Raw genomic sequence first — 115,238 nt, forward strand, 5'->3', positions numbered from 1 at the left:
AAGTGTGAAAGAGGCCTAAAACAGAAAGTGATACCTCATAAAATATTTATTACATAACATTCCCCATATGTCTACTTTATGTTGGCATCATTTTGGAAATGTTATTTTTTTTTTTTTTAGGACATTAGAAGGCTTAGAAGTTTAGAAGCAACTGACTGGCCCCTTGCTGGCATTACTAGACTGTATGCTGTCTGTGACAGCAGCAGTAGCTTTAATCCAAGCGCTTTGCAGCGCTTGGATTAAAGAGCTGGCTTGACGTCTATACACGTGATAGCTGCACGGGGCATGTGCAGCTATCACGTATATATACAGATTGCGGTCGTGAAGAGGTTAACATATATTTTTTAAACAATTTTTGGTGATTTTTTTTTTTTTCAATTTTCCATGTCATTATGCATGTTTAAAAAAAAAAAGTTTAACAATGACCTCAGAGTATAATAACAGGCTGAGAATTCCTGTTCTGTAGAGAACACTTTTCAGCAATCCATTATCAAAGGTGTTACCTTACATTGTAATCCTGCCTATGTAGAAATAACACAGGATCTGGGATTTACAATAGGTGATTTTACAGCTCGTCTACTTTCTCCCTGCACAATGACCTTTGCACAGGTCGCAGAGGATGCATAGAAAAGTTTGGGGGACATTTATTAAAGGGGTTATCCCACTTTGCATTTTCATACTTACCTGCTGCCAGCAGGCCGTTCACTTCCTGGATTCTGGCTGAGGGCGGGCTTCATCTTGATTGAAGTCTTCTCCCGGGCGGCTCGGCTCTGTACTATTCTGGCCAGGAAGAGGTCACCATCGCGTATACGCGGTGGCGTGCGCGTTCAGGACAGCGAGCGGCCCGGCTGGGAGAAAAGGAGTCTTCTGCGCAAGCGCGGCCACTGGGATTCTAGAGAAGAGCGGTGGCCATAACCAGGGGAGACCGAATGACAATAATGAGGTAAGTGGGGATGAATTTTCTCCTAAATGGTGGGAATTGGTTAATCAAATATATTTACAAAATCATTACCAGATTTAACAGTGATGATTAAGATGGGATAACCCCTTTAAGCTATCAATAGGGGACATTTATTAAACTATTTATGCCACTATTAAGGTGTAAAAATGTTGCGAATTATGGCGCAAGCCATACTTGCGCAATGATTTGTGAATTTTTGAGCTGCTCGCAACTTTTCAGAAGTGGGAATAAAAGGGGGTGGGACTTTGTTCAGCCTGCCCGATTTACTATAACTTACACCAGAAACTGGCATAGCCCCTGGCTGACGTAGACTTGAGTTTCTGGCAAAAGGACAGCCAGAGATGTGTCTAATTTATTAAGAGTCATTTGCCTCTTGATGAATCAGGTGCATCTTACTCCAGGGCAGGAAGATTAAGAGTGGCATATGGTAATGCAAATCTTGATAAGTCTCCCCCAGTCCTTGCCATTCTATAGATTCTTATGGTCCATGTTGCTGCTTAGGTACTTAATCATGTACAGAAAATAGAATAAGAAACCCTTTATTCAGAAAATAAAAATGAGGTAGGAAAAAAAGAATACGCATGGTTATGAATGGTATAAAGCAAACTTATAAGCAACACAAAGGACAGATGGCAGCAGATATATCAATGTTTTTATGCTGCAGACATGGCATAAAAAGTTACATGCAGCATGTTTATGGAAACAGTTCAACGCTACAAATTTTTAATCAATAGTAATGTTATTACTTCCCCCTATAGATTGCTTACTATAACAGGAAAAAGAGTGACTAACCAAAAAGACTGAAAATTTCCATGACTTTGGTTAGGTTTACACAGCCAAATCTTGCTGCATGGGTACCCAACTACTCTTTTAAGCTTTATGTACACAACTATTTTTTTCTTCAATGTGCTATCAGCATTTTTAGCAGTTGGCACACTGGCCGATTCACTTTTATGGAGCCATGTACACATCCAGATTTTTGGGGGCGATCCGTGTGGCCATTCCACAAATTATAGAATATGTCCTATTCTTTACCGTGCTGTTGATAAGAATAGGCCTTTCGAATGACAGGAGTGAGAAAAATACAGCATGCATACAGCCAGGATCTACATTCTGCAGATTTGTTTGTGGATCAAAGTATAGACACAGCATTGTGTATGAACCTAATAGTATACCTTCACCTAAGACCTAAAAGCAAGGTGAAATATCCCATTCTTCACCTGCCCCCATCCCAGCAGTCGTAATTATTGGTGTCCAACAAGAAAAGATCTGGGCTGCTGTATATAGGGACTGCTTTTTTGTCCCTGTGAAACCCAGGTAAATACATAGCCACACATCTCCTGCCTTATCTGTCAGATTCCATACTGTGCTGCTACTGTTACTGTTATGCAGCCACATATTTCCTGCCTTGTACGTAACGTTCCACATCCACACTGTACTGCTGCTGCTTCTCAGAACAAGACACTACCTCTTCCAATATTACTATTTGTGTATAAACAGGGGCTGTTACGGACACAGGGCGTACAGGTACGCCCTGATGTCCTGGTACTTAAAAGGGTTCTGCACTTTTGTTTTAACTGATGATCTATCTGGATAGATCATCAGCTTCTGATCGGCAGGGGTCTGACACCCGGGACCCCCGCCGATCAGCTGTTTGAGAAGGCAGTGGCGCTCCAGCAGCGCCGCGGCCTTCTCACTGTTTACCACCGGGCTTAGTGACATCACTACTAGTATCAACTAGCGGGGATGGGGCTAAGCTCCATTCAAGTGAGCAGAGCTTAGCCCGCCCACGCTAGTTGATACTAGTCGTGATGTCACTCAGCCAGCGGTAAACAGTGAGAAGGCCGCGCCGCTGCCTTCTCAAACAGCTGATCGGCGGGGGTCCCGGGTGTCTGACTCCGGCTGATCAGAAGCTGATTTGCACCTTGGTACAATGCCCAGGGGGGTGCTGTTACCACCTGTACGTGTAAATCTTTTATACTAGTATCCCCTTGTTCCAGTCCCTTGCTGCCAGATCCACGGCCGCTTGTGGGACTGTGCGGAAAAATCAACGCGGCCTCCCTTCCCTCCTCCTCCAGGTACCTATCCCCAGGGGTGAGACCCGTGCCCTTACCAGTGGAAACCTGTTGCTGGTCAGATATAAGGACAAGAGGGATGTCCTTGTACTGTCCACAATTCACGGTAACTGCATCACCCCTGTCCCTGTGCGAGGTACCACGGCAACGGTCCTCAACCCCGATTGTATCGTCGACTACAATCGGTATATGGGAGGAGTTGATCTCTCTGATCATGTCCTCAAGCCATATAATTCCATGCGCAAAACCCATGCATGGTAGAAAAAAGTTGCGGTCTACTTGGTACAGGTTGCCTTGTACAACTCTTTTTGCTCTCCCAGAGCGCTGGCAACACAGGGAAATTCCTGCAGTTCTATGAGGCCGTCCTGATCTTTTCTGACCGGGAAAGAGCAGGCCGGAGTACCTCGGGAACTGGAGGCGCCCGGATCATCCCTGGCCAACACTTTCCAGGTGTGGTCCCCCATACTAGAAAGAAGGGACGGTCCCAAAAAAAAGTGCAGTGTGTGTGTCACAGGAGGGGGATATGGAAGGACTCCACCACTCAGTGTGACACGTGACCCGATCATCCGGGCCTCTGCATTGACTGTTGCTTCAGCGAGTACCACACTTCCATGGAGTACTAAATTTATAATCCCCTTCCCCAATTTTAATTCCATTTAGCCACTGACAATCGAAAAAAAAACTATGGTTCTCAGACTTGAGACACTAAAAAAATAAAAACGGTGCAAAAAAAGGTTGTTTTTTTTTGTCACCTTGCATCACAAAAAGAATAATAGCAAGCGATCAAAAAGTTATATGCCCCCCAAAATAGTGCCAATAAAACCGTCCTCTCATCCCGCAAAAAATGAGCCCCTACCTAGGGTAAAAAAATAAAAAATGACTCTTAGACGATGGAGATACAAAAAAATTTTTGGGTTTGTTTATAAAAGGATAATATGGTGTAAAACCTAAATAAATAAAAAAAAGTAGACCTATTTAGGTATCGCCGCGTCCGTAAGAATCTGATTTATCAAAATACCCTATGACCTAACCCCTCAGATGAACACGGTCAAGAAAATTAAATAAAAACTGTGCCAGAACAGCTATTTTCTGGCAAATTTTCAATTTTAAACCGTTTTTTCCAGTAATAAAGCAAGGGTTAACAGCCAAACAAAACATTATATTTATTACCCTGATTCTGCAGTTTACAGAAACACCCCATATGTGGTCGTAAACTGCTGTATGACCAAACTGCAGGGCGCAGAAGGAAAGGAATGCTGTATGGTTTCTGGAAGGCAGATTTTGATGGCTTTTTTTTTTTTTTTTTTTTTTTTTTTTTGGGCACCGTGTCCCATTTGAACCCCACCCCCCCCCCCCCCCCCCGATGCACCCCTAGAGTAGAAACTCCATAAAAGTGACCCAATCTAAGAAACTACACCCCCTCAAGGTATTCAAAACGGATTTTACAAACTTTATTAACCCTTTAGGTGTTCCTAAACAGTTTATGGCAAATGGAGATGAATTTTCAGAATTTCTATTTTTTGTTAACCTTGCCTCACAAAAATGTAATATAGAGCAACCAAAAATCATATGTACCCTAAAAATAGTCCCAACAAAACTGCCACCTTATCCCGTAGTTTCCAAAATGGGGTTACTTTTATGGAGTTTCTACTCTAGGGGTGCATCAGGGGGGCTTCAAATGGGACATGGTGTAAATAAACCAGTCCAGCAAAATCTGCCATCCAAAAACCACACGGCGCACCTTTCCCTCTACGCCCTACTGTGTGCTCGTACAGTAGTTTACGGCCACATATGGGGTGTTTCTGCAAACTACAGAATCGGGGCAATATATATTGAGTTTTGTTTGGCTGTTTACCTTTGCTTTGTTATTGGAAAAAAATTGATTAAAATGGAAAATTTGCCCAAAAATCTAAATTCTAAAATTTTATCTCCATTTGCCATTAACTCATGTGGAACACCTAAAGGGTTAACGACGTTTGTAAAATCATTTTTGAATACCTTGAGGGGTGTAGTTTCTAGAATTGGGTCATTTTTGGGTGGTTTCTATTATGTAAGCCTCACAAAGTGACTTCAGACCTGCACTGGTCCTTTAAAAAGTGGGTTTTTGAAAATGAAAGAAAAATGTCAAGATTTGCTTCTGAACTTCTAAGCCTTCCAACGTCCCCAAAAAATAAAATCTCATTCCCAAAATGATCCAAACGTGAAGTAGACATATGGGGAATGTAAAGTAATAACTATTATAACTAAATAAAAATGTTTTTTTTTTTTACTCCATTTTACCAGTGTCGTGAAGTACAATATGTGACGAAAAAGCAATCTCAGAATAGCCTGGATAAGTCAAAGCGTTTTAAAGTTATCACCACATAAAGTGACACTGGTCAGATTTGCAAAAAATGGCCTGGTCCTTAAGGTGAAAATGAGCCCGGTCCTTAACCACCTCCGGACCGCCTAACGCAGGATCGCGTTCCGGAGGTGGCAGCGCTGCGCACAGTCACGCATATATGCGTCATCTCGCGAGACGCGAGACTTCCTGTGAACGCGCGCACACAGGCGCGCGCGCTCACAGGAACGGAAGGTAAGAGAGTTGATCTCCAGCCTGCCAGCGGCGATCGTTCGCTGGCAGGCTGGAGATGTGTTTTTTTTTAACCCCTAACAGGTATATTAGATGCTGTTTTGATAACAGCGTCTAATATACCTGCTACCTGGTCCTCTGGTGGTCCCCTTTGTTTGGATCGACCACCAGAGGACACAGGTAGCTCAGTAAAGTAGCACCAAGCACCACTACACTACACTACACCCCCCCCCCCCCCCCGTCACTTATTAACCCCTTATTAGCCCCTGATCACCCCATATAGACTCCCTGATCACCCCCCTGTCATTGATTACCCCCATGTCATTGATCAACCCCCTGTAAAGCTCCATTCAGACGTCCGCATGATTTTTACGGATCCACTGATAGATGGATCGGATCCGCAAAACGCATCCGGACGTCTGAATGAAGCCTTACAGGGGCGTGATCAATGACTGTGGTGATCACCCCATATAGACTCCCTGATCACCCCCCTGTCATTGATTACCCCCCTGTAAAGCTCCATTCAGATGTCCGCATGATTTTTACGGATGCACTGATAGATGGATCGGATCCGCAAAACGCATACGGACGTCTGAATGAAGCCTTACAGGGGCGTGATCAATGACTGTGGTTATCACCCCATATAGACTCCCTGATCACCCCCCTGTCATTGATTACACCCCTGTCATTGATCAACCCCCTGTAAAGCTCCATTCAGATGTCCGCATGATTTTTACGGATCCACTGATAGATGGATCGGATCCGCAAAACGCATACGGACGTCTGAATGAAGCCTTACAGGGGCATGATCAATGACTGTGGTTATCACCCCATATAGACTCCCTGATCACCCCCCTGTCATTGATTACCCCCCTGTAAAGCTCCATTCAGATGTCCGCATGATTTTTACGGATGCACTGATAGATGGATCGGATCCGCAAAACGCATACGGACGTCTGAATGAAGCCTTACAGGGGCATGATCAATGACTGTGGTTATCACCCCATATAGACTCCCTGATCACCCCCCTGTCATTGATTACCCCCCTGTAAAGCTCCATTCAGATGTCCGCATGATTTTTACAGATCCACTGGTAGATGGATCGGATCCGCAAAACGCATCCGGACGTCTGAATGAAGCCTTACAGGGGCGTGATCAATGACTGTGGTTATCACCCCATATAGACTCCCTGATCACCCCCCTGTCATTGATCACCCCCCTGTCATTGATCAACCCCCTGTAAAGCTCCATTCAGATGTTTGCATGATTTTTACGGATCCACTGATAGATGGATCGGATCCGCAAAACACATACAGGCGTCTCCCTGGAGCCTTCCAGGGGGGGTGATCAATGACTGTGGTGATCACCCCATATAGACTCCCTGATCACCCCCCTGTCATTGATCACCCTCTGTAAGGCTCCATTCAGACATTTTTTTGGCCCAAGTTAGCGGAATTATTTTTTTTTTTTTCTTACAAAGTCTCATATTCCACTAACTTGTGTCAAAAAATAAAATCTCACATGAACTCACCATACCCCTCACGGAATCCAAATGCGTAAAATTTTTTAGACATTTATATTCCAGACTTCTTCTCACGCTTTAGGGCCCCTAGAATGCCAGGGCAGTATAAATACCCCACATGTGACCCCATTTCGGAAAGAAGACACCCCCAGGTATTCCGTGAGGGGCATATTGAGTCCATGAAAGATTGAAATTTTTGTCCCAAGTTAGCGGAACGGGAGACTTTGTGAGAAAAAAATTAAAAATATCAATTTCCGCTAACTTGTGCCAAAAAAAATAAATTTCTATGAACTCGCCATGCCCCTCATTGAATACCTTGGGGTGTCTTCTTTCCAAAATGGGGTCACATGTGGGGTATTTATACTGCCCTGGCATTCTAGGGGCCCCAAAGCGTGAGAAGTCGTCTGGTATCCAAATGTCTAAAAATGCCCTCCTAAAAGGAATTTGGGCACCTTTGCGCATCTAGGCTGCAAAAAAGTGTCACACATCTGGTATCGCCGTACTCAGGAGAAGTGGGGGAATGTGTTTTGGGGTGTCATTTTACATATACCCATGCTGGGTGAGAGAAATATCTTGGTCAAATGCCAACTTTGTATAAAAAAATGGGAAAAGTTGTCTTTTGCCAAGATATTTCTCTCACCCAGCAAGGGTATATGTAAAATGACACCCCAAAACACATTGCCCAACTTCTCCTGAATACGGCGATACCACATGTGTGACACTTTTTTGCAGCCTAGGTGGGCAAATGGGCCCATATTCCAAAGAGCACCTTTAGGATTTCACAGGTCATTTACCTACTTACCACACATTAGGGCCCCTGGAAAATGCCAGGGCAGTATAACTACCCCACAAGTGACCCCATTTTGGAAAGAAGACACCCCAAGGTATTCTGTGAGGGCCATGGCGAGTTCCTAGAATTTTTTATTTTTTGTCACAAGTTAGTGGAAAATGATGATTTTTTTTTTTTTTTTCATACAAAGTCTCATATTCCACTAACTTGTGACAAAAAATAAAAACTTCCATGAACTCACTATGCCCATCAGCGAATACCTTGGGGTCTCTTCTTTCCAAAATGGGGTCACTTGTGGGGTAGTTATACTGCTCTGGCATTCTAGGGGCCCAAATGTGTGGTAAGGAGTTTGAAATCAAATTCTGTAAAAAATGACCTGTGAAATCCGAAAGGTGCTCTTTGGAATGTGGGCCCCTTTGCCCACCTAGGCTGCAAAAAAGTGTCACACATCTGGTATCTCCGTACTCAGGAGAAGTTGGGGAATGTGTTTTGGGGTGTCATTTTACATATACCCATGCTGGGTGAGAGAAATATCTTGGCAAAAGACAACTTTTCCCATTTTTTTTATACAAAGTTGGCATTTGACCAAGATATTTATCTCACCCAGCATGGGTATATGTAAAATGACACCCCAAAACACATTCCTCAACTTCTCTTGAATACAGAGATACCAGATGTGTGACACTTTTTAGCAGCCTAGGTGGGCAAAGGGGCCCATATTCCAAAGAGCACCTTTCGGATTTCACAGGTCATTTTTTACAGAATTTGATTTCAAACTCCTTACCACACATTTGGGCCCCTAGAATGCCAGGGCAGTATAACTACCCCACAAGTGACCCCATTTTGGAAAGAAGAGACCCCAAGGTATTTCGTGATGGGCATAGTGAGTTCATAGAAGTTTTTATTTTTTGTCACAAGTTAGTGGAATATGAGACTTTGTAAGAAAAGAAAAAAAAATAAATAAATCATTTTCCGCTAACTTGTGACAAAAAATAAAAAGTTCTATGAACTCACTATGCCCATCAGCGAATACCTTGGGGTGTGTACTTTCCGAAATGGGGTCATTTGTGGGGTGTTTGTACTGTCTGGCCATTGTAGAACCTCAGGAAACATGACAGGTGCTCAGAAAGTCAGAGCTGCTTCAAAAAGCAGAAATTCACATTTTTGTACCATAGTTTGTAAACGCTATAACTTTTACCCAAAGCATTTTTTTTTTACCCAAACATTTTTTTTTTATCAAAGACATGTAGAACAATAAATTTAGAGCAAAATTTATATATGGATCTCGTTTTTTTTTGCAAAATTTTACAACTGAAAGTGAAAAATGTCATTTTTTTGCAAAAAAATCGTTAAATTTCGATTAATAACAAAAAAAGTAAAAATGTCAGCAGCAATGAAATACCACCAAATGAAGGCTCTATTAGTGAGAAGAAAAGGAGGTAAAATTCATTTGGGTGGTAAGTTGCATGACCGAGCAATAAACGGTGAAAGTAGTGTAGGTCAGAAGTGTAAAAAGTGGCCTGGTCTTTCAGGGTGTTTAAGCACTGGGGGCTGAGGTGGTTAAAGGGCTTCTGTCACCCCACTAAAGTGATTTTTTTTTTTTTGGGGCTAGTTAAATTAGTTATATAGCGATATATGAAAATATAATTGTGTTACTTACATTGATCCAGCAGTTTATTCAAAAAACAAAGTTTTATCATATGCAAATTTGGTCTCTACCAGCAAGTAGGGCGGCTACTTGCTGGTAGCTGCTGCAGAAATCCGCCCCCTCTTGTTGATTGACAGGGCCAGCCGGGATCTCCTCCTCCGGCCAGCCCTGTCGGCATTTCAAAAATCGCACGCCTGTGTTGATTCGGCGCAGGCGCTCTGAGATGAGGAGGCTCGTCTCCTCAGAACTCCCTCAGTGCGCCTGCGCCGATGACATCACCGAAATAGAAGACGTCATCGGCGCAGGCGCACTGAGGGAGTTCTGAGGAGACGAGCCTCCTCATCTCAGAGCGCCTGCGCCGAATCAACACAGGCGCGCGATTTTTGAAATGCCGACAGGGCTGGCCGGAGGAGGAGATCCCGGCTGGCCCTGTCAATCAACAAGAGGAGGGGGCGGATTTCTGCAGCAGCTACGAGCAAGTAGCCGCCCTACTTGCTGGTAGAGACCGAATTTGCATATGATAAAACTTTTTTTTTTAATAAACTGCTGGATCAATGTAAGTAACACAATTATATATTCATATATCTCTATATAACTAATTTAACTAGCCCCAAAAAAATAAATCACTTTAGTGGGGTGACAGAAGCCCTTTAAGGAGTTAAGGCATAATTTTTGTACTGCTTGTTCAGAACAAGTCACTGCCTCTTCTGATACTACCATGTGTGTATAAACACGGTCAGGCATCTGTTCATTAAAGAGGACCTTTCACCGATTATTACACTATGAACTAACTATACAGACATGTCGAGCGGCGCCCGGGGATCTCACTGTAGTTACTATTATCCCTGGGCGCCGCTCCGTTCTCCCGCTATGTCCTCCGGTATCTCCGTTCCCTAAGTTATGGTAGGCGGAGTCTGCCCTTGTTCTTCTGTAGCGCTGGCCAATCGCATTGCAGAGCTCACAGCCTGGGAGAAAAGAACCTCCCAGGCTGTGAGCTCTGCGCTGCGATTGGCCAGCGCTAGAGCAGAACAAGGGCAGACTCCGCCTACCATAACTTAGTGACTGGAATCTCCGCCTACTATAACTTAGTGAGCGGAGATACCGGAGGGCATAGCAGGAGAACGGAGCGGCGCCCGGGGATAATAGTAAGTGCAGTGAGATCCCCGGGCGCCGCTCTACATGTCTGTATAGTTAGTTCATAGTGTAATAATCGGTGAAAGGTCCTCTTTAAGTCATAATTTGTTGACCACTTGTTCAGAACAAGCCACTTCTTTTTTTTTTTTCTTTCCCCGATACAACAGTGTGTTTGAACATCATGTGCCTCTAAAATGGACAGTTTTTGGAACATTTTTAATTTTAAATAGTATAATTCCGATGCAGTGTGTTCTTGAGCAGGCGGTTAACACTATTAATTATTCATTTACCCTTAATTATATATCAAGAATAAAAATTAGCGAGGGCTCACCTACTAGTCAAGAATGGTATGGGTGCTCCTACAAAAGGATTCACCCAATCCTCTAAAGATTATTAAACAAAGTATATAGAATAGTAGGGCACACCACCACTTGGTTTCACAAGGAGAGTTGATATAACGATATATTTATTAGTTTGTGACATACAATACTATCTATTCCGACATGCTAAAATACATAGCTAAAACTATAAAATTCATAAAACACTTCGATTACAGTAATATAATTTAGTACATTAAATAATTCTCTGTATTTGGACCAGAGTTTCAAAGTCTTTTATATTGAAAGGATATAGTCTCTCCAAAGGGTTAATTAACTCGATTGGTTTCCCAACAAAATAAAGTTGAAATAATGAACATTAATCCAGTGATCAGATACACTTTTTCAAATAGTCACTTAGATCTTCTGTAGCTTAGTCGCCACTTCACATAATCGGCATAATGCTGTTGCAATATCACTGCCTGTTTGCAAAAGTAAACCAGAGTTATTTTATTCACTGTTTTTGGATGGAGCAGTGCCGGTTTTGTTGCATCACTCGTGGCGTCCCACGTGTGATGGAGTTCTTTGCAGGCTGCGGTATAGTGCGGTTATAATTTCCACCAGACTTGTGAAGGTCTTTTGTGCGGAATTCGGGATCCTCGGTGATCGTGTATAGCTGTACTGTCCTGGAGATCGCCTGGTAGTATCTTCTTACTGCACTGTTAGTTTGTATCACGCAGAGTTTACTCTCACCAGAAAAGAATCTCTCCAAAGGAAAATAGATGTCCAGCTTTTCTTTAAGAATGAATATTCACCAGTCCCTTTTTCTTTTCCTTTTCTTTAAGCGCTTTTAGGCTGCGTTCACACGGGCGAGATTTCTGCGCGGGTGCAATGCGGTAGGTGAGCGCATTGCACCCGCACTGAATCCGGACCCATTCATTTCAATGGGGCTGTTCAGATGAGCGATGATTTTCACGCATCACTTATGCGTTGCGTGAAAATCGCAGCATGCTCTATATTCTGCGTTTTTCACGCAACGCAGGCCCCATAGAAGTGAATGGGGTTGCGTGAAAATCGCAAGCATCCGCAAGAAAGTGCGGATGCGGTGCGATTTTCACGCATGGTTGCTAGGTGACAGTCTATAAACTGTATTATTTTCCCTTTATAACATGGTTATAAGGAAAAATAATAGCATTCTGAATACAGAATGCTTAGTAGGTGATCAATTGAGGGTTAAAAATTTTTTTTAAAAATTAACTCACCTTCTCCTCTTGTTCGCGTAGTTCTCCCGGTCTTTAGTTCTTTAAAAGATGAACTATGGGCTAAAGGACCTTTGGTGACGTCAGATCACATGCTCTAATCACATGGTACATCACCGCGGGGGGGCAGTGGGAGTACTAGGAGATGAGCGCTTCCATTGTGGAAGCGCTCATCTCCATATCTAATCCATTTGTATCGCCGTCCTTAGGACAGCGATACAGATGCCTGTGCTGTGCTGCGGCAGGGGAGGGAGAGGTGTGTCCCTCCCCTGTTCTTCTGATAGGCTGCAGGCATTAGTGCCTGTGGCCTATCAGAGGTCGGCTCAGGCGGCGCGATGACGTCATCATCACGCGCCTGAGCCGGGCAGCACAGCACACAGCAGGGACACAGGCCGGAAGAGCCTGCATCGCATCGCTGCTGATGGAGGTAAGTATCGGTGTATTTTTTGTTTTGTTTTGTTTTTTTGGAGGGGGGGAGCTGGCACTATGGGGGCACTAAAGGGGAGAACGGCACTATGGGGCATCTGGTGGTACTTTTTTTTTAGGTGGCACTTCTTACTGGCACATTATGGGGGGGGACCATGGGGGAGAGGAGCACTATGGGGGCTCTAAAGGGGCTTTTTTTTTACACATTATGGGGGGCACTATAGGGGAGAAAGGCACTAGGGGTCATCTGGTGGCACTATAGGGGCATTATTTGGGGGGCACCATGGGGGAGAGGAGCACTATGGGGGCTCTAAAGGGGCTTTTTTTTTACACATTATGGGGGGCACTATAGGGGAGAAAGGCACTAGGGGTCATCTGGTGGCACTATAGGGGCATTATTTGGGGGGCACCATGGGGGAGAGGGGCTCTAAAGGGGCTTTTTTTTTTTTACACATTATGGGGGGCACTATAGGAGAAAATGGCACTATGGGGCATCTGGTGGCACTATAGGGGCATTATTTGGGGGCACTAAGGGGAAGTGGGGGCTCTAAAGGGGCCTTTATTCTGATTGGCACATTATGGGGGCATTATGGCATCTGGTGTCACTAAGGGGACATTTTTTTACTGGCACATTATGGTAGGCACTATAGGGGAGATCGGCACTATGGGCGAGTGGAGCACTATTGGTGCATATGGTGGCACTAAGAAGGGGCATTTTTTACTGGCATATTATGGGGGACACTATGGGGAAGGGGGAGAGGAGCACTATGAGGGCATTTACTGGGGCACTATATAGGGGTATTTTATACTGGCATACATTATGGGGACATTAGCTCAACAGCGGGCACTAAGCGGGGGTATTTCATGTACTGTCATATTGTAGGGAGAATTATTAGTACTAGGAGGTATTATGCAGAGCTTTGCTAATACTGGGGGGCTATGAGGAACATGATTGCTAGTATGGGCACTATAGGGGCATTAATACTACTAAGTGTGCTCTGGCAGAGAATTATTTCTATTTTGGGGAGCCCTGTTACTTTGGGGGCACCCTGCCACAGTATCAGCTTAGCACAATAATTTTTGGGGGACATTATCTGTGTGGTAGTATTTCCAGGGGGACTGTTTCTGCAATATAGTATTGGGGGCACAGCGGGCACAGTATTGGGGTGGCAGGAAAGGGTGTTCAGAAGATGATGGAAATGTGGGAAACTAATGTCTGTTTGTTAATCTCTGCAGAGATGGGAGTTGGCTGAAAAATCATCATGGCGGTCTGGTCTGAATGGAGAAGATGAGGAAAGAGAACGTCTACAACAATGGTGACATCACTGGATATAAGAAGTATGTGGCACTATGTAGGAGAGGAGATGCTCTGGCTCCAACCCATGCCATTTGCAGAAGGAGGATTCAGAGCTGGGTGAGGACGGTCAAGGGGGGCAGCAGGCCACGGGCGGGTGGCAGATGGTGGGGGGAACCACAGGCCTTGAGCAGGATCAGGGGAGGGAGGAGAGCAGAGGAGATTCCTGGCTGTAGCTGGTTATATAAGCAGGCAGTGCAGCCAGGACAGACCCCCCCCCCCCCCCCCCTCTCCGTATGATGTGTAGAGACAGGCAGCAACTATAGAATGTCAGCTGTACAGTGTTTGTTGGGAGTGGCCTATTATATGTAGGAGGGGCTTTTGACCGCCTCGGGACCGCCTAACGCAGGATCGCGTTCCGGAGGCGGCAGCCCTGCGCAGAGTCACGCATATATGCGTCATCTCGCGAGACGCGAGATTTCCTGTGAACGCGCGCACACAGGCGCGCGCGTTCACAGGATCGGAAGGTAAGCGAGTGGATCTCCAGCCTGCCAGCGGCGATCGTTCGTTGGCAGGCTGGAGATGCGATTTTTTTAACCCCTAACTGGTATATTAGACGCTGTTTTGATAACGGCGTCTAATATACCTGCTACCTGGTCCTCTAGTGGTCCCTTTTGTTTGGATCGACCACCAGAGTACACAGGTAGCTTAGTAATAAGTAGCACCAAGCACCACACTACACTACACTACACCCCCCCTGTCACTTATTAACCCCTGATCACCCCATATAGACTCCCTGATCACCCCCCTATCATTGATCACCCCCCTGTAAGGCTCCATTCAGATGTCCGTATGTTTTTTACGGATCCACGGATACATGGATCGGATCCGCAAAACACATACGGACGTCTGAATGGAGCCTTACAGGGGGGTGATCACCCCATATAGACTCCCTGATCACCCCCCTGTCATTGATCACCCCCTTGTAAGGCTCCATTCAGACGTCCGTATGATTTTTACGGATCCACTGATACATGGATCGGATCCGCAAAACACATACGGACGTCTGAATGGAGCCTTACAGGGGGGTGATCAATGACAGGGGGGTGATCACCCCATATAGACTCCCTGATCACCCCCCTGTCATTGATCACCCCCCTGTAAGGCTCCATTCAGACATTTTTTTGGCCCAAGTTAGCGGAAATTTATTTATTTTTTCTTACAAAGTCTCATATTCCACTAACTTGTGTCAAAAAATAAAATCTCACATGAACTCCCCATACCCCTCACGGAATCCAAATGCGTAAAATTTTTTAGACATTTATATTCCAGACTTCTCACGCTTTAGGGCCCCTAGAATGCCAGGGCAGTATAAATACCCCACATGTGACCCCATTTCGGAAAGAAGACACCCCAAGGTATTCCCTGAGGGGCATATTGAGTCCATGAAAGATTGAAATTTTGTCCCAAGTTAGCGGAAAGGGAGACTTTGTGAGGGGAAAAAAAAATATCTATTTCCGCTAACTTGTGCCAAAAAAAAAAAAATTCTATGAACTCGCCATGCCCCTCATTGAATACCTTGGGTGTCTTCTTTCCAAAATGGGGTCACATGTGGGGTATTTATACTGCCCTGGCATTTTAGGGGCCCTAAAGCGTGAGAAGAAGTCTGGGATCCAAATGTCAAAAAATGCCCTCCTAAAAGGAATGTGGGCCCCTTTGCGCATCTAGGCTGCAAAAAAGTGTGTCACATCTGGTATCGCCGTACTCAGGAGAAGTTGGACAATGTGTTTTGGGGTGTCATTTTACATATACCCATGCTGGGTGAGATAAATATCTTGGTCAAATGCCAACTTTGTATAAAAAATGGGAAAAGTTGTCTTTTGCCGAGATATTTCTCTCACCCAGCATGAGTATATGTAAAAAGATACCCCAAAACACATTGCCCAACTTCTCCTGAATACGGCGATACCACATGTGTGACACTTTTTTGCAGCCTAGGTGGGCAAAGGGGCCCACATTCCAATGAGCACCTTTCGGATTTCACAGGTCATTTACCTACTTACCACACATTAGGGCCCCTAGAATGCCAGGGCAGTATAACTACCCCACAAGTGACCCCATTTTGGAAAGAAGACACCCCAAGGTATTCCGTGAGGGGCATGGCGAGTTCCTAGAATTTTTTATTTTTTGTCACAAGTTAGCGGAAAATTATGATTTATTTTTTATTTATTTTTTTCTTACAAAGTCTCATATTCCACTAACTTGTGACAAAAAATTAAAACTTCCATGAACTCACTATGCCCATCATGAAATACCTTGGGGTGTCTTCTTTCCAAAATGGGGTCACTTGTGGGGTAGTTATACTGCCCTGGCATTTTAGGGCCTGAATGCGTGAGAAGTGGTTTGAAATCAAAATCTGTAAAAAATGGCCGGTGAAATCCGAAAGGTGCTCTTTGGAATGTGTGCCCCTTTGCCCACCTAGGCTGCAAAAAAGTGTCACACATCTGGTATCTGGTATCGCCGTACTCAGGAGAAGTTGGGCAATGTGTTTTGGGGTGTCTTTTTACATATACCCATGCTGGGTGAGAGAAATATCTTGGCAAAAGACAACTTTTCCTATTTATTTATACAAAGTTGGCATTTGACCAAGATATTTATCTCACCCAGCATGGGTATATGTAAAATGACACCCCAAAACACATTGCCCAACTTCTCCTGAATACGGCAATACCAGATGTGTGACACTTTTTTGCAGCCTAGGTGGGCAAAGGGGCCCACATTCCAAAGAGCACCTTTCGGATTTCACCGGCCATTTTTTACAGATTTTGATTTCAAACTACTTCTCACGCATTCAGGCCCCTAAAATGCCAGGGCAGTATAACTACCCCACAAGTGACCCCATTTTTTTGCAAACAAATCGTTAAATTTGAATTAATACCAAAAAAAGTAAAAATGTCAGCAGCAATGAAATACTACCAAATGAAAGCTCTATTAGTGAGAAGAAAAGGAGGTAAAATTCATTTGGGTGGTAAGTTGCATGACCGAGCAATAAACGGTGAAAGTAGTGTAGGTCAGAAGTGTAAAAAGTGGCCTGGTAATTAAGGGTGTTTAAGGTAGGGGGGCTGAAGTGGTTAATAATGGGTGGGGCCAAAAAATTTGCGGCGCGCTTCGCGTTGTTATTTTCCTGCAGGGCTTTTAGAATCGCCAAGTAAAACAATCAGCGCAACACACTACACCCTTTCCCTGCATTTTTAAATATAAAGGGGGCTTTGAAAAATTGAATTAGCACAGCGCACTACACATGCCACATTTTTTTGGCTTTCGGACCCCCCCTAAACAAAATTCCTGGGTGCTCCCCTGGATCCCAATATTTCATACTCTTAGGCCGAGTTCACACGAACGTGTGTGACCCGTGCCTGTGAAGCGGGCCGCAATGCTCAATCGCCGGTCGTAGGTCAGCCGCATCGGATCGCGGACCCATTATCTTTATTGGGTCCGCGATCCGGCCGTTCCGCTAAAAGATAGGACTTGTTCTATCTTTTAGCGGAACGGAAGTACGGGACGTAACCCCACGGAGGCACTCCGTAGTGCTTCCGAGGGGTCCCGTCCCGTGCGGCCGTTCCGCGATTCCGGATTAGCGGACCCATTGAAGTGAATGGGTCCGCATCCGTGATGCAGAATTCACACGCAATACGGCCACAGATCGCACACGTTCGTGTGAACTTAGCCTTAGTAGCATGGAGCAAGGATGGAGAACTGAACTAAAAATGCATCGCTTGCTATGCGGTAGTCCTGCATTTTTATGTAGTGCGGTTTAAACGATCATATAGTTCAGTTCTCTACTCATATTACTACTAGGTATGAGTTATCCCGCATTTGAATCATGCACTACTTTTAGTTCTATGTCCTGAATAAATATATAAAATCATTATCATGGCTGATGACTATATTGTTAAAAGGTAGTGCATGATCAACAGTTGTACTAAAGAATTTCAAACAGTTTTACTTTTCTCTGGACAGAATACAGGGAGTGCAGAATTATTAGGCAAGTTGTATTTTTGAGGATTAATTTTATTATTGAACAACAACCATGTTCTCAATGAACCCAAAAAACTCATTAATATCAAAGCTGAATATTTTTGGAAGTAGTTTTTAGTTTGTTTTTAGTTTTAGCTATTTTAGGGGGATATCTGTGTGTGCAGGTGACTATTACTGTGCATAATTATTAGGCAACTTAACAAAAAACAAATATATACCCATTTCAATTATTTATTTTTACCAGTGAAACCAATATAACATCTCAACATTCACAAATATACATTTGACATTCAAAAACAAAACTATAACAAATCAGTGACCAATATAGCCACCTTTCTTTGCAAGGACACTCAAAAGCCTGCCATCCATGGATTCTGTCAGTGTTTTGATCTGTTCACCATCAACATTGCGTGCAGCAGCAACCACAGCCTCCCAGACACTGTTCAGAGAGGTGTACTGTTTTCCCTCTTTGTAAGGAGGCCATGTCATTAGATTTTCTTCTTTTATACCCTTTCTTGCCAGCCACGCTGTGGAGTACTTGGACGCGTGTGATGGAGCATTGTCCTGCATGAAAACCATGTTTTTCTTGAAGGATGCAGACTTCTTCCTGTACCACTGCTTGAAGAAGGTGTCTTCCAGAAACTGGCAGTAGGACTGGGAGTTGAGCTTGACTCCATCCTCAACCCGAAAAGGCCCCACAAGCTCATCTTTGATGATACCAGTACTCCACCTCCACCTTGCTGGTGTCTGAGTCGGACTGGAGCTCTCTGCCCTTTACCAATCCAGCCACGGGCCCATCCATCTGGCCCATCAAGACTCACTCTCATTTCATCAGTCCATAAAACCTTAGAAAAATCAGTCTTGAGATATTTCTTGGCCCAGTCTTGACGTTTCAGCTTGTGTGTCTTGTTCAGTGGTGGTCGTCTTTCAGCCTTTCTTACCTTGGCCATGTCTCTGAGTATTGCACACCTTGTGCTTTTGGGCACTCCAGTGATGTTGCAGCTCTGAAATATGGCCAAACTGGTGGCAAGTGGCATCTTGGCAGCTGCACGCTTAACTTTTCTCAGTTCATGGGCAGTTATTTTGCGCCTTGGTTTTTCCACACGCTTCTTGCGACCCTGTTGACTATTTTGAATGAAACGCTTGATTGTTCGATGATCACGCTTCAGAAGCTTTGCAATTTTAAGAGTGCTGCATCCCTCTGCAAGATATCTCACTATTTTTGACTTTTCTGAGCCTGTCAAGTCCTTCTTTTGACCCATTTTGCCAAAGGAAAGGAAGTTGCCTAATAATTATGCACACCTAATATAGGGTGTTGATGTCATTAGACCACACCCCTTCTCATTACAGAGATGCACATCACCTAATATGCTTAATTGGTAGTAGGCTTTCGAGCCTATACAGCTTGGAGTAAGACAACATGCATAAAGAGGATGATGTGGTCAAAATACTAATTTGCCTAATAATTCTGCACTCCCTGTATATATAATATACAAATAAATAATCGCATATAGTATCTTCCTAAAAGATATATTCAGCTTGATGGCGGAGTATTTAATTTTTAGTTTTTAATTTTTTCAAACAGTTTTTTCTGGAAAATTAGTCTTTTCTGAAAAGATGTATTCAATTTAGATGGAGGAGTATTTAGAGGAGGAGTAATACTATATATGTCAGTGTCATTCAAAAAGCTTGAAAGGGGAGAGAAAGAAATGGGAAAAAAATATTTTAAAAAAAGGGAAAAAGACGAGGGAAAAATGTGAGACCTCAGAGTATCCTACATCAGTTTTTAGGCTAATTGAAGCACTTTTGGTTTAGATAGAATTGATTTGGGCCCAAATCAAAATTTCTGTCAGAATCGGACCTGAAAGGAATTTCAAGAAATTCACTGATCTCTAATAAGAATAGCTCCCAAAGAGATGAGACGTATACTACTCTGCACAAAACATTTCCTTTTTCCTAAAATGCGCAGATCCTCCATGTAGCATTGATTTCTCCAGCTGTGTGTATACCCAGGCGATTATTTAACCTTTCCGGTTTCACTGAAAAGCTGTTGGACGCTTAATATTATTCCAGGAAAGGTATTTGCTTGTGTCCAAGCTAAAATCGAAGCTATTAGATTTTTGGTAACCTAACACAGGGTACTGTAGGTTGATTTAAGATTAAATCATCTATACAGTTTTGAGGCTGTTAACAGAAAACAGCATATCAATCCAGTCCTTGGTCATAGCTTAAGGATTTTCCATAGAGAAAGCCTATGTGCTAATTAGTGAATGCATTACCTTTTGAGGTTTCTTGAGGACTAAAATAGGAAATACCAATTTAATTTCTTATGGGAATAGTCATACGGAGCAGCCGTCAGGTTGCCAAAAAGCAAATGAGCGCTACATTGGCTTGCGCTTTTACAACTTTTTTTTAAATAGATTGTTAAATAGGTTTTCCACAACTTAGACATTGATGACCTATCCTCTAGATAGATCATCAATATCCCATCGGTGGTGGTCCGACACCCGGAACCCCCACTATCAGCTGATTTTGAATAGGAGTTAAGTTGCAGTACAACCATATGGGCACTATGCAGGGAATGAAGTTTTAGGGGCCTGTTCACACAGCGTTTTGTTTGCCAGCGAAATTCTGGCACAGAGACAGATGCCAAAATTTTGCCGGTAGGCGTGTGGTTTCGGTCTCCCATTCATTTCAATCGAAGGCAGTGCTCAAGATCATTGAGCAATGGTCCAAAGCCGCGGCTGCACCGAGAAGGGGCATGCCCATTCTCAGCGCAGCTACACTTTTTACCGCTGCTCTGTGATCTTTAGCGCTGGTTTCCATTGAAATTAATGGGAGGTAAAATCCATGCGGCTGCCATGCCAAAATTCTGCTGCCAAAAAAGACTGTTTGAATGGGCACTTATGCTTCCACTGTTATGCTTCTTGCACCAGCAGCTGCCACAAACAGCTGATCGTAGGGGTGCCAGGTGTTTGGTGCCTCCCAATCTGATATTTATGACCTATCCAGACAATTGGTCATCAGTGTCTAAACCAGTGGTTCTCAACCTTTCTAAAGCCGTGACCCCTTAATACAGTTCCTCATGTTGTGGTGACCCCCAACCATTAAATTTTTTTCCTTGCTACGTCATAACAAATTTTGCTACTGTTATGATGACCCACCAAAAACACGCACAGACACCAATACACCAAATGTTAATTCAAATACACAAGTATTCATTCATAACCACAGAACTTTAGCATAAATACAAAATATTTGTAAACCAAATAAATAACTTTAAAATAAGTAATAAGCAACAAATACCCCCTAAAAAATAAATCTGTGGTGCTCACAGTACCCCCCCCCCCCCCAAAAAAAATAAAAAAAATCAGTGGTGCTCAGGGTACCCCTCAAATAAATAAATCAGTGGTGCTTCAAGTCCCCCCCAAATAAATAAATCAGAAGTGCTCAGGGTCCCCCAAATAAATAAATCAGCGGGGCTTCAGGTCTCCCCCAAATAAATAAATCAATGGTGCTCAGGGTCCTCCAAATAAATAAATCAGCGGTGCTTCATGTCCCCCCAAATAAATTAAGCCTTGCTCAGCCAAATAATTAAAATAAAATCAGCCAGGCTCAATTAAATCATTGGTGGCAGTGGTGCTCAGCGGCGGTGTCATTAACGAAAAAACTCGGACCTCAGCAGACAGGCGGCCCGACTTACCCGTCCAGACGTCAGGCTCCTTCAAGCACAGGCAGTGATAGGACATCACTTCCTGTGCGCGAGGATAGGAAGCCTCAGGCGACCCCCCGGAAAAGGCCAATCGACCCCCAGGTTGAGAACCGCTGGTCTAAACGGTGGAAAACACCTCTTCCTGGCCTTGTCGTTTTGTGGGTAGCATGCAGCCACTATTAATCAGTAATCAATTAAATAAGAACTTTGGAACAGTCAATTTGTAAAATGACAGCGGCTGTAGCCTAGAAGATCTATATTGGAAAATGTTAAGTAATCTATTATAACAGTTAAAAATCTTAAGCTAGAGTTCAATTTTGAAGTATAATTTAGTATATGGTCATATGACAAAACGGAACATGTTATTTTTCACACAAATGTTCCCACACTAAATAAGATCTCATAATTTTACTACTTTGGAAATAATACATAACCTTTATGATAGTCTCAATAAAAATGTAACAAAATCTAACAAAAAGCCAATAACTAAACACAGGGGTGGACTAGACATAGACCCTACAAGGAAGATTCCTGGTGGAACAATGCTCAGAGAGTCACCTGAACATTGTTCACGGCAGCCTTACACAATGATCTGACTCTCCAAGTGTTAATGCTGGGAGTGTCAGGTATTTAAGTATCCAGTTGTGGGGGCAGTTGCACTCCTGTAGTCAACTGTATTGCAGTCCTTGGGACTGGGAACTGAAGGCCCTATAGGGGTACTATAAAAAGCATTACTAGGGTAATGGGGTAATTTTTAATGTTGGGGGCACTATAGGAGACATTACTATGGGCCATTTTAATACTGGAGTGCTATAAGAGGCATTACTAGGTGCACTGGTTTTGTTTTTATACTGGAGGTACTATAGTGGGTATTATTAACACCTGTAGTACTATAGAGGCATTATTATTGGGGGCATTGTTATATGTGCTGGTAGCAACATTAGGTGCATTGTTGTTATTGCTGGAGGCAGTATAGGGGGGGGTTTATCAATTCGAAGGGTACTATTGGGGCCTTATTACTGGGGCACAATGAGGGGCATTATTACTACTGGAGCACAGCAGGCACAGTATTGGGGTTGTAGCAAGATGGGAATTTTGTGTTGAGAAGGATGAAAAACTTAACATATCTGTGTGACAAACTCGGATACGAGATGTGGCTGAAAGTCGTCTGTGCTGAATGGAGTATATGAGGAAAGAAAACATCTGCATCAGACGAGACATCACTGGATGTAATAGGTATGTAATACTTTATTCTCTTGTAGGTTTGGTAAAACTATAAAAATAGAAAGCATGTCCATCGCGGCCCTGCTACTTCTATTAGGAACATTTTTGCCTTCACAGCCACCCCCTCCTCTCCTTGCTCTGTGTGTGGTTGCAAAGCTGCTTCAAAGTGTTCAGTATTTATAGCAGAATATGATTGACTGCCCTTTCACTACTTGCCTGAGCTTAGTTTACTAGTTTAACCAGCGACGGTGTGCTATTTTGATTGCTTGTATATCGAACTTCTGGCTGTTAACTGACTCTGATTCTCTGCTGCCTACCCTGACCTTAACATGTCTACCATACTGCCCTGACTATGTATAGTTTCATGTAATAGCAGAAACTCTGCTTGCCCATTCCTCTACCTGTTTACTGACTAAGAGTATCGCCGGACCCCTTGGTACTTCACACCAGTGTCTCTGACCCCCATGATTCAGTTGCCAACTACACCAAGACTACTCCAAGAGGTTGTGGCCTGGTGGGTCACCAGCAGTGAAGGCCAGATCCCTTAATAGGGGTTAGAGGGTGAAAACCAGAGGACTGCCAGTATAATGCCCTTAGAACTAGCCCAAAATCAAACTGATTAGTTGGTACAGTGTGTCCATACCCACTGCCCATTACAGTAGGACTGTCTCAGTACTGTGGCCCACATTACACCTCCTCCTCCTCAATATCTTAATTAGAGACAACTGGAGGAGGAAGATGAGGACAGAATGTGGCAGTTGCACTGGCCACCAGAGGGGCAGCCTCTGTTTAGGTATTTTGTGCCTCTAGGGAAGTATTTTGTACCACACTGTGGTATGTTGTGTTGTGTATATTGTGCTGCACTGTGGTATTTGGTTCTACTTGGGCAGTATATTGTTCGGCACTATAGTATTAGGTTCTGTTGGGACAGTATTTTGTGCAACATTGTGGTATTTGGTTCTGCTGGGGTGATATTTTGTGTGGCAATATGGCATGGTCACTCTGCTTAATTGTGTTGGCCCTGCCTGTAACATGGAGCCATTTTTATTTTTCCAGGGTCACCTTAAGTTCCCAGTCTGTCCCCGCTAAAAGGTGTTATTTCAAATTGGTTAACCAGTATTTCAATATTGCTTTCAAAGAGGGCCAAACAAGGTGAACTAAACCAGTAAGAATACTCCCAAAGGGCATGCAGGTGACCCACCAGCTCCTGAGCATACCATTCCAGAGACTGGTAACAGATGATGCTGCTTGCCACTGCAGCCCCACAGCTCACTATTACACTTATGCACCCTATTCGTTTCTAATGTCCATGACTACCCAAGACAATAAACAATACAGTAGAGTGAAACACCATGCATGCACTTTGGTGTCAGTGCTATCAAACAGGTAACACACGGTTCATTATATTTATTGGAAACATCTTGAATGCTATAAACATTTTCACAATATTATTACACTCTAGAAAAATAAATTTACAGCTATAAAACATATATTTACGATTGATATTATATAACATGATGTGCTACAATTGTCTGCCTTATTAGACTCCTAATAGGGTAGTCTCTTCTAATCCACTGTTTATTAAATTGTGTTTGTAGTATGGGAATTGGATCTCCACCTTAATGTTTTTTCATCTTTTCTGGTTCTGCTCTGCTGAGAGTCTGCCCGTGGTGTCATGCTGCCAGGTTCTTCTCTTGGTGAATTGCAATACAGCATACACATTAAGGATAAATGTTGTGTTAACTTAACCATTCCAACAATGGAAGCTCCTCCAATAAGCATTAATGTTGGCCAAAACAAGCAGTGAAAGACCACACTCCGGTCATACTTTTTAATCAGTATGACGTCTTCTGGTTTGCTGTCAGGTCGATGGAAACACGCAAAAGGAGTGTCATTCTTGTGCTCAAAATATTGTTTCACATCAAGCACTCCATCCAGCAAATCGGTCTTGTCTCGTTGGCACTTAGGGACATAAAAGCACTGTACAAAAGAAACATTTCAGTTACATATGAGATGGCATATAATGAAAACATTGCAAACTATAGGAAAAGGCCAGCTCATAACAAAAAAAAATATATAGGAATGAGTGTTTAGGAGCTGTTAGCAAAGTACACATACGGGCTACTGATTGGTCTTTATTAAAAAAAATTCAAATTAAATTTGATTTGCAGCCAATGATAACTAGAAAATGGTCTCCAAAGGGGTTTATGGCCTTTAAATATATTTATGGCTATGGCAGCACCTCAGGAACAGAGATGTTGCGGTCAGTAGTCACCTTTTTACTGTATCTATGCAATTTTTATTGGAAAAAAATAAAATAAACTACACAATTTGCATTGCCACGTCCGTATCTATAAAAGGATCACATTACAGTTATGGCTCTTAAAAACCATTTCAGCAAATTCCATGTTTCAAAATCCAGATCCTGTCCCTTCCCTTCTGAGCACAGTTGTATCCCCAAACAGCCGTTAATGACCACATTTGGGATATTTAACCCTTGCAAAAATGAAGAATTTGGGCTAAAGCAATGTACTATTAGAAAAAAATTGAATTTTTTCATTTTCACAGTTCTGTGTTAGTCTATAAAATACCTGTGAGGACAAAACCATCACTACATCATTGAATTCCTTGGGGGTAGGGTGTAGTTTAAAAAATTTAGTTACTTCTTGTAGTTTCCACTCTACTGGTACCTCAGCGGTGTTGCAAGTTTGACATGGTGCTCAAACTCATCCCATTAAATTCTGGATTTCAAAAGCCAAATGGAGCTCATTCCATTCTCAGCCTTACGGTGTCCCCATACAGCAGGTTACAACCACATATGAGGTATTGTCGTACTTGGAAGAAATGGCAAAATAATTTATGGGGTGCTTTTTATCCTGTTAACCTTTTTGTAAAAATGAAAAAGTTTGAACTAAAACTACATATTATTGTTATCTTGTCTTTTTTTTTTTTTCTTGCACCGATTATAATACACACATGGACTAAATTGCTGGTACCCTTTTGTTAATGAAAGTGAAAAAACCCACAATGGTCACGGATCTAACTCGAAACTGACAAAAGTAATAATAAATAAAAATGTACTAAACATTGACTAATGAAAATCAGACATTGCTTTTACATAGCTAATACAGTTGAAAAAAAGCCATAAGTCTACCAGGTTTAACCAAGTGATAGGTGGGGTCGTGAATCCCAGAAGGAAGTGAGACTCAGATTTCTACACATTTTCATAAGCATTAATGTTGTTTACTTTTAAGAATTCATCTAAACCCTTTTTAAAACAGCCCACTATTCCTGCTATGACCACGTCCGGAGGAAGTCTATTCCACAGATTCACAGTTCTTACAGTAAAGAAACTTTGACGCTTCCTGAGACTGAACTTTTTCTTCTCCAGTCGGAAGCAGTGCCCCCTTGTCTTTTGAGGGCATTTTACATGGAACAGTTTTTCACCATATTTTTTATGGCCTATTTATATATTTGTATAGATTAATCATGTACCCCCTTAGGCCGCTTTCAGACTGATAGCATTATGTCAGTGTTATCCAATACATTCCAGAACTGTAAGGGTTACATAGCATCCTAAATCAATATAATGCTATGCGACTCCGTCAGTGCTGGAAGTTCAGATTGCCAGGACCGGATGGCATACACCCCCGTATCCTAAGGGAATTAAGTAATGTCAAAGCCAGACCCTTATTTCTGATATTTGCGGACTCTATACTGACAGGGAATGTTCCACAGGATTGGCACATGGCAAATGTGGTGCCAATATTCAAAAAGGGTCCAAAAACAGAGCCTGTAAACTATAGGCTGGTAAGTTTAACATCTGTTGTGGGTAAACTGTTTGAAGGTTTTCTGAGAGATGCTATCTTAGAGCATCTCAACGGAAATAAGCAAATAACGCCATATCAGCATGACTTCGTGGGATCAGTCATGCCAAACAAATTTAATCAGTTTCTATGAGGAGGTAAGTTCTAGACTTGACAGCGGCGAATCAATGGATGTCGTATATCTGGACTTCTGCAAAGCATTTGACACTGTACCACATAAAAGGTTAGTATATAAAATGAGAATGCTCGGACTGGGAGAAAATGTCTGTATGTGGGTAACTAACTGGCTGAGTGATGGAAAACAGAGGGTGGTTATTAGTGGTACATACTCAGATTGGGTCACTGTCACTAGTGGGGTACCTCAGGGGTTAGTATTCGGCCCTATTCTCTTCAATATACACTGCTCAAAAAAATAAAGGGAACACTTAAACAACACAATGTAACTCCAAGTCAATCACACTTCTGTGAAATCAAACTGTCCACTTAGGAAGCAACACTGAGTGACAATCAATTTCACATGCTGTTGTGCAAATGAGATAGACAACAGGTGGAAATTATAGGCAATTAGCAAGACACCCCCAATAAAGGAGTGGTTCTGCAGGTGGTGACCTGACCACTTCTCAGTTCCTATGCTTCCTGGCTGATGTTTTGGTCACTTTTGAATGCTGGCGGTGCTTTCACTCTAGTGGTAGCATGAGACGGAGTCTACAACCCACACAAGTGGCTCAGGTAGTGCAGCTTATCCAGGATGGCACATCAATGCGAGCTGTGGCAAGAAGGTTTGCTGTGTCTGTCAGCGTAGTGTCCAGAGCATGGAGGCGCTACCAGGAGACAGGCCAGTACATCAGGAGACGTGGAGGAGGCCGTAGGAGGGCAACAACCCAGCAGCAGGACCGCTACCTCCGCCTTTGTGCAAGGAGGAACAGGAGGAGCACTGCCAGAGCCCTCCAAAATGACCTCCAGCAGGCCACAAATGTGCATGTGTCTGCTCAAACGGTCAGAAACAGACTCCATGAGGGTGATATGAGGGCCCGACGTCCACAGGTGGGGGTTGTGCTTACAGCCCAACACCGTGCAGGACGTTTGGCATTTGCCAGAAAACACCAAGATTGGCAAATTCGCCACTGGCGCCCTGTGCTCTTCACAGATGAAAGCAGGTTCACACTGAGCACATGTGACAGACGTGAAAGAGTCTGGAGATGCCGTGGAGAACGTTCTGCTGCCTGCAACATCCTCCAGCCTGACCGGTTTGGCATTGGGTCAGTAATGGCGTGGGGTGGCATTTCTTTGGAGGGCCGCACAGCCCTCCATGTGCTCGCCAGAGGTAGCCTGACTGCCATTAGGTGCTGAGATGAGATCCTCAGACCCCTTGTGAGACCATATGCTGGTGCGGTTGGCCCTGGGTTCCTCCTAATGCAAGACAATGCTAGACCTCATGTGGCTGGAGTGTGTCAGCAGTTCCTGCAAGACGAAGGCATTGATGCTATGGACTGGCCCGCCCGTTCCCCAGACCTGAATCCAATTGTGCACATCTGGGACATCACGTCTCGCTCTATCCACCAACGTCACGTTGCACCACAGACTGTCCAGGAGTAGGCAGATGCTTTAGTCCAGGTCTGGGAGGAGATCCCTCAGGAGACCGTCCGCCACCTCATCAGGAGCATGCACAGGCGTTGTAGGGAGGTCATACAGGCACGTGGAGGCCGCACACACTACTGAGCCTCATTTTTACTTGTTTTAAGGACATTACATCAAAGTTGGATCAGCCTGTAGTGTGTTTTTCCACTTTAATTTTGAGGGTGACTCCAAATCCAGACCTCCATGGGTTAAAAAATTTGATTTACATTTATTTTTTTTTGTGTGATTTTGTTGTCAGCACATTCAACTATGTAAAGAACAAAGTATTTCAGAAGAATATTTAATTTTTGTGTTCCCTTTATTTTTTTGAGCAGTGTATTTATTAATGACCTTGTAGAAGGCTTGCATAGTAAAGTATCAATTTTTGCAGATGACACTAAACTGTGTAAAGTAATTTACACTGAAGAGGACAGTATACTACTAAAGAGGGATCTGGATAGATTGCAGGCTTGGGCAGAGAAGTGGCAGATGAGGTTTAACACTGACAAATGTAAAGTTATGCACATGGGAAGGTATAATGCAAGTCACCCGTACATACTAAATGGTAAAACACTCGGTAACACTGACATGGAAAAGGATCTAGGAATTTTAATAAATCGCAAACTAAGCTGCAAAAACCAGTGTCAGGCCACTGCTGCCAAGGCCAATAAGATAATGGGTTGCATCAGAAGGGGCATAGATGCCACGATGAGAACATAGTCCTACCACTTTACAAATCGCTAGTCAGACCACACATGGATTACTGTGTACAGTTCTGGGCTCCTGTAAACAAGGCAGACATAGCAGAGCTGGAGAGGGTCCAGAGGAGGGCAACTAAAGTAATAACTGGAATGGGGCAACTACAGTACCCTGAAAGATTATCAAAATTAGGTTATTCACTTTGGAAAAAAGACGACTGAGGGGAGATCTAATTAATATGTATAAATATATCAGGGGTCAGTACAGAGATCTATCCCATCATCTATTTATCCCCAGAACTGTGACTGTGACGAGGCGAGATCCTCTGCATCTGGAGGAAAGAAGGTTTGTACACAAACATAGAAAAGGATTCTTTACGGTAAGAGCAGTGAGACTATGGAACGCTCTGCCTGAGGAGGTGGTGATGGTGAGTACAATAAAGGAATTCAAGAGGGGCCTGGATGTATTTCTGGAGCGTAATAATATTACAGGTTATGGCTACTAGAGAGGTGTCGTTGATCCAGGGAGTTATTCTGATTGCCTGATTGGAGTCGGGAAGGAATTTTTTATTCCCCTAAAGTGGGGAAAATTGGCTTCTACCTCACAGGGTTTTTTTTTTTTGCCTTCCTCTGGATCAACTTGCAGGATAACAGACCGAACTGGATGGACAAATGTCTTTTTTCGGCCTTATGTACTATGTTACATTCCAGAACTGTAAGGGTTATATAGCATCCTAAATCAATATAATGCTATGCGACTCCGTCAGTGCTGGAAGTTCAGAACAGGAGCTTTCTTATACTCATGCTGCGAGTCCGAAGTGTGCAACTCCCTCATCTGAAAGTGGCCTTAGACCTCTCTTAAGACTTTTAAATAAATTTAATTATTTTAATCTTTCTTCATAACTAAGCCCCCCCCCATGCCCCTTATCAGTTTAGTCGCTCTCCATTGTACTTTTTCCAGGTCCAAAGCATCCTTTCTATGGACTGGTGCCCAGAACTGGACTGCATATTCCATAGCACCAACGCTTTGTAAAGTGGTAATATTATTTCCCTTCCCTGCGAGTCCATGCCTCGCTTGATACATAACAATATCCTGGTAGCCTTAGAAGCAGCTAATTGACATTATATGCTGTTTATTCTACGATCTACAAGGACACCCAAATCCTTCTCTAAAAGTGACTCTCCCAGTGTTACATTCCCTAGGACAGGCATCCTCATACTGCGGCCCTCCAGCTGTTGCAAAACTACAATTCCCAGCATGCCCGAACAGCCTACAGGTATCAGCCTGCAGCAGGGCATGGTGGGAGTTGTAGTTTAACAACAGCTGGAGGGCCGCAGTTTGAGGATGCCTGCCCTAGGACATATGAAGCAGAGATATTATTACTACCAAGATGCATAACTTTACATTTATCCACATTGAACCTCATTTGCTGAGTTTATGCCCAATCACTCAGGTGTCCAAGTCAGCTTGTAGTTTATGGACATCTTCCATAGACTGCACAGTACTACATAGGTTAGTGTCATGCAAAAATAGAAATGGTGCTATTAATCCCTTCCTCAATATCATTAATACATTAATTAAATAATAGAGGACCCAGGACTGAACCTTGGGGTACACTACTTATAACCCCGGACCATTCTGAATAGGAATCATTGACCACAACTCTCTGGACACGGTCCTTCAGACAGTTTTCAATCCAATTACAAAAATTACTTTCCAAGCCTATAGACCTTACTTTACCTATTCAACGTCTATGAGGGACAGTATCAAAAGCCTTTGCAAAATCCAGAAACGCTACATCCACAGCCACCCCTCTGTCCAGGCTACTACTCACCTCCTCATAAAAAAAAAAATAATCAGGTAAGTCCTTGGTAAATCAACTTCTGTCCTTGGTAAAACCATGCTGGTTATCACTTATAATATTATTTACAGTCACATACTCCTGTATATAGTCCCTTAAGAGTCCTTCAAACATTTTTCCCACAACAGAAGTTAACCTCTTCCGGACATAGGGCGTACAGGTACGCCCTGATGTCCCGGTAATTAAGGACACAGGGCGTACCTGTACTTCCTATGTATTTCTGATCAGCGGTGATCGGAACCCGGTGCCTGCTTAAATCATTGAGCAGGCACCTGGGGACAATGCGCCAGGTGCTGCCCCCCACCCGGTGTAGGCGATCGTAGCAAACCGCAGGTCAATTCAGACCTGCGGTTTGCTGGGTTATTCGAGTCTCTGGGGACCTGATAACCCAGAACATGATGGTGATCGGTGGTGTGATAATACACCACCAATCACCATCCTGCGATCCTGCCGGCGTCTCCTTCTCCCAGGCTGTAGGGCTGGCCAATCGCAGCGCTCAGCTCATAGCCTGAGAGGTTTTTTTTTCCGGCAGACTCCTCCCAGTTGAGCCGAAAATCTGAAGATACCGGAGCCTATACCGGGAGAACGGAGCTGCGCCCAGGGATAATAGTAAGTGCAGGGAGGTCCCTGGGCGCCGCTCTCCATGTCTGTATGCTTAGTTTAAATTTTTTTATTGTAATGAAAGGTCCTCTTTAAAGATTTCTGGGGGATTTGTTTTGCCACCTGCTGTTTGTTTTGTAATTTTGCAGATTTTATCTCCTTTTTACAGATTTTATTAAGCCTTTTGTAAACGTCAAAGGCTACAGCTGACCCCTCTGATTTGTATATTTAAATGCCTTTTCTGTCATTTATTGTCCTTTTTACAGTAGCTGTAAGCCATTGGGGGTTTAATTTAGCCATTTATATTTGTTACCTACAGGAATAAATTTTGCAGTGCTATTACTCAGTGGATTTTTTTTTTATTTTTATAAAGCCTTTATTATTTTCTGAACCAAATATACAGATTTCCATATCAAGCAGTTCAAGTCTACAGAAATACTTTACACAGATTAGTACATTTGATCCTTTTTAACCCACCCCTCCCCTTTTTAATTCACTGCTGCGGGATCCGCCCGTATTTGGATATCTACCTTAATTTCTGTTTCAAAAAAATTCCCACTATAAGGGGTCTTGGGAACCTGGAGCGAAGAAAAGAACCTGCCCTCTCAAAGTATCGTCACGCCGATCTCCTTGCTACTCTTCTATAAGCCTCAATAGTGTCTAGCCGGGCCCTCCATTCACAAAAGCTAGGGCTATTCTTTGTACCCCAATATTGGACTATCAAAGCCTTTGCGACCATGAAGCCTTCCATACTGACTCGTAGTTGGTGGGGGGGTCAACTCAGAACGGGGAAAAAGACCCAGTATTGCCTGCGTAAAGCTTCGGTTCAATTTGAACTTATATCTTTTGTATAATTCCTCATAAATACTAGTCCAGAACCCACTCACTTCTGGACAGTTCCATAGTAAGTGACCCAAATCCGCATTTTCTGATGAACATTTCCAACACGAGTCCCTCCTTTTCTTATATATTTTAGCGAGGAAGGCGGGGGAGTAGTATAGGCGATGTACAATCTTGAACTGAATCAATCTATATTTCTGAGAGATCGATACTTTTTTTTATATTTTGATATACTGTATCCCATTCCAAGATGCCCCCATCGCCCAGTTCAGCTTCTCAGCCTCCCTGACTTTTAAATATGGTTATTTCCCCCAGACAGTCCCAAAATCTATGATATATTTGAGAGAGTGTGAGTTGAGTGTCCTTAAATCTGAAACAGTAATCCAAGAAAGAACTAGTCCTAATGGCCAATAGACTTTTATCCTGAGTGCTCGTATATGCGTGACTAATTTGTGCGTACCTATATCTATCTAAGAGAGTCGGTGTACCTTTTATTAATTCATCTGTGAGGAGGACTATGACATAGTGGGAATAACTGAGACATGGCTGGATGATAGCTATGACTGGGCGGTTAATGTACAAGGTTACAGTCTGTTTAGAAAGGATCGTCAAAACCGGAGAGGGGGAGGGGTTTGTCTTTATGTAAAGTCCTGTCTAAAGCCCACATTCCGTGAAGATAAAAGTGAGGGACATGAACATGTGGAGTCACTGTGGGTAGAAATACATGGAGCTAAAAACAACAATAAATTACTAATAGGAGTTTACTATAAACCACCTAATATACCAGAGTCCACAGAAAATCTACTACTAAATGAGATAGACAAGGCGGCAAATCATAATGAGGTGCTTATTATGGGGGACTTCAACTACCCAGATATAGACTGGGAAACGGAAACTTGTATATCTCATAAAGGAAACAGATTCTTGGCAATAACTAAAGACAATTACCTCTCCCAACTGGTTCAGGACCCGACTAGAGGGACGGCCATACTGGACTTAGTATTAACCAATAGACCTGACAGAACAACAGACGTGCAGGTTGGGGGACACCTGGGAAATAGTGACCATAAAGTAATAACCTTCCAATTATCATTCAAAAGAGCGTTTCTACAGGGAGGAACAAAAATACCAAACTTCAAAAAAGCTAAATTTAGCCAACTAAGAGAGGCCATAGGCCTAACTAACTGGGACAAAGTCCTCAAAAATAAAAATACAGCCACAAAATGGGATATCTTTAAAAACATCCTAAAATCTCATTGTGAGAGGTACATACCGTATGGGAATAAAAGGTTAAGGAACAAAAAGAAACCAATGTGGATAAACAGAACTGTAAAGAAAGCAATAAATGACAAAAAGAAAGCATATAAAACACTAAAACAGGAGGGTGGCACGGAAGCACTGAAAAACTATAAGGAAAAAAACAGAACATGTAAAAAACAAATAAAAGCGGCCAAACTAGAGACCGAGAGATTAATTGCCAATTATATAAATGTTAAAAAGTATAAATCTGAAGGTGTCGGCCCTTTAAAGAGTAAGGAGGGGGGAGTCGCAGAGAGCGAGGAGGAGAAAGCAAAGCTGTTAAATATTTTTTTCTCAAGTGTATTCACTGAGGAATATAAACTGTCAGATAAAATGCTGAATGTTGAAATAAATTCCCCATTAAAAGTGTCCTGTCTGACCCAGGAAGAAGTACAACAGCGACTTAAAAAGATCAAAATAGACAAATCGCCAGGACCGGATGGCATACACCCCCGTATCCTAAGGGAATTAAGTAATGTCATAGCCAGACCCTTATTTCTGATATTTGCGGACTCTATACTGACAGGGAATGTTCCAAAGGATTGGCGCATAGCAAATGTGGTGCCAATATTCAAAAAGGGTCCAAAAACAGAGCCTGGAAACTATAGGCCGGGAAGTTTAACATCTGTTGTGGGTAAACTGTTTGAAGGTTTTCTGAGAGATGCTATCTTAGAACATCTTAACGGAAATAAGCAAATAACGCCATATCAGCATGGCTTCGTGAGGGATCGGTCATGTCAAACTAATTTAATCAGTTTCTATGAGGAGGTAAGTTCTAGACTTGACAGCGGCGAATCAATGGATGTCGTGTATCTGGACTTCTCCAAAGCATTTGACACTGTACCACATAAAAGGTTAGTATATAAAATGAGAATGCTCGGACTGGGAGAAAACGTCTGTAAGTGGGTAAGTAACTGGCTCAATGATAGAAAACAGAGGGTGGTTATTAACGGTACATACTCAGATTGGGTCACTGTCACTAGTGGAGTACCTCAGGGGTCAGTATTGGGCCCTATCCTCTTCAATATATTTATTAATGATCTTGTAGAAGGCTTGCATAGTAAAATATCAATTTTCGCAGATGACACTAAACTGTGTAAAGTAATTAACACTGAAGAGGACAGCATACTACTACAGAGGGATCTGGATAGATTGGAGGCTTGGGCAGATACGTGGCAGATGAGGTTTAACACTGACAAATGTAAGGTTATGCACATGGGAAGAAATAATGCAAGTCACCCGTACATACTAAATGGTAAAACACTCAGTAATACTGACATGGAAAAGGATCTAGGAATTTTAATAAACAGCAAACTAAGCTGCAAAAAACTGTGTCAGGCAGCTGCTGCCAAGGCCAATAAGATAATGGGTTGCATCAGAAGGGGCATAGATGCCCGTGATGAGAACATATTCCTACTACTTTACAAATCATTAGTCAGACCACACATGGAGTACTGTGTACAGTTCTGGGCTCCAGTGAACAAGGCAGACATAGCAGAGCTGGAGAGGGTCCAGAGGAGGGCAACTAAAGTAATAACTGGAATGGGGCAACTACAGTACCCTGAAAGATTATCAAAATTAGGGTTATTCAAGTTAGAAAAAAGACGACTGAGGGGAGATCTAATTACTATGTATAAATATATCAGGGGTCAGTACAGAGATCTATCCCATCATCTATTTATCCCCAGGACTGTAACTGTGACGAGGGGACATCCTCTGCGTCTGGAGGAAAGAAGGTTTGTACACAAACATAGAAGATGATTCTTTATGGTAAGAGCAGTGAGACTATGGAACTCTCTGCCTGAGGAGGTGGTGATGGTGAGTACAATAAAGGAATTCAAGAGGGGCCTGGATGTATTTCTAGAGTGTAATAATATTACAGGCTATAGCTACTAGTGAGGGGTCGTTGATCCAGGGAGTTATTCTGATTGCCTGATTGGAGTCGGGAAGGAATTTTTAATCCCCTAAAGTGAGGAAAATTGGCTTCTACCTCACAGGGTTTTTTTGCCTTCCTCAGGATCAACTTGCAGGATAACAGGCCGAACTGGATGGACAAATGTCTTTTTTCGGCCTTATGTACTATGTTACTATGTAAGGAAATAATATTACCGTGTATCTGTGCTGCGATATAGTATCCCTGGAGGAATGGAAGGGAAAGGCCACCCCTTCTCTCCGATAGACAGAGATATTTTAACTTAATCCTAACCCTTCCCCTCCCCCAGATTAACTCATTCAACAGTTTATCCAATAACCCAAAAAAGGAATCATCAATCCATATCGGGCATGCTGTCAGAGGATATAGTGCAATGGGGAGGACCACCATCCTGACCAGTGCAATCCTTTCCTCCTGTGACAGGGGCAACTTCTGCCAAGTCCGGATCTTCTCCCTGATCTTATTAATCATAGGAATTATGTTTAAGGAATTATATCGGGACAGATCCAGCGCTTATGCTAATACCCAGATATCGAATGGAGTCAGTTGGTCCAAGTAACTTAATACCTAAGGGGCTGTCAGGGGGTGCTCGGACAAGGGGGAGAAGTTCAGATTTATCCCAGTTTACTTTATACCCTGATAACTCCCCATATTCTTTCAAGATATTCATAACAGGTGTAACAGCTTTCCATCCCTGCCTCAGAAATACAAGGATGTCGTCAGCGTATAAACTGATCTTGTCTTCCTCTCCTCTCCCTCCAAATCCTACGATCTGATTAGATTGACGGATTTTACAAGCAAGAGGTTCTAAAGCCAGGGCAAATATCAAAGGTGAGAGGGGACAACCCTGCCGTGTACCTCGCTGTAGGGGGAACTGTTCCGAGTCAATCCCATTTATCTTAACCCTGGCCGTGGAGTCAGAATAAAGCAATTGTATCCATTTGATAAAATGTTTTCCCAGATTCATTCCATCCAAAGTTCCCCACAGGAAGGGCCACTCCACCCTGTCAAAGGCCTTCTCGGCATCCAGAGACAGGATGGAGCGGTCCTCCCCCTCCCCAACATACACATTAAGAAAGGCCCTACGGATATTAGATTGTATATCTCGTTTTGGGATAAAACCCGTCTGATCCGGGTGGATCAGGCGGTGAACGACCCCCCTCAACCTGTTTGCAAGCACTTTCGCTAGTATCTTGAAGTCGGTGTTGAGTAATGAAATTGGGCTATACGCCCCCACCTCTGTCTTATCTTTATCTTTCTTCAAAATTAAGGAAATGGAAGCCTCCCTCAAGGAGGGGGGGGGGGAGTAAACCACTCCTCCAAGATTCATTAAACATCTGAAGAAGAAGGGGCAGTACCGTTTTGCGATATGCTCTATAAAATTCATAGGGTATACCATCCCTGCCCGGAGCCGTATTGCTTTTTATACTGTAGATGGCTTTCTCCACCTCAAGAGTAAATGGCAAATATAGTTTGGCACTATCTTGATCAGAAAGGCGAGGAAGTGCCACACTTTCAAAAAAAAGGGCCTGGGCTCCATCATCCACCCCAAGATCCGACCGATACACTTTAGTAAAATGTTCTACAAAGGCAGTTTTAATTTTAAAACAGTCGTTGGTTAATACACTAGTTGGCAGTTTTATTTGCTTTATTGGGATTTGGATCTTTTGATTAGCGATTACGGATGCCAGCATTCTACCTGTTTTGCCTTTCTCAAAAAAATCTTGTTGTCCAGCAAAAAAGCGTCTGTGCTGCGCCTTTTCATAAAGCAAAAGTCTGGTATTTCCTCTTTGCTTCCATTAGTAATGATCGAGTATTATTCTCATTTTGTTTGGCCAGATCCGCCTCAAGAGCCCCAACCCTCTCTACCAATTCCTTTTCAGTGTTAGTATACTCCGCCCTTTTCTGCCTAATCCTCATACTATATACCCCTCTTATCATGGCCTTCAGGGAGTCCCACACGTATGCCGCTATGCTCGGATACCCTGTATGTGTGTGGATCCATAATTTAGTGCCCAGAATTCTAAGATATCTTTCCCAATCCTTTCTTGGTCACCAACTACCTGTATCCAATGTGGGTTTAACCTAAAAGATTTTCTCCCTACTGAAGATAGAGAGTCAGCCCTCGAAAATAACATTGGAGTGTGATCGGACATACCATGTGGTTCGTACTTAATTTTTTGAGTCAGTTCCAGGAATTCTGAACTTGCTAGAAATAAATCTATCCTAGACATGGCTTTGCAAGATCTACTAAAACAAGAGAAGGACATTTTTTTCCCGTACAGAAACTGCCACACATCTATAAGGCCCATCTCCTGGCAGATCCTGCTAAGAGTCGTGGGCTGCTCGTTGATACTCCCCCTTCCGCTATGCTCGGATATCCTGTCCTTATTATCCATGACGGAGTTAAAATCTCCCGACACTAATATAGGGCACAGATCCCACTTACACACATACTCTGCAAGTTTCCTCAACACTTCCGAGGAAAAGGGGGAGGAATATATACAAACGCAAGTACGCATATCAGTCCACTGGCCATATAGGAATACAAATCTTCCCTCCTTATCAATCCATTGATCAAATGGCTCATAATCCACATTCCTATGTATGTAGACACTAACTCCTCGCGAATAGGCCGAGTAGTGGGAGTGGTACTCATACTGCGTCCAAGATTTTCGCATATATTTCAATTTTTCAACGGTGAAATGTGTCTCAATCAGCCCCACGATAGCAGGTAAATGTCTGGAGATGGTATCATATACCACCCTCCGTTTAAGTTTGTCCGCCAATCCGCGGACATTCCATGTTAGTATACGTGACATTTACAAAGTAACAACGAATGGCCAGGCTTTTCCGCTCCCTTCGCAAATTCTGCATCGGGTCCCGCAGCAGTGAAGAGAACCCCCCCCCCCCACCCCACCCCATGGTGCACAAGACAATAAAATCCTGTGCTCCATCACCTAGGCCTCTCCCCCCCCACAACCCCCCCCCCCCCCCCCCGGGCCCCCCCCCCCCCCCCATCTCCCCTGCGCTCTAAACAATTTCTTTCATGTTATATATACAGTACAGAAAATCACCAATACCTAAATAACAAAAAATGCACTGAACCAGATAGCTCTTGATTGAACATGGAAGAACCACCTGCCGATTATGTGACCTCCACACTTCCGGTTTCTGGTCATAGATTGTTTGATATGCCTCCACACTGCTCAAAACACTCTGCTGCACAGGTGAATGTAATTTTGCCCTATTTATTATCCTATATAAAGTGATACCCCAACACACAGCTCCTTACCCCTGAGGAAGCCGGATTGTTCCGGCGATACGCGTTGGGCGTTCTCTCACTCTTCCAGGTCCACTGCACCAGCAGGTTTATGTAGGTTTGACTCTCCAATTTAGACCCCATCATGGTCTGTCTGCATTTCTAGTGGTCTCACCTCATTTCATATTTGCTATATGTTTTGTATCGGATTTTTATATGCTGGTTTATAGTGTATATGCCCCATTCTGTGGCAACCCAGTGGACCTGTATGTGGTTACATATATTATATTGCATACCGCACTTTGTTCTAATTGTATACAATTTTTAATGTGTATCTGTTGGTGTGTCTAATAAACTTTATATATATTTTTATATTGACTTATTGTCGGATGTGCATATATGGGGTGGTTCTTGTGATTCTCTCTTGGGTCAGGTGATATTGTTTGAGACTTCATTTTTAGTGGTGATTAGGGATAGTTCTATTTCTTTAACACTGGAGCGTATTTTATCCATATCATCCCTAATGAGAGAGATATCAGATTGCATTGAGGACACAGTGGTTGTCAATGTGCCTAAGGTTTGGTTGGTTATTTTTAAGGCCTCCAGAATGTCCCCCAATTTTTGCTCAATTGTTTCCATACGCTTATATGTCTGGTTTTCCATAGTCTCTTTTTCACTATTTTCGGAAAGCGTTACGGCATTTCTAGCCTCTTCTCTCTCCTCTGGGCGGGCAAGGGGTTTCATTGTACCTCTTGTTTTGGTGGGGGAGGATCTTAAGTACCTCTCAATGTTGGGTTTAGGACTTTTACCTTCTGCGCCTTCAGGGGCCGAGGTACCCAAAGAGTTCCTGTTTTGTGCTTTAAGGGCCATGTTCAAAAGCAGCGGAGTACTGTGAGATCACTGTTAAGGCAGGAGGATACTGTGTGGTCACACCAAGGCAACAGGATACTGTGAAGTTGCTGTTAAGGCAGCGGGGTACTATGAGGTCACTGTTAAGGCAGCGGGGCACTGCGAGGTCACTGTTAAGGCAGCAGGGTACTATGAAGTCACTGTTAAGGCAGCAGGATACTGTGATGTCACTGTTAAGGCACCGGGGTACTGTAAGGTCACTGTCGAGGCAGCAGGGTACTGTGAGGTCACTGTTACGGCAGCGGGGCACTGTGAAGTCACCGCCAAAGCAGCAGAATACTATAAGATCACTGCCAAAGCAGCGGGGCACTGTAAAGGTCACCGTTAAGGCAGCAGGATACCGTGAGGTCACCGTCAAGGCAGCAGGGTACTATGAGATCACTGCTAAGGCAGTGCAGCACTGTGGAGGTTACTGTCAGGGTAGCAGGGTACCGTGAGGTCACTGCTAAGGTGGCAAGGCACTACGTAATCACTGCTAAGGCAGCAGGGCACTGTGAGGTCACTACCAAAGCAGCAAGATACTGTGAGGTCAACTGCTGAGGAAGCAAGGCACTGTGAGATCACTGTTGCGGCAGCGAGGTACTGCTAGGTCACTATCAAGGCAGCGTGGTACTGTGAGGTCACTGTTCAGGCGGGGGCCCCTTTTTCCCCTTACCCTCTTTGGGCTATCACTTTGAGTTATGTCCCGGAATCTTAGAATTCTGCCCAAATGAGAAAGAAAAAGAAAAAAAAAAAAAGAAGAAAAAGAGTCCCCCCGTCCCCAGCTTCAATGGACCTTCAGGTTGGCCCTTCAGATATAAATTAATAAAGCCTTCTGCCGGGGCCCAAAAAGACACGTAAGACCTTCAGAAAGTTAAACTTGTGCTGTTTGTTAGTGTTATTAGTAAACAAGCCACTATACCCCCGCTTTTGGCCAAACGATCAGTTAGTTAGATGTTATAATAACAGTTAGAGATTTAAACAGGTGATTTTTCACTAAACTTGCCCGTCCTTAATTCAAGCGATTGATGGGTCCAGGGCGACGTCTCCATGGGCTGCTTCCTGCAGGGGCAGCAAGTGGTCCACGTGATGGCTTGAGGTTACGATGTAGGACCAAGGACGGAGCTTCACAGCAGCACGGCTCCACAGCTTCTGTAGTCAGACCCAAGCCTCGTATGGCTGAAGCAACGGCTCCTCAGCGCATCTCCTGCAAGGCAAGTAAAAAACTGCCTTAGGGAGTCATGCGCCGCACCGGCTGCCTGCGGAGCCCTCTCACTGCCCGCAGTGCGCCTGGTCCACGCTGCACCCCAGCCTGGGGTTCGATAGCAATTCACGCTACATACAACTTCCGATTCAATGCCGCAGAGCTCCCAGCAACAAGTCCCGCTCCGGACGTCAGGTGGATGTAAGGCACCGGCCGATACAGGGCTCACTTCATTCAGTGCCGCAGAGCTCCCAGCAACCAGTCCCGCTCCGGACGTCAGGCGGATGTAACGCACCGGCCGGTACAGGGCTCACTTCATTTCGCAGGCCTCTGAATCACCACCAAGTGGCCAGACAGCTGTGAAAGCGGGGAGGGAGGAGGGGGGCGGCTCAGAGCAGCGGCGGGGCGGAGGCCCGCAGCACGTCCTACCTCATGCTGCTCGCCTGGTCTGCACTCTGGATTTAAAGCTCTCCCATTTATTCTCAGTATTATTATATGACAGTATATTCTCCCAGTCTATGAAATGTAGCCCTCAACCCGGGGAAATTGGCCTTTTTAAAATTCAGTGTCTTTGCTCTACCATCCAGAGTTTGCTTCTTAAAGTTCAGGGGGAATATAATTATATTGTGGTCACTATTACTTAAGTATTTCTCGAACAGTAACATTTCCAAGAAGCTCAGCATCGTTGGGCTCCATTCAGACGTCCGTAGAATGGGTCCGCATCCGTTCCGCATTATCCGGAACGTTAAAATCTCCCATTATGACCAGTGTACCAGCCTGTACAGCCCTCTCTATTTGGTTATACAGGTGAACTTCTATCTCCTCTGTGATGTTAGGGGGTCTATAGATTACACCAATTATTTTTTTTTTCTGTATTTATATGCCTTTGTATTTCCACCCATAAGGTTTTAACATCCTCACCCACAATTGCCTCTTTCACACTCACCTTCATATCACTCCTCACATACAGGGCCACGCCACCACCTTTTTCATTGATCCTGCCTTTCCCAAATAGTGTTAAAGAGGACCTTTCTTGGGTCCAGACATTATAAACTAAGTATCAGGATATGTAGAGCCTAGTGCAGGGATCTAACTGTACTTACTATTTTTTCTGGGTGTCGCTCTGTTCGCCCACTGTGGCCCCCGTTGTATTCTCCCGCCTGGTATGCTTATTTTAGCATTGGTACAGGGAGGAGACGGCCCTGTTTCTCAACGGGAGTCTCCTTCTCCCTGGGTGTAGCACTGTCCAATCGCAGAGGACAGCGCTACAGCCAGGGAGAAGGAGACACTCATTGAGAAACAGGGCAGTCTCCTCCTCCCTGTACCAATGCTAAAATTAGCATACCAGGCGGGAGAATACAACGGGGGGCCACAGCGGGCAAATAGAGCGGCGCCCAGAAAAAATTGTAAGTGCAGTTAGATCCCTGCACTATACCCTACATATCCTGATACAGTTGCAAGAAAAAGTATGTGAACCCTTTGGAATGATATGGATTTCTGCACAAATTGGTCATAAAATGTGATCTGATCTTCATCTAAGTCACAACAATAGACAATCACAGTCTGCTTAAACTAATAACACACAAAGAATTAAATGTTACCATGTTTTTATTGAACACACCATGTAAACATTCACAGTGCAGGTGGAAAAAGTATATGAACCCCTAGACTAATGACATCTCCAAGAGCTAATTGGAGTGAGGTGTCAGCCAACTGGAGTCCAATCAATGAGATGAGATTGGAGGTGTTGGTTACAGCTGCCCTGCCCTATAAAAAAACACACACCAGTTCTGGGTTTGCTTTTCACAAGAAGCATTGCCTGATGTGAATGATGCCTCGCACAAAAGAGCTCTCAGAAGACCTACGATTAAGAATTGTTGACTTGCATAAAGCTGGAAAGGGTTATAAAAGTATCTCCAAAAGCCTTGCCGTTCATCAGTCCACGGTAAGACAAATTGTCTATAAATGGAGAAAGTTCAGCACTGCTGCTACTCTCCCTAGGAGTGGCCATCCTGTAAAGATGACTACAAGAGCACAGCGCAGACTGCTCAATGAGGTGAAGAAGAATCCTAGAGTGTCAGCTACAGACTTACAAAAGTCTATGGCATATGCTAACATCCCTGTTAGCGAATCTACGATACGTAAAACACTAAACAAGAATGGATTTCATGGGAGGATACCAAAGAGGAATCCACTGCTGTCCAAAAAAAAAACATTGCTGCACGTTTACAGTTTGCACAAGAGCACCTGGATGTTCCACAGCAGTACTGGCAAAATATTCTGTGGACAGATGAAACCAAAGTTGAGTTGTTTGAAACACACAACACTATGTGTGGAGAAAAAGAGGCACAGCATACCAACATCAAAATTGTGAAGTATGGTGGTAGGGACATCATGGTTTGGGGCTGCTTTGCTGCGTCAGGGCCTGGACGGATTGCTATCATCAAAGGAAAAATGAATTCCCAAGTTTATCAAGACATTTTGCAGGAGAACTTAAGGCCATCTGTCCACCAGCTGAAGCTCAACAGAAGATGGGTGTTGCAACAGGACAACGACCCAAAGCATAGAAGTAAATCAACAACAGAATGGCTTAAACAGAAGAAAATACGCCTTCTGGAGTGGTCCAGTCAGAGTCCCGACCTCAACCCAATTGAGATGCTGTGGCATGACCTCAAGAAAGCGATTCACACCAGACATCCCAAGAATATTGCTGAACTGAAACAGTTCTGTAAAGAGGAATGGTCAAGAATTACTCCTGACCGTTGTGCACGTCTGATCTGCAACTACAGGAAATGTTTGGTTGAAGTTATTGCTGCCAAAGGAGGTTCAACCAGTTTTTAAATCCAAGGGTTCACATACTTTTTCCACCTGCGCTGTGAATGTTTACATGGTGTGTTCAATAAAAACATGGTAACATTTAATTCTTTGTGTGTTATTAGTTTAAGCAGACTGTGATTGTCTTTTGTTGTGACTTAGATAAGGATCAGATCACATTTTATGACCAATTTGTGCAGAAATCCATATCATTCCAAAGGGTTCACATACTTTTTCTTGCAACTGTATTTGTATGACCCCCCTTTTGAATTATGGTTCAACAGAATAATTTATAAAATAAACTAATGAAACTGGCCTGATACTTAACGTAAAATGATGGTACTTAATATAATGTTTTGTTGCACAACCTTTTGAGGCAATCACTGCAATCAAGTGATTTCTGTAACTTTCAATAAGACTTCTACACCTGTCCACAGGTATTTTGACTCCCTTCTTCTTTTTCCACAAAACCCCTAGCAACAAAATCTGCACCTTAAATATGCCAAAAAAGTGGCGTATATTTCTTAATAAATGACCCCCAATGTTCTTTTCTGTGTATGCTTCGTTTTTGCATCTGTAAACAAAGAGCTGATGTCTCTTGCCAAAAAGCTCCAGTTTTATATGGTCTGTCCAAAGGAAATTCTCCCAGAAGCTTTGGGACATGTCAGTATGCATTTTGGCAAATTCCAGTCTCGCTTTTTTATTATTTGCTTTTAACAATGGAAGATGACCAAGGAGGAAACCACTAAGTCCGCTTTGGCCAGTGACAGATGGTGTGTGATCTGTCACTGATGTACCTTGACCTTGGAGTTCACCTCTAATCTCTTTGGAAGTTGCTCTGGGCTCATTGGTGACCATTCGTATTATCCGTCTCTTCAATTTGTCATTAATTCTCTTGTTGCCACGTTCATTGAGGTCATGTCAAATTTTAACTTCTGAATATTATGTGAAGCTGTAGTAACAGGAACATCAAGCTGTTTGTAGATGGTCTTAAAGCCTTTACCATGTTTGTCTATAATTTTTTTAATCTCCTGAGACAACTTTGGTCCATGTTCAGTGTGGTAGCAAACAGCACAGTGACTGCTTTTCACCCTTCAATTCGGCTGACTGATTACAAGTTTGAAGACACCTGTGATGCTAATTACAGGACACACTTTAGTTTAACATGTCCCTATGGTCAAATTATTTTCAATCTTTTCTAGGGGTATCATCATTTCTCGTTAATGTCATTGGGGGACACAGCACCATGGGTATATGCCCAGCTACCACTAGGAGGCGACACTAGATATCAAAAAGGTTGGCTCCGCCCAGGTGGGCTATACCCTCTCCACAGCCACTAGGCTAATCAGTTTTAGTCTAGTGTCCGTAGGAGGCAGACATGACCTGCTCTATTCTTTGCAGGTCTTGCTGCTTTTCATTTAAATTTTAAATTTTATTATTTATTTCCTTTCTTCTGCAGGTCTCGGCCTGCTGCATGATGGGGCTTCATCGTGGATTACCACTTTTGTTGCACCCCCTGCGGGCGCGTACTTGAAGTACCTACGCCGGTCACCCAGTCCCCCATTACTGCATCTGCAGTGGCATGCTGGCAATCCCACGTAAGTGTTAAGTTTGCCGAAGGGGTGACCCTGCGGCGCCTGAAGACGCTGGACTGTAAGTATTCTCCCCTGCATCCCTGCCCCAAGAGGTCCCCCGGGTTAAACCCTCTTTCTGGCCAAGGGATGGGATTCATTTTATTTGTGGGGCCTGGTTAGGTCCCTCCTTTCCCCTTTTTCTTCCCTCCCTTGGGTATCCTTCACCTCCCTGGCCATCCATGCCTCTCCCAGCCTTTCCCTCTACTTTAATCCCCAGCCTGTCTTCGAGCCCCTGGTGCTCCTTTTGGCCCGTTTTTACCCTCCCTGAGCGTCACTCCTCCTCAGGAGTCCCCACCTAACCCGGTTTTTACATTCTGGAGGGCCCCAGGTCTCCCGCGGTTACGGTCCACCAACGGCGCACCTTTTCCGGCCACCTCATTAATCAAGGCCCCAGCTTCTTTCTCGCCTAGGCCACGTCTTCTACCGGCCACCACCCCCCTCGCTTTCCGGGCTTTTTCTTGGCCACTCCTCGCTCCTCTCGGATTATGGGAGGGGTTCTCCTCCCCTCCTATCCCAGCCAAGTACGGGGGGAGGTTTCCACTTAACTCTTTTTCAAGAAGAAAGAGCCTCCATCTTGCCAGCAAACCTCCTTGTACATTTCTGCAGCTGCTGCAGCACCTCTTCGGGGACACGGGCACCTGTTGTTCGGTAGGACAGCCTCTGCCTAGCTGTTTTTCTTTTTTCAGGCTCCCTATCAGCCCCCATATCCTCCTCCAGAGAGGACTCTCATTCCCAGCACCCGCCCCTGCTGGTTGCCATGTATTTTACATGCGCCCGTTGCGATAAAAAGTTGCCATGCTGTCAGCCTTTCCTGTTTGTGCGCAGTACCTTGCTCCCAGGCCCTTCATGTCTCCCTGACCACCCCTTCTGTGTCGGTCTCTCCTGAATGGGTCTCTTCCCTGTCCCAAGCCATAGGGAACCTTATCCGACTCTCCCAATCCATGGTGGAGTCGCTGGACCGCTTGCCTGCCCAAATTGCGTCCGCCTCTGCCCCTCCCAGGCACTCCTCTGTGGATGGGGCATGCTCACATTCAGACACCAGGTCCCACAAACGACCTCGGGTTGTCACAACTAAGTCCTGCTCATCCTCGGTATCCTCGGGTAACCCCCAGGACAGGTCTGAGGCTGGTGACCTATTCTTCCCTGACGCATTTTACGCCTCCTCGGGGGGACACCTCTGCACCAATTCTGACTTGGAACAGAGCATCAGGCGGTCTTCCACCATACAGAATCTCTCTGGGTGGTCAAAGACCAATGTCCACTGAGGAACCTCTCCTCTCCAGGGTTGGTATCCCCTGTAGTGAATCTTCAGATGGCACTCCCCTGGCTGCACAGGATATTAATCACACAGCTAAGTCAGCTTGCCTCCTCTCCAATATGTGGTGCTTTACCCGTCACCGTGTTTAGCACGCCAGCACACCTATGTTGTATCCCTGGTACGTACGCTTTCCCCTTTACTGAGAGGTACTCGTACCTCTGCCAAATGCTGTATCCGGCAGACTTTCCTCGTTCAAAGGTATCTCCTTTTCAGCTGGAGTAATTTCTCTATTCCAGGGGCTATATTCAACACACTCTCCTAGTCGGAGAGTGTTCCAGGCCACCGTATTACTTCCCCAGACGCTGTAGCCAGTACACCAGCCTGGGGCTAGCGTTCACCACGCAACATATTACCGGGGGAGCCCTGGTTTACCATATTACTTCTTTATTAGGTGAAGTACCTGTATCATCTCCAGAGACTGTAGCCATTACACCTGTTTGGTTCTATTGTGCACCACAGGCGAAGTATACATGCCATGTTCAGTCGCTTTAGCCATGGCACCTGTCTGGCTCTAGTGTGCACCATGCAGCCACCTTGCTTCCTTCTTCAGTGGAGTACCTGTACCATCTCCAGATGCTGTAGCCATTCCATCTGTCTGGTGTTTAGTCTGCAATGTATTACTTCATGTGGTCATTCTACTCCTTTATCAAGCGCAGAACGTATGTCATTTCCAGATGCTGTAGCTATGTCTCCACTATCATTATCGTGTGCACAATGCTATCTGATTACTCCCATTCAGGTGGAGTATTTATAGTATCTCCAAGTGCTGTGCCCTATTGGTACAATCTGTGGCCCATACTGCTCCTGCATTACTGGGTGTATTTTCCTGGCTCTAATGTGTGCTAGGTAATCGTGGGGCCCCTCTTTATGCTGAGTGACGCTGTATTCATCACCCTTTTCTGGTTCTAGTATGCATCTGGCACCTCATTACCGTCGTGCTCGGCGGTGTACTTGTACTATCTCAAGGCACTGTATCAGACAAGCCATCGTTGTTGGAGTATGTACCTGGCAACCATATGTTCTCCCCCCTTTTTGGGCGGAGTAGAGTTGCAATTCTTAGATCCATTATATGGCTGACCTCTTTAGATCTGACACCCGGTGCAGTACCTCCAAGTCTTCTCATTGCCCCTGTACTAGGCAAGATTTTTACTTTATTGCTTGTCGCGCACCAGACAACCACACTCCCCTCGCGTGTGCAGGTTGTTGGCTGTCATGCTAGATTTTTAATCCTATAAAATAATACTGTATTCCGCACAGTCGCGTTACCCCATTTCATGATGGAGTACTCACGTTGTTTTTACTGCTTTTCTGTTTTGTTTTCAGAGTTACGTGGTCCAGTCCTGACAGAGTTCCTGGATCTCCACTGAATGCTCTATCCTGCAGGGATACAAAGCATTATGAGCACCAGCCGCTACTGCAGTTTTCAGGTCATCGCTGAACGTCCTCGCTGATATGGCTGTGACAGGACTAGTGAGCGCCACACACCTACTTGGTGGGTGGGATTTTCCGCTGCTCACCCTGGTATCGGATATGGTCCCGTAGTTCTTCCATGGTCTGGGCATTCTTTTACGCCCTTAGATTTGCAGATTGGTGGTGATACATAACAGTAGTGCCGTCCCCTTGGGCCTTGTTGTTTTCTGCACCTGTTAGTTTCTTCCCCCTTCCTTGGGGGTTTCATTGTGCTCTACTGGTAGCTGGTTTCTACATGTCCGTGTAGTATCTCCCTGCTTCCCCTGGCGAATTCTGCATCCTCTTCTGACATATGGATGTCTGGCCTTTCTTTTGCAAAATCCAGGCTGCTGTACTTTCCTATTCCAGAGCAGTGTTATACAGTATGCTAGCCACTACACTTGGTATGGTTAACCATGGGCAATGTTTTTTTCCCTATGGTGGATACATTTCATTCTGTCTCGTAATCTTGCTTGGAGTCCCTGCCCCAATGATTCTTTGACCATCTAGCTGGCCGGTTACCTCTGGGGAATCTGCTTGTGGCATCTCTGACTGCACATGCTCTGTATGACAGCTGCTTCTTTGGGCCCGGTTTGGTTATTTTCCCTCCTGAGTTTCCATAGGCTCTTCCTGTCTCCCCAGGTCAAGTACCTGGTGTCTGGGAGTTTAATGCTACGGTTTGCAATTTGGATCGTATTGTTCACTTTCGGGATGGAGCTTCCCTTGTTTTGAGAACTGTTCCTCCTTAGGCTGTTTTGAGTCCTCTCCCTTCTACTTCAATATTTCTTAGATGTGTGTCTCCGCTTGTATTACCAGGGCCTGCTACTGTTTCACTTTTCCCTGAGACTTCGTGTGGCCAGGTATATCTCTGGTCTTACATTTCACAGCGATATTTTGTTGGTTTTTCGGAGGCTCGATTCTAGCCTCTTTTTTTATGGGAAGCAGGTCTTTACGTTCCCTTCTCCTGGCCATTACCTAGGACCCCCTCCTCCCCCAGGGGTTGGCTGCTTTCTCTTGCAGGATGGGGTTTCCACCTTCTCATAGGGTGTTTCTCTTTGCCCACATGCTTTGCTGCAGAAGGAGGCTCGCTCCCTTCCCATGGTTCCTCTCTACCCTGGCCTTTACAGGAGGTTGGACACAGACAGGCAATGTTTTTGGTCTGCGACATGTTTTTGGTCTGCGGTTTTTCTCCTTGGTTAAGGACTGTTCCGTCCTTTTTCCAGGCATTTTTCCTCCTGCCAGGTACCCTCATAGTCTGATTTTCTTGTTGGGTCTGTCCTCTTATGGATTCTCCTCCTGGAGCATCCTTCGATATGCAGAGTGCTAGGTCGTTACCAACAGACGTTGCTGTGCGACTCTCCTGTTTCTTTAGGAGGAGCCCTGGTTCTTCCAGATCCTTCCTCTGGCTCTTTAGTGCGCACTTGTTTAACTCTTGGTTATGGCGCAGGACATCTCCCTATCCCATCTCGGGAGGAAATGGGTGTTTCCCCTTGTTCCTTCTTGGGCTCTTCTTCAGGCACTTGTCCTTGGAATCCTGACGGTTTCCTATATTTTTTCCTTCGGAACCATTTCATGCTATGGCCTCTCCGGGTCTGGTTGGGTAACACGGTTCTCCAGCACCTGTGCGTCCAGCTTTTTGCATGAGATTTCATTTCCACCCTTACTGCTTTGGCACATCCCATGGTGCTGTGTCCCCCAATAATATTAACGAGAAAATTGGATTTTTGTACTTACCGTAAAATCCCTTTCTCATTCAATTCATTGGAGGACACAGATCCCACCCTTTCTTTTCACTTATTTTCCTGTCACCGGGCTGATGTTCTCGTTTATTTTCCCGGTCCAGGACATGTTCATTCTTCGATTTTGTTTCTCTCTCCTACTGCTATTGGTACAAACTGATTAGCCTAGTGTCACTACCAGAGCTTTGGGACGTTCTCACAGCTCTGTTTCTCCACCCCTGTGATGATGTCACTACTAGAGCTGGGAGGAGTTCTCACTGCTCTGTTTACTTTTGGTTTCCTTCCTCCCAGCTGTTCCTCATGCGTTTGATTTCCCTCTCTTTATATCACCCCTCCTCCTATTGTAGGGCGTGGATTATAGTTCTCATTTCAGTTGTAGCTCTTGCTTTAGTATCTTCACTTGTAGCTATCAGTTCACTGGACCTGTGTTCTGCTGCAGCAAGCACTCCGGATATTGCCAGCTGTCCTTGGATCCGTCTTCTCTGCGGCTGCAACACCTTCAGCTAAGTGTACAGACATTGTTGTGTACCTGATTATTTTCTGACTGGATCTGAGGTGGCCACGGTTCCCTCCATATACTGAGTAGGGCCCCGGTGGCCGTGCCCCTTCCACTATTGTAGGGGTTACAGTGGTCATCAGTCTTAGGCACGTGGGCATGCCTCGTTCTGCCATTTGGATCCGGGTATGTGCTTTAGCAGAATAGGGAGAGCTTTGAGGGTCTGACAGGGGTCACCCTTTTTCCTCCCTAGTTTGGGTCCGGTCAGTAGCTCTTTTACTGTGTATACTATTGTTGCTCACATACAGCCGTGACACCTAGTGACTGTGGAGAGTGTATAGCCCACCTAGGTGGAGACAACTTTTTTGATATCTAGTGTCACCTCCTAGTGGTAGCTGGGCATATACCCATAGTGAGGAAGGGATTTTACGGTAAGTACAAAAATGAAATTTTTTATCCAGGCCTGTTTCATTAGGTTGTTTTATAAATTATTATGTTGAAGCACAATTCAAAAGCAATGTCTGAATTTCATTAGCTGATTTTCAGTAAATTTATTATTACACTTTCATGTTATTTCAGTGACCGTTGTGGGTTTTTCCTCCTTTAACGGAAGGGTACCAACAATTTTGTCCACATGTGTAAATTCATTGAAACACTTGTGTGGTCAAAATGCTCATTGCATCTCTATATTAATTAATTGAGAGGTGTAGTTTTGAAAATGAAGCCTTTTGTGGGTGTTTCCTATGTTCTTAGCACCTCAAGAACATAAGTGAGAGTACCAACTGTACAGAATAGATGCTTTACAAATATGGTGTTCTGAACATTATATTTCGCAATTTATTTACACCAGACAACTAGCATAAATACAGTGATAAATCTCCTTCTTCCTTTCACACCTAGATGGAGCTCAGGCTATAGGAATCTGTACAGTACTGTAGAGTTACCTTTGAAATTAATGAAAACAGTAGAAACTCTATGGAATGATCTCCATAATGGTGGCTGGAGAGCCAGGAACTCAGGAATATGAGAGTTCCCAAGCTTGTGCAGTGTACTGAGCGAATTCCTGTGCTTGACTCATGTTGCCTCATTTTCATAATAGGAAGTTGAAGAGGAAGACATATGACACTTTTGGGAAACCCTTCCTTCCAGGGGAAAAGCTATCCTGAATCCATTTACAAACATATTTACAAAATTAACCCAAAGTCACTGGGGTCCCTTAGATTTCCATCAAAGTTCCATAATTTTTTAATAAGAATAGTAGCACAGACTTTGTTTTTCTTCCCATCAGAAATATTGGTCATCCTGACATATTGGTAAAATTGCTAGTGCAAACAGAACCTAAATGAATAACTGACATAGTGGGAGACTATTTGCTACTTTTTAAGCTTCTCGGCACTTCGGAAAAGTGCCCAGAAGCATCAAAAGTCGCAAATGACGGTACACATATGGCATACGCCATAATTTCTGACCTTTTTAAGCCACTATTGTGGTGTAAAAACATTGATAAATGTCCCCCACTATGTCAAAAGAGGGCTGGGCTTACCTTGAAGGGGCAGGGCTTTGTATCACCCGCTGGATTTACTATAACTTTCATCAGGTGGAAATTATAGCTGAAGTCTACGCCAGCCTTTAACTGCCATAAACTTCAGTACCTGGTGCATGGCCGGGCAGAGATGCATCTAGTTTATTAAGAGGCATCTGCCTCTTAATAAATTAGGGGCATCTGATGCCAGGGCAGGGAGATCAAGCCTGGTGAATAGATACTCCAGTCTTGATAAATGTCCCTCATTATGTTAATATGGAAGTTAATTTTCAACCTGCCTTAGGCCTTATTCACACAACCATGTCTATTTTGCAGATGCAATAACTCAATTTTGTATCCAGAAAGGTCTGCTTTTAAGATGTCAGTGATTTTCATTGTGGTTGATTCATTTTGTTGCATCCGAGTCACACTACCATGCGACTGATGCAACTGCTGAATGCAGCTGAAAGCTGAAATTCTGCTCATCTGCTGTAGCTTAAATGTGGGTATGGGGGGTTTTGGCTGCACGCGACAACTGCATTGTGGTCGGTATGTGGAAACCCAGCCTTATATATGTAACATGACAATGGATATCCACTTCAGTTTACATCTACTACAGATCTGTATGCTCACTTACTTTGGGGTTTATCTGGACAGCTTCCTCATTGTAATGCAGGGCAGCCACATAGTCAGAACCAGACACGTTCACCAGTATTTGAAGACAGGGATACTTGGATTGTCCATGGCAATCAACACCGCATGTGAATGAACAGTCTATCCAGTCATCCATAATATCAGTCTGGATAATTGTGCAGTTCGCCTCCTCATTCCATACGCTGGTAAACAATAAAAAGGCCTGATCTGTTACTTGTCCTCTACTGTGAACCCTTCAATGACCACATGACCGTTACACTGCAGAGCTTTTGAGAACTGGCAACATTTCACATCTACTTAAAGGCTACTTATTATTTATTATCTTTATCATGTCCAGTCAGGGTCCAGGTGCTAAGACCACCACAAATCGTTTAAAGGAACATGCCAAAAAACATGCCACAAAAAAAAAAAAGACCGCAGCACTTCCATATGGTGAAAAAAATGTGTAGTCCTTTATTCACCCATGCAACGTTTCATTCCACTTACTGGGACCATTCTCAAGGTGCTTTAGAACGGTCCCAGTAAGTGGACTGAAATGTGGTTTGCAAAAGTTTGGATACATCTTAACTGCTGGCACTCCTTCCTGTCTGCTACTGATAGTGCTGCCCTGATCTTTGCTGATACACATTTTATATATATATATATATATATATATATATATATATAAGGAAAAAATCTAGCGGGAGCACCAACCAAGGTTTGGGTGCAAGGTCCAGCACAGGGTAACAGCTATACCCAATATTGTAGAGACGAAGAAAGTAGGACTGCACTCCAGAGTAATGGTGAAATACACTTTATTTCACCATTACTCTGGAGTACAGTCCTACTTTCTTCGTCTCTATATATATATATATATATACACACACCTTCTCATTCAAAGAGTTTTCTTTATTTTCATGACTATGAAACGCCACTGATGGTCCCAACCCCATTTATAAGGCAAGAAATCCCACTTATTAAACCTGACAGGGCACACCTGTGAAGTGAAAACCATTTCAGGAGACTACCTCTTGAAGCTCATCAAGAGAATGCCAAGAGTGTGCAAAGCAGTAATCAAAGCAAAAGGTGGCTACTTTGAAGAACCTAGAATATGACATATTTTCAGTTGTTTCACACTTGTTTGTTATGTATATAATTCCACATGTGTTAATTCATAGTTTTGATGCCTTCATAGTCATGAAAATAAAGAAAACTTATTGAATGAGAAGGTGTGTCCAAACTTTTGGTCTGTACTGTATATATATATATTTTTTTTTTTTATTATTATTATTTTTTTTTTGGAAAGCCCAATAATGTGCAAGTGAAAATGGAATATTATAAATCTTTGTAAATTTATTAAAAATGAAAAACTAAAATTTCACATGGACATTAGTATTCAGACCCTTTGCTTTGACACTTGATTCTTTAAAGAAAGACACTTGAAACAACCAGGGGTTCTTCTTCCCAGAGCTGGCTGCTCTGCCTAGAGATGGCCACACCATCAAACTAAGTAACCAGGGAAAAGGGCCTTGGTAAGAGAGGTGACCAGGAAAGCAGTGGTCACTTTGGCTGAGCTCAAAAGATCCTGTGTGTAGATGAGAGAGACTTCCAGAAGGTCAACCATCACAGCAACATTCCACTAATCTGCAATCTTGCAGTGTCTCATGGCAATCACGTTTAAGTTCCAGTTACTGCAGGCAACTAGTCTCTGTCGACTCGTCACTACCCAGTATGGATAAAGTAATAGAGATATGATTCCTTGCACAGTCCAATGATATTCCAGACAAACCTCCTTGTCACACCAGAAAACGCTTTGATGGAAATCCACCAAGCCTCATATGATCTAATGCCTGAGATAGTACATTATTGCATGTTCTGGCTTCTTCCAGGACTGTGCAAAAGATCTTATCTCTATTCCTTTATCCATACTGGGTAGTGGTGAGTCGATACAGACTATTTGTCTGCAGTACTGGAATTTAAATGTGATTGCCGTGGGTGACTGCAAAAACTTTTGGTGACTGAATGTTCATAGGGAGTAAGTGGATCACTCCCTTGTCCTTATGTTGCTCCATTTATAGTAACAGATTGGTGCCGGTTTAAACTTTTTTTTATTCCACCAATCTGGGCTTTATGCAGAGTGGCCAGAAAAATGCTTCTTCTCAGTAAAAGATACACAAAAGCTTGCTTGGAGTTTGCAAAAAAAAGTACCAAAAAGACTCCCAGTGTAACGGGGTGCCGAAGGCGCACTCGGTCTCCCATCAGCCGCAGACCTGCTGCTTAGCTTCGGGAGCGAGGATCTGTGTTTGGCCTCGTTCCCAGGGCAGCTTTGCTAGCTGGGAGGCCTCCTGCTCCTAGGTCTGCCTTGAGAACCGAGCTGATCACTCGGTGGTCGACTGGTTGGTCTGTTGGTCATGTGACGCTGGCCATGTCACATGACCCTCACTCCCCACTATAAATACAGGCAGCCTGCTGGCCACAGGTTGCCTGTTAATTTAGGTTCCTGGCAGTTGTTGGATACCTGTGTACTTACCTGATCCTGTTCCCTGATGATCCTTTGCCTGCTCCTCCTGTACTGCGTATCCTTCCTGGTATATTGACCTCGGCTTCCACCTGACTATTTTTTGCGGACTCCTTTCGACTCTCCTGGTATTTATGACCCCGGCTTCTCCTGACCTTTCTTTGCTTATCCCTCTGTACTGCGTTGTCCTCTTGGTTTTGACCCGGTCCGTTCACTATCCGTTATTTGTCTTGTCTGTCCTTCCCGCACGTATCCTAAGTTAGGGACTGCCGTCCAGTTGTCCCCTGTCATCAGGACTCGTGAGGCAAGTAGGCAGGGCCAGGGGTGAGGGTGGAGCGCAGTGGTCACTATCCTCCCCCCTGTGTGTGTGTGTACGTGACCGTTACACCCAGACTGCGAAACAAGATTATCTGGTCTGAAGAAACCAAGAGTAAACTTTCTGGCCTCAATTCTAAGCCTCATATTTGGATGAAACCAGGCACAGCCTAATACCATCTCTACAGTGAAGCATGGTGGTGGCAGCATCAAGAGAGTTTTTCAGCGGCTGGGGCAGGGAAACTGCTCAGAGGTGATGGAAATCTGAATGGAGCAAAGTACAGAGATATTCTTAATAAGTGCAGAGTGCTCTTGATCTCAGACTGGGCCGAAGGTTTACCGTCCAACAAGTTAATGATTCTAAGCACACAGCCAAGACAAGACAGGAGTGGCTTAGGGACAACTCTGTGAATGTTCTTGAGTGACCCAGCCAGAGCCTGACTTGAACCCAATCGAACAACTCTGGAGAGACTTGGAAATGGCTGTCCACCAACGGTCCCCATCCACTTGACAGAGCTTGAGAAGATATTCAGAATGGAATGTCAGAAAATGCCCATTTGCAGGTGTGCAGACCTTCCGGCATCATACCCAAGAACACTGAAGGCTGTAATCATTGCCATAAGTTCTTTATCTATGTCCTGAGTAAAGGGTCTGAATACTTATATCAATGCAAGACTTTAGATTTTCCTAAGATAAATTAGCAAACATTTCAAACATTTTGCTTTCACTTTGTCATTATGGGGTATTGAGTGCAGAATAATGGGGAAAAACTCTATTTTATTTTTATTTTTTTTAGCACAAGGCCGCAACATAACAAAATGTGAAAAAAGTGAGTGTCTGAAGATTTTCCAAATACACTACAAATTATAGATTGATAGAAATTATAATATAACTGTAAATTTTAATTTCCTGCACAAATATTCTCTGCATACTTTTTAACCCTTCAGACTCAACAGTTTGAGTATCTGGAGGGTTAATTTTCAGACGTTTTAGATGATTGGTGCTTTCTTTATATTGGATATTGGTGGTACATATCCATTTATGTTTTTGTTTATTCTATGATTAAGAGCTCCAGCACATGGGGGGGGCTATTTGATATTGGATAACCCCTTTAAGTTTCTGGTGCACAGACAGCCAGAAGATTCACCAAAATTATTACAGTAAATGGCCTGTTCTTAATAAATTTGGTGCACTTTACTCCAGTTAAATTTTTACTAAGTGTACTGCCACACAAACAGGTTTCAGAATGCAATTTTGGAAGCCAAAACCTGGAGTGAGTTTAAAAAAGTGGAGAAGTCGTATCCGTCTTTTATATTTTCTCTCGTTTTTATGATCCACTCCTGATTTTGGCTTCCAAAACTGTTCAGGAAACCTGCCTGTGTGGCCGTACCCTAAGGGATCATGCACACAAATGTATTTTCTTTCCGTGTCCATTCCATTTACTTTGCAGACCGTATGCGGAAGCATTAATTTCAATGGGTCTGAAAAAAAAACGGATGTTACTCCGTGTACATTCCGTTTCCGTATGTACGTATTTCCGTTCCGACAAAAAATAGAACATATCCTATTATTGTGCGCAATACGAACAAGGATAGGACCGCTCTATTAGTGGCCAGCTGTTCCGTTCCGCAAAATAGGAAATGCACACTGATGTCATTCATATTTTTTGCGGATCCGTTTTTTGTGGACTGCAAAATACACACGGTCTTGTGCATGAGCCCTAAGACTGCAAAAGTCTTAGTAAATCTGCCCCAAGGTGTTATATTTAAAGATGCATAGAATTTATCAAACAATGAGCAACATTTAATACATTTAATGCAAATTACTGGGCTACACACTTCAGAAATTCCCTTCATGACAAATTTTGCCCAATGTTAAAATTTTGCTCACCTGAGCATAAATGGTTTCAAAATTGCTATCCCAAGCAAAAAGAACATGAGGACAGAAAGCCCCATCATAGTGAACCCCAACAGCATTGCCCTGTCTTCTCCAGCATTGGACACCTGTTTCTTCACTTTGTCTGCTGCTCTCACTCCATCGCTGCTGCTCTCTTTTCTTTTTGCCTTGCCAGGTACAGGAGAAAAGGCTTCCCTTAAAACAGGAGAGGTTTCCCATTATCATGTGCACATCTTTTTTTTGTTGTTGTTAAATATATTTGTATTTTTCAACATAAAAAAGTGAAAACTTTACTAAGGGTCCATTCAGACGTCCATAAGTGTTTTGCGTTCCACAAATTGTGGATCTGCAAAACACGGGTACTGGCCATGTGCATTTCACATTTTGCGGACCATACATGGCCGCCCCTGTGATTGAAATGCCTATTCTTGTCCGCAAGAATAGGGCATGCTCTATCTTTTTTGCGGGGCCATGGAATGGAACTACGGATGCGGACAGCACAAGGTGTGCTGTCCGCATCTTTTGTAGCCCCATTGAAATGAATGGGTCTGCACCCGTTCAGCAAAATTGAGGAATGGATGCGGACTATGAACTACGGACGTGTGACTGGACCCTAAGAGATAGATACATATAAATAAATAAATACATAAATAAATAAATGTTCTGTAAAGTTGGAGCTCGGCTAAGGCTAAAGTCACTTATGCGTTGTGAACTCTGGCAGCCTGTCCCAGCATGGACTCACAGTTCACTATATACAGCACACTGGATAGGGCCGCTCACCACCAGATACCTATTGAATAAATGGTATGTGACAGGCATCCGGCTGCTTTCCAGCATAAATGACAGCTTTCAGCTAGGCAAACAGTCCTGCATGCACAACTTTATGTCCACCAAAAGCCAGCATTTATGCCGTAAAGTGTCTAGATCCCAGTCAGATTCCATTTTATTCAATGGGCATCTGGCAGTGAGCGCCTCTATCTGGTGTGCCGGAAACAGTGAACTCCGGCAGCCTACGTGTCTGTGAACTTATCCTAAGCAGGATTTATTTTTGTTGCCTAATCTGTTTTTGGGAATTAATCAATTCCTCTTCTCCAGAAGACATGTAAAAAAAAAAGGTGAACCTTCTTGTGCCCTCTTTAGCATAAAAAAATGCAACTTTTTGCCCATTTACTTTTCAAAAAAAAAAAAGAAAAGAAAGTGGGTTAGGGATGGGTGAGAGGGTGTGTGTTCAGAAAACTGGGGTAAATTAATCAGACATAGGAATTAGGAGCTGATGTAGATTTCAGTTTCTGGTGCACACGCATTCCAAGATGCAATTGAAATATTAAGAGTCATACACCTTATAATAAATTTGGTACATTTTACACTGGCATATTTTTTTTTTTGTATGACTGGCATATGAACCACCATCCTTAACAAATTCCACTCTGTATGTTGTGTCACTGTCTCTAATTGTTCTTAGTTTATGGTACTTACCTTTATTTGCCCATACGGTATGGTGAAGGATGCTAGCAACCAATTTAAAAAGATACACACTGAAAGAATCGAGGACTGAATGACTTTGCTTCACTAATCTAAAAGATTGATGCACTGTATAAACAGTTCATTCAGACTAGCCTTAAGTAAGCCTTCCAACCTAATACGAATAATAGGAAGCTGTATTTTAGAGCATTTAGGCCCCTTTCAGACAAGCAAGTGTCACGCTCTAGACTCACAGTGTGAGTATGCAACAGCACCCGTCCTGCGCTTCCAGCACTGATGGAGGTCGCATAGCCTTATATTGATTCATGATGCTATGTAACCCCTAGAGGTCTGGAATGTATTGTATAACACTGACATAAGTGTTATTCAATACATTCCAGAACTGTAAGGGTTACATATGTAAAATCCCAGAGTTATGTTACAAAACTCTTTTACCCCGCTACAACCTGTTAAGTGTATCTGCATTGTCATCCTGTGTAATTTAACATCACATTCTCACAAATGTGCATTTTCTAAGCCTGTTACATGTATTTGCTGTAATTTCCATGTACACCAGCAGGTGGCAGCAATGTGTCAGCAGGACCTTAGACAGTTTAGCATATCTCGACTGGAATAGTATATTCCAGTTTAGCTCCCCCCTCTTTGAGCAGAGTGGGCTCGCCCATGTCCTGCCTCATGGGGAGGGAAGGAAGTTACAGTGAGTGTGCCAGCCACCCTGGCTAGGGGAAGGCTGTGCTGGTAGGAGCTCCCAGTTCTAGGGATCCCAACCCAGAATATTGTCTCGGCTGAGACCAAAGATCACCATTCCCAGCCTGAGCCTTCAGCCTCAACTGGCGACAAGCAAGCAGCCACCTCCAGAACTCCAGGACGAACCATTCCCTGTGAGCGTAACTGTGAGTAACATCCAGAGACCAGGAGAAGCCAAATTCCTCCTCAGCTAGTCAGTCTCATACCAAGCAGATGATAGACAGAGCAGTGTTAAATAACATATTAGCACTTTTTAGTAGGATAGGGTGTTTTAAGGACCATGAAAGGTCAGCACTTGTGTGAAGTGTCAATTTTGACAGTTCTTGAGACGACAATAGTATTTGGGAAGGTTAGGAATCCTCCTTCTCAGCATATTATTATTAGCTTTACAAATAAGGAATGTAACGGAACGCCTAGCACCCCGACCGGGTACCTCCGTTGATAGAGGCTCCTAGTGCTTTCCGAGGACTCCAAGCACTCCACTTGACACCGTACGCACTGCAGATCCCACTGAACCGCCGAAGCTTGGTTGAGGTCTCGCAGTCTCCTACCCACCCTGGACCTACGACAAGGCTCCAGGCTCCAGTGGGTGAACCTCTCCTAAAATCAGAGAGCAGGAACAGCTCTTAAAAGAGCTAGTAGTTATAGCCAGGGGAGTATAGCAAATCTCCCAGCGTATAGCAATCCCCCAGTGTTGATCAGTTAACCAAACACCAGCCTCAACATGATGAAGGATAAAACAGGCACACTTTATTGAGGGCTACCCGCCCGTATTTATGCAGGTCCCCATCTGGTGGACACGCCCCTAGGGGACCAGAATGAAGACTGTGACACAGGACAAATATGTAGCACTGCAGGATACACAGACACAATACATCCCCACAATGCATCATGGTTTCCTCCTCTCTGCCCTGGAGACACCCGAGGAGTAATCCAATTATCTCTCAAGACAAAGGGAAATCGCCAATACACATGTGGGGACAACAGAACAGAAATCACCACCCAAACACACAATGTCACACCCCCACAGCAAACACAGACATTTAACATATTCCCAGATAGCTCAAGTCTGAGTGCATATCATTAGGTGAATGGCACTCAGAATACACAAATACAATAAAATTTGCTATCTGGGTACCCTCACATAACAAAATACAATTGCAAAGACAGATTTACGCTGTGCGGCCGGTCTGTCTGCTCCTTTAAAGTTAGTATGGGCCATAATCCGGAGGCAAGAGGCTGGTAGCCAGGCCCCTCCGAAACCCAGTGGCGAGGTTGGTTTCGCCACAAGGAATATTTAGAAAATCATGATGTAAGGGGTTTTACTTGTTAACCATATATGTCTGTTAGAATGGTAAATTTAGGATACAATGTAACTCTATGGAGAGTCAACCTATAAAAAGGCTTTGTTTCATGACATTGGCAGAGCATTCTTTGACAAGACACCTGTTGCTCTCTACACACAGATTCACACATACACATTACTTTAAGGGAATTACTTTTTCACTCATTTTTAATTGGTTTATTGCTTGCTTGTAACCTTTTAAGATTCATCTGTTGTACTTATTTTTTCTCTTCCTAAACTTTGTAACCTTTCTTTTTATGCAAATTAAATCCTTTTAACTTTTATCTTTCATATTTTGTTGGCTCCTTCTGAAGCATTTCTTAGAAAATTAAGAAATGCTGGACGATATTTAACAAGCAGAAGATAGTAATTCCTGCCATATTATCCAGGCACATGATAGATGCAGAAGAGATATTGATCCCTGCCATACATTGCCAATACCTGCTGGGACCCAAGACTATTGCTGTATCTCATGTGGATTAATACTGCCTCCAGTAAAGACAAGTTGAATTATATTCCAAGTCTGGATCTCATTCATTACTACCAAGTTCCTCAATTACTCCTACTAGCAACACACTCATTTATTGCAAGTGAGCCAGGATTCAGGAGTCCAGCCGTACCAAGGTAGGAGACACTGTTGACACTATACCTACTACCACACAGCGACATTACACTACTCTGGCATTCCTAACCTGGTACGTGAGTTGCAACACCTTAACGGGCCCTGAGACTGTACCCTGCGCACGCTATCAATTGGCGTCACGAACAAAAACAATAGACTTCTATATACATATCCGGACCCACTGCATAATTTTGGCGTCCGCCTAACTGTACCACGGTCCTGCTCATTGCACATAGCATCATAAATAAATTTAATGCTATGCGACCCCGGAAGTGCTCCTGAGTTCAGGATCGGTGCTCTCCCTGACACACGCTGCAAGTCTGATGCATGGAACTCGCTTGTGTGAAAGGAGCCTTATTAGTACAAATACAATACAAACTATGCATTTTTCACATAGGTCATACCCATTTCCAGCTAAGACATGTCCCCTTGCTGAAGGAACCAGTGTCTAAAGCACTTAATAAATGTAGTGCAAAGCATGTATGCCAATTTTTGTCTAAAATAAGTGTGATAAACTCTGCACACCTACAGCCTTGCTGACAAGCCGCAGCTTGTACTGTGTAGAGTGAGACTGCAGTAGAGGAGGAGGTACACTGTAATGGTACGGCCACTTGGTCAGGTTTCTGCATGCATGGAGGTTCAGAAGCTAAAATCAGGAGTGGATCATAAAAAGGAGAGAAAGTATGAAGGACAGATACATCTTGTATGGTTAATCCTGTTTTTTGCTTCCAAAACTACAGGCAGAAACCTAACCGGCCGCACCCTAAGGAGCTTATCTATTAGGCTAGGTGGAGCCTGATGAATTGATCAGACTCATGGGGGCAGATTTAACATAGCCCGGCAGCATACACCGACCTATAAACCAGGCACGTTACCAGATGCAGCGACTGATTTATGACGAGGCCAGGGGCGTAGCTATAGGGGGTGCAGAGGTAGCAGTCGCTACCGGGCCCAGGAGCCTGAGGGGGCCCAAAAACCCTTGTGCCACGTAAGACACTGGCATTATAGAAAGTGCATACTGGTCAATTTACACCTCTGGCTGGAGGGAAGGGGTTAGGTCAAGAATTTAGATTGAGGGGGTGCCCTTTCAATGTTTGCTTCTGGCAGCAGGAAGGATATGTGCTCCCCTGCCCCTTGCCAACAAGGGAAGGAGGGCCCAAGCTGAACTCTTGCACCAGGGCCCATAAGCCTTTAGCTACGCCCCTGGACGAGGCGCACGTCCTCACCACTCCCCCCTTTTTGGGAAAGTGGCAAGGCCATAGGAGAAACGGCACTTGCGCAAAAATGTTTTCATAAGTGCAGTTGAAAAAGTCACAAACTTACATTTTGCTAATAGCAGGGGGAGACCTTTAAAAAAAGATTATACAGCCATTCTGACATGGAAGCTCAAAATAAGTACACCAGCCTCATCAGGTCTAGGAGACATATATGCAATTAGTATTGTGAAATCAGGTGACAGAGCATCTTTAACCCTTTCAGCCCCGGAGAATTTTCTGTTTTTGTGCTTTTGTTTTTTACTCCCTGCCTTTCTAGATCCATAACTTTTTTTTAATTTTTATGTTCACATAGCCATATTGTGTTGAAAATTTTACAGAATTCACACGGAAACCGCCTCCCATTGTTTTCAATGTGAGACTGCAGTGCTGTTCATGCAACCACAGACTATTTCAGTGTTGTTTTCCAGACCTCACCAAGAAAGGAGATGTCTTTTCTTGGCAAATTGTTGAATAGCTGGTGGCATCCCAACTATATCATAGAATAGTATTAGACCTGGATCATAAAAACATGCCAGGGGCCAGATTTTCCAGCACAAGTGTATATTACTGAGGTACAGAGGGACTGTGAGTCCATATCTCACAGTCAGCTAACATCTCCTGTGCCACATTTCAGAAGTCCCCTGGTTCCTTTGCCCATTATGGACATGAATTAAAAAATAATTGCCGTAGATCTAATTGGCCCATTAGTGAAGTCTTCTAAGGGGCATTAGTATTTCCTAGTGGTAGTGTATGATTGTAAGAAACAGCCATGTAATGTCCCCAAGTTTCATTACTCTGTTTAAACTGTGTTAAAATTCAATGTATATGTGTTTCTGTATTACTCTCATACTGGTCCTTTAAGGCAGCAGCTAAGTGTTGAAGGACATGCCCCCTATGATGTCAGCCTGCCTCCGATGCAGACAGTGTGAGCAGAGGGAAGGAGGATGTGACGAGTTTTGAGCAGGAGCTGCCGCCATATTGGCAAGATACAGAACAGGTTTTGTGTTGTGTAAAAGGTGTGAGGAGATACTAAAGGACTTCCCTGTGCAGCCAGGCAGTGTGAACTTCGGTCTACAGACGGACGGATTACAAAGAAACAGTGCATTTAGTGGAGCCATGCTGAAAAGGACTGTGTGCAGCAACTAATCAGTGGATCTGACATTGGGCTGTGTTGGAACTGATAAAATTGACATCTATGATACAGCTTTGATGCAAAGATGTTCTTTGATATCTTGAACTGAATCAGCCCGGGTCTGCTTGATATGCAGGACCATCAAAGGGTTCTTGGGGCGGGACACTGATGAAAGGAAGATCTGCCAGGACTGTCATGTCCTGGGGCAAGCCCAACCCCCTGCTGGTATTTACTGTCCACACCTGTGTCAGCAAGGACATACCTCATTTTTCGCCCCATAAGACGCACTTTTTCCCCCAAAAAAATGCTGCTCCAGTGCTGCACTATACAAATATAACATGTCTCATTCAATTAAAAGTGATTAAACATGCCCCCTCACTTTTAATATTACCGTACACCCTAACAGCTTCTATAGAATGCAGGCAGGCAGGTCAGGCTGGCGGCAGCGTAACTCTCTGATGTCACGTGCCTGCGCCGCCTACTTAATGAATGAAGCAGGCGGCGCAGGCACGTGACATCAGTGAGTGACGCGCCGGCCACCCGGCCTGCCTGCGTTGTACAGAAGCTGTTAGGGTGTACGGTAATATTAGGAGTGAGGGGGCATGTTTAATCACTTTTAATTGAATGAGACATTTTGTATTTGTATACTGCAGCACTGGAGCGGTGGGGGGAAATCTGTGGATGACAGTTTTATGGGAGACATCTGCGGATGTCACTGTTAAGGGGTGGGGGGGTCTGTGGATGGCACTGTTATGGGCTGGGGGGGTCTGTGGATGGCACTGTTATGGGGTGGGGGGTCTGTGGATGGCACATATATAACAGTGCCATCCAGAGATCCCCCATAACAGTGCCATCCACAGATCCCCATAACAGTGCTATCCACAGATCCCCCATAACAGTGCCATCCACAGACTCAGTGATTCACTGAGACCTGCTGGAGAGGAGTGTTCTGAGTACAGAGAAAAACCCATGGCATATGTGACTGAGAAAAAGAATGGTGTAGCTAGCTCAAGGATCCTGACCCCCTCCAATCCCCTCTCCCATTCCCTTAATTGTATTTAGAATGTAGGTATATCCCTATTTGTATATAAATCCAACACTGAGTTAAGATACAGTTGTTTGTCAGTAATTTAAGGCACCCGCAAAGCAGAGCAAATTCTACAGGTTGTGTGAATTATATAGTAAACAGGGCACTCAAGGTTGTGTGAATTGCCACCAACAGTAAGAGACTCACAGTGCTGTCGAAGTACCGGACAGTAACTGTAAAATTCCGGATTACATCACACCCCAGTATATACATTCTGCAGGACGATCAGAGTGCCAAAGGACATCTGCTGTTGAACTTCATTATATCCAACTGGTTTCCCAGCCTGGTGCTGAGGAGGACTTCATTGTTGCAGATCTTGCATTCACTGGAAGAAAAGGACGAGATCGGACCCCACCGTGCACTTCTACGAACTGTAAGAGGTCCAGTTGGACCACTGGGATAAAGGGGGTGCGCATCCAATTGTGAAGATTAGGGTCAGTTAGGGACAGTTTGTGGGACTATTGCTTATTGAGTGTTCGCACTGCAAATACGGACGTAAAAAAAGGTGAAAATTGTTGTACGATTTGACTTGAATTGTTTACCTTATTCTGAATATTTTGCTTGTATTTACCCCTCTTATCTCACCATTAACCCCCCTTTATTAATCTATAGTAAATACAATTTTCTTGAACTTGACCACTGCATACGCACTCTTTTCTGGTTGCGGAGCCAAACCACCTGCCTTGCTCTCGGTTCACATGATTATGACACTCGCTATCATGAGACAGTCAATTAGGAAGTGCCTCTTCTAAAACAATTGCCAACTGGCTGTTTTATATGATTATTTGTACTAACATGTTAATGAGATCTTTACAGGTCAAGGCAATCTCTACCTGTCCAAGGTCATCAAGGAATTGTGTAAATTATTGTTACATGGGGCTCTGGCAACTTAAAGCCTAATAGATAAACCCTGTCCCCCCAGTACGCTACAGTGTATATGGATGCCATTATAATTTTTAGTTATCACAAAGAAAGCCATTTTGACTGGAGCAGCAGTGTGAAAATAGCCAAAACCTTTAACAAATTAAAGGGGTTGTCCGGGTTCGGTGATTATTAGTAAATAGGCTGCTTTTCACTAACAGCCTACATATATGTGGGTTCTACCTTTATTTCTTTATTCTGATGCCCCCATTCCTCAGACTGGATTTGCGGACCGGAAGTGTTATTTTTGTTCAGCTGGTGACGTACCGGGCTCCTTACTGGTGTGCTAAGCCTCGTCTTCCGCTTAGCAGAGAGCCCGGTGACGTCACCTGACACAGAGAGGCGTTATTCTGGGCTGAAGGAGGTTGATTTGGAGGCAGGGAGCGCTGCTGTTTAGCATAGTGCACGCCTCCCATCTGCATGTAAACCGCATGAATTCGGTAAGCACGCCTCCCATGTCCTGTAGACACGCCTCCCATGGTTGGGATTGAGACGTCAATCTACAGAGTCGCACTGCCTTGCGGGACCCATAAGGCAGTGCGGCAGGAAATTACATAGAGGGAGCGCTGCAAAGTAAACAATACCGAGCGCAGCTTCGGGGACCCGGAGGAGTGAAAAAAAAACTGGGAACCTTCTGGGGGACCTTACAGATACATTTAATGGTGAATACTAATGTTAGTTAAAAAGACTGTGATCCCAGACAACCCCTTTAAATATTTTAATTGATCGTGGGGTATTATTATCCCCACTTTTGCCAGTATACATCTGCCAGAAACAGAATTTACCTAATAAAGTCTGTCATGCTAAGGTGGGACAAGGGGACTGAAAGTACATTTTTAGGAGGTAAAACTGGGCCTGTGTAGACAGCAAGGTGCAGTCCCTTCACAAGCAATGGGTGGTGAAGAACATCCTGTCATATATTTGAGCAGGTATCTTACACCTACTGAGAAAAAGCATAGCATTGCTGAATGTTATGTGGGCCCTTGAATCCCTGAGATACTACTTACAGATTCGTCATTTGTATCATGGTTGTTATAGACCACTTCTTTCTTACATGGATGTGCAGTACCCAGTATAGGGTACTTGCAAAACTGTTTCTTGTTATTTAGATGTTATTTAATGTTCTGATGTATTGTATTACCGTATAGTTTTGTATGGATAAGTCGGGGTTAACAATCCTGACTCTACCCTGTAGGAGACTAGGAGTTGGACCTAGGTCTGCCCTTAGTTTAGTGTGAGAGTCAAGTGTTAGCTGAGGAAGAGAGAGAAGCTACATGGGCTCACTCCTGAGAAAACTAGTCCTGAGTCTCTGAGATATTTGTATCAAGAAAGCCATCTCTACTTTACAGTACTGTGGAGAGAGAAAGAAAGAACTAGAAGACCAAGAATCTGCATGAACAAGCACTGGAGTCAGTCAGTAAGGTATTCACTGATAAAGGCTGATAATGAAATACACCCTTCCACACTTTCACATGGTCCTGGCCAGCGTACCTTAATTCTGCACCCGTCAGCCTGGGAATTACAGGCAAATTTGCGAGAGCCTTATTGCCAGCCTTAGATTCTGCAGAGAGAGACTTTGGAAAGATAGAGAGGAGGAGTACTGCAACCCCCATCTTTGCCTATATCCATACATTGACATCAGGGGAGATTTGCGCTGTGAATTGTTTGGAACTGTGGTTTGATACCATTGGATGTACTACAACTCCCATTCTGTGCCTAATAATTAGAGATTTATCTATTTCTCTACAACTGGCCTGGTTACTGACTCCAGCACCATACACTGGCCACAGCACCTACATCTCCTCCATTGCACCCGCACCAAACTCCTGCCACCAAGGGCACCCCAACTGCCTTCAGGCAGGATCCCCAACATCAGAGTATGCCTCGAGGAAAGAAAGTGTGTGCTGTCCTGTCACTGCCCTAGGGAACATTGGACTGCCATTGCGATTTATGTGCATAAACGTTGCAGCCAGAGCCACTGCCACTCTCATTCTCCGCATCACTCCTCCCAACCACCTTTTTGGAAAATTGGCAAGGGCAATGTAAAATTCCCATTGCAATTAGAAAAGCCACAGTGGCACTGAAACTTTGCAAATCCAATAGATTTGCCACTTTTCAACACCAAAAACAGACATAGGGGGACAATGAATTTCCCCCAAAGATATTTACATATTTTAGTGGTGACCTTGATTTTAAAAAAAGTTCACAATTCTGCAGTTTTCATTCCTTCAATAATATTTAGACCCCCTTATATTCTGTTTGCAACCTGCTCTTACTTACAGACTTGTTTATGGGAATGTATTCCTCCCAGTAATATATGCTGAAGCTGGATCTGTGTCCAGTATGCTGCTGTCTTCACTAGCTCTCATGTATGAATTCAGTTTCATTCTTTCACTTTGTTTACTGACAGGCATTGATGCTGAGGAGCATGTGATTCCACTCCCCCGCAGAGTCTACTATGAGTTCTCTGCTTTCTCTCTACACCAAATGCCTTGTAAGTGCTTTCCTCAATATCTACAGCCTGTGTGAGCTACCTTCCTTTGATGCTTCCCCCCTGATACCTCTAAAAATGAGAGGATGGAGGGAGAGAGCAGAGAGCCCTCAGAAACAGGAGCAGCTACCTGATGGATTTATGTGAGATTCTGCAAGTCAGTCAACTAGGTAAATAACTCACACACACTATGCAGAGCAAAATAATTGGACCTTTTTTAATTAAGACTATTTAGAAAATTCCTTAATTCTGGAATTAGGAACCAAATCAAGAATGAAAAAAAAAAAACACAGCCTTTAAAGAGGACCTTTCACCGATTATTACACTATGAACTAAGTATACATACATGGAGAGCGGCACCCGGGGATCTCACTGCACTTACTATTATCCCCGGGCGCCGCTCCGTTCTCCTGCTATGCCCTCCGGTATCTTCGGTCACTAAGTTATAGTAGGCAGAGATTCCAGTCACTAAACGGAGATACCGGAGGGCATAACGGGAGAACGAAGCGGCGCCCAGGGATAATAGTAAGTGCAGTGAGATCCCCGGGCGCCGCTCTACATGTCTGTATAGTTAGTTCATAGTGTTATAATCGGTGAAAGGTCCTCTTTAAGGAACAATATAAACTGTTCATAAAATAGTCTAATCTGTTAGTCCAAGGGGTTGTCCCACCTTTAAATATCATATTCAGGGGTACTCAAGTACTTTTTGTAAAGGTCCACATGCCTGGGTCTGCCATCTGGTGAAGGTCTGAGCCACAAAAAAAATGCAAGGAGGGACAACACCAATGGAATGTAGCACTGCAGCAATCTTACAATACAATAAGCCACACCTCTAATCCCACCTAATCCCCTTTCTGCTGACCACACAGTAATAGTGCCCCCTTAGTGCCTCCCCACACAGTAAGAATGTCCTTTTAGTGACACCTAAAAATGATAATGCCCCTTAGTGCTCCCACACAGTATGATACTCCTTTAGTGCCCCTGACACAGTGTGATGCCTTTCGACACAGTATGATGCCTCTAAGTGCCCCCTCACAATCAGATGATCCCTTAAGTGTCCTCACACAGGATGTGGACCTTTCATGCCCCAAAATAAAGTGATGTCCTGTAAGTACCCTCCTCACACAATATGATGTCCTCTTAAATGTTCCCCTCACAGAGTGATGACCCCTTGAATGGCTTACATCCAGTAGGATGTCCCTTTAAATGCTACTCATACAGTATGATGCTCCCTTTAGTAGCCCCCACACAAAGTGATCTCCTGTGATGCTCACTCATAGATTTTATCCCCCTAGATGGCACCAACAAAGTTATGCCCCGTCCATCACAGGGTTATGTATAGTGATGGACAAACATTGGCTGGAACAGTTCGCGAATGCGCGTTTGCGCTCAAATGTTCGCGAACCGTGTGTTCGCAGCGGGCCCCATAGACTTGAATGGCAGGCGAACTGAAAAACCTTCAGGTCATATTTGCAGCCACCAAATAAATACTAGAAGTGCACAAATAGTTCCACAACATGGACAGTGACATACCAGATGTATTATTCAAATTTGCGATCTCCATTCATTTTTTTTTTTTAATGCGAAATATCGGCAATGTAATTTTCACGTATGCGCAAAATAGGCGCGGCCTACTACAGCAACTGGTTTCCACCAGACCGAAGTTGAATGCGATCAGAAAAGATGGTTGGCAACAATTTTTGCAACGTTGAGGAAGAACTTCTCACTGTAAGTAATTTGACATTAAAGCAGTGTATTTGATTACATTTCAAATGCATGTTAGAACAAACGCTGTATAAGCAGATTGAGTGTTTAAAAAAAAGCGCCATTGCGAAAATCCCTAATGATGCGATTTTTTTTTTTTTCTTGGTACACACAACTTCACATTTTATAAGGTCTCATGAGATATTAGTGATTGGTGCACTAAGTATTGTTGTGAGAACTTGCCACTCCAGTACAGGCCCCAAAAATTAGCCAATAGGCATTCACCTGACAGCACACAACTTTGTAGGATTCTGTGGCTGGAGGGACATTAGGCGGTCACAGGATAAAAATGTAACTGTCGGCCAGTACAGGCCACAAAAATTAGGCATTCAACGGACATAAAAGGCCTTTTATGCCGCTGTATTTACCTAAGACAGGGACCATGATTTGTTCTGGGTGGTGGCGGATATTTGTGGGCTGTCATGAGGAAATTCAATCAAGCGTGGTCGACTCATCACATGTGTTGAATTCCTCCGAGATCCATGCCTCATTCATTTTTAGAAATGTGAGGTAGTCCACACTGTCGTGAGCTAGGCGAGTGCGCTTTTCGGTCACGATCCCCCCTGCTGCGCTGAACGTCCTTTCGGACAGGACACTGGACGAGGGGCAAGCCAAGAGTTCCATGGCAAATTGTGCCAGCTCTGGCCACAGGTCAAGCCTGCACACCCAGTAGTCATGGGGTTCATCGCTTCTCAGAGCGTCCACATCGGCCGTTAACCCGATGTAGTCGGACACCTGTCGGTCTAGGCGTTCCCTGAGGCTGGATCCGGAGGACGGTTGTCGATGGGTTGGCTGCAAGAATGATCTCCTATCCAAAGTGACCAGCACATTTTCAAACCGCCCTCTTCTTGCATGCGCTGTTGGATTGGTACCCGCAACTGTTTCTCTGTGAGTGGAAATTCCTCTACCAGCCCCTGCAAAAGCAGAATGTAGCATTTCTCGAAGCAAGGCCTGGAAGTGCTGCATTCTGACAGCCCTCTGTGATGTCTGCCCTTTTGTGTTTGTACCGGGGTCTAAGTATGTTGCCACCCAGTACTAGTCCTTGCCCTTTATGCTTTTTATACGGGGGTCCCTCTTCAAACACTGGAGCATGAAGGCCCCCATTTGCACTAAACTGGAAGCAGTGGAGTGGCCTGGCTCCTGCTCATCCTCCCCCCCCCCCCCCCCCCCCCAGCCAGCATCCTCCTCTGATTCCTCTTCAGACTCCTGCAGACTTGTCTCAGATGGAGTAGCCCCCCCTGGGAATTCATCCAGCATTGCGACTTTCTCATCTTCCTACTCCTCGACGGCTTGATCAATGACACAACGCAATGCACGCTCCAGAAAGAAGGTGTAAGGTACGATGTCACTGATGGCACCCTGGCCTGCGACTGACCAGTTTGGTGATCTCATCAAATGGCTGCAAAAGTCTGCATGTGTCGCGCTTGAGCAGCCACTGGCGCGGTAAAAAAAAACCACTCTCCTCAGAACCTGTCCTGCCGCAGAGTTCGTGAAGGTAGTCGTTAACTGCACGTTTCTGCTGGAGCAGCCTATCAAGCATATACAAGGTGGAGTTCCATCGCTTCGGGCAGTCACAAATCAGAAGTCTGACGGGCAGGTGGTGTCGCCGCTAAATGTCAGCAAGGTGAGCCATGGCCGTGTAAGATCTTCTAAAATTGCCAGAGATTTTCCTGGCCTGCCGCAAGATGTCCTGGACCCTGGGGTATTTGGCAACGAATCGCTGCGTGACTATGTTCAGGACGTGTGCCATGCATGGCATGTGTGTCATTTTGCCCTGTTTCAGTGCGCTCAGCAGATTGGCACCATTGTCACATACCACTTTACCAACTGTCATATTGAGCAGGGTTAGCCACTGATCGGCCTGTGACCGCAGAGCTGAAAGGAGTGCAGGACCGGTGTGGCTCTTGGCTTCCAGGCACAACAGACGCAGCACAGCATGGCAACATCTCACCTGGCACGTCGAATAGGTTCTGGGGAGCTTGGGAAGGGGGGGCGCAGCGGAAGAGACGGTAGCAGCGGAAAAGGAGGAGTCGGCTGAGGAGGAGAGGGAGGATGGAGTAGGAGGAGGAGAAGAAGAGGCAGGCCAGCATGCAATCCGTGGCGGTAACACCAAATCTACACGGGTGCCACGGGTTGCATGCTTGACGGTCGTCAGAAGGTTCACCCAGTGGGCAGTAAAAGTTATGTACCTTCCCTGCCCGTGTTTGCTAGACCACGTGTCTGTGGTCAGATGTATCTTGGCACCGACACTGTGTGCCAGAGATACATTCACTTGCTGCTGAACGTGGCCATATAGCTCTGGAATGCCCTTCTGGGAGAAATATTTCCTTCCAGGGACCTTCCATTGCGGTGTGCCAATGGCCACAAATTTTCTAAAGACCTCCGAGTCCACCAGTTTATATGGCAGTAGTTGGCGGGCTAGCAGATCTGACAAGCCAGCGGTCAGTTGTTGGGCAATAGGGTTATCCGGCATAATCATCTTTTTTCACTCAAACATTTGGGGCAAGAAAGCCTGCCTTTTGCCAGATGAACGCGACACGAAGACGGAGGTGGAAGGTGGAGTGGAGGACAACTGGGAGGAGAAGGAGAAGAGGTAGGACGTGGAGCGCCGGGAGTCTGGCTTTGTGGGTTCTAATGGTGTTGCTCCCACTGGGCTCGGTGATGGGAGGCCAGGTGCCTTCTTAAGGCGGTCATCCCTAGGTGAGTGTTGGGCTTACCGTGACTTATGCGTTGACAGCACAGGCTGCAGATGGCAACACTATTGTCAGCAGCGGACATGTAAAAAAAAGCCCACACTGCGGAGCCATGTGCCGGCGTCCTGGGAGCGCCAGATGTGACCGTGCATGGTGGATGGCTCGTTCCCGATACATTAGCAGTCTGCTTTTTGCCTCCTGTGCACTGTAAGTTCTGCCTGCTTCTCCTCCTCCTCCCTATCTGCTGCTCCGTCTCTCCCTCTGAACTCCCCTCCCACGTGACGTTCATCGACACGTTATCATCGTCACCTTCACCACCACTGACATTAGAGATCTCGGAGTAGGCAGCAACAGCGGGGGCCACCCTCCTTGGGCTGATCTGGGTACTGTCGTCAGACTGCTGGGTGGCGACCATTGACACCTCTTCTTCCTGATCCGATGCCAAGAATGGCTGCGCATCGGTAAGGTCTTGTAATGGATGGGAAAATAATTCCTCTGACTCGAGCGAAGGGGATATGGTGGTGGTGGTTGTGTCTTTGGGGGCGCACACAGCAGAGAGTGAAGAGGGTGCAGATAGGATGAGGAGGGTACAGAAGCGGAAGGCTGAGTGAGCCACTCAACCAGGTCAGGTGCGCCCTTTGACGTAATCGCACGCACCTTGTGCAATTTCCACTTAGGCTCCGGCCTGGTGCACCTGCCTGACCCCTACCACCACTATGGAATGGCCTGCCTCTTCCTCTGCCTGTCATTTTCAAAATGACCCTGTGACAAAAGTCCCTATAGAAGAGAAGTATTTGTGGAAGGTGGTATGTGACACCCTCCGCCTCAATCACTTTTTTGGGGGGCAACTGGTAAATCACACCAGTAGAAATTATTTGTTGCAATAGCGTTTGTCACTCTGTGTAGATGCGGTAATGCAGCAAAACCGCAAACAAATGCTGCACTACCTAAATGCACTATATAGAAAGTATATTATTGGTATATAACACCCCTGCTTCAATAATTTTTTTGGGGGGGCAACTGGTAAATCACACCAGTAGAAATTATTTGTTCCAATAGCATTTGTCACTCTATGTGTAAATGAGGTAACGCAGCAAAACCGCAAACAAATGCTGCACTACCTAAATGCACTATATAGAAAGTATATTATTGGTATATAACACCCCTGCTTCAATCAGTTTTTTTTTGGGGGGGCAACTGGTAAATCACACCAGGGGAAATGATTTGTTTCAATAGCGTTTGGCACTTGGTGTAGCTGCAGTATCACAGCAGACCCGCTGTAACAGTCACGTCCACACACACACAGGGGGAAGGGTAGTGACCACTGCACTCCACCCTCACCCCTGGCCCTGCCTACTTGCCTCACGAGTCCTGATGACAGGGGACAACTGGACGGCAGTCCTTAACTTAGGATATGTGCAGGGAAGACAGACAAGACAAAATACGGAACATGAACAAACCGGGTCAGAACCAAGAGAGCTACGCAGTACAACGGATAAAGCAAAGAATGGTCAGGAGAAGCCGGGGTCAAATACCAGGAGAGTAGCGAAGTACAAGAGGAGTCCTAAGAGAGTAGTCAGGTGGGAGCCGAGGTCACAATACCAGGATGTATGCGCAGTACAGGAGGAGCAGGCAGAGGATCGTCAGGGAACAGGATCAGGTAAATATTCAGTAGTCCAACAAATAGCCAGGAACCTAGAAATTAACAGGCAACCTGTAGCCAGCAGGCTGCCTGTATTTATAGTGGGGAGTGAGGGTCATGTGACGTGGCCAGCGTCACATGACCGACAGACCAACCAGTCGAGCACCGAGTGATCAGCTCGGCGCTCAAGGCAGACTAGGAGCAGGGAGCCACCCAGCTAGTAAAGCCGCCCTGGGAATGAGGTCAAACACAGAACCCCACTCCAAAAGCTAAGCAACAGTTCTGCGGGCAATGGGGGACCGAGTGCACCCTCGGAACCCCGTGACAGCACCCCCCCTTTTACGAGGGGCCACCGGACCCAAGACTTCAGGCGATGGCTTTTCAGGGTGTTGTAAATGAAATTTACGAACCAGTCTAGGAGCATGAACCTCCCTGGCAGGTACCCAAGATCTCTCTTCAGGTCCATACCCCTTCCAGTGAATCAGATACTGCAAGGAGTTACGCACCTTCCTGACATCCACTATTTTAGACACTACATACTCGACAGCATCATTAACAAGAACCGGCGGAGGCGAGGCTTTCGATGGTACTACCGGTTCAAAATATTTTTTAAGTAGAGACTTATGGAACACATTATGAATGTGGAATGACTCGGGCAGCTCCAACCTAAATGATACCAGGTTAATCACCTCCGTGATCTTATATGGACCAATAAAACGAGGAGCAAATTTTCTAGAAGCTACCTTGAGAGATAGATTCTTGGAGGACAACCATACTTTATCCCCAACCTGAAAGTTCACCCCCCTTGAACGTCTCCTATCGGCCTTGAGTTTTTGAGAACTTTGAGCCTTTTCTAGGTTCGATTGAACCCGGGCCCAAACTGTGCACAGTTCGGAGGAGAGTTTATCAGCTTCAGGGTTAGAGGAGGAGACGGACGACCCAGAATGAAAACGGGGATGAAAACCATGGTTACAAAAGAAAGGGGAGACCCCAGCAGAAGAATTAACACGGTTATTCAGAGCAAATTCAGCCAACGGAAGGAATTTGACCCATAATTGCTGGTCATCAGCAACATACAACCTCAGGAATTGTTCCACAGACTGATTAAGGCGTTCAGTCTGCCCATTACTCTCAGGATGGTAGGCGGAAGAAAAAGACAACGAAATTTTACATCTTTGACAGAAGGCCCTCCAGAATTTGGACACAAACTGCACACCCCTGTCCGAAACAATATTTTCCGGGATGCCATGTAAACGAACAATCTCTCTCACAAAAATAGACGCCAGGGTCTTAGCATTCGGAAGTTTAGACAGGGGAATGAAATGAACCATCTTGCTAAACCTATCGACCACTACCCAAACCACAGTCTTACCCTCCGCCAGCGGTAGGTCAGTTATAAAGTCCATCGAGATATGGGACCAGGGTCTACTGGGAATGGGTAGGGGTCGTAGGTTACCAGCAGGGCGAGTCCTAGGTGTTTTAGACCTGGCACAAACCTCACAGGCTGACACGTAGGACTTGACATCCCTGGTCAGAGTGGGCCACCAATAAGATCTAGAAAGCAGATCCTTAGTGCCCTCAATACCCGGATGTCCACAAAAGGCAGAATCGTGACACTCACCCAACAGCTGGAGACGAAATTGTATGGGAACAAACAACTTATCTGTTGGGGTGGATGCCGGTGCCAGATGTTGTTCAGCCTTAATGTGAGCCGAGATATCCTGGGTTAGAGCCGCTAAGAAGATGTTTGCTGGTAGGATGGATTCAGGCGGCGTCTCAGTGGGTTGAAAAGCATGGAAGCTCCGAGATAATGCGTCTGCCTTCACATTTTTACTTCCCGGCGTGAACGTAATGGAGAAATCAAAACAGGTATAAAAAAAGAGCCCATCGGGCTTGTCGGGGATTCAACCTCTTAGCGGACTCGAGAAACATTAGGTTTTTATGGTCAGTGACAACAGTTACTCGATGCCTTGCCCCCTCCAAAAAATATCTCCACTCCTCAAATGCCCATTTAATGGCCAACAGCTCCCTATTCCCTATGTCGTAGTTTCTCTCCGTGGGAGAGAATTTCCTAGAGAAGAAGGCACACGGTCTCAGGTTAGTGAGGCTAGCAGGACCTTGTGAAAGGACTGCTCCTGCGCCGTCCTCGGACGCATCCACCTCCACAATAAAGGGTCTCTCCTGATCAGGCTGGATCAGAATGGGAGCGCTACTAAATGCCTTTTTTAATGTTTCAAATGAAGAAATGGCCTTGGTAGACCAATTCTCCAAATCCGCCCCTTTCTTAGTAAGGTCAGTCAATGGCTTAGCAATTACAGAAAAATTCATGATAAATTTACGGTAGTAATTAGCGAAACACAAAAACCGTTGTAAAGCCTTTAAGGATAAAGGCCTTACCCATTCCTTAATTGCTAAAACCTTACCAGGATCCATCTTAAAGGCGTGAGGAGTCAAAACATGCCCTAGAAACAGTATCTCCTGTACACCAAAGACACATTTCTCTTGCTTAGCGGATAGCTGGTTCTCCCTCAACACCTCTAATACTTGTTTGACATGGGACACATGAGATTCGAAATCAGGAGAGAATATCAAAATGTCGTCAAGATAGACAATAATAAATTTACCTAAGAACTCCCTAAGAATATCGTTCATTAAGTATTGGAACACAGCTGGGGCATTGCTGAGTCCAAAAGGCATCACCTGATATTCAAAGTGTCCTATCGAAATATTGAACGCTGTCTTCCATTCATCTCCCTCCTTGATTCGAATTAGATTGTATGCCCCTTTCAGGTCAATCTTGGAAAACCAGGTTGCCCCCAAAACCTGGTTAAATAAATCCGGAATCAATGGGAGAGAGTATCTATTTTGGACAGTGATTTTATTCAATCTCCGGTAATCAATACAAGGCCTAAGACCACCATCCTTCTTTTTAACAAAGAAAAACCCTGCTCCCATAGGAGAGACTGAAGGTCTAATATGCCCTTTAGCAAGGCTCTCCTTAATATAATCTTCCATAGCCTTGCGCTCGGGCCCTGAAAGATTATAAATTCGACCTTTAGGAAATTCGGCACCCTCAATTAGCTCTATGGCGCAATCATAAGGTCTATGGGGGGGTAGAACCTCTGGAGTAAGGGACGAGAACACATCAGAATATTCCTTAATAACAGAGGGTAATGTATTAGACCTTACTGAAACCCCAGCCTGGACCACGGACAAGCATGAGTCACACTTAGGTCCCCATTTCACCAACTCTCCTTTGGACCAATCAATTGTGGGGTTATGTAAACGGAGCCAAGGCAACCCTAGTACCACCTCAACCGGTAGGTTCTCCAGGACTAGAAGAGAACATCTCTCAGAGTGGCACACACCCACGGACAGAGAAATTTCAGAGGTACATGACCTCACCGTACCACCAATCAGGGGAGTAGCATCAATAGCCATGACATGGATAGGTGTAGGTAAAGCAAACATTGGAATACCCAAAGAAAACTCAAAGTCAATAAAGCTGGCCGCTGAACCGGAGTCAATAAAGGCCTTACCCGGCCACTTATTAACCCCCAGAGAAATTGTTATGGGTACCAAAAGCTTACCTTTAGAAAAATCAGGGTGTACCTGGTCTTTAGGTTGTCTTGCCTTAGAAGACTTGTCAGAGAGGTCCCTCTTAGGACACTTGTTGATCCAATGGCCAGAATCTCCACAGTAGAAGCACTCTCCGCGTCTGCGACGAAGATTACCCCGGGTCATGCCAACCTGCATGGGTTCCTCGGTGGAGACCTCAGTGTTGTCCCTGGAAAAGGCCTCTGGCTGGACCACCATCTGAGAACAGAACTGTCGTTCTTGTCGTCTCTCTCTAACTCGTCTGTCAAGTCGGACAACTACGGTCATCATCTCCTCTAAGGTCTCAGGAATTTGGTAATTGACCAATAGATCTTTTAAATTATCAGATAGACCAGACCTAAACTGACTCTTCAGGGCTGGTTCATTCCATCCTGAGGGGACACACCACCGTCTGAATTGGGTGCAATACTCCTCCGCAGGGAGATGGCCCTGAACCAGTGCCCTAAGAGCTGTCTCAGCTACCAGGGCCCTGTCTGGTTCGTCATAGAGGGTACCCAGGGCCTGAAAAAAACCCTCCACAGAAGTTAGACAACTGGCCCCAGGAGGTAACGAAAATGCCCAGTCCTGGGGATCACCCTGTAGTAGAGAAATGATAATCCCCACGCGTTGGCTCTCGGGACCGGAGGACACGGGGCGCAAACGGAAGTAGAGTTTGCAATTCTCCTTAAAGGAGAGAAACCTCTTCCGGTCTCCAGAAAAGGGTTCTGGGAGCTTGATCTGGGGTTCAAAATATGGACTGGAGGACAGAGGAGTGGAAGAACCTTGCCCTAACTCACAAGAACGGAGTTTCTCTCCTAGCTCCTGCACCCTCTGTATCAAGTTAGAGACATGGTCAGTCAGGGTAGTAAGAGGATTCATGATACAGTGGTTATTGGGCCTGTTAATCTGTAACAGTCACGTCCACACACACACAGGGGGAAGGGTAGTGACCACTGCGCTCCACCCTCACCCCTGGCCCTGCCTACTTGCCCCACGAGTCCTGATGACAGGGGACAACTGGACGGCAGTCCCTAACTTAGGATATGTGCAGGGAAGACAGACAAGACAAAATACGGAACATGAACGGACCGGGTCAGAACCAAGAGAGCTACGCAGTACAACGGATAAAGCAAAGAATGGTCAGGAGAAGCCGGGGTCAAATACCAGGAGAGTAGCGAAGTACAAGAGGAGTCATAAGAGAGTAGTCAGGTGGGAGCCGAGGTCACAATACCAGGATGTATGCGCAGTACAGGAGGAGCAGGCAGAGGATCGTCAGGGAACAGGATCAGGTAAATATTCAGTAGTCCAACAAATAGCCAGGAACCTAGAAATTAACAGGCAACCTGTAGCCAGCAGGCTGCCTGTATTTATAGTGGGGAGTGAGGGTCATGTGACGTGGCCAGCGTCACATGACCGACAGACCAACCAGTCGAGCACCGAGTGATCAGCTCGGCGCTCAAGGCAGACTAGGAGCAGGGAGCCACCCAGCTAGTAAAGCCGCCCTGGGAATGAGGTCAAACACAGAACCCCACTCCAAAAGCTAAGCAACAGTTCTGCGGGCAATGGGGGACCGAGTGCACCCTTGGAACCCCGTGACACCCGCACACAACTGCTGCACAATACAATTGCACTATAATATACTTTCTATGTTAGAAAGTATATTATAAGTATATTACACACCTATCGATAGCACACCTATACCAGTCCTTAAAAGGACTTTTGTGGCCCTATTAGCTAGCGTTTTGTGTCCCTAACAGTCTGTCCCTGCTCCACACAGCAACCTCTCCCTACACTGGCAAAAGACTGAATGTAAAATGGCGGCCAGATCAGGTTTATTTATAAGGTAGGGGGTATGTCCATGTGCTGAAACGTCTCAATTGGCTGTCCTGTACCACCTGATGGATGTGTCATGGGTCAAAGTTCTTCACAATTTAAATTAATATGGCGGGCGCGAATATCGCCATATGTTCGCATGTTTGGCGAATCGCGAACGCGCAAAGTTCGCCACAAAACGACCGCCGGGCGAACCGCAAGGCCATTTCTAGTTATGTATCCTTAGATGCCCCCTCATAGTTATGTGTCCCTCATAGTTATGCCCCTTTAGTGGCCACCTCACATTTATGGTATATATTATAAAAAAATAATTGTGTTTTCATTTACATATTGATAAAAATAATTATGACCTTACAGCACCACCCAATTGTATAACAATGTCCATATCCACCTAATTAGCTGAGTTGAGTACTGGTGGTCTTGCACTTGTCACTAGAAATAACTGTCTACACTGCATGTCATGGAAAGACCTGCTTCGGTAGTAGCATGGCAGTATAGCTGAAAAGGCTCTTTTGCCACTAAAGCAAATTATGATGAAAATCTGCAATTTTCTTTAAAACAGCTATTAACAGCCTCTTAGGACTTTTCGTATGAAAACACTTTATGAAATGTCCCCTTTAAGGCAGTGCCCGAGAGCTAAAGCCATTAAGCCCCCACAGCCTACTGGTCAATTAGCACACTCAGCAGGGAGTCTGCAGTCTTTGTTTGGGGGCCCTGATCACAACACCCCTGAGTCAAACATACCCTAATTAGATGACATTTCTCTTTATTTGCTAAGATTGCATTGGATTACTCTGGTTAGAAGATATATGCTGAGGAGCAATTCTGGTTGCAGATGTGAATCAAACCGTAAAAACAATCACATCATTTTGAATCACCGTAGTACTGTAGGTTGTACATTTATACATAGTATTGATGCCAAGATCTCTGTTTCCCAGAGTAGAATGTGTTTCGTAACATGTTAGTTAATATTTCATGGATACAGATACTGCCATTTGTTGAAGCATTGTCAATTTTTTTTTTCAAAGGACATTCACTCATTCACTCGGAGTTTGAAAATTAGAACTTAAGTTGCACATCGTTAGGTACAAATTCTTCTAGTAGTACACTCCTGGGAATACTGTACATCCTGTGGGGACTCGCTCTGGTAGACAGGATTAGCGGACGCAGTATAGAGGCAACAACAAGTTCTTTGGATCAAACCGTTCAGTGTTTTATTCACACTTTAGGCAAGTGACAAAACAAGCAGTCATATTCAAAGGAAAAAGTCACCTTGCGGTGTTGGTGGTAATTCACACCATGCGGCAATTCTGCCTTAAAGAGTCCTTGCTCATAGCAGCACCAACCTGTTTTCATGCCAAACAGGTAGCAAGCCTTCATCCAGACACAAGGCTCCCAGATCCCAACACAGAGACATGGCTTCTGAGCCCAGCTGCCTATTTAAGGACAGCCAGGTGCTGCCAAAACCTGGACCAGCATTTAAAATCCAGTCCGGTATTTGACCTCACCTGGCTGTAAATTAGCCCAGCAGCACATGCTGGGAGGAAAATACCTGTTTTCCCAGACAAAACCTCTTACTGTGTCACATACCCCCCTCTTTGTTCAACCCTGAGGGGGTGAACACATGCCAGACAGTGTACCCGGGACAGGGCATCTGCGTTTCCCTGTAACTGGCCTGCCCTGTGTTCCACCGAAAACTTAAAGTTTTGTAGGGAGAGAAACCATTTCTGTCCTTGGCCTGGCCAGTCAACAGGCAGAATTTTCTCCCCAATAAATAATAGCAGAGAGATTCTAGTGCTCACTTGATAGCCAGGCACTCTCTCACTATACTATAGGTCTCGGCTGGGGTGAGCTTACGGCTGAGGAAGACAACTGGATGCTCCTCCCTGTTGACTTCCTGACACAGTACAGCACAGAGGCCTACTTCAGAGGCATCGTTCTGTACTATAAACTCCCTTTTGAAGTCGGGCGTCACAAAAGCCGGGGACCCGCACAAGGCCGACTTCAAAGCGGAGAAAGCCTCTTCCACCCGATCATCCCAGCGAACCATCATTGACTTGTTGTCACGACCATGTGGTATCTCCGTATTCAGGAGAAGTTGGGGAATGTGTTTTGGGGTGTCATTTTACATATACCCATGCTGGGTGAGAGAAATATCTTGGCAAAAGACAACTTTGTATAAAAAAATGGTAAAAGTTGTCTTTTGCCAAGATATGTGTGACACTTTTTTTGCAGCCTAGATGCGCAAAGGTGCCCAAATTCCTTTTAGGAGGGCATTTTTAGACATTTGGATACCAGACTTCTTCTCACGCTTTGGGGCCCCTAGAATGCCAGGGCAGTATAAATACCCCACATGTGACCCCATTTTGGAAAGAAGACACCCCAAGGTATTCAATGAGGGGCATGGCGAGTTCATAGAAATTTATTTTTTTTTGCACAAGTTAGCGGAAATTGATTTTTTATTTTTTTCTCACAAAGTCTCCCTTTCCGCTAACTTGGGACAAAAATTTCAATCTTTCATGGACTCAATATGCCCCTCACGGAATACCTGGGGGTGTCTTCTTTCCGAAATGGGGTCACATGTGGGGTATTTATACTGCCCTGGCATTCTAGGGGCCCTAAAGCGTGAGAAGAAGTCTGGAATATAAATGTCTAAAAAATTTTACGCATTTGGATTCCGGAGGGGTATGGTGAGTTCATGTGAGATTTAATTTTTTGACACAAGTTAGTGGAATATGAGACTTTGTAAGAAAAAAATAATAATTTCCGCTAACTTGGGCCAAAAAAATGTCTGAATGGAGCCTGACAGGGGGGTGATCAATGACAGGGGGGTGATCAATGACAGGGGGGGTGATCAATGACAGGGGGGGTGATCAATGACAGGGGGGGGTGATCAGGGAGTCTATATGGGGTGATCACCCCCCTCTCATTGATCACCCCCCTATAAGGCTCCATTCAGATGTCCGTATGTGTTTTGCGGATCCGATCCATGTATCCGTGGATCCGTAAAAATCATATGGACATCTGAATGCAGCCTGACAGGGGGGGTGATCAATGACAGGGGGGTAATCAATGACAGGGGGGTGATCAGGGAGTCTATATGGGGTGATCACCACAGTCATTGATCATGCCCCTGTAAGGCTCCATTCAGACGTCCGTATGCGTTTTGCGGATCCGATCCATCTATCAGTGGATCCGTAAAAATCATGCGGACGTCTGAATGGAGCTTTACAGGGGTGTGATCAATGACAGGGGGGTGATGAGGGAGTCTATATGGGGTGATCACCACAATCATTGATCACGCCCCTGTAAGGCTCCATTCAGACGTCCGTGTGCGTTTTGCGGATCCGATCCATCTATCAGTGGATCCGTAAAAATCATGCGGACGTCTGAATGGAGCTTTACAGGGGTGTGATCAATGACAGGGGGGTAATCAATGACAGGGGGGTGATCAGGGAGTCTATATGGGGTGATCAGGGGTGATCAGGGGCTAATAAGGGGTTAATAAGTGACGGGGGGGTGTAGTGTAGTGTAGTGTAGTGGTGCTTGGTGCTACTTTACTGAGCTACCTGTGTCCTCTGGTGGTCGATCCAAACAAAGGGGACCACCAGAGGACCAGGTAGCAGGTATATTAGACGCTGTTATCAAAACAGCGTCTAATATACCTGTTAGGGGTTAAAAAAAATCACATCTCCAGCCTGCCAGCGAACGATCGCCGCTGGCAGGCTGGAGATCAACTCTCTTACCTTCCGTTCCTGTGAGCGCGCGCGCCTGTATGCGCGCGTTCACAGGAAATCTCGGCTCACGCGAGATGACGCCTATTGGCGTTAGCGTAGCCTGGGGGAGCCGCCGCAATGACGCCGTTAGCGTGGCGGCAAGCGGTTAATGCAGCTATGGATCTGGGTTCCTGTGTGTGTGTGTGTTGGCTGTGTCCATTTAAGTATGGTGTGGACACCAGCGTGTCAGCACAGGGATCCAGTCAGCAAGGCTGTGGCAGGTAGGTGGAACTAGTGCAGTTCACTTGCCATATCCATAGGTCTGTTTATGTACCCCATCTCCTTGCAGCTTGGCCACTTTAGACTCCTGTTTCTCCGCGTCCAGGAGGAACGGGTTGTCTACCCAGCTCCTAGCTCAGGTCGGCTCATGCAGCTAGGAGTCAGGGTCAGATTAGGGATGCGCTAGGAGGTGACCTGCTCCCTAATTCTGTGGTCCTGGCCAAGTAGCGACCTACCATCTCTTGGCATCGCACGGCTGAGGGTTTCCCCCATCCTCAGCCCTGACACTTGTGCCCCTTCAAGAGTCCTGTCAAGGGTGCGGCTAGAGTAGCAAAGTGGGGAACAAACCTCATGTAATAGCCCACCATTCCCAGGAATGACTTTATTTGCCTAGTGGTGACAGGTCGGGGCCAATTCTGTATCGCCTCTATTTTGTTCATTTGGGGTTTGATGACTCCGCGCCCTATGACATACCCCAGGTACTTAGTCTCTTCTAACCCTATCGCACATGTTTTGGGGTTAGCGGTTAGGCCAGCTTTCCGAAGGGAGTCCACTATAGCCTGCACTTTGGGTAGGTGACTTTCCCAGTCGGTACTGTGAATGACAATATCGTCCAGCTAAGCCGAAGCGTACTGACGATGTGGACGAAGCATAATGTCTATTAGTCACTGAAAAGTGGCGGGGCGCCATGCAGACCAAAGGGTAAGACCTTATATTGATACAGCCCCTCAGGCGTGATGAAGGCAGTTTTCTTTTTGGTAGCCTCCATTAAGGGCACCTGCCATCACCCTTTTGTATGGTTGAAAACAGAAAAATTCCAGGCTTGTCCTAACCTCTCGATGAGCTCATCCACCCGGGGCATGGGATACGCATTGAATTTGGAAACCTCGATAAGTTTTCGAAAGTCGTTACAAATCCGCAACGTCCCATCCGGCTTGGGTATCAATACTATAGGACTGGCCCACTCCCTTTTTGACTCCTCAATGATGTCTAGCTGCACCTCCTCCGATATGGCTTGTCGCCGAGCCTCGGGTACCCGGTATGGTTTTAATCTGGCTTTTGCCTGAGGCTCAGTGACAATGTCATGCTGAATTATGGAAGTGCGTCCAGGGAGGTCCGAGAACACATCAGTTTTCCGACTAATAAACTCCCTGGCCTCCTGAGTCTGTTTAGAGGAGAGGCTGTCAGCAACTTTTACTGTGGTAGCCGCCTCTATTGCATCAGACAGAGGGGCCGGTACCTCTTGTCCTAGGAAACCAAGCCGCGGGCTGTTTTCTGTACAGGTTTCCCTATGTTTCCACGGTTTGAGTAAATTCACATGGTAAACCTGCTCCGGCTTTCGCCACCCTGGCTGGTGTACCTTGTAGTTTACATCTCCAATTTTCTCAAGTACCTCGTAGGGCCCCTGCCACCTAGCCAGGAACTTACTGTCAATGGTCGACACCAGAACCAAAACCCGATCACCCGGGTTAAAGATCTGGACCCGAGCCTGCCGATTATAGAGCCGACTCTGGGCTCGCTGAGCTGCATCCATATGCTCCCTAACAAGAGGCAACACTGTCTCTATCCGATCTTGCATCTGGGTAACATACTCAATGACACTTTTATGTGGAGTGGGTTCTTGTTCCCACGCCTCTTTGGCCACATCCTAGAGACCGCGAGCGTGTCTGCCATATAGCAGTTCAAAGGCGAGAACCCAGTAGAGGCCTGGGGTACCTCTCGCACTGCGAAAATGAGATAGGGCAGAAGGATGTCCCAGTCCTTCCCATCTTTAGACACTACCTTTTTCAACATATTTTTTAATGTTTGGTTAAACCGTTCTACCAGACCTTCCATTTGCGGATGGTAAACGGACGTCTGTAGTTGTTTTATGTGCAGCAACTTAAAGAGTTCCCTCATCACCTTGGACATAAAAGGTTTCCCTTGGTCGGTCAGAACCTCTTTAGGTAGTCCCACTCGGGAAAACATCTCCATTAACTCCTTAGCTATGAGTTTGGCCGAGGTATGTCGCAGTGGCACCGCCTCAGGGTACTGAGTGGCGTAGTCTAGAATGACTAAGATGTGTTGATGCCCTCTGGCGGACTTCGATACTGGGCCTACAAGGTCCATAGCTATTCGGTCAAACGGTACTTCGATAATCGGGAGAGGTACTAGGGGACTACGGAAATGTAGCTGGGGGCTAGTTATCTGGCAGGTCGGGCAAGACTTACAAAACTCTTCCACTTCTTTGAATATGCTGGGCAAGAAAAACCGCTGTAGAATACGATCCTGAGTTTTGTTCAGCCCCAGGTGACCCCCAAGAGCGTGTTGCTGGGTTAGATCTAACACAAGCTTGTGATAAGCATCGGGGACCACCAACTGTTAAATAGGCTCACCCCGTAGTTGGTTTACCCGATATAACATATCTTGATGAACCACCAAACGAGGAAACACTGACTCTGCCCCAGGTTGTTGTGGTTCACCATCTACTATGAACACATTTTCCCAGGTGCGGGATAGGGTTGGGTCCCGATGTTGGGCGGTACCAAAATTATCCCCGGAGACATTGAGGTCTGCCAATTTAGGACCCGGCGGCAAGTCCTCAACGTCTCCCACCATCACACTTAGCGGGGTTGTCTCCCCCTTTTCCACCGAAGTGCATGTCACCCCTACCGCTGGCCCTTGGGTCTCAGGTTTCTAGGGTTCTGGTCTCCCCCCTGAGCCAGGCCACTCTGCTAGGGATACCCCTGTCTTATGGGTATCAGTCAGTCTCATAGCAGCCCACAGTGCCGGGAAGCTCGGGAAGTCTCTCCCTATTATGAGTTCACAATGCAGATTTGTGGCGACAGCCACCTTGTGGGTCCATCTACCGGCCACCGTGGTTAGAGACACCAGCGCAGTGGGGTAGTCTTTTAAGTCTCCATTGATGCACATCACCCTGACTTTCCGGCCAGTATACTCAGTGGACCGCACCAGGGTAGCCCTTACTAGGGTCACCTGAGTCCAGCAGAGCCTCCGCCGGAGTGTCTCCCACTTCCACCTGGCACAAGTGATCTAAAGACTCTGGGGTACCTGTTGCACACAGCCTCCTGGCATATAGCGACTGTCAGTAGCCATAGTTAGTGTCCATGGGCTCAACCCGATGGGGACAGTTAGCCCTTACATGGCCAGGCTCCTGACACCGCCAGCAGACTATCGGAACCAGGTCCGCCGTGGGTACATCCCGGGCGGGTTTTATCGGCTCAAATCTCCAGGCCTGGGGGGGAGATTTCTGGGGTTTGCCGACACCCCCCCCCCCCCCCCAACAGAACCCTCCTTTAGTTTCCTGGTAGCTTCATAGTGTTCCACCAGGTCCACCATCTCAAGGGAATTGCCAGGAGACACCTGACCGATCCAGTGCTGGAGAGGGTATGGCAAAGCCCTCCAGAACATATCGGCTAATAGTCTATCCAGCATAGCCGGGGGACTCAGCACATCAGGCTGTAGCCACTTTTGCAAGAGGTGGAGTAATGATACTGAGTCCTCGCAGGCTCAGCCGGTTTAAACCCCCACTGATGTACCCGCCGGGCCCAGACCAACAAATTCACCCCCAGTCTTGCCAGAATCTGACCCTTAATTTTTGGTAGTCGGCCGCTTGATCGTCCGGCAAGTCGAAATACACCCGCTGGGAATCGGATGCCAGGAATGGAGCGATGACCTCAGCCCACTGGTCAGAGGGTAGCTTTTCCCTGATGGCCACTTTCTCGTACATCGCCAGGTAGGTTTCGATGTCGTCTGCAGGGGTTATCTTGAGAATCGCGACACAAACTGCTTTCCGGACATCGTGGACGCTCGGGGTTGCTCCTGCTGTCTGCAAAGCCATCACGTGTTGTAGCAGCAACTGGTTAGTCTCCTGCTGCTATTTATTAGCCGTGCGTTGCTGCAGGTTTGTCTCTCGCTGCTGCAAATTAGCCTCCATAAGGGCCTTCACAACAGCCTCCATTTTGTCGTGGGGCACTGGTTGTAATACAGCTGGTTTAATGTGCGACATACAACCGTGCCTGAAAAATGCAGAAACCAAAAATATCTGCGTTTACGCTCTCTGCTCTTGCACGCATCCTCCACCAATTGTGGGGACTCACTCTGGTAGACAGGATTGGCGGACGCAGTATAGAGGCAACAACAAGTTCTTTGGATCAAACAGTTCAGTGTTTTATTCACACTTTAAGGCAAGTGACAAAACAAGCAGTCATATTCAAACAAAAAGTCACCTTGCGGTGTTGGTGGTAATTCACACCATGCGGCAATTCTGCCTCAAAGAGTCCTTGCTTATAGCAGCACCAACCTGTTTTCACGCCAAACAGGTAGCAGCGCTTCATCCAGACACAAGGCTCCCAGATCCCAACTCAGAGACATGGCTTCTGAGCCCAGCTGCCTATTTAAGGACAGCCAGGTGCTGCCAAAACCCGGACCGGCATTTAAATTCCGGTCCGGTATTTGACCTCACCTGGCTGTAAATCAGCCAAGCAGCACATGCTGGGAGGAAAATACCTGTTTTCCCAGACCAAACCTCTCACTGTGTCACAATCTTCTAGACCAGGGGGGCACAACCTTTTCTGGTTGGGGGCCACATTGTCAACCTGAACCAATTCCAAGGGCCGAATATAAACTTTAAAGGGGTATTATCAAGTGAAATACTATATTTATGGCATATTGAACATACAGTATATATTATAAATGTCTAGTTATTGGGACAATACATGAAAGATTCATGTGAGCAGCCACAAGACATAGACATACATGTCTGCCACTAGATGGCTGGGGGTCGCATAGAATGGTATTGAGGGCCGCATGTGGCCCCCGGGCCACAGGTTGTGCACCCCTGCTCTAGACAATTCATTGTACTAGAGAACATATGCACATGTGTACCTGCATGGGAATAGCTTGTGATTCCATCTAGTTTACTGCAACAATGGTAAATTGTACTGAAGATTATGTTAATAAATTGTGTTTCTATCTATACTTATATAACTGGCCACATGTCATGATTTGCCATTACATATATAGAATATTAAATATGATACAAAATTAAATGGTCACAAATTTTTCACACAATTTTGCGAATGACTATAAGAAACTGTGTAATGGATCTTATCAAAGAAAAATGCCTTGTTCTAAAATTATCAGCTGCCCCCCTTTTCTAAAAATAACCCTATCTAAAAGACTGCTGCCTGCTCACTGAAGAGTCAGATTGCATCTTCCCATACAAGCCTATGGAGAAGGGAAGGGGAGTGAGCAGGAGCTGAATGAGAAAGAAGAGACAACAAAGAGACTGCCAACTAAATGGATAGTTTCTATCTCAGTGCCCAAGTGCATGCAGTACTTTTAGTCCGGCTGACTTTCGCTGTGTGCTGCCGTGCTGCCGCCGGAACTCTGCCCCCGCCCCCATTATAGCCAATGGGTCGGAGCGGCAGTCTGGGGGCACACGTGAACTAGCAGCAGGACAGATCCGACAGGCTGTTCACCCGCCCGAACAGCCTGCCAGACTCCCCTGCCGCTAAACATAATTGTGGCTGCGCAAAGGAATACACTGACAGAACAGCAGCTCCTTTTTTGGGACCTTCCACATAATGTGCTAATACTTATTTAGAATACACTCATGTGAATGAGATCACCATGCAATAATGCAACAGAGTATGCAATGTGATAATTTTTCTAGTGAAGCAATAGTGAATAATGATATACTATCTGTACTAGTGTATGTTTTGCAATATTTGTTACTTCCAAATTTTACTAAGAATGTCCTTCATAGAAAATATACTGTTCTATGATTTAGGTAAAAAGGAAAGTTAATTAAAATAGTTTTTCTGTACAATACAATAATATATATCAAATGCTTAAGCAGCTCTCACCTCATGCAGTGTCTGCGACTCCCTTGTAGGTTAATCCGGATAGGCACACTGAATGACTGCCTATGTGCTACTGGTGGCATCCACATCTCATGTCTGAACACTGCCATCACTGCCAGTGTAGGTAACACAGGAAAATAGCGAAGTCCATGCCTGGGCTATCGGTTGTGAGTCATTCCTGGTGCAGCTCAATGTGTAGAATGCCAGAGACTTCTACTAGTGATTATCAACTCCCATGGTAGCACACCTCAGATTAATATCCTTGAGCACTAAAGAATAAAGTAGACTAGCAGCCCTGGTGCCAAAGAAGAGTTTGTCTCTTGTGAAGACATCAGGCTTCTAATTAATGCTTATGTCATTTAAAGCATATTTTATCACTTGGGTAGTTCAACATCAGCCGTGGACATGTTTCTATAGAAACACTTATTCCACTGGGAAGTTTAGTGTCTCAAGAGCTCAGGGTAAACTGCAAGGGAAGGGACGGACCTCTTGTACAGCTGGCTCCCTTACAGTTTCACAAAAAAGCACTTATGTCTTTATGCCAGAGCTTCATATGGAGACTACAATATACTGGTACAAAATCAAAAACTTAGTAAAAAAAATTCTAACTGCTTATTAAAGGCTAAACTACAATTTATTATGTACACCTTTGGAGGCAATTTTTGTTTATGATTGCATTTCACTAATTTTTGGCTAAAAATCATATTTTCAATTGGCCTTTATTAAAAGTATTGAACTGTTGGCATTTGTCAGACGGATCAGGATCCTGATCAGTCTGACAAATGCATTGAAATGCCGGATCGTCTATCCGGTGTCATCCGGAAAAACGTATCCAGCATTTATCCGGGGCCGGATCCGGCATTAATGCATTTCAATGGGAAAAAATGCCGGATCCTGCATTCCGGAAAGTGTTCCGGAATTTTGGACGGAGATAAAACCGCAGCATGCTGTGGTATTCTCTCCGTCCTGAAGAGGCTAAAAGACTGAACTGAAGACATCCTGATGCATCCTGAACGGATTGCTCTCCATTCGGAATGCATTAGGATAAAACTGATCAGTTCTTTTCCGGTATTGAGCCCCTAGGACGGAACTCAATGCCGGAAAAGAATAACGCTAGTGTGAAAGTACCCTTAACTGTTTTTCTAACTGTGCAACTGGTATTTTCACTTTGTGCAGTTCATCTAATAACCCTCTTCTCTAAACTACTGAGAGGTTATAAACACTGATTTAAGCAACATTATTATCAGTAAGATAAGGATTGAGCTATAATGAGTGTTTATAATGTCAGAGAGCTAAGATCAGGAGTCCATCTGCTCCTCAGATGACGGAAAAGACAAAAAATCCACAGGCAGCTAGTAGAGCATATCAGTTCTGAACACAAAATAGGATTCCATATTGCTAAAAAAAAGATTTTTACAATGCAATAATAAAAAAGGAAATTGCCCACAAAGGTGGACATAGCCTTTAAGGCTACATTCACACGACCGTATTTGTTTTGCGGTACGCAAAACACTAATTCGCAAAATATACGGATGACGTCCTTTTGGCATCCATATTGCATCTGGTTTTTTTGCTGATCCATTGTAACAATGCCTATCCTTGTCCACAAAACGGACAAGAATAGGACATGCTCTATTTTTTGCGGGGCTACAGAATGGATATACAGATGCGGACAATGAATGGGGACAAAAATGAAGCGTTTTCTTCCGCTATTGAGATCCTATGATGGATCTCAATAGCGGAATTGAAAACGCAGATGTCAAAGTAGCCTTAATTGTGCAAAAATGTTGTAACTTTTTGAATTTGTACACTGCTCACTTCAGTTTTGAAAAGTGGGTGGGGAAGTAGGCGTGGTTAGCTATGTTAATGAAATTATCTCCATATTTATTAAGAAAGTTGCAAACTCACTCCAGTGAGGGGGTAGAAAAACTAGCGTAGCATTTCTGGACAAAAGGGGATGTTACAACAGAAAATGACCTATTGTTTAACCCCTTCCCGACACATGACATAATAGTATGTCATGGTGGCAAGTCACTTCCCGCATTTGGACGTACTATTACGTCATGGTGATCGGGCGGGCACCTGAGTGGTGCGCGCCCGATCACCTCAGGGGCCCGGCAGTCACTGATAGCCGGGCCCTTGTTGTATCCGCCGTCATCTCTGTAAAAGCCGATGTTGGCCTATTAACCCCTTCTATGCCGCGGTCAGCGCTGACCGCAGCATAGAAGGGGATTGTGGCTGTTGAGGGAGCCCATTGGGTTCCCTCGCTGCTGTGGCATGGACCCGATAGGTGACAAGGCAGCCCGATGAGGTGCAGAGGCTGCCCAATTCCTTGCATGGCATGGGGACCTTCCTTCTACGGGGGCCGAGGAGATCCAGCCCCATGCTGTGTAATACACTAACAGGCAATGCATTACAATACAGATGTATTGTAATGCATTGCAGAGGGGATCAGACCCACAAAAGTTAAAGTCCCAGAGTGGGACAGAAATAAAGTTTAAAAAAAAAAAAAAAGTTTTTAATAAAAAAGATTGTTTCCAGTAAAAAAAAGAAGAAAACGGCCCTTTCCTCAGATTTTATGATAAAAAAAGAAAAAAAAACACACATATTAGGTATCGCCACATCTGTAACGACTGCACTATAAATATATCACATGATCCACCCCGTCCAATAAACACCGTAAAAAAAAAACTGTCGCAAAAAAAGCCATTTTTGTCACCTTACATCACAAAAAGTGCAACACCAAGCGATCAAAAAGGCATATGACCCCCAAAATGGTACCAATAAAACCGTCACCTCATCCCGCAAATAATGAGCCCCTAGATAATACAATCGCCCAAAAAATTAAAAAAAACTATAGCTCTGAGAATATGGAGACACTAAAACATCATTTTTTTGTTTAAAAAATGCTATTATTGTATTAAAGTGAAATAAATAAAAAAAAGTAGACATATTAGGTATTGCTGTGTCCGTAACAACCTGCTCTATAAAAATATCACATGTCCTAACCTCTCCGTAAAAAATGAAAAAATAAAAACTGTGCCAAAAAAGAAATTTTTTGTCACCTAACACATAAAGTGCAATACCAAGCAATCAAAAAGGCATATGCCCCCCAAAATAGTACCAATCAAACCGTCTCCTCGTCCAGCAAAAAATGAGACCCTACCTAAGACAATCGGTAAAAAAAAAAAAAGCTATGGCTCTCAGACTATGGAGACACTAAAGCATCATTTTTTGGTTTAAAAAATGCTATTATAGTGTAAAACTTAAATAAATAAGAAAAAGTATAAATATTTTGTATTGCCGCGTCCATAACGACCTGCTCTGGAAAAATATCACATGACCTAACCCCTCAGGTGAACATTGTAAAAAAAAAAAAAATTAAAACTGTGCCAAAACAACCAATTTTTTTGGTCAACTTGCCCCATAAAGTGCAATATTGAATGATCAAAAAAATCATATGTACCCAAAAATGGTGGCAATAAAAACATCAAATCATCCTGCAAAACTTTTTTTCAAAAATGCTTTATTATGTAAAACCAAAACAAAGAAAGTAGACATATTTGATATCATTGAATCCGTAACAACTTGCTCTATAAAAATAGCACATGATCTAACCTGTCAGATGAACATTGTAAAAACAAAAAATAAAACATTTTTGGTTAGCTTTCCTCACAAAAGCAGAGCGAATAAAAATTATATATACCCCAAAATAGTACCCATAAAACTGTCACCTTATCCCGTAGTTTCCAAAATGGGGTCACTTTGGGGAGTTTCTACTGTAGGGGTGCATCAGGGGGGCTTCAAATGGGACATGGCATCTAAAAACCAATTCAGCAAAATATGCCTTCCAAAAACTATACGGTGCTCCTTTTCTTCTGCGCCCTACCGTGTGCCCTTACATCAGTTTACAACCACATATGGTGTGTTTTTGTAAACTGCAGAATCAGGGTAATAAATATTGAGTTTTGTTTGGCTGTTAACCCTCGATGTGTTAAAGAAAAAATGTATTAAAATAGAAAATTTGGCAAAAAAGTGAAATTTAGAAATTTCATCTCTATTTTCCTTTAATTCTTGTGGAACACCTAAAGGGTTAACAAAGTTTGTAAAATCAATTTTGAGTAACTTTAGGGGTGTAGTTTCTACAATGGCGTCATTTATGGGGGGTTTCTACTATGTAAGCCACAAAGTGACTTCAGGACTGAACTGGTCCTTAAAAAGTGGGGTTTTGTAATTTTTCTTAAAAATTGTAAGAATTGCTTCTAAAATTCTAAGCCTTCTAACATCCTAAAGCCTTCTAACATCCTAAAAAATAAAATGATATTTACAAAATGATGCCAACATAAAGTAGATACAGTGGGGGAAATAATTATTTGACCCCTCACTGATTTTGTAAGTTTGTCCAATGACAAAGAAATGAAAAGTCTCAGAACAGTATCATTTCAATGGTAGGTTTATTGTAACAGTGGCAGATAGCACATCAAAAGGAAAATCGAAAAAAATAACTTTAAATAAAAGATAGCAACTGATTTGCATTTCATTGAGTGAAATAAGTATTTGAACCCCTACCAACCATTAAGAGTTCTGGCTCCCACAGAGTGGTTAGACACTTCTACTCAATTAGTCACCCTCATTAAGGACACCTGTCTTAACTAGTCACCTGTATAAAAGACACCTGTCCACAGAATCAATCAATCAAGCAGACTCCAAACTCTCCAACATGGGAAAGACCAAAGAGCTGTCCAAGGATGTCAGAGACAAAATTGTAGACCTGCACAAGGCTGGAATGGGCTACAAAACCATTAGCAAGAAGCTGGGAGAGAAGGTGACAACTGTTGGTGCGATTGTTCGAAAATGGAAGGAGCACAAAATGACCATCAATCGACCTCGCTCTGGGGCTCCACGCAAGATCTCACCTCGTGGGGTGTCAATGGTTCTGAGAAAGGTGAAAAAGCATCCTAGAACTACACGGGAGGAGTTAGTTAATGACCTCAAATTAGCAGGGACCACAGTCACCAAGAAAACCATTGGAAACACATTACACCGCAATGGATTAAAATCCTGCAGGGCTCGCAAGGTCCCCCTGCTCAGGAAGGCACATGTGCAGGCCCGTCTGAAGTTTGCCAATGAACACCTGAATGATTCAGAGAGTGACTGTGAGAAGGTGCTGTGGTCTGATGAGACCAAAATAGAGCTCTTTGGCATTAACTCAACTCGCTGTGTTTGGAGGAAGAAAAATGCTGCCTATGACCCCCAAAACACCGTCCCCCACCGTCAAGCATGGGGGTGGAAACATTTTGCTTTGGGGGTGTTTTTCTGCTAAGGGCACAGGACAACTTATTCGCATAAACGGGAAAATGGACGGAGCCATGTATCGTGAAATCCTGAGCGACAACCTCCTTCCCTCTGCCAGGAAACTGAAAATGGGTCGTGGATGGGTGTTCCAGCACGACAATGACCCAAAACATACAGCAAAGGCAACAAAGGAGTGGCTCAAGAAGAAGCACATTAAGGTCATGGAGTGGCCTAGTCAGTCTCCGGACCTTAATCCAATCGAAAACCTATGGAGGGAGCTCAAGCTCAGAGTTGCACAGAGACAGCCTCGAAACCTTAGGGATTTAGAGATGATCTGCAAAGAGGAGTGGACCAACATTCCTCCTAAAATGTGCGCAAACTTGGTCATCAATTACAAGAAACGTTTGACCTCTGTGCTTGCAAACAAGGGTTTTTCCACCAAGTATTAAGTCTTTTTTTGTTAGAGGGTTCAAATACTTATTTCACTCAATGAAATGCAAATCAGTTGCTATCTTTTATTTAAAGTTATTTTTTCGATTTTCCTTTTGATGTGCTATCTGCCACTGTTACAATAAACCTACCATTGAAATGATACTGTTCTGAGACTTTTCATTTCTTTGTCATTGGACAAACTTACAAAATCAGTGAGGGGTCAAATAATTATTTCCCCCACTGTATATGGGGAATGGTAACTAATAAATAATTTATGAGGTATCACTTTATGTTTTGAAAGCAGAGAAATTGAAATTTTTAAAATTGATAATTTTTTAAAATTTTTAGTAAATTTGGGATTTTTTCATAAATAAAGGGGAAATATATTGACTCAAATTTATGACTGTCATTAAGTGCAATGTGTCACGAGAAAACAATCTCAGAATGGCTTGGATAAATAAAAGTGTTCCAAAGTTATTACCACATAAAGTGACATGTCAGATTTGCAAAAAATGGCCTGGGCAGGAGGTTGAAATCTGGCCTGGGGTAGAAGGGGTTAAAGTGTAACTGCCATTCTATTTTATTTTGTGTAATGTATAGGGGTAGTGATACTGACCATTTTTGTGATATTCTTTAATTACCGAAATCATACATTTCTATAGAAAAATAGCTCTAAAGTGGCCCATTTTGAGCCTTAGCAGTGCTGCTCTGTCTTCTGTTTACATAACTGTGGAGACTTGCTCAACACTGACAGAAGACAGAAGAGCATTGCTAAGGCTCAAAATGGGCCACTTTAGAGCTATTTTTCTAATAGAAATGTATGATTTCAATAATTTAAGTATATCACAAAAATGGTCAGTATCACTGCCCCTACATGTTACAGAAATAAAAATAAAATGACAGTTACACTTTAAACCACATTTTTATGTTAAACTTTTTTAAAGAATTTTTGAGCTTTGAGTTTTTTCTATTTTTCCATGTCACTATCTACTTTTTAAAAAATGTATATAATCCAGCAAATTTCACACTGGTCACTTGGTTTAATAATTAGTCATGATTTACTGTTCTGTACAGGTAACTGTTCAGTAGCTATTGACACCACAGGCAGAATTACTATGAAAAATAAGGCTTCTTTCACACCTGCGGTGACATTAGAAAGTGTCTTGTATCAACTTTGTTTACATGATCAATGCTATTTGCTGAAGTGAGACAACCCCTTTAAAGGAATGAAGAGTACCGAAGCAACAGTTAGACTATACTGGTTTTGCGGTACCTGAACCCCTCCTCAGTAGCATGTATAATGAGAGTCCTAGTGCTAGGGTTTCTTTTTATAAGAAACAAGTAGGATAAAAACCATGTACTGGATTTAGGTTATATGCTAAAACCTGTTATGCAGTATGCACCACTATAATGCGTTTTCAATCTGTTATAAGTATGTGTTCACATTTACAAACATAAAACTACTTCAATTACAAGAGTTGTCCATCAGAGTATATACATAAATACATAAACCAAAACACATGATAATAAACTAACTAAAACCATACAATTAAACGAAAAAATAGCAAAATAGAAGTGACATAAAATAATACAGATACTAATACAGGTATGAACAGAGAAACTGTTAAGAGGGTATCATTTATGTCATTAATATACAGGGGTGGATTAGCCAAAGACAGTACAGGAAAAATTTCAAGTGGGCCGTTGCCTAGGTTGGCCACCCAAGCCTTCCTCATGGCCACCAGCCAGGTACCCCCCACCCCGGATATTGACGAACTTTCCTGAGGACAGGTCATCAATAGTAAAAAAAACTTTTTTTTTAAACAAGTATCATCTCAGTATCAGTGCCCTAAATATCTGCAGTAGTGATCTAATTCTTAATACAGTATAAATACACACTACTACCCATATTCAGATATTTCCTATATACACAATAAGCAGATGTTGACATAGATACACAAACACTCACATACTAACACACACACAGATAAACACATGTACGCACACAAATAAACACATACATTCACACACAGATAAACACATTTACATATACACACAAACAGATACACACAGATATACACACACACAGTTAGATAAATATCTATTGTGAGACAGTGATTGGAAAAGTAGTAGAGAATCGTTATATTTCGCCTAGGTTTCTTTCATATACCATGTACTAGGCTACAGGAGGTGGATATCTCAACTAGGAAAACTGGGTGAGATATCAGAAATCCAGGAAAGATGGTCTGCCTTAGCAAAACATAGTTTGCTGAGGACTTTGGTAAATGGTGTTGTCGGGCCTGAATTTTAAGGGAATGAGATTGCAGGTTGGTAGCGGGGCTCCTTATTCCCTTCCTGTCCAGAACAGGTTTCCTATAGAGCTCTCAGCCAGGTGATGAAGCTCAGCTCATTTCTGGGCTATAAAGGTTTGCACTATGAGCATGTCTGTGTGGGGGACTGGTTGAACTGACTGTCTTTCACCATTGCTGCTGAAGTCTGCTCAAACAACAAAAAGGACACTGTGAGTTTATTTTGAATTGTGTCGTGTGGCTGGTAGTAGGCCGCCCATATAGAAAGGGTGATTTTTTGTTTAGTTACTGCTCAGCCGAGCAGGATTTTTTTTTGTGTTTTGCCTTAATGTAAAGGCTTTAAATTTTGCTTGTGGATGAGAATAAAGAAAACAGGCAAAAACCTGTGTGAACTGTGCCATTGTGTCACTGTCTCTGACTGCTGTACCTAACACTATTGAACTGACCCCCACACTATATATACAGTATATATATACACACACGGATAACCACATATACACATACACACATAAACACACACAGACATACACACATATATACAGTACAGACCAAAAGTTTGGACACACCTTCTCATTCAAAGAGTTTTCTTTATTTTCATGACTATGAAGGCATCAAAACTATGAATTAACACATGTGGAATTATATACATAACAAACAAGCGTGAAACAACTGAAAATATGTCATATTCTAGGTTCTTCAAAGTAGCCACCTTTTGCTTTGATTACTGCTTTACACACTCTTGGCATTCTCTTGATGAGCTTCAAGAGGTAGTCCCCTGAAATGGTCTTCCAACAGTCTTGAAGGAGTTCCCAGAGATGCTTAGCACTTGTTGGCCCTTTTGTCTTCACTCTGCGGTCCAGCTCACCCCAAACCATCTCGATTGGGTTCAGGTCCGGTGACTGTGGAGGCCAGGTCATCTGGCGCAGCACCCCATCACTCTCCTTCATGGTCAAATAGCCCTTGCTTTCAAAGTTTTCCCAATTTTTCGGCTGACTGACTGACCTTCATTTCTTAAAGTAATGATGGTCACTCGTTTTTCTTTACTTAGCTGCTTTTTTCTTGCCATAATACAAATTCTAACAGTCTATTCAGTAGGACTATCAGCTGTGTATCCACCTGACTTCTCCTCAACGCAACTGATGGTCCCAACCCCATTTATAAGGCAAGAAATCCCACTTATTAAACCTGACAGGGCACACCTGTGAAGTGAAAACCATTTCAGGGGACTACCTCTTGAAGCTCATCAAGAGAATGCCAAGAGTGTGCAAATAAGTAATCAAAGCAAAAGGTGGCTACTTTGAAAACCCTGGAATATGACATATTTTCAGTTGTTTCACACTTGTTTGTTATGTATATAATTCCATATGTGTTAATTCATAGTTTTGATGCCTTCATAGTCATGAAAATAAAGAAAACTCTTTGAATGAGAAGGTGTGTCCAAACTTTTGGTCTGTACTGTATATATATATATATATATATATATATATACACACACACATATACACACAAACATACACAGATAAACACATATGCTCACACAAACACATCCATATATATGCACACATATACACACACATACACTTACTTACAGTCTGTAGGTTCTCTGTTCTCCAATGATGTCTCTTGGAGGCTAAAGGACCTTTCGAATGCAGTAATGGTAGGCTAAAGGACCTTCAATCGTGTGACATCATCAAAGGTCCTTTAGCCTACCATTACTGCACTCCAAAGGTCCTTCATACTGGTATGTACACCTTTTCTAGTACATTTCAGGCCATTTCAGTCAGACTAGGGGCCCGGCCTGGCCTGGCCTGGCCTGGATTGTACTAGAAAAGACACTGCCCCTAGGGCCCCTTCTCCACTCTGGCCCCAAAGCAGCTGCTTCACATGTAATTATGCCACTGGGGCCACTTTTACGTTTTTTTCCAGGAGCACTTTTATTTCTTAGTCTGCCCCTGTTGGTATAATTTTAGAAATATTAGTATAATTTATGTAATTGATGTAATTTCTTTTGTAGCAAGACTGACGACCTTGCTACAAATCTGTGAATCTACAGTATATCTCAGCAGCATCACTGTGGAGCATAGTGAGCGCACTGGATGAATCTTTATGCCTTCATATGTATTGCAGCACTACAGAGCCTAGCAGCTTGATATTACCTGCGAATATCAAAAAGTCTGCACAGGCACACTGTTTCTCTAGCCGGCTGGATAGCTGCACAGGTGCAGTACTCATATTGGAACGTCGAAAAGACAGACAGCAAGTGCTCGGCGCTAGCCTATGAAAGGACAGTGAGTGCCTAAACTGTTACCATTTGAAAACTGTTTTAGGGTCTGTTTACATGTCCATAACTGTTATGCGGTGCGCAAATTGCAGATCCGCAAAACACAGACACCGGCCATGTGTGTTCCGAATTTTGCCGGCACTATAATAAAAATGCCTTTTCTTGTCCGTGTCTGTGGTCAAGAATAGGACATGTTCTTATTTTTTGCGGGACCGCGGAACGGAAGTGCGGATGCGGACCGCACACTGTGTGCTGTCAGCATCTTTTGCGGCCTCATCGAAAATGAATGGGTCCGCACCCATTCCACAAAATTGCGGAACGGATGCGGACCCATTTTGCAGACATGTGAATAGACCCTTACTATTGAGACTAGCTCATCTGGAACTGTAAATACCAATCCAAGTAAGAACAGACTATGTAATTTGTCTATAACAGTGCACTGCTGAATTACTTTATTTCTCTGTATCATATTGGTGATGAACATCTTTGTCTGATAATCTAAATATGCCAACATATGATAATTTTAAAATGATATATGGAATGTAAGACACTTTATTTTTGCAACATTTGTATTTTATATTTTTGGTTTCCCACTGATTTTATAATTTTTTTATTATCATATAAAATATTTTTGATTTTCACATTTAGTGCGAATCATACACTGACAAAAGGGTAACAATGTTTTGAACTTTTGACTTTCAGGTTCCATATCTCACCATCCACTACAGCTTCGAACGTGAGACTACCATCATTTTATAGACAATCATCTTGGCTATCGCATACATAAACTGGACTTGACACTATTTAGCATATGATTAGTTGTGCAGGTTCTTGTCTTGTAACTGCATTGTTACTGTTTTGCTCCTGGTGGTGGAACAATCTTCTTGTATACTACAAATTACAACCTGTTCTCATATTCCCTAATAGCTCAGTGTGTTATTAGGTTGATTCACAAGCGAAAGGTCACTGGTTTGAATCCAGGAGCAGCTATGAAGAAGTATCTGAGAAACAGTATCTCAGTCAAGAAAATTGCCAAACTGCATCATGTGAGTGCCATGACAGGTGAAAGGATAAGAAATGAAGTCCATCCATCCATTCCAAAGCCAAGAGGTGAATGTCCAGGCAAAATAAGTCAGCTCATCACAAAGTCTATCAGTTCTGTTGTGAAAAACATGGTAGTGGAGGTGGCTTGTATGCTTCATAATAGTGAGGTCACAGACGTCCATGTAAGCAACATGCAATGCATATTACACAAGTCTGGAATGGTGGCCTGAAAAAAGGTAAAGAACCTCGACTTCAATATTGTCATAAGAAGTGCCGGCTTGAGTTTGCAAAAAAGTACGAATGACAATGATTTAGAGGTGCTGGATTGGCCCCCACAAATCCCAGACCTCAACCCAATCGAAAAGTTGTGTATTCGTACCCAAATGAGTCGACCAGTATGCACCAACATTGGGAACGTGTAGAAGAGACCTGAGAACAGATTTTGGTCAAGACATGCTTGAATCTGATCGATAGATGATCTGATAGAATTTTAGGAGCAAAACAGTAACAATGCAGTTACATGACAATAATCTGCATAACTAATCATATGCTAAATAGTTGCAAGACCATTTTATGTAGGAAATGATGGTAGTCTCACATTTGAAGCTGTAGTGTATGGTGAGATATGGAACCCGAAAGTCAAAAGTTTTAAACATTGTTACCCTTTTGCTCGTCAGTGTACTTCAATTTTCTACATTTCCATTAAAGATACACGAAATTTAACAAACAAGCTAATTTTGATTAACTTGGCACAAAGTATGCCAACGCAGATTGAAGCAAAACTGACCTCAAATACTACCCTCCTGATAAAATCCCCCCAAACTTTTAGCTATGAATAGTGAAGGCTGCATATGAATAATCAATTTGCCATAAGTAGACAACATGGCATTTACATGATCTGACATTGTAGCTGGTACACCATGTTACTTGTGGTGTGCTCCTACTATAGTTTTTTTTTTTATTTCAAATCCATTAACATTGTTGTTAGTGTATTATCAATGTGATTAAAATGGAGTTATAATTAGCGACCTAGTAACATTATGGAACATTAAGAAATGAAAAAAGCAAACTTGTTGGTCTTAGGATAACAAAACCCTGTAAAAGCTGCAGAAAGAAAGTAATTTACACCTATGTGCCTCTATGCTGTGATGGCAGCAAAATGAAAATGAAATTAATTTGCATTCTTTTTATCTCTTTTTTTTATACTACCTGTTTTATCAAACTCATGACATGAAATCAATTTAAAAACATAATATTAAAAGTTAATGAATGGCTAGTACAGTGAAAAGGTTGCAGTCACAATTCCTATGCATACACATCTCTAGAGCTCACATATAGTTTCTATTTTACCTATAAATTATAAATTCATTTAAGCTATTGGTCTTGGTTAGATATGCCTACCTACTAGAATCCATTGAATACCGTGACATCTACAATATTCTATTGGCTCTTGTTTTCAAAACTGCTGCCCCAACAAAGATGGAAAAGAACCCCTTTTTGATCAAATTAAAATTTACAATTTTATTAGAGATATGTCATAAAAATCAATCAATCAATATAAATTTAGAGATGATGGGTTAATTATGGAAAATTATTTAATACCCCAAATGTGCGTTAAAAAAATATTATGTCTACTTGTCCTAAGCTTGTTGAAGTTTTACATATTTCCGTTTAGTATACAGTTCTAGCACAAAGCTACATACGTATACACATATATACATATGTACTACAGGTTGCACATTACATACAACCTCACGTCAGACTTCAGGGCATTTTTTTAATGCAATTTGTAAAGCTAAAATTAGTCGTGGATTAAAATAAAAAGAGAAGTCGATCTTCCCTATATACTTTCCCTCTCTTTACGATCCACTCCTGACATTGAGATCAAAAATGGTATAAAGAGGTATGTGACAAAGCTCAGGAACGGTACTACTGAGTCACTGGAAACCAATGCTAGGTGGTGAATATCACCATCCCCACAACAGATTATTTTACCAAGGTGTCAAATCTAAAACTAATCCTCTTTGCTCGCTACTTAGCTCCGCAGCCTGAAGTTTTAATCACAGTCCCCAAAGCGTACACATCTCCAAGCACACACCCAGCCTGGCCACATAGAATACTTTACCCGAAAGCAGGAATAAAGAGCCATCTGCTTGCTTCTGTGGAGGCATCCTTTTGCTTGTCATCTTTCATACACTCCTGATTAATCTGGGCTTAAAATCTCATGAAAGAATTTAGACCTGAAGCCTTTGTATCTCTGAATAAGTTGCCTTGCCAAGGATTTCTTTTGCACATCAGCCTGACTGACCTGTGAATTATTGATGACTATTTTGTTGTCTTTGGCTGAACAGGATAAAATTGTACATAATCTTTTTGTGTTGAAGAGTAAGGAAGCTTCAGCTACACAGTAACTCATACATATTTTAAAGGGTGGCATCTGGTTTTGCTTTTCTAACAGGCCACTAAAACCGTGAAATGCACCAACAATGCCCTCGGATGAAATAATTACTTTACAGTTCAATGTCACTATCACTATCAAAGAGATCTCATTAGCAATGAAGCCTCTACCTTGTTAATTCATTGCTATCATAAAGGTAATTAACATCGTACGGTGGCATAATTTATAGGCCTCTCCAGGACAGGTTTAAAAAAAAAAAAGAAAAAAAAAAAGACCTCTGTAAGCCCACAGTCATTTCCCCCACAACATACAAATTTAACCCCTTCGCTACCGGCGCTGGAGAGATGTGTAAACATGGCGCCCACTCACGCGTGCAGCGGGCGTCATGGCCGGCAGATCTCTGCTGTTTCACACTGCGGCTAATTACCGTGACCGGCAATAATGATGATCGTGGTAATTAAAGGCTTTAGATGCTGTGATCAAGTGAGATCACGGCATCTAAATGCGCAAAAAACCCAGGCTTGCTACCGATGCCCCGTGTGGCCAACTCGTGCATCGGTAGTTGCTCTGAATACTTTCAGCCTCGCTGACGAGGCTGATAGTATTCATGCTGCAATTTTTAGTTTGCCCACCAAATGGCAGGCCAGGCTAAGAAATGAGCAAATTAGGGTTTAAATGTCAATTTTAAAATCCCTGATAGAACAAAATTAAAAATTAAAAAACATTATTTATAGGCTCATATATGAGCTTCAAAATGATCACAAAAAAATTAAATAAAAAAATGTTAAAAAATATATAAAAAATAAGTTTAAATTACTCCCTTTCCGTATAATTAAAAAATAAATACCTAAATAACAATAAATATCATGGGTATTATCACGACCAAAAATGCCCATACTATTAAAATATTTTAAAAAATTTCCAATACGGCGAATGGCGGAACGGAAAAAAGGGTAAAAATGGCCAATTTGCCATTTTTTCATTGCTTCTCTTACCCAAAAAAATGTAATAAAATGTGATCAAAAAGTCACACACACTCCAAAATTGTATCAATAAAAACTACAGATTGTTCCGGAAGTATAAAAGAGTTATGGGGGTCAGAATATGGTGATGTAAAAAAATTTTTTTTTAGCAAAGTTTACATTTATTTTTACACTATTTAGACATAAAAAGCCTACACATCGTTGTAATCACACTGATCCAGAGACTGAAAAGCATGGGTCAGTTTTACCATAAACGAAACGCTGTGGGAACAAAACCCGTAAAACGGTGGAGGAATTGCGTTTTTTTTCCCAATTCTACACCATGTGGAATTTTTTTTACCGCTTCCCACTACATTTTATGCCATAATTAATGGTGGCATTAGAAAGTACAACCTGTCCCGCAAAAAATAAGCCCTCATACAGCTATGTGACCAGAAATTTAAAAAAGTTATGGCTCATGGAAAATAGGGAAGAAAAATGAAAATGCAAAACTGCTCAACCACGGCTGTTCCTGGTGGTGCTAGGGGCTGTACTAATGGGTTAAAGCGTGACGGATTAGTTCTGGATACGTTCTGGGTGCGTTCAGTGAAACTCATACCATTTTACAAGCAAGTTCACTCAGTTTTGTCTGCGATTGCGTTCAGTTGGCCAGTTTTTTCTGCGCGGGTGCAATGCGTTTTGATAAAAAACTGAAGGTTTAAAAACAACATCTCCTAGCAACCATCAGTGAAAAACGCATTGCATCCGCACCTGCTTCCGGATGCAATGCGTTTTTCACGCAGCCCCATTCACTTCTTTGGGGCCAGGGCTGCGTGAAAAACTCAGAATATAGAACATGCTGCGTTTTTCACACAACGCAGAACTGATGCGTGAAAAAAAAACGCTCATGGGTCAGGATTTTGTGCAGGTGGTATACGTTCACGTCGCGCATTGCACCTGTGCGGAAAATTCGCTCGTGTTAAAAGGGCGTTACTGCCATGTCGCAGGGTATGTGCTTTATTCTGATTTAACAGCCTTAAACCCCTGGGTGGTTATTTTGAGTGATTTGAGTTGACTTTGGGGTATCTTTGTTAGGTTTATGAGGTTATTCTCCAGTGGCTTTATTCATATTTTCTGATGGCATGTGCATAGACTACGCCACCATTTAATATTGCATATGATGTAGTGGGAAGCGGGAAAAAAATTCCAAATGGGGTGAAATTGCAAAAAAAAAGCAATTCCCCCAGAGTTTTACGGGTTTTTTATTTACGACGTTCGATGTGCAATAAAACTGACTGGTTACTTTTATTCTAGAGGTCAGTACGAATCCAGCGATACCTTATATGTATAGTTTTCTTGCGTTTTGATAGTGATAAAAAAAATTAAAAGTGGGAAAAAAATCAGTTTTATTTTTTTGTTGCCATATTTTGACCCCTATAACTTTTTTGTAATTATGTGTACGGAGCTGTATGGGGGCTCATTTTTTGTGGGGTGATCTGAACTTTTCATTGATACCATTTGTATGACTTGTTGATTTGTATGACTTTTTGAATTAATTTTTTGTAGAAAATGAAGCGACCAAAAACGGCGAATCAGCCATTTGGACGCTTTTTTCCATTTTGCTGTTTGCCGTATGGGGAATATATTTTTATATTATGGGCGTGTTCGCACATTGCGACACCCATGATGTGTATTTTTAAAAAAAAATTTTTTAGTTCATTTGTTTTTATTTTGGGAAAGGGGGTGATTTGAATTTGTATGCTTTTTTATATATATTTTTTACACTTTTTTTTTTTACACTTTTTTATAGTTTCCATAGGGAACTATAACAATCAATCATCTGATTGCTATTAACATAGATTCCAATGCACTTGCATTGGAATCTATGATGATTTCACTACTTTCCTATGGAGCCCTATTACAGGCAAGGAAATACTATGCAGCAGCCTCCTGTCATTCATAAAGACAGAGGCTGCTGCATACACGCTTTGGCTCCTCCGATCACCACACGGGGGAGCGGGAGCACAACCGAAAGCAAAAGCTTTCGGTTATCAGCACGCTCAGATGCATCTGAGGGGTTAAATGTCCGCGATCAGCATTATTGCCGGTTATGGACATTAGCCGCGGGTGTCTGCTATAAGAAGCAGGCGGCCACCCGCGGCTATGGCGCCCGCAGTTGGCGCCATCTTTAAACACACGCCCGATGATGTACATGTACGTCATCTGGCGTGAAGGGGTTAAAAACACAAATATAGTAGGAACAGAATGCAAGCAACCTGCTTCTCAAACAGGTCTCATTGTCCCCATGTACGGGTGGAGCATCGGAACATTTCCTTGCTCTGATTCTCCCCTTGCCTTGCTCAGGACAAGGTCTGTTTGTTTGTTTGTTTGTTTGTCTGTTTGTTCCATTCAAAGCAATGGGGATGTCCATGTGTCCTTGCCAATATCTGCTGGGGTGCTAGGACTGCAGTCAAGGGTGATCCAATTTATAATGTATTGGCATACTTCAACAGTACAAGCAGCAAAAAGAGTTGAAAACAAATGTCGGGCTTTCACTTTCCACCAGTGCCAGACGTTTATGCATATCTTGTACATTTCAGTAAGGTATTTTAGTGGGTCTTTCCCCTTTAATTCTTTGTAATATAGTCGGCTAGTGGTGCCTGATACCTGGCTGCATTCCTGAAGTCACTGTACATGTGTACTGCACACTGAAGGGACAAGAAAACTAGAAGAAATCTATGTAACAAAGATCTGAGCTCCATTGAGGAGGTCATCATGGTAAGATCTATCTTGCTACCACTACCTCTCTTTGTCTCATATGGACGTAGGCCAGGTACCAAGTTGGGAACTGGTCGATGGGGAGCTCGCTCATTTGTTCACAGCTTTGGTGACTTACTTTACCTTGTGTCACAAACCAGCCGGTGTGAACCCACTGTGCCACGTGTCCTACCTCCTCTAAGAGCGTTGTCTAAGTGAACCCCTCGATCTTCACAGTACCCCTGATGGTGGGGATAGACTTTCCTGAGGGGAATACCAGGTCACTACCTCTTGAGGAGGATAGGCACACGAGGCAGCTGGTCCAGGCAGACCAGGAGGTACCTGAGAAAGGTACCAGAGGTACAGGACCAAAGGATGAGGCAGAGGCGTAGTTAGACAGGCAAAAGGTCAGGGCAGGCGACACAGGCAGGCTAGTACTGACCCACAGGGGAACAGGGGAATCCCCCTGGGGGCCCCTGAGAAAGGCGGGCCCCTGAGAAAGGCAGGCCCCCAGTCCACTAGCACAGCATCTCAAATAACCTATATCAATATAAAAAACTGGGTAGACTATCCAGTTTATTATTGTATATGCATCGGAAGGTTAAAATGGCCTCTAGGAATAGAGGCAGGCCAACCAGTATTCTCTCTTCTCTGGGACCCACTTTTTGAAGTTGTTGCAGAGACCCCCATAACCAATCATCTTGTAGTGTCTTGCTGCTGTCTGCCTCTGTATAGGCAGGTAATATTTGCATGTCGCTGTACAGTGGGCCCCCAGAATTAATTTTACTGGTGGGCCCTAGGAATTCCAGTCCGACACTGGGCACAGGTACAGGTCAGGCAATCCGGGTTGGCAACAGGAGAGTCAAGGCAAGCAGATAGGGATCTAACAGCAGCAGAGTCCATGTATTTGAGCCAACATGTAGGTCACAGGAGTAACCGGGACAAATATCAGCTTGCTGAACCATTTAGCTCAAACAAGCTATTGTATTGGCTAAACTACTTGTGTTTAAAGGGGTTATCCCATCTTAGACAATGGGGGCATATCGCTAGGATATGCCCCCATTGTCTGATAGGTGCGGGTCCCAGAGGTGGGACCCGCACCTACAAGGTGAACGGAGCGGAGAAAGTGGAGGTGGGCGCACTGCGCATGCGCAGCCGCCCTCCATTCATTTCTATAGAGCCGCCGAAAATAGCTGAGCGCTGGCTCGGCTATTTCCGTCGGCCCCATAGAAATGAATGGGAGCGAGGCCGCTCATGCGCGGTGCGCTCCCATTCACTTCAATGGGAGAGGCGGGGAGCTGCGCCTGGTGGTGGACGGATCCTGGGAAACCCAGGGTCCTCCAGCCACAACTCTCCCCGGCTCCGTTCTCGTTGTAGGTGCGGGTCCCAGAGGTGGGAACCGCACCTATCAGACAATGGGGGCATATCCTAGCGATATGCCCCCATTGTCTAAGATGGGATAACCCCTTTAATGTGAGTCCAACTGCACATGCTGCTATTATCGGAGCCTCAAACCAAGTTTCTGAAGTTTACCTTATGTAGTGGTACAGTATACCTTCCATGGAGGCAGACCATGCGCCTGCAATGGGGACTGATGGGAGATGGGGGCTCAGCACTGAAGTTCTTCTTCTGATTATCCATCCACATGTAATTTCATTTAAGGAGATGGAGTACAGTAGCTAAGAATATTATACTGTGGTTGGCACTATAATGGGGGCACTCTAGTTGCCCCCATTATTTCATCAGATTCAAGTATTTCAGTATCTAAATCAGTGTTTTACTATCAGAGTTCTGAAAGATTCTTAGATGATTATCAAGTCCTCCCACGACACTTCAGCAGCAGCAATGTATGGATCGAAGAAAATATCATCTTTATGAGTGTCCTTGTTTTCAGAGATGGCTGATGCAATGTACACAGTTGGCACAGACACCTTGTACTAGATACCAGCCAGGTTATTCCCTCTGGATGTGTGCTCTAGGAATTGGAAGAGTGAATAATGGTGCATCTGGAATATCCATCTGGATATATGAGAAAACACCTTTACTCACAATTCAGTTGAATCTAAATAGATCATGTAAAATCAGATGATTTAGAAAATGTACCTATGGCACAGAACAGAAATCTAGAGGAATTTTTTTTTTTTTATAATTTGGAAGGAGGTGATGGTACATTATAGCAAATAAAGCAAAGGGTGCGCTTTATTGTTTTTACTATTGTTTTATGATGAGGCATTTTAGATAACAGCTGCCTGAAAATAGATGCATGAATTATTATGATGGACTCCCCGTGTTCCAGGGCACAGATGGCATGTATTTAACCTTCAAGCTCTCCTGGGAATCCAGCAGGAAGCAGAATAGGAAAGAGAAGAGAGCAACAAGCAGAGGCAGCGCCACACGCTGAGTACCACGTAGACATTATGCATATTATGTGGGAACCACTAGAAAATGAAATATATAGGGTCAATAATATATCAACTGATGGATTCATTTAACCACTTAAGGACCACAGGTTTATACCCCCCTAGTGACCAGGCCCTTTTTTACAAATCGGCACTCCACAACTTTAGCGGTTTATTGCTCGGTCATGCAACTTACCACCCAAATGAATTTTACCTCCTTTTCTTCTCACTAATAGAGATTTCATTTGGTGGTATTTCATTGCTGCTGACATTTTTACTTTTTTTGTTATTAATCGAAATTTAACGATTTTTTTGCAAAAAAATGACATTTTTCACTTTCAGTTGTAAAATTTTGCAAAAAAAAACGACATCCATATATACATTTTTCTCTAACTTTATTGTTCTACATGTCTTTGATAAAAAAAAATGTTTGGGTAAAAAAATAATGGTTTGGGTAAAAGTTATAGCGTTTACAAACTATGGTACAAAAATTTGAATTTCCGCTTTTTGAAGCAGCTCTGACTTTCTGAGCACCTGTCATGTTTCCTGAGGTCCTACAATGGCCAGACAGTACAAACACCCCACAAATGACCCCATTTCGGAAAGTAGACACCCTAAGGTATTCGCTGATGGGCATAGTGAGTTCATAGAACTTTTTATTTTTTGTCACAAGTTAGCGGAAAATGATGATTTGTTTTTTCTTTTTTTTTTTCCTTACAAAGTCTCATATTCCACTAACTTGTGACAAAAAATAAAAACTTCCATGAACTCACTATGCCCATCATGAAATACCTTGGGGTGTCTTCTTTCCAAAATGGGGTCACTTGTGGGGTAGTTATACTGCCCTGGCATTTTAGGGGCCCAAATGCGTGCAAAGTAGTTTGAAATCAAAATCTGTAAAAAATGGCCGGTGAAATCCGAAAGGTGCTCTTTGGAATGTGGGCCCCTTTGCCCACCTAGGCTGCAAAAAAAGTGTCACACATGTGGTATCTCCGTACTCAGGAGAAGTTGGGAAATGTGTTTTGGGGTGCCATTTTACATATACCCATGCTGGGTGAGATAAATATCTTGGTCAAATGCCAACTTTGTATAAAAAAATGGGAAAAGTTGTCTTTTGCCAAGATATTTCTCTCACCCAGCATGGGTATATGTAAAAAGACACCCCAAAACACATTGCCCAACTTCTCCTGAGTATGGGGATACCAGATGTGTGACACTTTTTTGCAGCCTAGGTGGGCAAAGGGGCCCACATTCCAAAGAGCACCTTTCAGATTTCACAGGCCATTTTCTACAGATTTTGATTTCAAACCACTTCTCACGCATTCGGCCCCTAAAATGCCAGGGCAGTATAACTACCCCACAAGTGACCCCATTTTGAAAAGAAGACACCCCCAGGTATTTCGTGATGGGCATAGTGAGTTCATGGAAGTTTTTATTTTTTGTCACAAGTTAGTGGAATATGAGACTTTGTAAGAAAAATAAAAAAAAATCATAATTTTCCGCTAACTTGTGACAAAAAATAAAAAATTCTAGGAACTCGCCATGCCCCTCACGAAATACCTTGGGGTGTCTTCTTTCCAAAATGGGGTCACTTGTGGGGTAGTTATACTGCCCTGGCATTCTAGGGGCCCTAATATGTGGTAAGTAGGTAAATGACCTGTGAAATCCGAAAGGTGCTCTTTGGAATGTGGGCCCCTTTGCCCACCTAGGCTGCAAAAAAGTGTCACACATCTGGTATTCCCGTACTCAGGAGAAGTTGGGCAATGTGTTTTGGGGTGTCTTTTTACATATACCCATGCTGGGTGAGAGAAATATCTTGGCAAAAGACAACTTTTACCATTTTATTTATACAAAGTTGGCATTTGACCAAGATATTTATCTCACCCAGCATGGGTATATGTAAAATGACACCCCAAAACACATTGCCCAACTTCTCCTGAGTACGGCGATACCAGATGTGTGACACTTTTTTGCAGCCTAGATGCGCAAAGGGGCCCACATTCCTTTTATGAGGGCATTTTTAGACATTTGGATCCCAGACTTCTTCTCACGCTTTAGGGCCCCTAAAATGCCAGGGTAGTATAAATACCCCACATGTGACCCCATTTTGGAAAGAAGACACCCCAAGGTATTCAATGAGGGGCATGGCGAGTTCATAGAAATTTTTATTTTTTGCCACAAGTTAGCGGAAATTGATTTTTCTTTTTTTTTTTCTCACAAAGTCTCCCTTTCCGCTAACTTGGGACAAAAATTTCAATCTTTCTTGGACTCAATATGCCCCTCAGCGAATACCTTGGGGTGTCTTCTTTCCGAAATGGGGTCACATGTGGGGTATTTATACTGCCCTGGCATACTAGGGGCCCTAAAGCGTGAGAAGAAGTCTGGAATATAAATGTCTAAAAAATTTTACGCATTTGGATTCCGTGAGGGGTATGGTGAGTTCATGTGAGATTTTATTTTTTGACACAAGTTAGTGGAATATGAGACTTTGTAAGAAAAAAATATATAATTTCCGCTAACTTGGGCCAAAACAATGTCTGAATGGAGCCTTACAGGGGGGTGATCAATGACAGGGGGGTGATCAGGGAGTCTATATGGGGTGATCACCCCCCTGTCATTGATCACCCCCCTATAAGGCTCCATTCAGATGTCCGTATGTGTTTTGCGGATCCGATCCATGTATCCGTGGATCCGTAAAAAACATACGGACATCTGAATGCAGCCTTACAGGGGGGTGATCAATGACAGGGGAGTGATCAGGGAGTCTATATGGGGTGATCACCCCCCTGTCATTGATCACCCCCCTATAAGGCTCCATTCAGATGTCCGTATGTGTTTTGCGGATCCGATCCATGTATCCGTGGATCCGTAAAAATCATACGGACATCTGAATGCAGCCTTACAGGGGGGTGATCAATGACAGGGGGGTGATCAGGGAGTCTATATGGGGTGATCACCCCTGTCATTGATCACTCTCCTGTAAGGCTCCATTCAGACGTCCATATGTGTTTTGCGGATCCGATCCATGTATCCGTGGATCCGTAAAAATCATACGGACATCTGAATGCAGCCTTACAGGGGGGTGATCAGGGAGTCTATATGGGGTGATCACCCCCCTGTCATTGATCACCCCCCTATAAGGCTCCATTCAGATGTCCGTATGTGTTTTGCGGATCCGATCCATGTATCCGTGGATCCGTAAAAATCATATGGACGTCTGAATGGAGCCTTACAAGGGGGTGATCAATGACAGGGGGGTGATCAGGGAGTATATATGGGGTGATCACCCCCCTGTAAGGCTCCATTCAGACGTCTGTATGTGTTTTGCGGATCCGATCCATGTATCCGTGGATCCGTAAAAAACATACGGACATCTGAATGCAGCCTTACAGGGGGGTGATCAATGACAGGGGGGTGATCAGGGAGTCTATATGGGGTGATCACCCCCGTCATTGATCACTCCCCTGTAAGGCTCCATTCAGACGTCCGTATGTGTTTTGCGGATCCGATCCATGTATCAGTGGATCCGTAAAAATCATACGGATGTCTAAATGCAGCCTTACAGGGGGGTGATCAATGACAGGGGGGTGATCAATGACAGGGGGTGATCAGGGAGTCTATATGGGGTGATCAGGGGTGAATAAGGGGTTAATAAGTGACGGGGGGGGGGGGGGTGTAGTGTAGTGTGGTGCTTAGTGCTACATATTACTGAGCTACCTGTGTCCTCTGGTGGTCGATCCAAACAAAAGGGACCACCAGAGGACCAGGTAGCAGGTATATTAGACGCTGTTATCAAAACAGCATCTAATATACCTGTTACCGTAGGGGTTAAAAAAAAATCACATCTCCAGCCTGCCAGCGAACGATCGCCGCTGGCAGGCTGGAGATCCACTCGCTTACCTTCCGATCCTGTGAACGCGCGCGCCTGTGTGCACACGCGTTCACAGAAAATCTCGCGTCTCGCGAGATGATGCCAATCGGCGTTAGTGTAGCCTGGGAGAGCCGCCGCAATGACGCCTTTCGGCGTTAGGCGTGCGGCAAGTGGTTAACCCACAGTCCTTTTACTGATTTATTCAAATAGAAATAGAAATAGAAGTACAGATTTTTTGGTCAGCTTTAGGTCCCATTCACACCACCTTATTTTGGTCTGCATTCGATCCGCACTTATTATGGATTGCGGACCTATTCATTTTAATGGGGCTGCAAAAAATATGCGAACAGCAAACCGTGTGCTGTCCGCATCCGTATGTCCTTTCGGCAGTCCCACAAAATAGATAGAACATGTCCTATTGATAGAAGATGCATCCTGTTTTTGGCCGATAAACTTGAAGCATTGTTGCATTAGTTGTATATTATATTTATTTTGTCCAGATTCAAGTTATGTCATGTTTCATTTACAATGTAAATACATTCGGTGGATACAATGTCCTATTCTAGTAATAATGGAATGGTGTACTGCACGTAAAGGCATGTTTCTATATAATCCCTAAAGTGTAGGGTCATCATGAAGCCATCAGCCAGACTCCATGCCCGAAAATCTGAAGATTTAAATGGCAAACTAGAGGTATAACTAGGGTCCTATAGGGACCAGGGCAAATTTTGGACCTGCCCCCCCACCATCCTGTCATAGTGCCCCAGGTGATAATAATGCCCCAGAGAGTAAATACACCCCCTTTTGTGACCCAAACAGTACTAGTGCCCAGACTGCCCACACAATGATGGTGTCCTCTGGGCACCCTCTTTTGTGCTCCCCACACTGCAATACGTCTCTTTGCGCCGCCACACAGCAGTAATGCCTCCATTTTTAACCCCATACAGATACAGTTGAAAATGGTGCTGGACACAGACGGGCCCCGGTGGTGATGCATCCCCTGCGACTGTGATTAACTATAAAAAAAAACGAGGCAACACTCGCCTCACTGATCTTCCCCATTCTAGTTCCAATGCTTACCAGGTCCCTACTGGTCTCTATTTTCTGGTCCAGTTAAATGCACAGGAAATGCCCACTCAGCCGACCAATGGCCACTGTGGTGACCAGCCTCAGCCGGTGATTGACCGGGCATGCATTTCCTGCATGTCAAGATGGGATCAGGGAGTAGACCAGTGGCGGACCTCCCAAGTGTCCCTCTTTGGGGGGGACAGTCCCTACTTTTGACCCAAGTCCCTCTTTGCTCCTTAAATGCCCCTCTTTTTTTTATTTGAGGTATAGATTTGCTTTATTACATTTACAATAGTGATTCAGAAAGTGTTGCCTGGTTCCTCTCTGTATATTACAGCCCACCTTGTATATTATTTCATTAGTTGATGCAATTTAGGCCTCATGCACACGACCGTTGTTGTGTTCCGTTCCGCAAAATGGGGTTCCGTTGTTCCGTGATCCGTGTGTCTTCCTTTATTTTTGGAGGATCACCAGACATGAAGGAAAGTAAAAAAAAGTCTAAGTCAAGTTTGCCATGCAAATGATAGGAAAAAAACGGACGCGGACGACAATCTTGTGTGCCTCCGCGTTTTTTCACGGTCCCATTGACTTGAATGGGTCCGCGAACCGTTT

The 115,238-nt window shown here is 44.0% G+C and overlaps 1 protein-coding gene across 1 annotated transcript; it reads right to left on the reverse strand.

The window, feature by feature from the left end:
- Positions 1 to 24,553: 24,553 nt before the first annotated feature.
- Positions 24,554 to 89,920, reverse strand: KCNMB3 (potassium calcium-activated channel subfamily M regulatory beta subunit 3). The gene is made up of 4 exons (XM_040429982.1): positions 89,814 to 89,920; positions 57,331 to 57,531; positions 52,612 to 52,810; positions 24,554 to 24,952 (listed from the first exon to the last, which is right to left on the reverse strand). Exons 1-4 carry the CDS (start codon positions 89,918 to 89,920, stop codon positions 24,554 to 24,556), a joined length of 906 nt encoding a protein of 301 aa, XP_040285916.1.
- Between the last annotated feature and the right edge of the window lie 25,318 nt (positions 89,921 to 115,238).

The sequence above is a fragment of the Bufo bufo genome, chromosome 4 (assembly GCF_905171765.1).
Source record: "Bufo bufo chromosome 4, aBufBuf1.1, whole genome shotgun sequence".
In the NCBI taxonomy this organism is placed as follows: domain Eukaryota; kingdom Metazoa; phylum Chordata; class Amphibia; order Anura; family Bufonidae; genus Bufo; species Bufo bufo.

Coding starts and splice junctions, on each gene's coding strand:
- KCNMB3 (XM_040429982.1), bottom strand. CDS start 89,920: ATGGCAGTGTTCAGACATGAGATGTGGATGCCACCAGTAGCACATAGG. Junction 57,532..89,813: donor AGTCGCAGACACTGCATGAG/GTGAGAGCTGCT, acceptor TCCTGTTTTAAG/GGAAGCCTTTTCTCCTGTAC. Junction 24,953..52,611: donor CTGTCCAGATAAACCCCAAA/GTAAGTGAGCAT, acceptor TCTTTTGTACAG/TGCTTTTATGTCCCTAAGTG.